Source organism: Parus major, chromosome 4, assembly GCF_001522545.3.
Source record: "Parus major isolate Abel chromosome 4, Parus_major1.1, whole genome shotgun sequence".
Classification (NCBI taxonomy): Eukaryota; Metazoa; Chordata; class Aves; order Passeriformes; family Paridae; genus Parus; species Parus major.
The window spans coordinates 34016256-34160434 of record NC_031771.1 but is presented as its reverse complement, the minus strand read 5'-3'; the positions used below and the strand labels follow the sequence as shown (position 1 = coordinate 34160434).

At 35.1% G+C, this 144179-nt stretch overlaps 1 protein-coding gene across 1 annotated transcript; it reads left to right on the top strand.

Annotated features, from left to right (window-relative positions):
• Positions 1–27131: 27131 nt before the first annotated feature.
• Positions 27132–138736, top strand: GPM6A (glycoprotein M6A). The gene is made up of 7 exons (XM_015625586.2): positions 27132–27712; positions 103329–103521; positions 114917–115073; positions 128661–128814; positions 130954–131030; positions 132339–132404; positions 138226–138736. The coding sequence occupies exons 1-7, from the start codon at positions 27676–27678 to the stop codon at positions 138376–138378; spliced, it is 837 nt and encodes a 278-aa protein (XP_015481072.1). The 5' UTR covers positions 27132–27675; the 3' UTR covers positions 138379–138736.
• Positions 138737–144179: the final 5443 nt, after the last annotated feature.

Sequence of the window (144179 nt, the reverse complement as noted above, 5' to 3'; positions counted from 1 at the left end):
ACCAAGAAATTGAACTGAATTAGTTTTCATTAACTAGGAGCAAGGATTTTTGGTGTACATCACGGTGTATGTGTTACAGACATGACAGCTGGGAAAAGTATTTCTCCATAAATCTATGAAAGTACTGACTGAAGAGGGATGTTGATCCTTATTAGATTGTGGTTTTGATTTTCTGAATGTGTGTGTCTGCTGAAGGCCCTCTGCAATGCCAACAGGAGATTAAAGACATTCAGGTCTGTAAGGCAATAGAAGAACTACTGTGCAAACAGATGCATCTCTGAACAAATGGACAATTTGAGAAAGGTAGTTAAAGTCCCAGAAAAGAAAAGACACAGTATGCATTTTTGAAATGTCAGATCTGCCAGTTTAATTTTTTCTGCGTGGAACAGATTTTATTCTATTTGTCAGAGTAACTTGGTTAGTGCACATAAAGGAAACAGTGTGTCTAAAATATTAACACCTTGATAGTGTCTCATATCAGCAAAGTGGAGAGGAAAAAGTAAGTACTTTCATCTAACCATAAGATCTATGCAAAGAATTTTGAAATATTTTATTGAAAATAGGTAGAATTTGTATAAAAAGTAATCTGATAAATTGAAGAAGATACCTGAAAGCAACAAGCTAAAATCAGCAAACTTGAATTGGGATGTTCAGCCTGGAGAGAGAAGCTTTTGGGGAGACCTTAGAGCCACGCTCCAGTACTTAAAGAGAGCCTGCAAGAAAGCTGGAGAGGGACATTTTACCAGGGCAGGTAATGATAGGACAAGGGATAATGGCTTTTCACTGACAAGAGGGCAGGTTTAGATTAGATCTTAGGAAAGAATTCTTTACTGTGAGGATGATGAGGCACAGGAAGAGGTTTCCCAGAGAAGCTGTGGATGCCCCATCCCTGGAAGTGTTCAAGGCTGGGTTGGATGGGCTCTGAATAACCTGGTAAAGTGGAACAGGAGCTGAAACTAGATGATCTAGAAGGTTCCTTCCAACCCAGACCATTCTAATGAAATTCAATGAAATACATACATATGAAGCGCTGCACTTAAATCAAAAGCAAATGAGAACAGCAGAATAGATGGAGCTGTCACAGAAAATGCCAATCTAATGCTGGGAGATGCTGAAGAAATCCTTTCATGAATATCCTGAATGCGCTTGTTTCTCTTTAATATTCCAGTATCGTATTAGAGGGCATCTGTCAAGTTTTGTCCTTTACTGCAATGGAGTGTTTTATACAAAATGTCAAGGCATAAAAGGAAGGCAAAAGTAGTAATAGAAGGGTTGGATAGAAAGACTCCTCCAGCTCTCTCATAAGAGAGGAAATGGAGAGTAATGGAAAAATAAACTATAGTTTATGAGAATAAGGATTGTAATAAAATTTTCTCCAAATTCAGTCCTCCCTCCCCCGCAATGGGATAAGATACTAAGTTCCAGGAGGAAAAACCAATATACAGAATATTTTACAAATTATGGAATTCAAAAAGCATCTGCATTAAAGAGCAAAGTTTGTTCAAAGTAAAGTTGTATGGTTTTTACTTCAATTGTACTCTCAGTTTATATCAGAATGGCTTAATACCTTTTTGTTCATATTTATATAAATTCTTGTGCTCTGAAAATTTATCATTTAATGTGATTATTTAAAACATTGTTTCCATTATAAAATGTATTTGACTTAAAACTATATTCTTATATTATATGAAGATTGTCTGTGCATACTTAGGTGAAATTAGATGGAAAGATGCATGATTCCAAAATATAGGATAAATATCTTTATTAAGAAATATATATGTGTATTTATATGTATATATGTGTATTTACATAGATATATGTATATATATATATACAAACACAGATATATACATATATACATATATACATATATATATGTATATATATTCACTCACTTCTTATTGAAATGTATGTTCTGCACAAATTATAGTTCAGGTTAATGTAAGAATGTCTTTGTTGTGAAGAATATTTTTTTTCCAGAAAAGTACACATCATCACATTACATTTCTAAGAACAAAAGAGAAACTAGTGAAATATAAAAATTTGTTCTATATATTCTATAATATTTTATTTATTAATAAAATAGTATTTCATCACATATAGTACACCCACATTAGAGCAAAGACCCATATTCTTATTCATAATTTGAAAATATTTTTGGACACAATTGTAAACAGAAAGAATGCAACTTCTTTTAAACAATCCTGTTTAAAGTTTAAATTATTTTCTTTCATCCTTTGTGGAAAGAAAACTTGTCTTAACAAGTGCACATATAAGAACTAAGAGTTTCATTACCTGACTCTTTTGCAATATGAATTATTAACAGTCAGAATTATTTCTGTGTGGCAGTGTCTCTTCAGGTATGATTGAATATCTACTACTGATAGAGCACTCATAAATTTTCGAAAGTCAATGAGTTTCTTGTTTAAGAATTTATTTCAGATCTTTCCTATAATACTTGCTTAATATTATATTGATGTGGTGCTATGATAACTTATCTACTTAGATACTTATTTAGTATACATTGAATATACTAATATAATAGAAAATATTATTCTGTAGTGGGTCCCAGAGAAGTAAAGTTGTGCTGTTTTTTGTTTATTTGTTTGTTTGGTTTTTTTTTTATGATCCACAACAAGATTTATAAGAATAAAGTTAGAATTATTACCTTCTTAAATATATAAAACTCAAAATGATTATATCAGAGAGAGCAGAAATAGAAGAGAACAGTTGTAAAATTCTGTCCACAGCACTCTAGCATGTGGGGTCTTACTCAAGTTAGTTCAGTGGCTTTCTGCTCTACAGTCTGTGGACTCCTGCCTGGTCTGTGAGGTGTTTGTTCTCTGAGACTTGGTTGCCTGCTTCACACTCTGCTCAGCACTAATCTTATTCTCTTTGCTTGAAATGCAGCTTGAAGCTCTTTGGTGCCACTTGTACCTCCTCCTTTGTGTGCTGCCTACTTCAAAGTATCTCCACCATATGCATGTTCAGTTTCTCCTTGGGAAAAGAGCAGCCTTTCCCTGCCTTCCATTCTTTTATTTTTTTTTTTACTTTTTTCCCAAAGGGTTGTACCTTAGATAGTCTACTAAAGTCATATAGCATAAATGAAGAACAAACCAATGAAACACTACCTGCTACCTATGCATAATATTTTAATTTCAGTATTTTTTAACACCATTATATCAATCATATCAGTAAACAGAATTGCAGCCTTTTGCTTCAGTTCCTTAGGGACTTTACTGTAGCATAATAAAACAAGTAACATGAAAAACCTTTTAACTATAATGAAACTCAAGAAATTGTTTAAACTTTTATGAAGTAAGTCGATCTCAAACTGAAATAATCTGAATGGGTATTCTAGCTGCATCTGGTTATGTAATAAAAGCATCAGACCAGTGATATTTCCCCCTGGTATTAGAATAGTGATATGAGTGGGAATTTTAGTTTATAAGAGTTGTCTTTCCTCTATTTCATTTCAAGTCTGTTCTGCTATTTTTCCTCTCATTTGCTTCTCTGATTCATTATTCTTTTTACCTTTTTCTTTGAACCCTTCTTTTACTGAAGAGGGCTTTACAGAAGGGATTGCTTGAAGCTGTTATGGAGTAGATTTGACTTTTTTTGAGATGTTTCTCACTCCTCATTTTCTTCACTTTTTCAACAAGTTTGGATTATGCAGACACTCTTTCTTCCTTTCTTTCCTACTGACTTATCACATAGCTGCTGACTTGGTCTGCAGTTGATTCAGCCCACTTTGCCTACAGAGGCAGTTCAAACAGCTGTTACTTAGCCAAACTATGAAGTAAGCATTAAACCTTAGTTGTTGCAGGTTGGTCAGGGCTAAAGTCAGTCCAGTCTTTTTCTGATTGGAGATGAGATTTGCATTCTAAAGATTTAGTTAAAGTTTGAGTTTCAAAGACAGTCTGCACTGACCTGGTTAATATTTAATGCCTTTTTTTTCTTTCTTCTTCCATGGACTTCATTAAATTTTCTTAGTGTAAGTGTGGGTAATAACTTTTTAGTCAGAGGGGGTGATCCCCACAGGGCAATGCTTTACATGTCCTTTTTCTCATAGTAATAGTAATATGGAACCTTTTTTACTACTAATAAGTAACCAGCCCTTTTCTGTGTTCCAGTGCCTTTCCATGGATCTTTTCTAAATCCAACTTCTGCAAATGTGGCATTCCCCTGAAAAAGATGCTTTCTTTTGTAACATATTCAGTTTGGATAGAAGACTTGTGGGGATGGAGATAGGGCCAGTTTGGATTGCCATGGGAAAGCACTGCAACTAGAACAAAAATGAACAGCTGCTCCCTGGTAGATCTGTGTTACTGAGGACAAAAGGTGCTGTGACAAACTCCCAGGTCTGTGCACCCCACAGTGCAAGGGCAAACAAAGTGATGCATAAAGTCCTGAAAATAGCTTTACCTTTTTTACAAGTTTGAACCTGGCAAACTGACAATGTGTACCTGCTCTCTGACCTAAAACTCAGACATGGTTTGTGGGGGTGTCACAGGAGTTAAATCCACAGATTCCAAATAGAATATTCTGAGTTGAAAGGGACCCACAAGGATCACCAAGTCCAACTCTTAAGTGAATAGCCTTTACAAAAGAGATGAATTGCACAGTATATGACAGATATAAGGGCAAATATTGTACATCTAAAGAAATAAAATATCCCATCTTTCTAACACTGTCTCTAGCCACAATGATCCTTAATGTCCAAAACCTGTCACTGAATGTGTGGTCTGGTAGTTTTATGTTACCATAGCATAATTCACACTAAAACAAAAATATCACACATTTCTCGTGCAAATAAAATACCTTTTTGCTATTCTGTGGGGCATCCTGAACTGCACTATAATTAATTTTGTTTTCAGAAAATCTATAGATAATAGATGCATTTTCAATACTTAAGGCCCACACTATTGTGTAAGATAGGCTACTTAGCCATAGAGTCATGTATCTGAATAATTATTCTATGAAGTTTTGGCTTATACTGTTTCTTTTTACAATTAGTCTGGTGACAGCTTGAATGAAAATTAGTTGAGTGACATTAGCTAGATGAATAGCATTCATCTAGTTATTAATAGACCTTGAAAATATTTCTGTCTTCTGGAATCATTCAGCTATTTTCTTTGGCAGCGAATGTCTTAATGAAAATTAAGATCATAAAGGGTATGCTTCTGTTCTTACTCAGATCTTTTAGTGCTTTTTGAAAGCTGTGTTTGTGGTTTCAAAAAGTGCTGTACTCTTTGCTTTTTATTTTATCACTTGGCTTAATAAATACAACAATAAACATTTAATAATAATAATAAATAATTCTGTTTAATAATGAACATTACTTGTGTGTGCATCTGTTTGGATGATAAATGTACATGTGTGTTTGTATGTATAACAGTTATATGCATTTGAATAAAATAATAATAAATAAAATATTGATCTATTTTTCAAGATTTAATCTTAAATAATATAATTTTATTCACATCTCTCAACTTCTAGATTGGCAAATGGCATTTGTTAATTATGTTAATCTTAAAACACAGTGAGACTGTTACTGTGGATTAAAGCCAGCTCCTTAGTTTGGCTTCCAACACGTGGGGATAGAAGGGATATAATGGATGTAACTGAAACGGGAATGTGAGCTGATTGTTCTTCCCAGTTCTGATAAAAAGTGATGGAAGTGGATCAGCAGATAGACACTTAAATTAAAACATCTAACTTACACTGGAATTTAATTGTAAAATGCTATTTTTATATATCCACCAAAGCAAGGTTTCCTGCATAACAGTCTAATAAACTGTTCAATAATAGATGAATTTAAATAACAATTAACATAAACACAACTAACATTGCAAAACAGTTCATAATATCTTTTGCCACACCAGCTAACATATACTCATTCAGTGATTATGTAATCATCTCTGGTGGAGGTAACACAATAGAGCACACTGAATTAGAAGGGATAATTGCAGTGATAATAACAAAACAGATTGGTTGTTGGAACCATAATAACTTTTTTATTTTTTTGTATTCCATCTTTATTTCAATTTTGCAAAAGGTTTTTCTGTTTCTCTTATACTTAAGCTTGCCAAAGGCATGAAGTGAAAAAGGAAATAAAAGCTGCAAAAAGCTACAGTTCATATTGCAGTCATAATTTATCTTTATTCACTGCTTTATAGTCTCTTTAGGTCAGAATATGCAGCACCCTGTAGAAAGAGTGCCAGAAATCCTTATTAGAAAGATGATGTGGACTAATCTGCTTCCTACACTGTGGCTCACTGACATCTACCTTGAACATGAGTATTTATTTTCAGTCTGAAGTTTGGTGTCACTAATTAAATCTCTGTATCTAGATTTGTCTGGCAATTTGTCTTTTTTTTTAATGTTGTAAGCAAGTAAATCATCTTTTGAACTTTGAGAAATATGGGAAAATGTACTTTTGCTGAATGAGAATATTCAAAATATGAGATGAAATTCTGATTTCATAATGGTTCTGATTTTTAGAAATGGTGGTGTTGAAACCTGATCATACGCATTTAATAGAAAATTAAGTATTTTTGTAACCTTTGCTTATGGTACACCTTATAGGAGGGGTACCATAGGGGTAGAACTGTGAGAGAAATGTCCAAATGTTTGATTCTCTAGATTTTCTGTAAAAGACTAAGGGCTTATGTGTCACAACATTCACACAAAGAAGTTATAACTGATATTTCTTATTACTGCAGATATGGTCCAACCATCTCCACAAGAAGGATGTGATTTGGATTCCAATTGAATTGTTTTGGCTGCTACTTGTTAGTGCAAATTATTGTACATCAATGTGTACAATATTATGGACATATCCTTATGAAAGGCAATAGAATGATAAATATCTATTTAGATGACATGTAATTCTTGCCATAATTTATGAGGAGAAAATTACTCATGTAGTTTTACTTAGAATAGAGAAATAAGGAGATTTGGAGATTTGGAGCCTGTAATTTCAGTGTTATTTCTGTTAGACAAACTCACCAATCACAAATGAGTGTAGGCTGAGATAAAGCAACTCCAATTAACACCATAACAAGTGTTTAAGTCCAGATAATTTATTTCATGCTTACAGAAGGTGTAGGAGAGAAGTGAGGATTTGGACAGGTAGTAATTATTAAGTGATTATGTACAGTAATATATCTTGAAAACAGAGATTCAAATAAAGTAACAAAAATGACTGAGGTTTGATCTTGCACTGAGTTTCCTGTTGTAGTGCCAACTTGTTCTGAGTCTGAGACCACCAAGTGGCTGAGTATCATGTTAAAGTTATGAATATCAAACCTCTGTTACTAATCTTCAGAAGTTTCTAATCTTTCTTTCTTTCTTTCTTACCATTCTGTTGCACTGATGCCCCACACCCCTCCTTTGATTTTTTATTTTTGTGCCTGTTTCAGAGGATATGCTATTGCATTGCTGTTTTGCTCCTTTTTGTGATAGGGGATTCGTTTTAATGTTTGAAATAAAAAAAAATACTTTGGGGCAGGTCCATGTCTCTGATATTTTTTCTTTCGACAGTGCATGACACTGCAGGTCTGTGCTACTTCACTGAATTTCTAGGCAGTACCACATTATAACTAGAAAAATGTTGTGGTTTGCTTCACTTTCCATGTAATTAACATTCCTGGCTGACTAGGAACTTAACAATATTGTATACTTCTTCAAATGCTGTATAAGAACTTCCAGGGAAAAAAAGATCAAATAAATAGTATGGTATTTTTATCAATATTTATTATAAAAAGTTGTACATATGCTGAAGTGCATATGTTACATATGTTACATATACTGAAAGTTGGGATCATCAGGTTCTGCTAATTAGTAGACAAGATGCTGCTCACATTACAGTTTCATGAAAATGAAAATTTTGTGTCTCCTTTTTTCACAGGTTATGCCATCTGGCTTCACTTTTATTCAGTGCATGAATGGCATGAGCTTTTAATTTTTATCATGTACAAAGTGCTAAATTAATTCCTTGATTTCCTGTTTCTTCTAAATTGCTAGCCTAATTAAGAGCTCACTTAGCAGAATATTGCATATTAATCACAAGGCCTCTTTCACTAACATGCTAATTTATTAGGATAAAATAACACTGTAACACTTCAAGACATGGAACTTCCATAGTGTTTCTATTCATAATATCTAAATTCCCAGAATTATCAGCAGATCTCATCACCCGGTATTACCACTGAGTTAAATATATGGCATCAGTGTTCAGCAATGGAATTTTAACTTTCTTCATGTAAATATTGCTTCCAGTCTCTCTTCTTTGAGGCAGTATCAGCTGTATAATATGAAGTTGGACCTCCTTCAGGATTTTCTGTTACTCTAGTTTAGTATGTAATTTTATTTGGGGAAATCTGACATAGTGTATATTTGCTTCTGAAATTTAAATCCAAACCCTCAAATCCTCTCAAGTATATGAGATAAAATCTCAAAATTAATAGATTTTTAATGACTATATTGTTTAATTAGTTTTTACTATTGCAGCTAATACTGGGTGTGTATGTGATTTAAATTTTTTTTATCATTACCAAGAACAACTTTTATTGCATTATTAATTGAATAGAATGGTCACAGAAAAAGCTGTTTTTCTCTCCGTGCTGTCTAAAACTCAGTAAAATAATGTGAATTGTATGAATTGAATGGTTCCACCAGAAACAATTGTCCTGGCCATACACTTGAGAATACAGATGTGCTTTATATACCTTGATGCTTCAAGGCTTATTTCTACATGTTGAACTTAAATTGTCAGGATGAATAATTTCAGTCCTGGTGAGGCTGAATCTGGAGTGCTGTGTCCAGTTCTGGGCTCCTAAGGATAAGAGAGACATGGAGCTTGTGGAGCACATCCAGTGAAGGGTGACAAAGATGATTGATGAACCGGGGTGTCTCTCTTATGAGGACAGGCTGCGGGAGCTGGGCCTGTTCAGCCTTGAGAAGGGACACCTGAGAGGGGAACTCATCAATGTCTGTCAGTATCAGAAAGGGAGAGTTCTAAGGGGATGGAGCCAGGCTCTGCTCAGTGATGCCAGTCAATAGGACAAGAGACAATGGGCAGAAGATGATGCACAGGAAGTTCAAAATGAACACAAGGAGGAACTTCTTTACTGTGCAGTTGACTGAGCACTGGAACAGACTTTCCAGGGAGGTTGTGGAGTGTTCCTCACTGGAGATATTCCAGATCTGTCCGGACACAATCCTGTGCCATGTGCTCCAGTATGATCCTGCTGGAGAGGGGAGGCTGGACCAGATGACTAACTGTGGCCCCTTCCACCATTACCTATTCCATGATTCTGTGAATTTCACTAAGTGAACTGGTCATGAAATAGATGCAGGTTCCAAATGCTGGAGTAGATCCTAAAAGTTTGTAAATATTGGTTTGTGACAGGGTTAGTGTCACAGATTATTGTATATTTTATGTAGTTAGATATCTCTGAAAGTCCAACACTTCGCCTTCAGTCTATTTCATATGCTATCAGAACTGGATCTTGTAGCTGATGTTTGAGTAGGCTCAGCAAATGATGCACTTTATTCAAACTGTATTAATAATTTTCAGCTTTTATGGATTTGTTCTATGATTCTAGTCTCATTCTCCATGTTTGGAAGAAGCAATACTTAGATACCCTCCTAACTGTCAAAACATGCGTTCTATTTATGTGCCTTTTGTCACTTCTGTCTTATCCTGAAGAGATATAAGAACAGTCTGCAAAAGCCTTTTAGTTTTAAGAACTAACTTAAACCAACTTTTTTTAAAAAACTCTTGTAAAACAGTAGTAGTTCCTGAAAATTGGCATAAGAATTCCAATATTATAAAAGAATGGGGTGAAAGAAATAAATATTTCTATTCTAATCACTATGATTATGAATTCAGTCAAGAGATTAAATATTTCTTATGAGACTTCATTAATCAGAAACTGAAAGAACCCAAAATAATTAATGCAGTCAAGTGGGGTTAAAGGAAAGTAGATCTTGCTTGACAAAATTAATGCAATGATGTGTTTAAAAGCAGACAAGGGATGCTAGAAATCAGTGTCCTTTAAAATGTGATACAATTTTAAAATGATGCAGCATAGAGTAGATGTTGGTTGATGGCTCCCAAATTAATTTTAAAGGGTGTGTATTTTAAGAGGTACTCTGAGGGCATTGATTATAAAATATTTAAGCCTTTTTTTCAGAGATCTGTAACAAAATATGAGATCACTGGTTATAATGAAACACCCAGAGAATGCAGTGAATCTTTTAGCCTAAAAGAAAGGTTCTGAGATGGTCACGTTCTGAAGTATCATACAATAAACAAAAGCTTGACACTAGAAAGCTGTTTAGTCTCATCAAAATGACATGTGGCTGAAAGCTGAAAATGTTTTTCAGGCCAGGGTTTGCCAGGCAGAGCTTTAATGGTGCAGGTAGTCTTGTGTTGGGAAAACTTCTTAGTGACTGTTGTGGTGGTTCTCTAACCATGGACAGGTATGCATAAGTGGGATTAATTACACATCAGGAAAACTTGATGTTTTTCAAATCTTAGAAAGTTAAGGTTTGTCAACATTTTATTTGCCTGCTGTGCATATATGCTGTAGAACTGGTATGAGTTGAAAATAGTTGACACGACTAGTATATCCTATCTCAGGATTTTGTCAGAGCCACGACTTCACCTTTAGGTACTAACTCATTTTGGACTGTTCTGCATGTGTAGTTGAAAATTGAAATTGGAAGAGTTAAAATCTGTGGGACTTTAAGGCATAAGCTGTGCTTGAGCCTCTGCAGTGCTGGGGTGTCTGTGCCATCCAAGCCCAGCCAGTGATGTTTTGATTTTTAATAGCTTGGTCTGCAGTGGCAGAAGGGTGTTTGCAGGGACAGGACTGTGTTATGGTGCATTGTTCTGAAAATATTCAGTAGCTGTTGAAAAGAGACTTCATGGGAATTCTAAATTTTCCAATCACATTCCTCTAGTGTAAATTGTCCCTTGTTTCATCTGTTACCCATTATTTCTCTCCCCTTTGCACAAGACTTATACCACCATAGGACACCACCAAAAGAGAGTTTAGAAGTCCCTAGAAGTGTTATTCTTGCAATGTTACCTTCCTTCTTTCTCCAGGAGGACCATTTTTGCTATATCTTTCTCCAGCTCCAGTGGGAAAGGGCCTGGAGACCTATCTTGTTCTGTGACCCAAAAGGACACACTGCTTTTCTATCCATTCTAAGTGCTCTGCAGCATTACCTAGATGCTGTTTTAGAAAATCTGGGTTAGTGGCAGTGTTCTTCTCCAAAAGCAAATAGAAAATCAGCTTTAGAAATAGATAAATATACATGCAATTAATATTGTAAAAGTAAATGTGTGATATTATAAATTACAGTTAAATTAAATATCCAATCCAATGAAACATCTATAGAAAACAATTTCTCCATTTGGTGGAAGGTTGCCTTCCTTTTCTTTGTGATCTATATAGTACAATATCTCAACAGTATAAATGTATTTATTATATTAATATTAATAATTTCTCTAAAGTCATCCATGTAATAGATGTGCTAGTTCTCTTAGAATTGCATAAATAATTCAATTTACTTTGGGGAATTTTTGCTGTATTTTTTTGGCTTGTTGTCTTGAACTACTACTTGCCCAAGTAGATTGTTGATTCTTGAGTACTTTGGTTCAGGAGGCTGGAATGAGGCCTACTACTTTTGTCTTTAAAACATTTAAACAGAGGGTTATTCTGACTTTTAACTAGGAGTTATGTGTCCATTATACATAACACTAGAAAAGAATCGGATAGCTGTCAGTCCAGATTAGAATCCAAAGATGGTTCTACAGAACTCTTCACATTTGTGTGTGACCTCTGTCGACTTCCCTTTCTCATTTCTGCTTGATGTCAGGGAGAAGGAGTGAAAGGATGTTTATTCACTTCTCAGAGCAACGCTCCCCAACACACATCTTCAGGGTTGTATTTCTTAAAGTAACCATAGACCAAGCTTCAGCAGTTCTCTCTCAGTGTATTTGCAAGCTGTTACACCACTTTTAGCGACATCTTTTCCTTCATGGTGGAAATATAACAGAAATTATGACAATTATAGTGGAATATATCACTGGAAAGAAATAGATAGCAGGGCAATGACAGGACTGTGGGAGATAGTCATCCATCCTGGTACTCCCTTCAGAAAATTACCAAATAGGGGAATAATGTCTTGATGGAGCCAAAACTTTATTTGTAATATTTTTTTATTTTTTATTTTGTCTTAGGTTAAAACTACATGTTTTCTAGTATAGTCTTCTATTTCTTTTCATGTAATCTTTAAGAAAAAATTGTGGGAGGACATCAAGTTACTGCCCTTAGTTAAACAAATGTCATGGTCTTAACTCTTTTGGAATTCATAAAACTGCAGGATTTGCTATTGCTTTTTTTTTGTAACAGGTAGAAAAAAGCTGTAGTATTATGCTGTTAGTAGAAAATTAATCCAAAATATGATAAATCATTATAATTTAAGAATTAAAATAAGTTTTATAGAAAATGTTAATTTTTTTTTTGTTCATTTAATACTTAATAAGAAAATCAAACAGAAATATTTGTCTTGAAACTGTTTATTCTAAGGTTTTTGTTGAGTTTTTTGTTTGGTTGGTTTTGGTTTTTTGGTTGTTTGTTTGTTTTGTTTGGGATTTTTGTTTTTGCTTTGTTTTTGTTATTTTTTTCCCAATTGCCCCATTCCCTCCTCCACTTCTTGCAGAGGAAAACGTGTGAATTCAGGCTTTACTTGAATGTGAGAGATCGGGATCTCTCCATCTTTGCATTGCATATTCCTGTTTTGTTCATTTCACAGGATTTTACCAGTGTACCACTTCTGAAATAAGTATAATTTACTGGGACAAAATTGAAATATGGTTGCTTTTGAAATAGAAATTCAGATCTCTTGTCTGTTAAAGTGATCAATCCTTTTTTCCTCTTCCCTTTTTAGTCCAGCATCTTTCACCAACATTCTTGATTGTAGTAATCAATGCAGCCTTTGGTAGGTTCCCTGGGAAAAGTTTGTGGGGTTTATGGTGTGTGGTGTGTTCCTCCCCAGGTTTGCTTTTTCTGTTTGTTTTCCTTGCTGCCTTCTGTAAGCTTTTTCCAAATGAAGGTTGTTCAAAACAACCTTTTTGCTCCCCAGAAACTTGCATTTGTCCTCATTAGCAGCAGCACAAGCAAGGCAATTAGCCCTTCCTCACAGCTCAGCCATACTCACAAAAATACAGGTACTAAGTGGTGAACACAAAAGTGAAGTGCATGCATCCATCACAGTTCATGGTGGTGTCCTAAACAGGACAGAAGCTTCCAGAATGTGATGTCATTGGACCCAACAGGAGGTTACTGAAAATGAATGGTTGCTTAGAAACAACACAGCTCTTGGCATGGAGCATGTAGGAAGAGGCCCAAGAACCAGGGCAAGCTGGACAGCTCGCAAAGAAGTTTGCTACTAAAATTGTATTGCTATGAGCATTTCACAAAATACTGCATTACAAAGAGGTTTTTCAGAGTCACCAGATAGCTTGTTTTGATGATTTTTCAGTGAAGATAGCTGCAGGCACTGTGCTCGTCAGTCAACAAAATTGGGACTGTGTTTTAGAGAGAAAAAAAAGGAAGCAGATATTGGACTGTCCATACAAATGTGAAGCAGATAAAATGCCCTGAAGAAACTCCCATAGCTCACTCACACAAACACTTTAAATAAGAGATAATAAAGAAGGAGGTCTGTAGTTTCTTTAGTCTTGGTTTACAACTAGGTCGGTTGCATATGTGTAAAAAAATAAAACACATACGTGTAAAATAAAAAAAAAAAATTGAAAAGTAAAAATAGTGAAATAATCATATTTTAAAATATCTAAACAGCGATTAGCAACGTTTACCCAGATGTTGAAATTGTTATAATAGACTTACGTATATCTCTGTGTTGGATCAGCTACAGAAATTATTTTCATACAGCAAATTCTAGCTGGTGTTCTATTAGATACTCAAGTTTTCAGGTTGAGGATCCTGTTCCTCAGCAACCCTGTATCTTCTGGTTGTCTTCATGCACTGTTATGTGAATTTGAACACGTTGTCTTTCTATTATGTTCCAAAATCATTTTGTCTTAATAATCAGTTTCAAATGTTATTTTCTTTAACTCTGTCTGAATCTCTTAATTATAATTTAGTTAGGAAGCTATTTCAGTCTTTTTTCTGCTGTAGCATTGCTCATCCTGTTCAGAGGCCATTTGGAAAGATGAGGTATGACTTTTTTCCTAGTTAGATAGAAAAAGTAGTCAGCTAAAAAATATTCAGTTAATGACTCTGATGCTTTGTTAGGGTTTGAGCAGAGATTTTTTAATATAACATAGCAATATATTATAATGATGTAGCAATAAGATGGTTTGCTTCTTAAAATTGTCATATATCAAGTCATTGCTGATCATGCTCAAATGGAGCATGATAACTCTGATCTAGCGTACATACTTTTTCAAGTTTAGCAGTGTACCTTGTCCACATTCCTTTAAAGTTTCTGCATTTTATTAACACTAAGTAGTATTTTAGGATGGCTGAAGAAGTGAATTTTATTTTTGAAATTAGGACAAAAATCAAGAAAGAAGGAAATGATTTAAAGTGGTCGCCTCACAAGGAAGAGATAGGCATGAGTTCTGGAAATATTGGCTGCTATGACAGAAAATAAAAGAGCTAGAAATTAGAAAGTTGTGAAATAAGTATTTTGTGAATGACATTGGTAAGGTGCAAAGAGGTGCTGTAAATGATGAAGTTGGATTGGTTCCTGAAATTGTGGTATTGGAAATATATAGCAGAAAACTTGGGTCCAGGTAATGTTGTCCAGCTAATGAACCTGACATATAGCTGAAATTCTGAAATTTTGTTAAACTGAGAAAACCTGGGGAGAATAACAAGATGTAAATATCATTAGGAAGAAGCTGATTTCATTTTTTTATTTTTCTAAACAGTGTTAAGTAAGAGATCATGTGTTTCAACAGGTAAAGCTGGAATGATAATTTTGCTCAGAATGGGGATCTCTGCAAAGGGACAGTTTAGATACAGTTATAGGGACATATGAAGACTGGTATATTTTGCTTGTTAGGAGAAAGTGATTCTGTTTCCATTTTTATACCATAAGTGTGTATTTAAATAGATGTGTAAAATATTGGGGGGCTGCCATGAAATGGTTGTGACTGCTTACATATAATCAAAAAAGAGGAAGGAATTTTATATATATGTATATGCACACACACACTCACATATATTAAAATAACAATGTAAAACAGTCCCTTAGGAGCCAAACTATATGGACTTGTTTTGTAAGTGAACTTCATAAAGCCAAATAAAATGTGTGTGAGAGACTTCTGTAGCTTTTTGATAGTTTAATAACTAATCTTCGGACTTCTGAGAGAAAATATATTCAGCATTGCACACAATAGCTCTGTTTGCTTCCTATGGGTACCACTTAGTGAAGTTTTCTTTCTTACATATGAAAAGTAACCATTTGTGTTCCCTCATCAGTTTGTTTATCTTCCTTTCAGAGGAAGAACTTCTCTGCTTAAAAAAAATAGAGTTAATGTGATGTCTGTTAGAGAAAAATGTTCTTCTGAAGTTTAGTGGCCCTTAATGATGTGTTTCTGTTGTCATGGAAATGAGGATTTTTTTTTTTTTTGTAGGTTTATTTGTTCTGCTTTTGCTTTTTATAGCCTTTCTTTCATAAGTTTAGCTTTGTACTGGCAATATTATGCTTCATCAAAGAAAAATTATACTTCCTTTATCATCCTTTTACTTCCCTTTTATGTCCACTAGAGTTTGATGGCTAATAAGGCTGAGGAAGAAACAAATACTGGGAGATAAGAAGATATTGGGCATGTACTTCACCTTATTTGAACAGAGTCTCATTCTGGCAGGAAAAAAAAAGGCATCATTGCAATGAGGCATGCAATGGTAAAGTTAAAAATTGGATTGTACTAAATACTAAATATTGTTAACACTTCCCATCTCATACAGATGTGAGCTGCAAAGTTACCAGTGGAGGTCATGAAAGCAATCCAGTTTTCACTGTGTCTGTTTTCTGTCATTGACTGAACAAGAGGTCTTTGTGCTTAAATACAGTATCGTGTTGTTTACAGTTCTTTCATACTTCTTTTTTCTGGGGCTTGATAAGAAAAATTATTCAAACATAAACATGGTTAATGCTATTTACAGAATAATTAGGAAGTGGCATTAATGAGTTAATCCTATGTCAATTCAGATGACAGGAACCCCTGAGGCGTGTCAACATCAGACAGACCTCTTCAAGATGTCCATGACACACTACACAGAATGTCCATCCATGGTGAGGTTCAGCATACCTCACCACCTGCCATGCTTTTATAGTTTTCTTCCTCACCATTAAATTTATCAGTTAAAAATGGTCTGTTTCATCACAATAAAGCAAATAATTTCTGATCTAATGGGTGTGAAATGTCCATGAAGGACATATCATACGTGTTAGAACATCAGACAGGACCATCTGTACATCCTCCTGTAACATCTGCACATCCTCCTGTAACACCTGCAAGCTACCATGATGGGCCAGAGCACGAGGTCATTCAGCGGCCACTGGGGATGACATATGGGTACTAGCTGGGGAGGCTTATCTGGGTCAGCATATACCTCAGGGTCACTAATTCCCCATGATGTCTTCAGAATGTTCCCCCATAGCAGTTTTAATGTAAGTATATATTCAAATGAGCTGAAGAGCTGTAAGATAGTGATACCTGTAAAAATAAGCACAGAAACATTTTTGTGCTGATTCAGAGAAAAAACATTATTAGGGTTGTGAATTATTTGAAGAAATAGGTTCTCTTTGAAGAGGTAGGTTCCTTGCTTTCAAGAAAATGTGGGAAAGGTTGGAAGAGTTGATACTTGAGAAGCAATTATGATCTCTTTTACATAGGGTCTTCCTTCATGGAAGAACCTTCCTTATACATCTACCTTTGTAGTTAACATTATAATGAAATATAAAGTTCACATTACAGTGAAATAGGAATGCAGTGAGTAACAGCTGCAGCTGGGTTCCTAAGAGGCAGGTCTCGTAAACTATTATAAGTTACGGTAGTCTGCTAAGAGCATGAAAAATGTGGGGAAAAATCTGCAAAACCCATGTGTATCTAAGCTAGCTTCCACTCTTTCTCAAATCTTTAGCTGCATGCTGTGCCTCCAGTATCATCACTTTCAGGGTTTTTATCCCTTCTTTGAGTACTTAATTTTTTAGCCATCCTGTTATTTTCTTTTTTAACAAGTTTCCTAATTTTTAACATTCCCCATATGAACTTTAGCAAAACAATGATTGATATGGACTGTACTTTTTCTCTGTTTTGTCATAGCTTTCTTGTGTGTTGCTGTATATTTTGAAATCAAATACCTCAGTGTTACACTGATTGTTTTCCTTCTGTATTGATGTACTCAGTTCATCAGTGTCTTCACTTGGGGAAAAATTATATTTCCATTTTTAGATGTGTAAATTACTCTTTCTCTTTAAAAATAAATAAAACAAAGGTACGATATTTTGATGCTAATTATTATTACAAGTATCAACAAAATGTTTAAAAAAATTAAAAAAAATCGTGTTAATGCAGGATCATTAAAAAGGCACATAGCAAGTTAGTACTTTATTAAACATATCCTTCAAAAAATTATGCAGGTGGTTAATTCACACCTGAACATCTGAGATGGCTTCATTTGGGTTTTATGTGCTAAGTATACAAAATATTTTTGAAGTGATAAGAACATAGTTTCTGGAGTAGATATGCATTCTTATGATCTACATTGTTAGCAGATAGATTTAGAAAGACAAACAATCTTCGTGATTATAAGGCATTACACAGTTCAGAAAGGTATTAATTTTACTGTGATGCACACTTGAATTCTTAGTGGTAAAATAATAATAGAATAACTGTCATGAGTGTAATAACATTAAAAAAGTCCTGATTTTATTCAGCCCATATTTTTCCATTATTTGGACCATAGTCTGAGAGACAGACTGGAAAACGTCCTGAGAATCCATTACCAGAGTAAGTGCTGGCTTTACAATTATTATATTTGTACAAGGATTAGTGGAAGAAAATAATTGGTAATACTTTTATTTGCTAAAATTTCTACAACGTAGGGTATACATTTTAATACATGCAAGGAAAGCTTAGAGAACTCTGATATTTAAAACATATCTAAATCAGTAATCAGTTTACCTATACGAGAGTGAAGGTGATGACTCCGGAAATGTGGTTTGGTTTGCTGTGTTTTAGCCATCTGACAGCTTTTACTCTCTTTGTGGGAAACTTTTTTTTCCCTTTTGGTCATCTGAAAACTGATCTGTAATCCATTTATGTGATTTAGTTTTCCAGATTAGGAAGATCCTCTAATTATGTTGTATTAAGAGATAGCAATTAGAATTTGTAATGGAATCTTAGCTTGAATACCACCCAAAATGTGCTGCTTCAAAAAAAAAAAAAAAAGTAAGTTTTAGCAATCTTTTTTTCCCACAACTTGTCCTGTTGTAATGTTGCTCTGTTATAAGGATATCGAATGCTACTTTGAATCTTTCAAAGGCAGTAAGTAAGTAACAGAGATTAAAAAAGGGATTACAGGATCCAGGGAGTTCACTGAACCAGCATCATTAAACCAGTGCTCATGGAAGATATTTATAAACTGTTCTTTTGTAGCCTGTAATTGAACACTCAGTTTTAGTTATGGTTTTAAATCTCTTTCTCTGATTTCCTAGGAATGATAAAAGGGTGAGGCGAGGGACGCAGTGGAACACTCAGTGTATGTTCTTTCATGATTTACATGCCTTTTGTTGAGGGGCATGCATATTGCATAAAGGTCTCATTTGCTGGACACTTTGCATCTGAATAGAACTACATAGGAGTATATATGTGTATGGGTGTGTTTCTATTCATTAATCTATGTGTATATATATATATATACTTACACATTTACACATATGTGCATCTTTATATATCTATGTGCACTTCATCTCTAGAGCATGGAACAGTGTTAGAAGTCTGCCAATTTTCTTTTAAAAAAATTCATTTTTGGGTTTTTCTTTGGCATGACAGTTTCACTAAGAGAATGGCAATGATGCCTGTTTTAGATTCCTTACATTTGTTGCATTTAAGCTATAAAAGACAGTCATGCATTGCTCATTAGGGGGTATGCTAAGGAGTAAAAAGCTTGCTGGTAAACTGTTATAAGCAGAGTCTAACTTCTATTATTTTACAAATTGTATATTTGTGATCTCTCAAGTTTTTAAAAATAAGGCAACTAAAATTGTCATTATAATAATCATTAAACATCTATGATTTTTTCAGCTTGACAATTCTCCATAAATCATAAGTTTTCTATGCCAGTGGGAGGACCCACACAGCAGCCTTTTGTTTATTTATCTTTTTTTTTCTCCCTCAACCGCTAATCTCCATTTTTTGGCTTGTTTTTCCTTTCTTACTCCTTTTGGAGCTTGGATGAAATGGATGCAGTTGGAGAAAAGTCAAGTGTTAGCAAAAATGTAGTTGGCATCTACACAAAGAATCTACTGTAACTAATCCCTATGTCTCACTTCAGTGCCTGGTGAAATCCTGGAGGAGATCATTCTGGGTGTTACTGAAAAACACTGCAGTCATCAGTCACAGCCAGTACAGATTCATGAGGGGAAAGTCCTGCTCATCAAACCTGATGATATCCTTTTAGGACAAGGTAGTCCCCCAGACGAAGAAGGGAAGCCAGCGGATATAACCTTTTTGTATTTCAGTAAGGCTTTTGGTACTGTTGCTGGCAGGATCCTTCTGGACAAAATGTCAAGCACACAGCTGGATAAGGACATCAATGCAACAGGTAAGCAACTGGCTCATGGCTCAAGTAGAAAGGGTTACTGCAAATGGGGTGACATCAGACTGGCAACTTCTTCATTAATGCCCTGGATTCAGGACTCAAAAGAGTACTAAGTGTGCAGATGCTAGTAAATTGGGATTTTAAAGAAGGCAAAGCCACATCCTGCACCTTGGAAGTGTCAACTGTAGATGTATGCACAAACTGGGAAATGAGAGGCTGGAGAGCAGCACCTTGGAGAGAGATCTGAGGGTCATCGTCAATGACAAGTTGAATCTGAGTCATTGTGCCCTGGCAGCCAGGAGGGCCAGCCGTGTCCTGGGGGGCATCAGGCACAGCATGGCAGCCGGGCAAGAGAGGGGATTGTCCTGCTCTGCTCTGAGCTGGGGCAGCCTCACCTCAAGTGCTGGGAGCTGTTTTGGGTGCCTCAGTGTAAGAGGGTATAAAGCTATTAGAGAGCATTCAGAGGAGGGTTACAAAGACAGTGAAGGGCCTTGAGGGGAAGCCTTATGAGGAGCAGCTGAGGTCACTTGGTCTGTTCAGCTTAGATAAGAGAAGAATGAGGGGAGACCTCATTGCAGTTTGCAACTTCCTTGTGACCAGTGATGGAACCTTGGGAAATGGTCTGAAGTTGTGTCACAGGAGTTTTAGGTTGGAATTAGGAAAACATGCTTCACCCAGAGGGTTTTTGCGCACTGGAACAGGCTCCCCAGTGAAGTGGTCACAGCAAAAACATGACAAGACTTCAGGAAGCATTTGGGAAATGCTCTCAGGTACATGGTTTGTGTCTCGGGGCTGTCGTGTGCGGGGACAGGAGATGGACTTGATGATCCACTTTAGCCCCTCTCCTACTTTATTTTCATACTGCTAGATTAGTTTTTTTTTACAGTTAGTGTATGTTATATGTGTGTTGTGTGTTCTTCTGTGCCCAGCTGCCTGCTTAGCTGCTAACTTAGGAGTCCTTGTCAAAACAAAGGACTTTACCATGTACCACCTTTTGAAATCATCAGAAGGTGCTTTTAGACATTCCTCAGACTTTCAAGATAAGACAGAAACTCTATGGAGCCAAAGAGAAACTTGAATGTTTTAATAGACCAATAACCTCCAATGGAACAGAGGCACACAGGGAAATACAAATTGTTGTTGCATGTAGGATGGATAATATTTTTAATCACAGTTTTTCAGCTCAATAAGGCTGGTGGGAAGGGAAGAGAAAACACAGTTTGACTGTAAATAATTCTTCCATTCATCAGACCCCAACATTCTGAAGATATTTGAATGAGCACTTTGATGTACAAAGACCACAAAAGTCAAGGGAATCTCAGAGCACATTAAGATATGAAATCTCCCAAAAACATGATTACAGCTTTAAATAATTAAGAGATTAAAAGCCAGAAGGGTCTAATGTGGTCATTTAGTCCAAACTGCTGCATAATGCAAGTATTAATCAGAGAATTCCTATGACCTAATTAACTTAAAGTTTAACTAGGAAAATACAGATTATGATTTAGTTTTGTGTGTGTGTAGATCCAAGAATCCAATCTTGGCTAATTTCTCTAGTGTTTTGAAGAAATAATTTGAATATAATTTCTATTCTCCAATGTCTAGTTTCGAATTCCATTAGTATTGACTTAACTTTAACAATTTCCCATTAGATCTGTTTTCTTGCAGATACACTGGTGTAATGTAGTTACCCCTCACCTTTATTCTTAAATTTACCATACTAACACTTTAAATTTTTTAATTGAAGGTGTGCCTGTGGCCAGTTTTGAAGTACTTCCATTTTTCATCAGCAACTTTGCATTCATGGCACTAAAAACTATATGGAATATTTCAGTAATAGTTATACCAGTAGAAAATCATAGAATACAATCACAGTGATTTGGTTTGGAGAAGACCTCTGGAAAGAGTGCAGTCCAAGTCCCCTGATAAAAGCAGAGTCTGCTAGAACTGTATGTGTTGAGTATGCTACCAAGTGATTCTTTTTAGAATCACTTGATCTAATACATACCTGTATGGGTATTTATCAGGATATCCACTTCCTATAGCACTATCTGGCGTGAAAAAGGCTCGGCTGAATGATCACAATGCTGTGCTAATCTCATGGCATCCAGTTTTCAAAGGGAATGTGAGCAGCTATCTGAAGTTGGGCTTTAAATATAGGCTTACTGCTGAGGTCTAGAGCACCCAAGTGGAGAATCTAGCCATAATATTTAGAAACCCATATGTAGAAATATATTATTGGGCATCTCCCTCAGTTACACTGGCATTCATGTTCAGTTGATAGTTCTTTATTAATCCGTCAACCAGGAGCATCTTTTCAGATTTAAACCTTAGAGAATGAATAGCAGTATCCTTTGGGAATATGGACAATTAATTTTGATCCCAAGATACAAAAGGTATAATTTTCTTAGTCTTAGGTTTCAAAATGATTGAAGTTCTTCAGAATTTTAGAGGAATTATATCGACAATGTTAACTAATTTTACTCTGGAAAATTTTACTTATTTTCAAAAGTAAAACCAGTAAGAATCATGAAACATATCCAGTCAGACTAAAGGTTTTAAATTACAGATGATGCTTACAATAACTCCAGATAATAGTCTGGAAGAATATTAAGACTGGTATTCTGAATCAGAGATACCGTTAATCGTTTTCTATTATCTTTCTCCTCTTGATCAATACTGCGTATATGAAATATATATGTGAATACTGATATGAGCAGGCTACTTCTTATCTCTTGTGTTTTAAGTATATCATATGTGGTGGTGAAAGATCTTCTCAGTGAAAGAATTTTTTTAAGCAGACAAGACTTTCACAAAGTTTCTGAATACGATAATGATGTTAGTGTTTATTAGTATGAAACATAATGAGGCTATATGCAAGGAGGTTGTCTTCTTGCTCTCCTCTTCCATAGAACACAGAAGTATGAAGAAAGAAATAAAAATAAATTAAGGTCATCAAGGCAACGATATCCATTAATCTTCTGTCAAATGTAACTTCCATTATTAAAAATAGTGAGACTTATTTCTATCAGGTGAAGCCCTGTACTGAAATTTCTTTAGGCTATGTGACTATTCTGCTGTCTCTTGATAGCTGCCTGTTTTAAACTGGTAGTTTGTTCCTCTAGAAGAATATAATTTCCTCAGAAAAAATTACTATTGGGGATTAGTAGAACTATACAAATCCCGTCAATGGGGTAAGCAACAATATTCTGATAATGTTACATTTTGCCTTCTACTTTCTTCCTTCCTCTCTTAACATTCCACTTCCCCACTAATTCTGATAATTTTCATGTCATTAAGCATTCCTCTTTTCCCTGGATACTTGTGTGAGTGTCTGCTATGAGTTAAACTCAGGGGCATGTGCACTTGGTTTATTATTCTGTAAGTATCTCATGAAGTTGTAGATATGAAATACACATCCCAGAGCAGACATTTAGAGACATTTTGGAAGTCTTAAAGCTTCACAATGCTTCCTTTAACACCCAGCTGTTGGGATTTTCCAAAAATGAAATAGTATGTGCCATTATTTTATAGTAACATTTCAATTTCGAATATAAAATATAAATTGTGGAGGACTCTAAACAGAGAATTTTAATTTTAAGTTTTAATGTTTCTATGCATGTTTTCCAGATTTCTATAATCTGATGCCTAATTTACATAAAATAATTGCTACCTGTGCATCTACTTTAGTGTTTAGGTGAGTTTAGGGTTGAACTTTTAAAATGTATATCCCACTTTTCCTCACCTGCTGTATTTTGGTTCTCACCATAGAATATTCTCCAAGGACATAAATTGTTTTTATCATTTATGTTCTCATAAATGTTTTTATATATGCATTATATTTTTTCATATAATGAAATGAGAACATGCTTTCCAGGAGTGAACTGTACACCACTCCATCTCCTGAAGGGCAGTCTGTCTGTGAGACCTGACTGGCATTAGTCCAAAGTGAATTCCCTCGAAGCACAAAGAACACTTATTGCTTCACTCCCAATATCCATCACAACTTCCTCCTGTAGTCGGAGGCAAAATAGCTGAAGTAATCTGAGCTGGCTTTTGATTTTTCTTACTTGGTTATTGAGGTAGTAGTATTAGCAACATAAATAATTTTGTGCTTTTAAATTATGTATTCATAATCAAGTTCATTATGTTGTCATGATCAAGACATCACTGCACCACAACATTATCATTATTATGTAATTGAAAATCAATGGGACTGAAGGATGGAATGGTAAACTGATTTGAAGGCCATACAAAACTGGGAGTAAAAGTCAGGTGTTTGTCATGCTGTTTAAAGCTGTAAGTGCTCAGCTACATTTCATAATATCATAATGGACACCAGGGGATCCCTTAATGTCATCAGCTTCCAATTATTCTCTTGATTAACTGTTTATTTAGTCTCATTATACAGTTGGATGTTCTGTCTTGCCTTGCCATTTACAATTGGCATGGTTGTCCAATGATCACTTGCACCAATAATCTCATTTCACATTAAAAGGGAATTTTAGGCAGTTTAATGTAGTTCCCACTAATATAGCTCTTTTCTGTGGTAGAAGCGTTTCCAGAAACAAAAGCTTGTGTAGCTTCTCTGTAGAGTTTTAAAGTAGCTATATATCACTGGTGGTAAATATGTTTTCCCGGTGTACTGTGGTTGCTTCTTAGAAAGTCACATACAGTTGGTATTTTCTGCATTGGTTTGTTACTCTGCGTAAGAATTGCAGAGCTTTTCTGTTCGTTGGCTTTAGGATTAACATCTATTCATAATTTAATCTTGAAAGGTCCTTGCAGCAGTTCTAAAGAAACATCGAGGAGGCAGATTTATGTTTCAACCTTGTTAATAAAGTGCAGTTAAATATGAAGGAAGCTTACATGAAATCTCTTTCACATTCTCTCTGTTGCTCACTGTCACACAAGCTATGTGAATGTCCAGTTAATAGCACCTGAAACTGAGCAGAGTTCTCTGAAGAATGAGCTTTGACACTTACATAGTTTGGAGGAGTTGCTGTTTAACAAGAGGAGCTGTCAGTATCTTCATAACAATAATATTTACAAAGAAAAATAGATTATTGTAGGGGTGTGGGGAAAACTTAAAGTCATTTATTGTCAATGCTATGGTTTGCTTCATCAGCTACAGTGATTTCATCTTAACCTTTGGCATGTGAGTGTGGTAGGCTTTTTAGGAAGTAAAAAATCCTGTCATTAAAATTAGGGTGTGTGTGAATGTGGTGTGAAAATGACCATTGTGGGAAGTAGATCAAGGATTCATTCAGCTCAACATCTCATATATTTGTGCCAAAAGCAGTCTGCTTTGGAAGTAGTATAAGAAAGGGCTAAAACTTTTTCACAAAATATTCCTCTTCTCCCTGGTAAATTTCAGCTCAGGGATCTCATATCCATGAATCCTTGTGATTCAGATTCTTCTTGTTATTTTGTTGGGTTCTTTCCCCCCTCTACAACAGCCTGCTAAAACTAGTTTCCACAACTTAAATACACGTTGTGTTATATGCTGTTGTTTACTTCTGGGCTTACTTGCTTTGCAGTCCTGTCCTTTTATTGAGCAAGTCGTTTCTTCTTGACCTTTTTATGTCACTCCAGATTGTGCCATCTTTACTGTAGCTTCTCCCAGTTATCTCTTTCCAACCTTTTTTCTGTTTGTTTCCTGTTATATTTGAAAAAAAGTTTTAATGTTTGTTTCAAAGACAAGGTAATTTGGTTTAATCAGTGACCTCTACATTCCATTGTTGCAAACATCATTATTGAGGATGTTGGTCACCCCAGATATTTGGTGCTGTTGAGAAATAGAAACATCTTAGAAACAATTTGCCAGCCTAGGTAAAATGTTCTCCATTTTTTGAATGGCAAATTTTGAAATATGAAGATTTGTTATTGCTTATGTAAGAAAATATTTTGAAGAGAAATAATAGCAGAGGAGACTTACACAGGAGATCTGTTTTAAAGGAGATAGGCCTCTCTTAAAAAAATGTCTAAAGGAATAATTCCTAGAAAGATGGAAGATGCTTAGATCCTATGGTGTTTGCAGCATTTCTATAAATACAGACCTTCTCAATGTGTTGATTTTAAATGATCAATTAGATATGAGAACTAGAAAACTGATAATTTTTTTTTTTTGGTTATTTCAGAAAATGGAGCCCTAGAAACATAAATTAAAAGAGGAAAAAAAGGTAGAAAATGTGTTGAGTCATAAATAACGTTTCAGTTATTTAATTATGTATATACATTTAACTCCATACATGATACTTATTCTGATGTGAACAGATTTATATGCAAACAGAGTAAAAATACAACAAAAACCCAACAATCACCTCCCCCCCCAAAAGCCCCTCCGTAAGCAAAACCCCAAACAAAACCCAACCAGCCAAAGTAAACAAGTTGGTTTTTTTTGTGTCTCGGAAGGCAGAACTAAGGCAATGTATTTAGATAGCATAAAGTAAATGGATGAGCTATTTATCATATATTAATAGGAATTTTCAGCCATAGTAGTTTTTATTTTTGTTTTAGTCCCTTCCCCCAGAAGGATGAGAAGTTAAACCTGCAAAGAAATATTGGAATTGTGTTCAGTTTGCACTTTTGGTGAAATAATGAAAAGTCTTAAAATGATGATGTATTTCTCCGTAGACTAAGGTACAAAAATGCTAATTTATTGCTAGACTGCAGCGTCCAATTTGCATTCCAAATCAGACTGCAGAGCTCCCCAAATTAGTAGGTGCCCTCACAGTGTATTTAACCTATGTTTTTCCAGAGCAAAATCTTAGCAGTGTGTGTGTTTGTATGTGCTTCCTCGTGTACATTCCCACATGTGGTGCTTCACCATTTTAAGATCTGGTTGTTTTAAAAGAGCTTTGAAGAAAGCTAATTTAAGATATGAGGAATCAGAAGAAGAATTGATGCAATAACTGGTTTAAACCTCTTAACTACCTCTAAATTCCTCTTTACAGTGACAATGGGACTGTGTAAAGTGCACGAAATTTACAGTGATTAATGTGTTAAATTGTGCTTGTGTGTACATATATACATGCACAAAAAATTGTATTGCTATAAAGATATTTTTTAGAATACTGTGAGGGCAATAGTGTATATTTGTTGTTAGTTCCTGATGATACAGATATATGAGAAGAAGGGAAATGAAGAGTCATATTATTCTTAAATGTGCTGATACAGGAGGAGGGGGAGAGGCGGGGGGGAGAGAGAGAGAGAGAGAGAGAGAGAGAGAGAGAGAGAGAGAGAGAGAAAGACAAGTAATACAGCATAAAGAACCCACAGGCATTTGGGCTTTCCCACTTCAGTAGCAAATAGGGGGAATTATGGGTTGGTGGTCTGCTTCCCCTTAGGAGGACACCCCTCCATCTGTTTTCAGTACAGCCTGTTTTCAATTTAAACACAGATTTCAATACAAACCTCGATTTCTTTACTCCATTTTATATGCAAAGTGAGGTTTATGAATCGGTGTCATTGCCATAAGGGCTCAGACCAAATTTCCCCCCAAAATTCACAGGCTGTTCATTTGAATACCTGCTTACAGTGGTACACAATGGGCAGCTTTGAGAAGAAAAATTGATAATCTTCACGGAAGAGTAATTTGAATGAAATTACACTTGACAGCCTGTCTCCAAGCAAACAAGGAGAGTGAGGGAGCCTTAGCTAAGCTCTGAGGACTTGCCTAAGCCTCTGCTGTTGGAGCTTCCCAGGGAAAAAAAAATCCACACTTTTTCCTACATCTGACTGAAGCTTTTGATTAATTCTCTGTAGCTGTTTCTAGTGAAGAAAGGTAGCCATGGAAGAGAATATGGAAGAGGGACAAACACAGAAAGGTATTGTGTTAAAATTGCTTTTTCTTTGCATGGAGATAATTATTTTGCTGTTCCTTATTTGCCTTAGCAGCATGCTGTAAGGCTGGGGAATATCCATATGTGGCAGATGGGGAAAGATATATTATTTTCATATCATTTTCTTCATTTTTCTCTCTGCAGTAGCACATAGCATTAATATAGTGACTGCCAGCTGATATCTAGTATGGAAAGAATCTAGGTAGTGAATTTTGCATCTATACGAATAAGGTTGCGAGCATTTAATGCAGCCTGCTTTCCAGACTAGTCTTTGTTAATGTTCATTTATTTCACGTTTTCACGCCTGTCTAGCTGGGTCAAGGGAGTCTAGTGTGAACTATGAGAGAGCTACTCACACAATATTTGGAGCTGGTTGCAGTTGGATATCTAACAATGTAACCAGTATTTACACCTTGAATGAGAATCCAGACTGAACAAAGACATGGGGTATATTTTGTGTGTATTAGGCAGTATTGAAATTTCCCTCTGCCTTTTTGCCACTTTGGTTTTCTAACGTGTTGCAGAAGACTTGCTATCGTTCTAATATTTGCGTGGCACAGGTTTGCATTTTGCAGAAATTAATTTTGCAGGCTGCAGCTGAAATTGCTTTAGCAAGATGTACACAGCATGTTCAGAGCATTTGTGTTCCACGGCTTCTGGTTGAAAACAACTGAATGTTGTGGCATACATTAGCACTTAAAAGTCCAATTTAAAGTGATTGTGGACATTTAATTAATGTGTGGGACAGACAGTGTTTTCAGTCTTTTCACTTAAGTGTTGTTCTGTACAAGCGACATAACAGTAGTGAAAGGAACCAAGGCTTTTTTCATTTTTCTTTACTGCAAGCACATAGGGCAATCCTAGTGAATATTTGCTATGTTAACTGTTTATTCTTTTATTTTTACATTTTTTGAATTCACTTCCATTTTTGAGGAGGATATAGGAAGTTGCCAAATAATTGAGCATAAATTGCCTGTAAAGGCATATTTTTTCTGCACTGATGCCATATTCTGTTTTTCTGCTCCCTGATCAATCTACTTCCTACATGTAAATGTTGTGCTTTCTCATTATAAGTGACCCATTTAGACAGAATGCAGCTTTGAATTGTTTATAGTCTCAGCTTGATCTAGATGCACAGTATATAGTCATGAGAACATTAAAAGAGGATATATGAGCTCCATGTGCATACACACTTATGTTTATAGATAAATAGATTATTATTTGATTACAGCACTTTCTTCAGTTGAATTTTATTATTTGTGAATGAAAGATAGAATAGGGAACAGGACAGGTCAGTTTTTTGTTTTGGTTTGGTTTAGTGTGGGTTCTTTTCCCTGAAGGTAAAATCAATACTTTTACTGTATGATTCAAATTGTTTAGGGTGTTTTACACTTAGAAATTGAAGACATGCATTTAAAAAAATTCTGAAAAGCATTCTTTTGCTTCTTAAATCAAGTAAATGGAACTGTTTGACCAGAGAATCAAAATACGTCATTGTTACCAAACGATGTTACCTGATGAAACAGTATGAAATTCAAAATGCCTAAATTCTCATTAGAGAGAGGTAAAAAGAAAAAAAAATACAGTGAAAAAAGTGAATAGTTTTTGTATATTGAAAGAATTTGTTATTGATAAACTGTGTCCTCATTGTTCATATGATAAGCAGTTGAATGACCAATAGCCACTCAAAATGGTGTGATTAATAGTGTGATTACAACAGCTAACACTACTTACCCCCACCCCCATGTAAAATGCCATGTGTTCAGCCTTTTTTCCCTTTAGTGGTACCCAGCTGTCATCACAGACAGTGGCACAAGAGTGTTAAGAGCTCACAAATCATATGGATTTTTCCTTATTGGTGTGAAAGGGGATGCTGCTTAGTTTCTGTGACCATACCTGTGAACTTGTCATTCCAAAATGTCATTTTCCCTCTTAGGTTATGACAACTTTTGAAATTTATTTAAAGTTTCAAGAAAATTTGAAATTCAGGAGGCAAATCAAAAAACATTTTCAGTTTTGGATTTTCAGAGGTGCTTGATTACATGATAGGGAAGCATCGGGATGATTATGAAATCATGGATCTCCTTAAGTTTTTCACTTTTCACTTGAAAAATATTGACTGGTACAAGTATAACATGGGAGGTCTCTTTCATAGCTTCAGGGTTTTTTTTACTTTCATTTAGTGTGATCTACCTACTGTGTGTTTAATTAATATCCAGAGGATAGTTCCAGGTCACCCAGACCTATTTTGCTAATTGTAGTGTTTCAGAAACAGTAATCGTAATTCATATATTCTATTTTTCATCCTCCTGCTATCTCAAATGAAAATGTTTCTTTCTTTTTCTTTTCTGATTTACACAAAATCAATGGGAGTATAAATTGTCACTGCTTATCAGCTCCTGTGCTTTTCACAGCAGATGCTTTGAACCTCCCACTGAACAGCATTACGTCTTGCTAGCAGCCATGATGGAAGTGAATAACTTCATATTGATGCATTTCATAAATATGATCAATGTAGATCTAGCAGACTTGAAAGTCTTTTTATTTTTGAGATTTTTATGAAATAAGATACAATTAAGTGCAAACATAATTCTTAGCACAGTGATTCCAAATAATTACTTTCTGCCACAGTCTCTCAACATTCTAAGATTTAACACTTATGATTTCATTATGTCTGTAGCTTGGAAAATTATAAGCAGGGAAAAACATTCATTTTTTTTTTTCTCTGAAAGCAATGAATTACTAGAAACTCACTTCAAAGTAAGGGACATCTTCTCCCCTCCCCATTTTCTTTCTATTGGCTGCAGAAAGTCTGCTTTCGTACTGCCATCACTACCCTTAATATGGTAAGATAAGGCTGTTGTCCAGCAGTTTTCTTGTGTAAAGCTGTAAACATTGAAACCAGGAATAATTTCTATTAATACATTTCCTGTTTTAAAGTACTGGAAGACTTATTGTGCTCCCTCCACCTGCTTTTTCCCCTTGATATCACATTTTCTTTGCTAGGAAGTCAGTACAGGTTGGGGAGGAGGTTTTAAAGGTATTTGCTATGCAGCTTTCTCTAGCTGTCCAAGAACTCAAAGTGTGCAGGAAGTCTGTCTCAAATGCAAAGTAAATTAACACTAAAATATATTCTAAAAAGGTAAAAAGTCATAACATTATAGAAATATATTTAGAAATATCAACTTGTTAACAATTTCTATAACACTGACATTATGCTGCATCCTAGACCTCTAGCATACTAAGACATTGGAATGCAAATTTTCTGTCTGGAAAACACAAGATAACTAAACTGGGTTTATTTTTCAAAAAATATCAGGTCCACTAAGAAGAAGAAATTTCACTGATGTCTTTAGGGATGTATGCTAATTTTGAAAACCTCATGCATAAATTGAATGTGGCAGTGGTAGGTCTCAGCTGCCAGGGTTTGAAAGAGAGTGATGTCAAACTGATAGCTTTGTGATGTGGAAAAAGGTATATGTCCAGTTCCTGCATTTCAGGTCCTCCCTGTGTGACAAAACTAAGATTGCGATGGTATCCCCAGTCCCAGTTATTCATCCCAAAAAAGAACTTTTCAGAGGGTAGGCTCTGTAATTTTTTGCACTGTTAAGGAACTGGGTACAGGGGAGTGCTAGATTATTCTCACAACAATCTGTTTCAGAAAAATAGAGAAAATATTCTGGAGCACAGAAAATCATACTTATATCATTTGCACTAAATGAAAGATGAATTTGCCTTTTTTAATGATTCATCAATAACTTCATTTTACAGTTTGAATTCCTATACAGAATAAACTCTTGGGAATGAATGGAGCATCAGGTCTTTGTACAGCAGCAAATGTGAGGAATGTACTAATTTTACTTAAGATCTAACCTAGGCTCCAACTGTGTATACCTAACACAGTTAAGCTTTCACCAGTAGGATAACAAAAAAAAAAAGGTAGTGTTATTGTGACTAGAAATGATTGAATGCCAGAAAATAATGTTTGGCCTGTATTAGCAATATAAGTGGGCCTGCAGCCTATTATCAGAGCTTTTTCATTTGTTGTCACAGCATACCAGTAAAGGAGGACTTTAAGCAGAGTTTTGGAAGAAAATTATAAAGAAACTAGGATGCTATCAGTAAAACATGCACACAGCCTCTGCTTCTTCAGCCATGAGAAAGGAAATAGTTTCCTCTTATTTCAGTACTTTTTGGAAAATGGCAGACTGACTTAGTAGGATAGTATAGAGTAAATGAAAATTATGTGGGTTTTTTAATGTTCAGAAATACCAACAGCCAAACAGCTCAAATAATGCTGGCATACTTCCAAGTTAGTCTTCTAAATATTCTTATTTACCTCTAAAACAGGAGAATTTTCCTTCTCTTTTGACTGTTGTTGCAAAGTTGGTTAAAATAAAAATGAGGAAGTCCCAGTATTTTTCACTTTGATTTTATTTGGTGACAATGCTTGTAGATAAAGCAGAGCAGTTATTTTTTGTTCTTTAGTGTAAATGCCACACTGAGTAAGAGCCATGCTTGTATCTTCAGTTAGATCCTTTTTATGTTGTGAGTATTCAAAAATAACTTGGAAATAGTTTTTAAATTTGGCCTTATGAGTAGGAATTAGCAGACATTTGCTGGCTGATATCCTTCATACCAAATCTGGATTTGTAGTGCTTGATTCTTAAAGAAAACATGGTGGGCAGAGGTCAATCTCTTTTTACTTTTGGAATATCTTTTCAACTTAGTTCCCAAGCTTGTGTTCAGATTGGATTCTTGCAAGTTGCTTCAGAGTAGAATGGCCTTAATTTTCACCATGTTTATTGTTTCCTGTTCTTAAAGGCATGTGTATAATAAGAGCAGCACATAAAATACTCAACTGTTACAAAGTCACTAACAGAGCAAATAAATTTCCTTTGTAATCAATGCTAAATATGAAAATAAATTCTAGCATTTGGCAAACTATCTCACTGTATTTCCTGCTTAATACTCCCTAGTAGCATTAATCAATATGTTTTATTAAAGAAAAATGCAATAACAGTCAGTATGAATTTGAAGTTCATTGTTCTGATACTGTAAGAGTTATTCTCCTTTATGTAGTAACTACAGGCTACCTTACTTAATATTCTTACATAAGGAGCATTGACTTGTAGAGCTATAATTTGAATATGTTATTATTCAATACATTATGCTTTTATTCATAGATAATGATGTAAATAAATTTAGTCTTGCTTGCTTATTTAATCTTTAACATTAAAATGTCTCTGTTAATAGTAGAAAACTTTGTATTTCTAACAGGCTTAACATTATGCTAGTTCTAGGCATGAAAATCCAGCATTAATAGGACTTAATTATAATTTTATATACACTCTTTCAGGGCAAAAAACATTCCAACTGCCCCAAGGCAGATGGAATCCTCAATTCAATGTGTGAAAATTTAAGTCTTCATGGTTATTTTGACACTTGGATGTCAATTTCATAAATAAGCTATACTAAAAAGATTTTTCATAGGAGATGTAAATGCTTCGGAAAAAAGTGTTGAATGTATTTTAAATTATTGATTCTCACCAATTAGTGAAAAAATACTCTATTGATGAAGCAATATCAATTTATAAAAAGCTTTTTTGACACTTTGTGAAAGTAAAGGCTCAACTTTGGGGAAAAAGGTCTACTCTGGGTGTCCAATTACTCTAAAAAAATAATGAATTAGGAAGGATAATACAATACTGTAGATACAGAAAAATTAAATTTGATTCAGATGATTGCTTAGGTTCCTTATGGAGAAGGATTGAGAGATTGTTATTGCTAATATCCAAATTATTTTCATTTTAGATTGTGAATTAATTTAGATTATGCATTCATTTCTGATAAGTACCTTAAGCAATTTGTCAACATGACTTTGTAACCTGTTTTAAGTAGTCTGCCAATGCACTAAAATTCAACATGAAAGAATGGAGGAAATGCTACTGGCCTCACATATTTATGTTTGCTTCCTTCATAAAATAGTTTTTACCAATTAATCCTCCCTATATAAATAGGTGAGAGTATACTATTTTCTCCTAGTAATTTTATATGGAGGACTGAGTAGAAAATTATGAAAAAAACCTAAAACCAAACCCAAAAAAACAAAAAAAAACCCCAAAAAAACCAAAAACAAAAAAACCACCACTTTTTTGGCTGTTGTGCCTCAGATTGTAGACACTGCAAATGATTTTATAAAACTCATGAAGAATATAGGCAGCTGATAGCCATTAAAAAAAAGAATGTCAAAAAGGCAAAGGTGAATATTGATCTTACATGAAATACTTTGTCAGTTAATATTCTGTTTGGCAATTCTATTTCAGAAGGGTTTTCAGCTGATTCAAGTGACTAAAATGCAAGAATCCAGCCAATATCTTATCACATGGTCGATTTCTGAGACAGGCAGCAAGTCCCACACTGATGGGTTGTCACAAATCTTTTTCACGTGGGAGTGGGGACTTAGAGAAGCTTCAGTTCCACTGTGCAAGGAATGAGGAGTAAGTCTTGTCATTTTCTCAGCTGCAGAGTAATCAAACTCAGAGCATCGGAATTGAGAGGGTCAAAGATGTACACCAAGTAGGAATTAACAAAACTGGGAACTATTGTGTATGTGCTCTCTGGGGCCTTATGAAGGAACAGCACTGACAGAAAAAAAATGGCTTACTTATTCTCTTAGCTTGTCCATGGTAACTCTTATGCACCAATGCATTAGCCTCAAGAAGGCTAATTTTTATCTTATAATTTTCCCCCCTCTAAAATTTTCATCTCCTTCTTACTAGTTATCATGTAGGAGTTCAGTACTCCTTCCAAAATTCATGCTTCAGCCATTTGGAACAACATTTTCCCAAATAACAGTTGCTGAAATACAACTACTAAATGCAAACACTACTCTTCTTTTTACACTTTTTACGCTTAAAATGTACCTGACTTTTGCACTTGGACAGTTTCTGGGGACTTTTATTTGGTTCACAGAGTGAAAGTTTTCTTTCCCCAGTAGTGAAAATAACACAATTATACAGCAAAGGAGTATCACAATGAATTGTCAATTTTTAAAAAGTCCAGTCTTTCTAACAGCGACATGAAGGGAATAGTGCATTTGCTGAGGTTTTGGTATTGAAACCAGACCAACAAAAATGCATTTGCTACACTTTTGGTATATGAGATTTGCAGAAAGGTACTGCTGCCAGAATTTAAAAAAACTTATGGGAAAAAATATTTTTTCCCTACATTTGTCAGTAAGTTCCTATTTTTACCCCAAGACTGCAATTATTTTTCAGACTTCTTAAAAAAAAATAGCTCTTTTTGATTGTTGTCTTGCATTTCATTTTACTGTGAAATCACTTTCTTCACTTTCTTTTCAACATGGAAATGAAAGACATGAAAATTAAATTCTATAACAGTCTGAAATTTCTCCTAGGAACATGTAATGGAAGATGACAAGTGCTGCATGTTTATTAATTAAGTCATAGATGGTCACATCCTACTTCTCAGGTTGCAGAAGAGTGATTTTATACAGGAAAAATTGGACATTAAGGAGGAATTTGAAGGAAGAGAGTGTAGTAGCATAGCTAAGTGATTAGGCAGGGATTGTTCTGCACTAAGGCACAATGAGAAAAAAGCAGAGATGATTGATGATTGTGCTGATAGAGGTTCAAGAGAGGCAGGATGAAGAAGAGAAGAAAAGAATAAGCAGTAGAATTTGAAATACCTTTGGCGGGCTTCAGAAGTCTGAAACTGGTATGGAAATAGGGGAATCATGAGGCCATTTATGTCCTAACAGACCTCTGAGGTCATCAGGAGCAACCATAAACCTAGCACTGCCAAGTCCACCACTAAACTAAATGGTGGAAGACAGCACTAGAATTGAAAGAACATTTGAGTTTACATAAGGAATTAAGAGAAGCATAAATTTGAATTATCTTTTTAAAATAGTGAACATTTAATTTAAGCACATTTTTCCCCCAAGTAAAACAGCAGCTATGTTCATGGCTACTAATAATACCATAAAATTACTATGGTAATACTGTAACTGTGGGCAGTTGCTAGCTATATGAGGCTTGTTCATGGCTACTAATAATACCATAAAATTACTATGGTAATACTGTAACTGTGGGCAAGTAAAACAGCAGCTATGTTCATGGCTACTAATAATACCATAAAATTACTATGGTAATACTGTAACTGTGGGCAGTTGCTAGCTATATGAGGCTATAGATGAGGGAAGAGAGAAAGTCTGGTTTTATCTTAAGGTGCTAAGAGGAAAGATTCTGTTAGTTGGAAAAGGTAAGTGTATCAGTTCACATTCATGGAAAAGAGTTATCAGAATTGACTTGTTGGCCTAGTTTCTCTGGTGAAGTAAGCTGGTATTGCACCCCTTGCTTAGCAAGGTGATGTAGCCAGTGTGGGAGGCTCCATAGTGTAGTGGCACACTCTGGTGAATCAGCTTAGCTTTCTTTATGTAGTTCATCAAAGCCTCCCACCCCCTGCTTTCCCACCAAATCATCTCTTACTCTGTTAAGATACATGCAATAGTAAGCACCTGGCATAACTTCGAATAGATTTAAAAGCATTTAGGAAACAACCAAGGGAACCATGGGAAGAGCTTGGGGTATACATTTTCAGTTCTCAGGTGAGGATGTTTGACCGTAGCTAAAAATTTAAGTTTGCATATTTTTATGCAGGAGTCGATCCTGAGGTTCTGATGCCATGGTTTTGGTTGGAACTGCAGGGTGGGATGAGGAAAGCTATCCAAACTAAGTACTTATCCCTACACTTGAATGGCATAAAGCTCGGACTCTCGTCTCTCCAGAAGAAAGCTAATACATACACCCTGTTGTGTTCTACTTCCATCTGCCACATTGTTTGCTCCTAGTCTCTCTTGTCATTTTATGACTCATCTCACACCAAACAACCTTCAAAAGATTTTCTGCTCTGAGACAGGGGAAGTTACTGTCGGTATCGGGAGTGCTTTGAGAGCGTTTGTGAGTTACCTAAGTAACAGTGAAATCATTCAATTGAGGACTGCTTTCCTTGCTAGTGAATGGTGATAGACAAAGTAAAGTTACCTTAACCTGTCCAGTAAATTAATCCTTGCCTTTTGGCACTTAAATACCATAATGTGTCTTAGTTCATATGTACTAAGCGATATGTATTCAGCAACTCCTTGCTCTTTACTGGTCTGCTTGTTCTGTGACCTCTGTGATGAAAATTTATTTCCAGCTACATTTTTCTGCACGATTTATTTACCATGTTCATGACACAGCTTGGAGTTGGGATCTGCTCTCTGTGATTCTTATGTTTGATTTTCTCCCTTTCCAATGGAGGAGGTGGGGAATGACTGAGACAAATGTGCTGCTGGAACTTGGACCAAACCAATGCTTCTGTCCCCTACCTGAGTACAGTGTTAAACAGGCCAGGCAGATGGCCAGTAGGAGAAGATGCAGTAGCTGCAGCTGGATGCAGTGAGCCCAAATTCAGCCTCACTGACTGATGGATTAGTCCATTGTGGAAAACCTTAACTGTGTGACGTCTGTGAAATGGTTTTTATTTTTACTGATAATGATGATGATAGTAAAATAAAATAATATTTTGAAATCTGCATATGGTGTGAAAGAACTTATAAACTCTAAAAATATAGTGTTTTTCAAAAACATTATAACCAATAAAATACATGTACTTGAACTTGTGGGGATAGTGGGCTGATAAGTCACTGTAAATAGTAATTCAATATGCATAACTGAGAATGAAAGTAAATGTCTGAAATTGCCTTGAGAAAGGGACCATTGACTACTAGCTACTGTGTTGGTTATGAAGGTATTCAATTATATTATTGAACATTGTATTATTGATTTTTAAACTGAGTAGCTTTAGTGCGAAATGCTTCCTGCTTAAAAGGGTTTGCCTTTGTTCATGACTTGTTGATAAACCAGTCCTGTAGAGAAAAGGAATTTACATTTCTAGCTGATTGACACAAAAACAGTGATTTACTTTATTGTGAATTATTCTGAGTATATTAGATACATAAAACGGTTTTGCTATTTGTTGTGGTGTTTCAATATAGCAGAACAATTATCTTCAGATAGTTTCTCAGCCTTCTAATTTTTTACTGACATGCTGACCACTGCTTCTGACCAACATACACTTTTGACATTATAAATAAACATAACCATGATCATTCCCCCCACGCCTTCTTCTAGTGGCAGACTGCAGTTCCTTGGAAACACCTGCAGGTTCTCTTTGCAGGTCTCTCAGGTAGTCAGACACTTTATTGTCATGTTACTTGACTAGATGGCTGAACTAGATTAAAATGAGTGTCTTGCTTTCCAGGTGTTCATAATCAGCTTAATATCTACTCCTCTGAGTCACAAAACATGTTTACTGTTTAGTCTTGACTTATGTTTGCTACCTAATGCTTTCCTTTTGCTGGAAAACTCAAAGTTCTGATAGAGCATTAAGGACTCCTTTTGTCCACAGTGCCTACCAGTGTTGTAGAAAAGACTAAGATTTGCTTGTGAGTGCATATATGGCCCTTAATTACTTCCAAAAAGTATAGACATCAGTAATTTGAAAATCTGAAAAATCAATGACAAAAGCTCTGATCTTGCAGACTTAAATATACATCTTTGATGTTATGCACTGTGAGAAATCCCATTGGTTTTATTCCAATATAAACAAAAAGGAAGCACATGAATGTCTAAGATTAAGACCTAACAATGCCATGGAGTAATTTGCATGTTGCTGTCAGGTTTTTGGCAGGATATCTGTGAGAAGACATGATGATGCAATTTAAAAGCATTTGAGAGGAGACTGGAAGGAAGGTTGAAGGGAGTTTGTTTATCATCTGAGGGGATTTTTTGTTTGTATCACATGGCATTACAGTGATTAATATGCTTTGGGTCTCCTGTGGCTGTCTGCAGTTTCTAAAAAAATATTAGTCTTAGATGCTTTTTTTTTTTTTTTTTTTAAGGTTTTTGTTTGTAGTTTTCTTTTGAATTAGTGTAATTTGGATTTACTCCCGGGCAGGGTATACTGGCCCTTTTAGTGGTATTGAACAATTTTGCTACTGTGTCCTGTTCACACACTTAAGCCAAGATGATCATCAAATTTGCTGTGCAGATGGAATTTTTCCCAAGGCAGGCTACTAGTGACCTTCTTTTTACCTCTTTTTTCTGCAACATGGTCTGCTTTCTAAGATTATCTGGGAGTTTATTTTCATTAAATTCTTGCTTCTAGTGCAAGACTAACAGTGTTGTTTTCCTTCTTGCTGTCCTCTTGTAACAAACTATAGATGATCTATGAATGTAGGTCTGCACCAGCATATTGGTTATTTGCCTGTATTTTTGGGCTAGACTGGAGAGGATATAATAAATCTTTCTGAACTGAATATCTATTACAATGTTTTCTTTTATTAGAAGGTTCTGGACTCTGACAATGTCTAGTCTGATCACTTTGCATTTTTTTCTGGGATTTTTACCATGTGAACTGTGCTATTAAAAAATTTAAAGGGAAAAAAGATACAATTTTCAGCTATGTGTAGAATTTGTATATCTTCTATTTTTATGATATCACTTTATTAATACAGATAAAATCAATAAAAAGGTTGCTCATCATTGTGACAATCCCAATAATTCAGTAAAACATGTATGCTTTAATCACACTAGTGACATGTGGTACAAAGGCCAGAAAATGAAAATTAATTTTGTAGATCTTTAACAGCATATGGAGGCTACCATTTCTCAAAGATGTTATCTTTCAATCTCTCCAAATTATTCTAGGTTTATGAACATTGTTCACTACTGACTACACTGGAGTAATTATAACCTAGTGGTGGGTAGGTCTTTTAGGTCAGCTGTGTTTATGCTTGTGGTTCAGACAAGATATTTTTCTCCCCCCTCCCCATCTGGTACATTCATCAAATATTTAAGACACAGGGGAACCTGTTGAGGACATTTGTGCTCTTTTATCTGCTTTATGGCTGTGTTTACCTATTGGGGACTTCTGTTGTTAATATTTTTTTCATTTTGATCTGTTACATGTCTATACCATTTGCATTGTCTATACTTCCAGCAGATATCCCTCCTTTATTACATGTCATGTCCCCTTCTAGACGAATATGTCTACTTTATTACATAATTATTGACAGTATGAACTTTTAAAATCCAGTTTGAAGACCTCTGAACTGGATCTACTGATTGTAATATGTGGATTTAAAGACTTCAAAGAACCTGTAGCTGGCTGTGGGTGTGTTTTGTGATTATACACAACCAGAAGAGCTGAAATACACTTTTCTGATAGGAGAGATGCTACGTCCCTGCCTGGGGAGTTACCTTCTAATACATGCTTATTCCTGCTTGTCTGTCTTGATTTATTCCTCATATTGTTTTATTTTTATTATTATCTTTTAATGTAGACTCTTAATGTACTCTCTTTAATGTAGATTTGATGTAGCTGCTGCAGTTGCTGTCTTGTCATATCCACTGGGATATATTTTTTCGCCTTTGTGTTATTCTTGCCTTAATCACTCCTGATATTATTTTTTTTGACTCCATACTAACTCTGTACCTCAAGCTGGAAAGATGGACTGTCTCCTACTAGAGGTATGAAAGTACTGCCACTCCAGAATCCCTGATCTGTAATCATTCCCCTAATCTAATACCCTGAAAACGTGATAGACTTCAATGTTGTTACAGAATGTGGTTGTTTTGTTTCTAAAGGGATAATTTTACTAGGCTTTTTGTGGTCCTTCAGGGACAATGAATTACACAATGGCCCAGATGTAACAAGCAATATGTAGCAGTCATTAAACTAAATTATTGCATTCATCCTCACTGTCCTTAATCTGTTAACATTGTGGGTTTTTTTTTTTCTTTTCCATAACTATCTCAGTGTGATAAACTATATAATTAAAAAGCTTTCCTACCAAAGTGTGATTAGGAATAATTTGACTAGGGGTAGGAGTGGGTAGCAATGATGCAGAATTTATTCAGGTAAGCATGGTCATAAATTCTATAATAAATTAAAGTAGTAAGTACTAAAATATAGAATACTTGCATAGAATGCATATAATGAAACAAATTTCTCCTTTGTAAGCAGGAAAACATGTTAGAAACTTCCACAACGATTCATTCACCATTGTCAGAATATGAAAAACTTTAAATGTTTTTCATTTCAGTGATGTTATGTAAAAAGAGGGTAATTATTTGCATTTGCTTTGTGCAGTTGCTTTGACTCTATGTTTTCTTTCTTTGTCCATTATATTTCATTTTATGAAATTGTTTGTTTTACCTTTGTTAAGAAGAATTAAGAAAACACCTCTTTTCTAAGTGTCTTTATGGTTATTGAGGTAGAATAGCAGTTGCTCTGTCAGTGTCACAGTGTTTATTTTAATCTCTGAATTAATTTTCTTGGTTGCTAGGCAATTCTACTTCATAGATTTAATGGAAATGACTAATTCAGTGTGCTCTCATTTCATAACAGGCAATCGTTTCCATTAAAACTCAAACTAGGTTTCTCTATGACATAATGTTTGACAAATACTCATATCAGTTTACACATTTATGACTAGGGAACAAAATATTCAAATTTCTATTATCCAGTCGTGTATTTCTTGTGCAATACAACAAAGCTGTTGTAAATATAAAGTATTCAAAAGAGGGAGAATTGGGCTTTTATATATTTGTAGAGGGCAAATATCTGCCCTAAAATCTGACATTTTGGAAATTTTAAGGCATCTTATGGAGATGGTTCTGTAGTATGTATTTAAAGCTGGTGTCAGTTAAGTCTTTTTACATCCTCAACGGCAATGGTGCAATTAATAAGTGCTCTGTATCTCAGTTACTCAGCCTACAGATGTATTCAGGAGATACTGCTTATTAGCAGTGCATGGAACTTCAAAAATAGGTATGAATATTCAAAGTAGTAATAACCATATTATTAAAGAAAACCTCTCAGTAGTCGGTCATTCTGGAGATTTTTAATACTGAAAAGCAAAAGGCCTGAGGACAGTTTCTTTAGAATATTGTTTTCTGCTATTTTGATATTATTCCTATTTGAGGACAAATATGTAGGGAAAAGAGCTTTAAATGAAGCTTCTTAGGCTCCTCAGTATCAGGTAGTGCAGAAGCACCATGCAGAGGTGCAGGCCTCTTTCATTTTGTTGCTACCAGCTATGCTTTCATTTATTCTGAGCCACCATCTGCTGAAATAATGTCTTTTAGCTCGGTATCTCATTTCACTCTTGTGAGTGTTGTAGAGCTGCACAGCTTAAAAATGAATGGAATCCACCCTCCTCTGTAAAAGAATAAAGGATTCTGTAGGTCAGACTGTCAGTGGTGTACCCTGGTGTTCTCTGTGCTCCTGACATTGGTTCAGGGTTTATCAGTTCAGCTTCTTTAGCCAAGAACATCATTCTGAATGCTTATTTGCTCTTTATTTACCTTCTCTTTAGTTTATCATACATTTGAATTCCTGACAGTGGCCACCTTTTTGTACAGTCATTGTGCTGAAGACCACACAGATTTGGTTTATCTATATAGCTTTTGGCCATCAAAACACTAAATTCTAAGTCCAGTTCACAGAGACATAATATTTTATCAAGACAGAGAAGGCTGGGAATGCTGTATATTGTATTTAGTACACAGTCTTTCAGTATCTATTAATGCAAAAAACCTCTAAAAAGTCTTCCAATTGCTATCTTACAACTTTAATTGCCACCCAATGGTGGTAAAATAAACAACAATACCATGCTATACCATGCAATACCATTTTTGAGCTTTCTAATTGGATTTGAGAGAAAACAAATTTCAAAATCACACAATTAAAAGTATTTTGAGATTTTTTCAAAAGAACATAGGAGGAAAAAATTAGACCACCCAACTCCATTCCTCACAGAAAAGTGCTTTTGTTCAGTTTTTTTTTGTTATATTTGAGCTAATAAGATGGCTAATAAGATAGCCAGAATACCTGCAACTGTAATGGCAATGGACACTGAAAGCAAAATGTTGGCTGATTTGTATTCAATGCATACTTGTGAGACTGTCTCACTTTCTGTAAATGAGAGGTGGAGTATGCAGCCAAAATGAATAAGATTATGTCAGTGAACTCTCCTAACTCCTCTTAATCTATTTTAACATTTAAAGAAAACAGTATTGAAATGATAGTTTTTGGTTTGTGGAACTGGGTTATGTAATTCCTGCAACAGAAGCATGAAAATGTTAATGTGAGTGAAAGCAAAGCTCTAGGGAAAATGAAATAAATTTCTTAATGAACATACTCCATGTCCCTGGCTCCATGAGGTAGAACAGTTGGATAAACTGTTGTTAAAACAATCTCTTTAGTGTACTAACTGTACAAAATACCAACAACTGCCTTTCAACAAATGGGATAATGGGCAAAAACACCCAAAAATCAAATCAAAGACCTCCAAGTAGTTTCAGCAGTATGCATCTTCAGTGGATACAAACATGAATTATCTTTTTATGGTGATACTAAGAAAAGTTTCTTCACCCAGAGGGTGGCTGGGCACTGGAACAGGCTCCCCAGGGAAGTGGTCACAGCACAAAGCTTGACACAGTTCAAAAAGCATTTGAACAATGCTCTCTGGTACATGGTGTGACTCTTGAGGACAGAAGCTGGACTTTGATGGTCCTTGTGCGTCCCTTCCAGCTCTGGATATTCTATGATTTTTATGAATCTCAGTAAGAGTACACAATTACAAAAAGAAAATTTGTCACAGCAACAATTTCTATCATGCTTGGAAATTCTGAGGAATTAAATTGTTATGAAATAGTGAATGTATTAAAAGTTGTTATTGAATCAAAAGGTAAGCTCTCCTTTCAGCCAGTAATTCATAAGTTTCTCATTTAGAGATAGTATTTTGTGAAATTTCTGGGACATCATCTAAGATTCTGGATTGAGTTATGAAATACATGAAATGGATTATTTGTGCCATTTACATTTTTCAGTTTGACTACCACAAAATTATTTGTAATCCTGAAAAATCTCACTGTGATACACTGTGTCTTGATTTCCCATTTGTGAAAAGCCATATAGGACACAAATAAACTTTCATTTCTTCCAAGCATTCTATGCCTTGTTTATCACTTTAATAGGTGGTTATTTTTACAAATCTACAATGCAATCTCAGTTGAATCCTGTAGATATAAAAGCAAGATGAAGTGTGCTAGGGAATACTTAATAATTTGTAAATAAATAAATTGCAGGCATTCAATGTTCTTTGCTATTAAGGGTGATTGTGTAATTGAAGATTCTCTCCTGTCCCACCTCAATTCCTAATCAAACCTTTTATTTGAATGAGCAAATCTAAAGGAGTTGCATTCATTATGCATATGGCATATGTGTTGTTAAAATGAAGAGTGACAGACCTTTGATTTTTAGCAGTGACATAATCTAAGGCAGAGTGCTGTGATATACATATGGTGGATGTCTGTACAGCATGCCAAGGGAAGGAACAGTTCAGAAAGTTGTTAATTCCATTCCCTTCAAAAAACCTGAATTTCTTAGTGATTATAATATGAGTTATGGAATATCAGAATGGATATGCCTCTGCTAGTCATTAGTGTCTTTTAAAACTCATTTTACAGAAGCGATATCCAGCAGAGACAAATTCGCCCGTGTTTGCTTGTTTGTTTCAAAAAATATGCATTTTCTTCTGATGAATGGCTATTTTTCTTTAGGAAGGTGATTGCAACATTTTCAGCTACCAAAATGATTTGTTCTGTCTTTGGCAGCAAAAAATACAGACTTTGTTTTATCAGCACATGATGGAGTATAAACCCACATATGAAGAAAATTTCAGGCTGAAAATTAACAGGCTTTGAGAGAAAAATACTCAAAATACAGTTTCTTAAATGTGTCTGCTTTCCTTGAATATATTTGATATACAGCCCATGCAAAGAGATTCTCTGAGTATCTTCCTGTGTGGTGCATGCCATTTGGTCCCATCATGTCACATCCAGTCTCTCCCCAAAACTGTAAACACCACCAGCTAATTTGTCTTAGTAGGAAGAATGCACTGTGGTGAGCTCCACACTGTTATCATGTTTAAATGTTGTTTATAATCCCTTCTTTAGGACTGCTCTCTGTTTACAAGCACAATTAGACTAGTTGTAGAAATAACCAGTCTTCTGCATCCCTCACTTTGTTGCAAATTTGAAGTGCTCTTAAGCAGCGGCTCCAAAAATCATGTGATATGAACAAAATATCAACAGTTTCATTATAAAAGCAAATTTCTGGCCTTCCTGGCTTCAATGAAAAAATTATCCTTAAAATTACATTTATTATATATTTAATCAATAGGATATGGATTATATGGAGGCTCTGACAGTGCTGGTGACACTTTCAGCATGCATGGGCCCTATCTTTATTTTCATTTATGTGCTTCCAAAGAATTTGAAAGGTTGTTTATTTTTATTTTCTTTCTTTTTAATTTTTTCCTGTGATAAATGAGAGTATTCCTCAGCCTTTGATATTTTAGTTTTAATGTCAAAGCACATGATGGACCTAGTGCTTGCCACTAATGCGTTGAATAACATTGAAGAGCAGCTCTGCCCTCAAACAACAAATACTGCATTTAGAATGACTGAAAGCAATGTCAAACTATTGTAGGCTTCCCTAGATATAAAAGTAGGCAGGAAGGACTTATTGCAATTTAAACAGATGAAATGTTTCTGAAGTACAGACTGTCTAATATCTGGGTTGGGAAAAAGTGGAGGGAACTTTTTCTTCAACATACAGTCAAAAATTGTAGTAGTACAATTAGCTTGCTAGAGAGGCTTAATAATACTATTAGGTCAGTCCACAGAAGCATATTACCAATTATTTCCAGTCTTTCTTTTATTTTCAAACAAGAAGTATTCGGAAGAAAGATTTACATTAATTTTTTACAAATTTGATACTAACATACGAAAATACATTTATGAGTTCAAAAATTTTATAAAAAGATTTTTGTCTTCATAATTCTATCTAATCTTACAGCAATTTCTTGAGAAGTTTGAAGTTTTTGTTTTTTTTAAATTTCTATTAATAAGTGTAGTACTTCCTATTGTGACATGCTGTTGTGTTTTTACCCCAGCCAGCAGCCACTCAGTCCTCCACCAGTGGGATCAGGGAAAGTAAAGCCAGAGAACTCGTGGGTTGAGATCTAGACATTTTAATAAGGGAAAACAAAAGCCAAATACACAAGGAAAACAAAACAAGAAATTAATTCACTACTTCCCATGGGCAGGAGAGTGCTCAGCCATCTCCAGGAGAACAGGGACCCATCGTGCATAGCAGTGACTTGGAAAGACAAGCACCATAATTCCAAACATCCTTCCCTTCCTCTTTCTTTTCCCTACTTTATATACTGAGCATGATGTCACATGGTCTAGAATATCCCTGTGCTCAGTTTGGGCCACCTGTCCTGGCTGTGTCTCCTCCCATTCATCCCCCACTTCCCTCCCAGCCTGGCAGTATGAAAAGCAGAAAAGGCCTTGGCTCTGTGCAGCCCCTACTCAGCAAAACCAGAAACATCTCCACGTTATCCACCCTGTCTTCAGCATAAATCCAAAGCACAGCCCATGCCAGCTGAGGAAAATTAGCTTAGGCCAAAACCAAAATAAATATATAGAAAACATTTTGTCCATAAGTAAACACTGTTGCTTGTGGGGGAAAAGGCACTAAATTTATAGTGGTTTGGTTTAGTCATGAAACAGTCCCAGTTAGAGACAGGTGAAGTAGCACAAAAAGATACTTAGAAAATGAATGCAATTTGGGTCTGCAATCTGGTGCTTATAGTCATCGTAGGTTGTACTATCTGTGCAATAACTATTTTATTTTTTTAATATATCTATACTGTAGTTGTTAGAAGAGCAGAGTATGTAACATTTTGAAAAATGGTTTGCTTTTCTCAGTTCTGTGAAACAAATTGCTCTAAATGATGATGAACAGACCTTCAAGAATATATTTTGAGGAAAAAACATGCTTTTTGTTGAACATTTGCCTTTGCTGCGTAGCAAGCATTGGGCCATCATTCAGAGTCATGAAGTAAAACAAACCCATAAAGTTTCCTGTGCTAGCAACAGGGGTAGAGCACAGTTGTATGTCAGTATTCCTCACCAAGAGAAATAGGAAAGAGGAAAATTAAAAGCAAGTGCAGCTTCTCATGCTCCACTGTTCAGCAAAGCCAAGTAGATCTGAGGGTGAACTAGTCTGGAAGAAATGAATGATCACCAATATTCATTACCACTGGAAAATGAAAGAACAACAAAAGAATGAAGAGGACCTTCAGCATGAGGGAATTTTGAGCAGCTATGCAGTATATAAGGTGTCCCCTGAAGTTGTGTGCCACATCTGCTTAGATTTTCAAAATTTAATATTAGGCTTAATGTCATAAAAAAATGAGGCATCTTGAAAATGTGAAGTGGATGCATTCTTAAAGCTCCAGAACAAAATTTAAAAAGTGAATGAATAGAAGACCTGTTAAAAAAAATAAAATTAAAAAGAAAACAAATAAACAAACACCTACACACAATTTTTTTAAAAAATGGCCCAAACTTGTTTTAAGTGTCACATGGAGAACTGATTTTCAAGTCAGGCCTCATTTATAGTTGGTGACAATTAATGTAGTCCTAGACAGTTAACTATTTTATGATAGTGAGGTTAGGTGCCCTTCAGAAGTTCCTTTCATTTGAATAATGCATTTCCTGGCTCCTAAAGCAGAAAATAGCAGGGCTACTCAGGATGTGTAATTAGAGTCTGTATCTAGGGATGTAGTAGAAGGCAATAGGTGGGTAGAGACTTAGAGTGTAGTTAGGTCACTATTCAGTGAAGATCTGCACTTGCAGGAGCTGGATAGTGGAGTACATCTCATGGGCCATGGACAGGTCTATTGTGGACTGAGAGGGTGAATAGCTGCTGGAATTGCCAGTGGCCAGCAAATTAGGTAACTGTACAGGTTGGAAGGGCTTAATGTACAGAGGGAGCTGTTAGGACAGGAGGGTCTCCATCTTTTATTCTGTGTTTAGGGAATGTGATTTCATACTTACATAATATTTTATTCCTGCTACTTGCTATTGAAGCAAGAAGCTGAGAGAAGAAAACCAAAATCACTTTTCAGCTAGCTGCAGAATTCCATGAATTCTTAGCCCTGTATCACAGAATAAGCTGAGTAGGAAGGGACCCTCAAGGATCATCAAGTCCTACTCATCACCCTGCTCAGAACAGTCCCAAGAGTCACACCACATGTGCCTGAGAGCATTGACCAAATGTTTCTTGAACTCTGTCAGTCTTGGTGCTGTGACCACTTCCTTGGGGAACATGTTTCAGTGCCCAACTGGTGGTGCTGTGCCCGATACACCCCAGGACATGGTTGACCCTCCTGGCTGCCAGGGCACAATAAGTCAGATCCAATTTGTCATCAACCAAGACCTCAGTTTCTTCCTACAGCACTGCTTTCCAGTGTCTCATTCCCCAGTCCATACTGTACATACAGGGCTGCCTCATCCCAGGTGCAGAATCTGGCCCTTTCCCTTGTTGAACTTCCTGTGGTTGGTGATTACCTTAATTTAGGGGGTTGTTGAAGAGCATAGGGCTGAGGATGGGGCCCTGTAGAAGCCCACTGGTGATAGGGCCCCAGTCTGATGTCACCCCATGCAGTGTAACCCTTTGTGCCGATCCGTGAGCCAGCAGCTCACCCATTGCATGGATGTGTTTGTCCAGCTGGAGTTTTTGTCCGGAAGGATCCTGGAAGAGACATTTCAGCTTTACTGAAAACCAAAAAAGATCACATCTTCTGAAGGCTTCCCTTCAACACCTGGTGGGTTACCTTGTCATAAGAGGAAATAAGGTTTGATAAGCAGGACTTTCCTCTCATGAAGCTGTCCCGAGGACTGTGTTGTCTTTCAGATGTTTTTCAATACCTTCCAGAAAAATCCTCTCCACAACTTTACCAGGCACTGAAGTGAGACTGACAGGCCTATAGTGGGGCTGTCTTTCGCTCCCTTCTTGACAGCTGGGACAATGTTTGCCAGTTTCCAGTCATCTGGGACCTCCCTGGATTCCCAAGACTGCTCAAAATCATCCAGAGGTTCTGTGACTACATCAGCCAGCTCCACCAGGATTCTGGAATGAATCCCATCAGATTCCTTAGATTGGTAGGGATACAGCTGGAAAAGCAGATACTGCACCATGTCAGGGTCAGCTGGGAGTTGATCATTCTCACAGTCATGGTTCTCTAGCTATCTAGTATCACCATCTAGGCTGCAGTGCTGCATAGAATGTGCACATTAATTTTGATTCAAAAAAATATATATAAAAAACATTGCTTTGAGCAGGAACTTTAGCATAGTCCACTGCTAAGGCTGCTTTTTGGTGATGCTTGTCAAAAGCTCAGTGCAACATGTGCAATGAATTATAGAATGTTCCTCTAGTACAAAAGATTGAATTCTCTCATTTTTGCTGCCCTTGGTCTTTGGCTTTGGGAAATGCATTTTGCAGTGGTTTCTCATGGAGATGGGGGGCACTGGACTGAGATCTGCTGTGAGTTTTCCCTAAGCTCCTAATTAGAAGGAAAGGCTGGATATGTGGGAAAGAGGACTACCTCACATCATGCAGCAGAGTGACTTTTCCCTTCCAGATGTGGTTTGAAAGTGGAGAGAAAGCTGAAGTAGTATTTTCTCCCAGTTTGACATTGACATCATTTGGAACAGAGGCAGGAATGTTGAAATCATTCTCTCACAATGACTCTCATTTAAGGATGTGTTGAGGAGAAAGGTACCTTTTAGTCACTGGCAGATGTAAAGTTACTTGGTGTGGGGAGAAGAGGGGAACTGGAAGATTAATGTGTCCTGTAATCTTGAACAGCAGACTGGGCTGTAAGAATTCTTATAGAGTTTCCAGGAGCTGGAAAATATGGAGAGCATTTGGTAAACCAGCAGATATTCCCTCTTCACAAGGGCACTATAAGGTTTCCATAAGATGCACTCAGTTCAGGATGATTCTTTCCATGTCCTGTTTTGCAGAGATACTGGAGAAGCTGTGCTATGGCTCAGCAGACCTGGACTGTATTCCTGACAGCATTTGTTCTATAGGCACAACAAATCTCTTGTGTATGTGTGTGTATCACAAATTTCATGGAACAAGTCTGAAGGAATTTTTTAGGAATGCTTCAAAGAGCACACCTCTGAAAGTATGCCTGAACCATTGCCATTTTCAAGTCCCTCCTGTAAATCCTGAAAGAAATCTTAAAGTTGTTCAAAGAAAATCTTGCTAGATTTCCCAACCCTGAGGGAAAATTCATATCTTTTCCTTCAACTTCACTCTTTGGAATAGTGGGAGGTATTTTGGCTGTAACTTTAAAGACTGAAGCCTAGAGGGACACCATGCATAGCCAAATCATCCTTAATAATCGATTTTGGAAAATTAGTAAATAAAAACATTGTTTTACATTGGAAAATATTGACATAATAATCCAAGTTCCTACATATGAGAGAAATAGAGTGTAAGGAAGAGAGGAAAGGAGTGGAACAAGAAAATCAACACAGCTGTGTATCTCTATTACTGGTATGTAGTATCTGTGAGGAATGGGAGCTTATGGATTTGATAAAATATATATTGTCTAAAGAATTTAACATATGTAGTTTTATAATATTCTGATATTTTAAACAGCAAATGCAAACATGAATTCAACTGTGTGTGGAATAAGACAAGATTATGAACAAAGATAACCCTCCTGTGAGATAGAAAGGAGAGCCCCTGTGTTCCTTTTACATGGCATAGTAGAATGGGCCTAGGGAGCCTTTTAAAGATATGAGAGATTTGGGACTTAATTTTGTGGAAAGCAAGACAGCTGGAAGTGCCCAGAGGAAGGACTGAGTGGTCAGCAGTGTGGACTATAAAGAATGTGCATGGGAAAGGTGGCTGGAAGTAAAAGGGTGGTGTGGGGTTCATCATATCTCTAAACTAGCTAATCTGTTAGACTGCACTGCAGGGATATTATATATATTCTAGAATCACAATTTTTACCACTCACTGATGCTGAATGTTCTAGAATAAAGTTTTCACCTTTAAGTTTGTCTGGTATCAGTAATCTCATGCAGCCATAAGGAGCATTTGCATTCCCCCACACCTCCTGAAAATAAATTTTAAAAAAATGTCATACAGAAACTTTGGGAGTTTGCAAGCCACAAAGGTTTAGAAATATCAGCTTCAGGATGTGAAGCAATACCTACTCTAACGTGTTAATTAGAAAGGTATTTCTGCTGGAGGTAGGTGGTGGAGAAACAATCCAAACCAAAAATTTTTGTAATATCTAATTGCTGCAATATGGGTCCATATAGCCAGGCAACTAATAGAAATACACAAAATATTAAGAGTGAACATATAAATAAACCTTCATTGGATTAAAAAATAGCCTTTTCTACAGATACTGCAGAAGGCTGCAGCTATTTTTTGCTCACTGCATGGTTCCTCAGATAATTCCATTTGGTAACTGGTGACACATGAGTTTAAAAAAAATTGCTGACTTTTATTTAAAGTGACAGGGTAATATTGCTAAGAAACTGAAGAATGTAGGTAAACATATATTAAACATACATTTTTTGCATTTGGTAATATGCCATTATGTATATTTAGTTCTCTTGGTAGTTGCCAGCCTCTTTAACCAAATTATTTATGTTTGAATAATCTATTTGCAGAGAATGAAAAGATCAGAAGAAAACTGGGAAATGAAGGAAGGGGGAAGATTTTGAGCATGCCTGCAATAATGTATTTGTAAAGGGGCAGAATTGAATGGGAAACCTGTAACTAGCCTGCACATAGTTAATTTTTAAATATAAATCCGTGATCTAACTGTCTTGCAGGAATCACTGTGGGGGTTTTTGTAACGATTTGCTCCTACGATAGCCATCTGTACAAATATATTCTAAATTAACCATTGCATTCTTTTAGCTTGAAAGGAGGTTTTCAGGTCTTAATTCTGCTCAGCTCTAGCCAAGAATGCAAAATACAAAAGCTATTTCATTCCCATTACTCTTATGGCAATATTGACTTAATTTTGTGAACCGAGTTAAAAAAATAAATACACAAATAATGAATACAGATTATCATGGTAGAAATTTCTCCTTTAAAGCAACGAATACATGGGAGGATTAAAACATATTACCGTTAACTCTGTTTATAGTGTTCTGGCTTTTCAAACTGACAAAGATTTTTTTTTCCAGACATCTTTGTAGTTCAGTCCCTGGGATTTAATCTCTGTAATGTGTTACACTCACTATTGTCCCAGTGAATTTGTTGACAGACAGTAAGTGGGTCACTGCATTGAAATGCCCGATGTAAGCCCCGAGTTCTCCCTTTGCGTTGGCAAGGCAACGGCAGTGGTCCAGGAATCATGCGCAGAGCAGGCTCCCAGCCTGCTGCTCTCACGGGGTCTCGCTGCAGGGCAGGGAGGAAAAATCCCTCGGATGCTGAAACAGGCAGAGGATTCTTCCCCCCTTTTTTAATTTAAGTCTGTTGTCTTAGAGTGGTGGTGGGAGGGACAGAAATGCAAACTTACAAATAAAATGAAGAAATGCACAGCAATTGACTCTATGTTACTTCTTTGTTCTAAAGTCTTTGGACTTATTTTAGTTTGGTGGGATTGAAGACATTATACATCAGTCAGACCTAGTTGTTCTAATGCATAACACAAGAAAGATAAATATTTCATAACTGCTTTAGATTGTGCTATGGTTTGCCGTTCTCTCTTTCACAGCTCACTATAGAAAAGCAACTGACAAAGTGCTTTTTTACATGCATCTATAAAGAAGCAGAATTCCATGTGTTGTAATCCTTATGTATGCTAACATTCAAAACACTTCCACTATAGCTAAATTTATAATAGATTTTTGAAAAGTAGTTTGAACACAGAGAAAACTTGAATCTGAACATCCCCAAGTTCATAGTAATTGTTGATCTAATTAACTAATTTCTACAGTGACACTGACCTCTAGTATGTTACCACTAAAACTGGAAGAAAAGGGACATGAAGGGAAAAGGAAGGAATTTTTAGATTGCAGAGACATTCAAATCTTTTCAGCTGACCACATCATAGCATGAACAAAAGTCCTGCATCTGGAGGAAACAGCTTTGTTACTGACAATGCCATGGGCTCAGTGTTCATTTGCTTCAGTCAAGCAGCTGATTAATAGAAGAGGTGTGGACTTTGTCAAAGCCATCTATTTCTGTAAAATAAAAGAGTTGTACAGAGCTGAGGACATGTAATGTTCATTAGTTACAAAGCTTTTTTTAAAAAAACTATATTAAGGTAGGAATTCCTATGAGTAGATTTCTCCTGAAATCAGCTGTAGAAGAGGCAACAGTAGCAGCAGCCAGCTTCGTTTTGCCATTCATGCTAGGCTAACATAGGGAGCCAGGCTTCACTGTATCTTTCATAGAGGTTTCAGTTAATCAAAAAAATCCCTAAGAATTCCAGTGTTATAATTCTGCACATCTGGACCCAAAACAGCACGTAGCTTTTGTCACCTGCACAACTCGTATGCTTCCCATCCTTGGCTGATCAATAGAAATTCTGGAGAGTAAACTCACATTGCATGGTAGATATTTCATACTTCATGTTTTGGCCCTGCAGGTGTTTAATAAGTACCAGAAAAAGTACAGTTTGGAAACCATCTTATACACAAACAAACATTCTAACTACTTGGGAATCTCAGAAAGGGTTTTGAAAGTATTTCTAAGTAAATGCTCCAATAAAAAATGGCACCCTAGACAAATAAGAAGTAGGCAGGCTCCAACCCAAAATAGCTGAAAGTAGAAGGTGGGAAAATTAGTTATAAAAGTTATTCAAGTTTAAAACTGAAGCTAGATGAACACTGAGTCATGATCTGGTGCAATGCCTTCTAATGCTCTCTAAAGATTTTAAGCAAAAGGGAAAAAAATGTGGAGCTAACAAGTCTTAGTTCTCCCAATACTCCTTGTAGCTTATCTTTCTGTTTTCTCCTTTTCTCTCAAACCATCTTTGTCTGATTTAATTATTTCCCTGCATAATTTAACTAAGCCAAACTTTGAACAGAAGAACTAAAAAAATAATTATTATACTGCTACTGATAAGAGAAAATAAAAGGGAGAAGGATGGTAGGTTTTCAATTTTTAAAAAAATGTTATTACAGTTTCTGAAGTTGTTCACTGTTTTAACCTTTCACCTTTATTGCCTAATTATTATGTAGGCAATTGAAGATACGTTTTTAACAAGAAAGTTAAGTAAAACCAATAATACATAAGCATTTTTAAAGGCTAGCATGCACCTAGTAGCAAGTCTATATTTTGTTGGTGGTGAAAAGAGCAGAGAAAATTTTCCTTTTCATTCATTTTCAGTTCAAGTATGGAGAAACTCCATGGCTTTTGAAAACATTGTTTGTTCCTTGATAAATGGGAAATAATGTCGTGCAAAAGATTTTTCAGCCTTTTAGAACTACTTTTATAAAATAATTTTATTTTTTCTTTCCTTTAGGAAGTTTCCATTTCTTGTAGTCTATTTCATTAATAGTTTCATGCTGTTTGTTCCTCTTCTGAGAAAAATAACTAGACATATTGCTGTTCAGTTTGACCCAAGTAGTCCTGTGATTCTAACTCTCTGTGCTGCTTTTACAGAAATTGATAGAACTGCACAGAGCCCACTGATATATAGTCAGATCTTAAATTATTTTCCTCTCCAGGGCTTTAAATCTCTTCAAGTTCACGAATAAATACTTCATACTTCATTGGAACATGTTAAAGAATGTGAGAGACAGAGCTGCAAGAAAAACCAGGAACAGTAAATAAAATGGCCCCAACTTCAGTCACTGGCACTGGGGACTCAGATTTCTAGAGGCTGTGCTTAAGGAGTTTACTTTCAAGTGGGTGCACAAGACAGTGGAGGACATATGGCACAGTCTTAAATCTCACAGCTTTCTTTGCTTTTATTTTCCATTTGTAGCGCTGTTATTTCCAATGTGTTCCATATTTTCCAAAATGAACTTTGGATTGTCAAAAGAAAAGAATGGGAATTAAATTTGGTTCACCTTCAGTGATTCCCTTTTCTCCTTTAGGTTGTATATAAGGAGACAGCTAGTACCTGTAGCAAAGTATATCTTAAACACCCACTGGATCTTTTTTAACAGATGGACTGCAGTGAGAATACAGGAAGCTGGTGCCAACTTCCAGACAGCAAAGTGTGTCAGAGATGAGGATATCTTTAAGACGTTAAGGAAAAATAACTTCCCCCTGCACCAAAAACGCCCAGATTCCCCAAATAAAATAAGCCTCAAAATCCTATCACTTTGATTTTTGAAAAGTGATTTACTGCATAACTAAAATGACCTATAATTTTCCAGAAAGAGCAGAAATGCATTTTAATTTGGAAATTATTTTCATTAAATATTTTACTTGTAATGCAAGATGCAGGTGCACCTCTTTCTTGGCCTGGCTGTCATGTCTTTTGAGTAGCCAATCAGAAGTGAAAGGTAAAACATACGTAAATTAGTGTACAGAGATGTGGAGAAGATGCTTTTACTCGACTCCAGCTAGGTGGAGCTTCTTCTAGTGTCTTTTCCAATTATCTTTGTTTGATTGGTGGCTTTGAAAGTGATAGATATGACTTTTACTTCATTCTTAGGGATGTAGAACATAAGCCTAATGGATTGAAACATCACAGAGAATATTTACAACTTTCTGCATTTTAAGATCTTGCAAAGGTAATAGAATGCCACTAAAGAATCTCTCTCCATGTTTCTAATTTGCATAGAGGACAATGTTATTGTGATTTATCCTGCTGCTCTCTTTTATTTTGAAGTTTTTTGGGGACCCCAAGGTCTCTTCTTTCCCCTTATTTTTTCTTCAGCAGTGGGATGGAAGAAAAGCTGAAGTCAATAAACATGAACAGAAGGAAGCACAATTCTTACTGTGATATGTTCTATGCAGTAGAAGTGCTGGGACCTAACCACGACCTTGTCAGAGCTCATATGCAGAAAAAATATGAATGCCTTTATTTCAACATGTGTGCAACCTGGATCTACAGATACGTTAGCTGTACATTTTGACATTTTCTGCCACAAAATATTCAGTAATCCTTGTCAAGGTTTTGCATCAAGTGTCTACATCATGAACTTCCAAAGAGACTTGTCTTCAGGTGTATCCATGCTTTAAAATGAAGAAAAATACTTGACTTCTTGTAAAAGAAATTGTGGGAATAAAAACTGTTTAATACCAACAGAAAGACCTAAAATCTTCTCATCATGTTGGTGTTTGGTTTTGTGGGGCTTTTTTTGTGGGCTTTTATTTTTCCTCCTTCCTCCTCCTCTGAAGATTCTTAAGATACTTGTCCCCAGAGAACCTCCCACAACTCATCTTTGAATTGGATTGGATTGGACTGGATTGGTAGGGAACCTTCCAGTGGCAGTAGCTTCATGTAGGCTGTGATGGACAGTAGCACTATATTTTCAGGTTCCCAGCCTGAATCTCTTGCAATTGTCTGTGTAAGAGGAGTGGAATACTTAGGACTCATCCAAAAGGGAGTTAGAGTTTAAGTATGTGCATTTTAATCTCATCCTCACTAAACCTCATGACATTTTGCCTAATCCTGGTGGCTTCTAAAATGTGTGTACCAAAATACCTTAACTTGCATTAGAGACATCCTGGGAGTGGAGCTGCCAGTAACTGACTTAGTGAGTTTCACATCTTTGCGTAGTTCTTCTGTGTGGAGTTGCTTTGCCTGTGCTGACTTCCAGGTTTCATCTTGAGAAGTGTGATCTGAAAATGCATCAGAGATGAGGAGTGCTAAGTTAATGGTTACAGCATATGCTTGGGATCAAGTCCCTTCTCACCTACATTTCCTACATCCCTGAGTATATTCTAACAATTGATCTGTAAGTCAGGTTAAAATGGGGCCATTCTATCTCTGCTGAAACTGTTGAATATAACTGAAAATAATTATAGAATGGGAAGAAAAGAGAGAGGAAGGGGAAAAAAAAGAACAGTAAAGAGAACATGATGAGGAAGTCTAGTGTTTGCATGCATATTTTAAATAGGCTGTCACTAAATAGATTATTGAAACAAGAATTTGAAGGTTTGCTTGTTGTGCAGGACTATCACAGTTGTCTTTCTTGTAATTCTTGTCCTTCCACTTGTAATTCTTGCCCTTGCCCCAGCTAGGAAAATTGTGCATCTTTCAAGAGATTTTCATGTTCTGCAAAAGAGATATGAAGCTAAGGTCATTTTGGACTTGTAGCTTAATGTGTAATTCTAGACACCTAAATGATAAAACACCTCCAGCCTTAATAAAGGAACAGTAGCCACTTTGTATCATAATAAGGGTTTCCTTATTTTTATTTTTTAAAAATCATATAATAGTTTGATTTGGAAGTGACCTTTAAAGATGTAGTCATCAACCCTGCCACACCCAGCATGGTCAGGGACACTTCCCTTTAGACCAGATTGCTTAAAACTTCATCCAACCTGGCCTTCAATGCTTCCAGGGATAGGACATCCATGACTTTTCTGGGGAACTTCTTTGGAACAGATTGTGTGTGACTCAGCACTCTCAAAGTAAAGAATTTCTTTCTTACATCTAGTATAAACCTACCCTCTGACAGTTTAAAGCCATTCTCCCTTGTTCATCACTACATGTCCTTGTAAAAAGCCCCTCTCCAGCTGTCTTGTCAGCCCTTTTTAGGTACTGGAAGGCTGCTAAAAGCCTCCCCAGAGCCTTCTTCAGCCTGAAAAACTGTCTCAGCTTGACTCCACAGGAGAGGACTACTTCATCTTCATGGCTCCCTTCTGGACTTGCTCCAACAAGTCCCTATCCTTCTTATGCTGGAAGCCCCACAGCTGGAAATGCAATATAAGAATGTAAAAATAATACTAAAAATTCAGCAGGTACTCCCAGTTGCTGAGATTCTGGGGTTGATGGTCCTTTTAAGTCTTCAAAGAGTGTTTCAGTTTAGCATACATGTTTTCTGCCTTTTCTATAACGTTAAGATACGTGGGACACCAAAGTCAAGATCTTAATGGGCATACATTTTATATATATTGATAAAGCACTTACAATCTATTGGATTCTATGGACAAAAGGAACCTTTTGCCTAAACAACTTAAATATTGAATATTGCTGCAAAAGAATTGTGAAAGATGAAGATAAAGCACATAGCTGACAGATTTCTATGCAAATATTAGATATTTTAGAATTTTATATATTGTTTTTTTCCACTGAGCTATTTGAAAGAAAAAGTGCTAGCTCATAGTAGTTAATGGAAGATAATTTAGGAAGAATGTGCTGGGGGGAAAATGGAGCTTATATAATGAGTGAGACATCACAAAGGAAGCAGTGAAATTCTTTGTTCTGATATCTTCCATGTTTGAAATGGTTTTATTTATATAAAGATTTTATAAGATGTATGTTATATAGATTTTAATTTTTTCCTGTCTGCTGTCTCATTGTCTGGCTAGTTGGATTTTTTTTTTTCTTATGGGTACATTCCAGATCACTTTTTAATACTTTTCCAGTAGTCAGTATTAAATTGGACAGGAAAAAAATTCCTGAAAGAAAGTGGCTTAGGTAACAACTGTAATAACTCATTCTGAGCCTACAAAAGAAGTAAACCAACATGAAAAAAGAGGAATATTTTAAATTACTATTTTGTATTATTATAACTACATTTAATAGTTTTCTCTTGGAAGATATATTAATTTGTTTACATATATTATTCTAGTATAATTCTTGTCACCCAGGTTCATACCACTGTGTATTATTTTTCAAGGAATCATAGAAAACCCTGAGGTAGAAGTGACCCACAAGGATCATTGAATTCCAACTCCTGGCCTGCACAAGATAGTCCCAAGAGTCACACCACACACCAGAGAGCATTGTCCAAACACTCCTTGAGCTCTGTCAGGCTGGTGCTGTGACCACTGCCCTGAGGAGCTGTTCCAGTGCCCAGCCACCCTCTGGGGTGTAACCTTTCCCTGACATCCAACCTCAGCCTCTCCTGACACAGCTTCATGCTGTTCCCTCGGGTGCCAGAGGGAAGAGATCAGTGCCTGCCCCTCCTTTACTCCTCCTTAGGAAGCTGTAGATTGTGTTGAGGCCTGCTCTCAAAATTGCGCTATTCAAGGTGAGGTGCACCAGCACAGAGCAAAACAGGACAATCCCCTCCCTTGACTGGCTGGTGATATTTTGCTTAATTCACCTCAGGACACGGTTTGCCCTCCTGGCTGCCAGGGCACTGCTGATTCACATGCAACTTTCTGTCAACCAGGACACCCAAGACCCTTTTCACAGTGCTGCTCTCCAGTCTCTTGTTCCCCAGTCTGTTGGTACATCTAGGGTTGCTCTGTCCCACGTGGTCAGAATTAATCTTCTGCCTGACTGGAGTACTTCAGATGCAATGATCAAGTAAAATATTATTTGATCTATTAATATTTAAAATATACCTTCATTTTACTCTGTGTCAAAAAAAAAAAAAATATGAAGCACCCTAAGTTAATTAAACTGAAGATGCTTTTTTTCCTACTAAAGAACACCATGAATAAAATGGTGCAGAAGTTTTTCCAAGAGAAGAATGACTTATTTGATGTGTTGAACACAAGTGTTTCATGGGTGAGAATTTCAATATGTCTCAGCAATGTCCACTTGCAGCCCAGAAAGCAAACTACATCCTGGGTTGAATCAAAAGAAGTTTGGCCAGCAAGTCAAGGGAGGTGAGTCTGGCCCTCCACCCTGCTGTCATGAGAGCCCATCTCATGAAAACCTGTCCAGATCTGAGACCCCAAACACAAGAAAAATGTGGACCTGGTAGAACAAGTCCAGAGGAGGACCACAAAGTTGATCAGAGGTCTGGAGCTATTTTCCTATGAGGCAAGTTTGGGGTGGTTCAACCTGAAAAAGAGAAGGCTTTGGGGACATCATATAGCAGTCTTCCAGGACCTGAAGGGTGCCTACAATAAAGCTGGAGAGGGACTTTTTACAAGGGCATGTAGTGTCAGGACTAGGAGGAATGGCTTTAAGCTGGAGAAGAGTAGGTTTAGATTAAATATTAGGGAAAAATTCTTTTCTATGAGGGTGGTGAGGCACAGGACCAAGTTGCCCAACAAGGCTGAGGATGCCTCATCTCTGGAAGTGCTAAAAGACAGGCTGGATAGGGCTTTGAGCAACCTGATCTAGTGAAAAATGTCCCCGTCCATGTTAGAGGGCTTGGAACTGGATGAACTTTAGATGTTCCCTTCCAAACTAATCCCTTCTAGAATTCTATGACCTTAGCCTAACCCAGCAGGAACAATATTAAATCAAATAATTTTCAATTCTCAGCCTACCTAACATTTAATTGTCTAAATTGAATCATATCTACATAGTATATGCCTGAATGGGATTGTGTCTCCTTTTTGGCTGCTGGGCTGTATGGCAAAAAATTGTGAATTTCCAAGCCAGACGTGCAAAGTCAGTGTCCCCTGTGAAGCTTAATAAAAATGCATAATAAAAAATGGTTGAGATTTACCTGAATTTTTGGGTATGCTCTTTAACTTTTCTTGGTTTTGGTAATTGCATCGCTATCTTATGCAATTCTTCATTGGGCTATGCTTCTGTCTTTGCTCTTGAATTATCTGAATTTTCTGATGTGAGCATGCTACAAGAACAATTTCCCTGTTGTTGCTGATGTATGAATTTAATGTATGATACATAAAAAATGCAGATTTTATCCAATAGTTGAAAATAAAGACTGGTTATTCTCTCTTATTTCTTATTTATATCTTTGTAATCTTCATACATTTTCAAAACGTTTTGGGTTTTAAATCACCTTTACAGTGTTTATAGTATGGTTTTGATATACAAAAATAAAAGATAGAAATTTTGTGGTAATAAAGAAGATTAAATTGGTTTTACCCATTCAAAAAGAATGGTATGAACATATGTATGTATCTTGTTTTTCTTTTGTGTATATGATGCTGGTATTAGGGGTTCCTCTGCGTACATAGAAAAGGGTTCAATAAAGTCTGTTGAAAAGTCATCCTTTTGAGCAAACAAAAATCTACTAATATATCTCTGCTTTTCAGACACTGATAAGCAATTTTCAATTTTAACTTCTTTACTGGTAGATTTTTTACTGCAGCTTTAGTATTGTAACTTCAGCATTGCAGTGGTGTTTTGCTTACTCTCCTATTTTTTATTGAGCAGAACTGAGAGAAGGAGGTTTCCTGGGAAATTAGTGCTTAGAACAGTGAGAAAAACTTAGGGGTTTTTGGTGGGGGTTTCTTTTGTTAATCTGAAATGAATTTCAGTTTTATTTTCTTGTCCTTGGTTATTGCAGCATAGCACTGATTTTGTGCTCAGCTCAGTGTGCTTACTTGCCTGTGTTAATTGATGGAAGAACTAATGCAGAAAATCATACTTCCTGCCATGTCCATCCTTGCACTTTCCTAATTGATTTAATCTCTGCTCCATCAGAGCATCGAAGCCTCAAACCTGCTCCTTAACCCAGTCTATTAGTCTGATGAGAATCGTGCCATGAGGGGAACATGATTTGTCTGTCTTTATTGACTTAAAAAAGCCAGCAACCAGAAAACCTTAATCTTTGCCACATTACAAATCTGTGAACATAGACTTAAATCTCTCTGAAGCACGCTAATAGATACATTGGTAACTGATATTTTGGAAGAGTTTAGATAAAAATCTGTGGCTTAATGAAGTATTTTGCTTTATAATTTTTTTCTAAATTGTTCATTCAAAAATGAGCAAAAGAGCATTTTGTTTCCACCCATAAAAGCTATGCAAGGTCAAAGACAAGTCCATTAATTTTTATTTGGCTTATACAGCTGGATATAGTAAAAACCATTTTTCTACTTAAAAATACTTTTCTCAAACTGGTTATCCCCTGATTTATTCTTTGCTGTAATGATATATTTTTTCCTTTTAATACTTGGTTTTCTGTTCTTGTTGTACATGATCAAATTTAAATGTAAATGTACGTGCAGCACAGAATTTTGATAGATATATTGACACCTAAATGGACGTTGTTGCATGGTGATTGGTAGAGAGATGCCATACTAACTCCTGTGTCTGAAATTTTTCCTAAGAAGTTTGGTTTGTTGTTTTTTTTTTAAACTGATAACCTTTCTTGTCTATACCAAAAAAACCTGCTTCATGAGATGGTGACACTGGTGATTTGTACTTACACAGAAGAAGATTCAAGTACAGTTGTCTAAGCTGATTTTTCCTTTCATGCAGTCTTCTCCATTAAAAGTATTCTATCATGGCTGTATAATAATTTAAACTGCTAGTGGTTCCTTCCAGGTTCCAAACCGCTGTAGGTTTGGAGTCATGGCCACTAATTAATTTTCAGTAAAAAACCTGACTATTTACATTTTACTTAAGTTTCTTAAGCCACCTTTATTGTGAGCATGCTCATTTTGCTCTGTGGCAGAAACATATATTTGTGGAAGTCTGTATTGTATTGAAATATCTCTCACCTTGCTATACCCACCTTATTTGGGACACCTAAAAATATTGATAACATGAAAATCCTGAATAATTTTGGCATAGAATATGAAATACATTACATTTTATCACTTGGATTTTTGGTGAATTTTTAAAGTTTTGCTTGTGTATTTAATTCTATTAATATATATGTTGAATGTGTTTGTCTTGGAAACAAAGTTGTGCTGAATCGAACTGGCCAACAAAGCAGGTGCTTTACTTTCTAAGGATGCATGTCTGCTGGAATGGTGTGATGTGGTTAGTGACTCCTCATGATTATGGAGATTAGGGAGAACTTCTGAAGTCTCCAGTCTACTCAGGTAGTGAGTGCAGCTATCTGAGACTCTTGTACAGCTTACTATGCATTCCTCCTACCTGGAGAATCACATTTTGCTGTACTTTTAAATGTGAATGCTAAGGTAAACAGTCTAGGCAAGCAAGATTTGAAAAATCTGTGATTCCTATCTTCATTTAGCAATTTTCATATACTGAAGAAGAATACAGATCTCTGAGTCTTGTGGTGTCAGGAAGCTGTCTAACCAGACAGAGAGTCATATGTCAGACCATGATAGCCTTGGCTGTACCATGCTCATGTAGCCAGGCATCCCTCCTCTGCTCAGCAGCTGTAGCAAGTGTTACAGTCACAGAAAAACATTTGTTTGTCCTACAAATAAGTTGGAGGAAATAATTTTTATAAGAAGAAGAACACACATATACTGGAACGTGAGGCAGAGGAGATTCAAATGTCTAAAATAATGTTTATGAAAATGTTATTGTTACAGGTGCCTAACCCTTTTACTTCCCCATTGACTTCTGTCAATTCACTGTCTTCCCCGTGGGAATGTTCTAGGTAAAACAACCTTGAGAAACATTTGGTGGTGAACCTATCAGCCTGCCTTTTCAATCACAGCTATCAGACAATCAGTGAATGCAGTCATACTGTTGTTAGATATGTATTTCATCTTCTGACTGGGAGACAACTCTTATTCAATCTATTGATCAAGCACTGGTGCTTTGTTTTTATATTAGTTGTGAAGTACATGTAGTAGTTAATACTACCAAATGCTTTATATTGCACTTGTAGGTATGTGACACAGTCCTTTTTAAAACATTCAGAACTAACACAAAGCTCCTCAGTGTGTGCATGATGAATTTGTTGGTATTTGAACACTGGCATGATAAATTATTGAATATATTTATCTGGATTGACTTTTCAGGGCTTACTAGTAAAATGGAATATTTTTTTACCTAAAAGTAGCTTCACGCTAGGAAGGTTTTGAAGGCATTCACATCACAACATACTTGTGACATAATCCACTTAAATTCTGTCTATTTCGTTTGAACTGTAAAGTCAAATACTAGGCAGGTCTTGTGCATTAGGATGTCTGGTATTCTGTCTGCATTAGCATGTGATAAAGATACTATTTTGCATATATTTCAGCTTCATATGGGCAGCAGCAAATTCAAGACAAAACCAATTTGCATTTATGGCTTATACTTTAAGAGCTACCTCTTCACATTCTTTTCATGTCAATAATCCTTACAGTGACTCTTCTGAGACCCAGAAAAATAACTTGTCTTTGCAAGTACTACTGTACAAGTACTACTGATACTATACAACTCCATCTTGCCTGTTTTTCTGTTCTGTGCTTGGACAGCTCTTTTAGACACATTAGAAAATATTTTTAAGCAGCATTTTTGCTGATCTGTGTGCTACTTCTTAAAAATACAGTACTCACCAGCAGTTCTTTGCTAGAATCATCTTTGATACGGTTCAATGATTATATAAGTATTGTATTAACAAGGAAAAGTGGTATCCTGGTTGAATGGTGTGGCAGTGGTAACTGAGTGACTAGAATGAAGTGTATGGTAAAGTCACTGCCCCTGGCACTAATTACCTGTATGTGTAAAACATATATTATACATACATTTCAAGGAGGATAAAAGTCTACATTTGACTTTCTAATTGAGAGCTGTACATTACAGTAAGTAATTCAGCTGTGGTTTCTACACCACACTAGGACACTAGATGTTACAGTGTGTGTAATTCTTATCTAAATGTGAAAACACTAATTTGCAACTGAATGGTAGTACTCCTTGTCTAATTGTACTCTTCTAGAGGTACTACTAAGATGCCCATTTTAAAGCTTTTCAGAGTGAAATGCTTGAGGAAGAAAAGGTAACTTAATTCTTCAGCCTTGAAGGAATGTCCCTCTGTAGTATAACAGAAGATCATTTATTCAAAGACAGCTCTTTATTCTTTTTTAAGCCTTATTCTTATAATATTTCCAGCATCTGTACCTGAGGAAGCAATAAACAAACTAAACCAAGGCATTGCAGAGACATTTTTCACATCTGTCTTTTTTTGGAACCCATTCAAATTGTTTAAGTTTTCTGAACTGTGCTAATTAGTCCAAATCATTCAATTTTTTTCCCCCATCTGGATTTACCTCCCTGATATTCCTAAGCAGCCGAGTCACTGTTTTGCATGCCAAATGTCATGATGAATATCCACTTTGTATGAGCTACATGAAAAAGATGTAACACCATTTTTTTCACTTCTATTATATGTCAACTTGCACAATATGGTGTGGCTAATTAAAAAAAAAAAATAAAAAAATTGTGTAGCATTACTTAAGACAACTAAATATTTGGCTATGGAAAGTAAAATAACCTTTAGCGAATTTAAAAGTAGCATATTTGTACTTTAAGTAAATGCACAGAAATGTATCAAATTACAAACAATGATGCCAAGATTTTCAATTCAGTTCTAAGACTGTCATATAACCTTAATTTTTTTTTAATCTTTTGAAACAATGACTTAATTGCGCTTCTTGCTGCTTTTAAAATTAGCTTTTTAATTTTATTAAAAAATTTTATTTTAAGTTTGAATTTTGCAAGGGAGAATTTTCAGTGCTTCATTGATACTTATATATCCCCTCTTGAATGAGAAACTTTGTTTTTCTAAGTATGCAAATTATTCCTAAAATGCAGAATAATAAGTGGTTCAGAATTTTAGAGCTTGTTTTTTGTATCAGAAGGCATTGTTATTTGTATCTCTCTGAAGACTGTGGAAGATGCCACTGCCAATGGAAGTGGGTTTGGACCTCAATTACATTTAAGGTGATCTTCCAACCCAGGCCATTCCTTGAAGTCTTTATCAGTAAACCTTCATCCTCTAAGTTAAAAAAAAAAGAAAAAAAACCCAAACTGATTATTGCTAGATAAAACACCAGGAGCCTAAGGCTGTGAGAATTGCCTAATGAGGGCTGCATTTTCAACTCATATGGAACAATTTGTTTCTGAACAAAAATGTGATCATTATTGAAAAATAAACTTTTGGCAGATTTTAGCAGATTAGATTATATCTAATAAGCAATAAAAGAGTCTACAGAACAGCAGTGAGAGTTAGATCACCTTGTGAGTGCTGAGATCCCCATTTACAATAAGGTTCCTACTTGTCCCACATTCTCGAAGAGACTTCTTTAGTTTCTAAGGAAAACCACATTTATTAATATTCTCCAAAACAATCCTATGGGCTATGCCACTGCTGCCTGGTATAAATATTTCACTTGTTGGATAAAGAGGGAACTTTAATGTAGTCAACAAGTGGAACAACTAAATTTGTTCTAAACCTATTTTCATTCCAGTGGAAACTCTGTGTTTTTTTACAGTAAAAAATCCCATGGAAAACAATGAATTCATTTTCATTCTGTGGGTTTTTTACCATGTATTTAGGCCACAGATCTGAAAATCTTAAAGCACCTAAATCAGTAAACATTTTAAGTGGAAAGGTTACTGTACTGCCACTGTTTAAACAGAATTATTTTTTTGTCCTAGTTAATGATTTATTTTAATCTGGTTATTTTAGTTTAGAATTATACCTTCACTTAGTCTGAAAATATCAGCTGGATTTTTGTATGTGATACTGACATGTTCAGAGTTGGGTTTTTTTTTTTCCCCTCAATAAAACATGCTGTTGGAAATCTGTTTTTTTAAAAGGGAATTATATAAATATGGGTTAAAAAGGACCACTTTTTTCCCCCAATGGTGTATACACTTAACAGCATGTTTAATTCATCCCCTGAAGAACATGACAGTTCACTTTTATGATTTATTTTAGCTTTTGCACTGAAAAACAGGGGCTTGAAATTTTGATAAGTATCTTTGCACAATACGTGCATATTCTTTTCAGCCTTATGACAGTTGGTGAATGTGCATTAAGAGATCATCTTCCTGTCCCCCACAGGAGATCACCTCCACACAACATATGCAGCATTTATCTGCCAAAATTCAGAAGTCTCTTGAATCAAGCTTTTCAAAAAATTCTTCCATCTGGAGCTCTTAGTGTTTCCCAGAGATTCTAGAAACCTACCAAGAGAAAAATCAGAACCTTTCAGAAGCTATAGTTAAAGATCTTTTACAGGAAAAGCATTGTGAAACAAGCAGCACATAATTTTGAAGACCTGTGTGTACATTTCTGTGTTTTAATATAAAAAATGTTCTTTACATGCATGTAAAATGCATATATTCCATATATAAACAAAGAGAAATAAACGGTTGTTTATTATTACTATTATTATTACTACTAATACTAATACTACTAATATTATTATTCCTTCCGTTTGTAGAGAGGTTAATACACAGGACCAGTGTCACAAAAAGGGCATACATTCCTTGGGAGGTTGTTATGTTCTCACTACATCATTAATTTGATACTAATACTGATTGCACGTTTTTAGTATTGGCAAGTAAAAAATCTATGCTGCTTTTAGATCAGAAAATTTGAGAAAGAGAAACAAAGTGACAAAATAAAATGAAGTGACAAAAATAAATGGAAATTGCAAAGCCTTTATTCTTCTCACACTCTTCTCTTTGGTTTATATACACAGGATCTAACTCCCTTGCTGCCTAGACAGGGCAAAGAAGGATAGAAGTGATATTGTGAATACTAAACAATCTCTTCAGTGCTGCTTTTTTGGCTGGGAAAATGTAAACCTTTTTGTGCTAGCTTTGCAAAAGTGTTCTTTCAGTTATGGTGGTCAGCACAAAGAAAATCATTATTGAAGAACAGGGAAGGGAAAAGGATTAGTGGATCTGCTCCCTAGACTTGGACTATTTATTCGAAGACTGACAATTGCAGAATATAGTGGCCAGCATTCAAGATTGAATGGGTGAAACTTGTTTTAATTGAAATTATAAGGTAATTTTAGAGTTCCATCATATCAGATGATTTCATTTAGCCAAAGGCTCATATTATAGACTACTTGTTTCCTAACAGATTTTGACAATCAGATTTCATGAAATGGTTGTCTTGGTAACCCATTCACTTTGCTTCCATCTACAAAAAAGCAAATGAGAAAACAGTTATCTTGCTTGAATTGTTTCTTAAATCTTTCACCACTCTCTTGTTTTCATTTTTGTGTTAGATGATGCAAACTGGAAGCCAGAGTAATACAAATATGTAATATGTAACCCTGAATAATGTTGTCTGTATAGCCCACAGGCAGATAGATATACTATCCTCAATTACTCAGTATATAATTCACAGGGGGGTTAATTATAAGCTCTTCAAGGCAGTGACCTCATTCTTGGAGACATCTGTAAAGTGCCAAGCATAATAATGGTGTTATCTGAATAATAACACAAAAACTCTGCAAAATAATAAATGTCAAAAATAATTTTTGAAATAGAAAGCAAATTTTCATTTGTTCATTTTATATATATATATATATATATAAAATGTTGTCCTTGGTTTGCATACTTACCTAATGGCTATTTTTTTTCAAAATACACTTGCACAAGTTGATTTGTTTGTATCATGTTTTCAACTTATGTGGTATGGTTGAGTCTCTGTAGTATGACTGAGCATTTGTTTTCATAAGGTACAGTGATTTAGGAGGTTTAAATACCATAGTAAAATTTGATAACAAAAATATGTAAATTACAGAAATGTTATTGAAAATTATCAGAAAATAATCTGTTATGAGGTAACTTAAATTGCTTGAAATCAGGAATTCATGATACAACATCAGGGTCAGCAGCTTTTTTGGATTCAGCCCAGAAGAAATAGCTCAGGCTGCTTATAGCCATGCAGGAATTTTAGAATTTGGGAAAGCAGATTTAAAATGCATTGAGAAATTAAGTTAGTATGTGAAAAATGAGTAAGAAAATTCTGCCAAAATGGAACACAGATGAAGAGTCTTAAAAAACATACTGGTTATGGCATGACTGATCATGTCTCCAAATGAACAGAAAGAAACAGGAAAAATGCCATGTGCCTTCATGATACAGTTAAAGATGTAAGGCTGAGGAAAAAAACGAAGCTCCCAAAAGAAAAGGAAAACAATGAAATAATGTGTCAGCATTAGTTAAACTGGAAAGGAAGAAAATAAGGAAAGCATAAATGGAAAATTAATTCATTTTCATAAAAAGGATAGAGGATTTATGAAAAGCTTGTGGAAAACTATAATGAGATAAAGAGAAAATTAAAACCAGTATTAGGAAAGGTAGGTAAAAAGAATGAGTTTTTTTCATTTCTTAATTTTTTTTTAAGAAGAACTGAACCCAAGTCCCAAGTTTTACATCAGTTAATTTTTAAAATTATATTTTTCTTTTAGAAATTTTAACAAAAATAAACCTTGTTTTTCCACTTTCTTTCTTTTCTCCACTAAGTCCCACAGGAATGATAGTTCCTAAGAATTTAATAAAAAAAAGAAAATAGTTTCACATGTGAGGCAGAAGATTTGCTTTCTTGGTTTTATTGTGACATAGAAAAGATTTGATTTTCTACTGCTTGTTTCCTGAGATGCGTGGGCAAGTGGTTATAAAAGTTTGATGCCATGCAAGAGTTCAGGATCAGCTTTTCTTAGGTCATGTGTGATACCTTACCTTAGCTTTATATGGTGGGTTTTGTTTATTTGTTTGTTTGTCATGAATGTGAGAAATTGTCATGATTTCTCTTTATATGCAAGTATTCACTTCTCAGTTCAAAATCACAGGGAAACAATAGAACCTGAGAAGAGGGAGGTCCTGTAGAAATGCAATTTGCAAGTTAGTCTTCTTGGTTTCATAATTAATTGATAATATTCTGTCTCCCAATCTGAATATGACATGCAGACTAAGTGTAGACTAAGCGTATGTTTTCTCATAGTTGTAGTCACCCTGTGTGGTTTAACTCCCTGCAGTGCTTTGTGGACTCCTTCTTGGAGTCAAGATCTCCAATATTTATGGAGTCACAGAATGTCCCAAACCTTACTCCAGTCACTTTTGCTTCCTCCTGATCTGCTGTATCAGCTTTTATCAGGCCTGTGCAGTTCCAGAGAGGTCCCACTCTGATGCATCCTTGATACAATGTTTGGGATACAGTTAAGGACTCCCAAGGCCTTAAAAACTATAAATTCTCCATGCTCTTTTTGTGATGAATTTCTTGCTATTTTCCATTCTCTGAAATAATATTTTATTTGAAGTAAATTGATGAAAAATGCAGGTACACACAATTATTTATAACATTAAATTCAGGCAGTAGGGTTCCAAATTATTATAATGTGCTTAGGTAAATAATGGTAACAAAAAATGTTCTTAAATATTAATGTAGCTGTATCATGAAAAAGCTCTTTTTTTTTCTTCATCTAACTTTGTTTTCTTCTTGACCAAATGATAGTGATAATTTCAGCATATTTTCATGCCTTTTCATTCATCAGATTTGATTGTATGTCCATTCTTTCAGGTCTTCTCAGATTTAATATTTTTTTTTCCTGAAATTCCTTTGTTTGTTTCATTCAGTGGGAGAAAATTGTCATTTGGCATGACAATGAGTTTGAATGACTTTCCCCAAATTTTTCCTTTAGTGAAAACCACCCACATTTGATGAAAATCTTAGTGCCAGTAACATTGTCATAGCAAGGAATTTTCCAGGTCCCTCATACAGATTTTTCTGTGTTGTTTCCCTTCCCTGTTTTGGTATGTCCCCACAAAGCACCAGCAGTCTCTGGATTGCTGTGGGCACCCAAATCATGTGTGAATGTTGTGTACAGCTGGCTGGGAGCCCAAAATCATTGGTCTGTGGACCTGCTGAATATGAGAAAATCCTGGTTCCTGAGCACATGGCTGTACATTATGTTGTGTAGTCGGTAAGATTTTGGCTTTAGGCACAGATGGATAACACGAACACATACATTTTTTATGCTAATATTAATAAAATAATAATTGTAAAATGTGGGACATGTAATGCAAGATGACATGTGGTGGATTAAACATATTAATATTCATTTGGAAAGGCCGCTAGTACTCAGTGAGACATGAGACATCCTGCTGATGGTCTTTACACCACTACCTCATGTATATGTCATCTCTTTCCTCCCCTTAATGGACTAAATTTTCCAGTGTCAAAGAACCTTATCTTCCTGGTCAGGTAGGGATATAGAATAGAGATGTAGTTTTGGTACTTCCTTTCTGGTACATATTTTAGGTTCTAGAAGAATTTTTGGCGTGAGTCTTTGTAGTGGTGCTCAGTTTTAAAAAAAAACAACAGTAATTGCATCCCTTTCACAAGGTTAATTACTGCCCCCCAGATATGTAGAGAAGTATTCATTTTGCATGCATGATAGATTGCTAATTGTACTGATTAAAAGTGTCAGCAGAAGCAGCTTAGGTAGTAGAAATAAAAATGCCACAAATCTCTATTGTTTTCTGAGTTACACAGTAATCATGGAAATTAAGACTAAGCAAACATTTATAATTGATACTCAGCATTGGGTCTGCCTTTCTTACTTATCTTGTAACTCTACAAAGCTTATGAGATACTTTATGAATATTTGTCCTCTATGTTTTTTCCTTCTGTTGTAAATTTTCTGTAGTTTTTAGAAAACAATTTGTGTTTGAGAGAGGCTGATTACTGAATGTGGGAGTCAAAGATGCCCCTGTATTCCTGACACTCCACTAACATTTCGTTTGTGACATACTGCAGGCCTTAGAGATGAGCTGAATTTCCATCTGATTCCAGTGATTTGTCATGAAGTAACTTGATAGGTACAAACAGAGTTTCAAGTTAGCTGTATGTGGATGCTGTAGGAAACCTGAGGTGGATTTGACCTAGGTAGTATATACTGAACAGCTTAAAATTTTGTTATGCTGAAATGTTACTGCAGACTGCTAATGGATTAAGGTGACTGTCCAGAAAAGCAAAACAAGACAAAGCAAAACAAGACAAAGCAAAACAAAACACCTGAAAGGTAATTAGCATTTATATATGTTTATGGATGGCAGAATGAATTTCCAGTTTGTTCTAACCACATGATGCATCAGTGTTGGCTCTCTAAATTATGTGGTGGTCATCTGTCAAGCTCATGGAGTCGCAGCGCAGTGTGACTTCCTCTGGATGCATCAACACTCTCCCCTAGCTGGCATACACCTCTCATGCAGAGACACCATCAGGGAAGCTTAAGGACAAAATAGTTGCCTTTCTGGAATATCTGACCTTGAAAAGATAATTAATCTTACCTCTAAAAAGCTATGAGGAAATTCCTTTAATTGCAGTGAATGGGTCACTCAAATTATATTATAAATTCCATATAAACTGGATTTCACAAATTGTGATATGCAATGGACATGAAAACCTCTTTTAGGACTTAAATGAGGTTCTCATGGCTGAAAGCTTTTATGGTATTATTCATGTTGCAGCTTTGGAACAATACTTAAATTTTTTGTCATTGTTCTTTAAGTTATGTATTTGAGGAACCGTTTTTTCTCTCTATGGTTTTGGATGTAATATTTGCAATGTTTTTCAAGGAATTCTTTATTTTGAAGGAACACAAGGCCTAGTTTTACGAAAATCTACAGGTGGGCAGATAGCCTTTTGCACGTGGGGCTGATCAACACTCTTAACAACACCTGATGGATTGGTGGTCACACCTCCCTATTAAATTAGCTAATGTTTGAGTGGACTGAGGGCATGGTAAGGGATCAGAATAAAAGGTGAAATGATATCATGTATCTACCAAGGCTCTTAGCTGGATCACCATTTGTCCCCAGGCTCATCCAGTTAAAATATTCCCCGGGGGAAATAAATTAGTCTGAGTTTCTCTGTTACTTCTTCTATATGGACAGTTTCTGGAGTGTCTGCAGCAATGCAGCAGCAAGAGAAAGAGGAGATCTGAGATGCAGGTGTCACTGCCTAAACATTGTGCAGAAACATGAGTCATTTAGGCAGAGATTTTTTTGAATTGCTTTAATTGACAGGCTTGGAAGCAATGACTTGATTGTTGTAACAGAAAGTGGTCAGTCTCTAAGCAGCCAGAAACTCTGGAAATAAAAATATCTTTTTTTAGCCATGATCTCGGGAAGCCTGTGTCAGTTCTTTCCAGAAGGCTCTCAATATATTCTGGCAATACACTGCAGATTCCTATGCACTTCTGAGATCCTACAGCTGTGAAAATCTGTGAATCAGGAACAGGAGGGCATACCAACAATCATCATACTTGAGCAGAATACTGATAAGACTCAGAACTGAATTTTTCCTCAAAGCTCTGTTGTTGCTGCTGTGTTTCATGTTGAAATGTGTACATAGAGGAAAACCTGGTAAGTAATAAATATGGTTACTGCAGTATGTGACTAAAATATTCAATATATGCTTTAGTAGAATCCTCTGGTTTGTAAGGCAGAAGCTTTAGCATTTGGTTTTTTTTTTCCCCCCATCATTTAAAAATTCTGGTTATGTCCATTTGTATTTTACATCAGCATATATGTTTTTTGTGGTTGAAATTACTTGCATTTAAAAAAGACACAAGAATTTTACCTGAAAGTGATATGCAGATATGGTACTAATACCATAATTATAAAATATATAGGATACCTAAGTTTTTAAGTGCTTACGCATGTGAGATTCTATAAATAACTTATTGTTGATTTGTTTAAGAACTAACTAAATCATGTTTTTCCCAACTTATTTATCTCTCTCACATTGCCCCTGTCTCCTCAACAGAGATGCCCAATAGGGATATTTTCACAAGATCATGCTTCCCTTGCACAGAGGTTCCTGCTCTTCCAGGAGGATTGGGCAGGAAGCTGCAGTTTATCTGCTGTTTGTATTTACTCATCTTAGGCATTGCTAGCCAAGGACCCTGGGTGACCATAACAATTGTCACCCTCCACCTACCTGATCTCCTGGATCTTCTCTCACTTCCAGGATCTTTTCTCCAGCTGAAATCTTTACCTCTTTCTCTCCAGGTCCCTTTTCTTCCATCCTCTTTTTCTTCCCACAGCCCCAGGGCCCCAGGCTTCCCAATTTAAACACATTCAGTGCTCAGCATTCTAATTTGTGGTTTTGTCTTATGGGTTTACAATTGGAAGACTTGGGAGACGCCACTTTTATACCAGATGTTAGAAAGATTTACAATCAGAGTGTACATGCAGCTGGCAAATAGCAAACTTCTACTTGAAAGTTCAAACGCTGAGTTTTTCACATTCAGTCCTCCTCCACACATGCACCCAATTATCTGCCACCTGTTAGTTTTCCCAGTTTAAGATGGAAGATTTTTTTTGTTTATCACAGGTGCTGACACTCCTAAAATATCTGCAGTTGAATACCCTGCAGACTGATCCAGTCCCATGCTGTTTTCTGCAGCTCTGTCTTTCCCTAGGACGGGGTTGTGAGCAGGATCAGTAGAAGGGACAAGACTTTCCAAAGTACCTTTGAGCTTCACCCTAAAGTTGTAATAGTGTTTTAAAGGGAGGTGGTGATATCAGACTTTCAAAGCTGCATATGAAAGATTAAGAACATTTTTGCCCTCATTATGTGGTTATGCAGAAATTAACTCCCATAAACACTCCCATTGATAATATGTTGTTTTACCCTCTTACCTTGAAGTTCTTGAAGCATTTCAGGGAGGAAATGCAAACATTCACATACCTCTGGTCTGGAATGTTCAGTGAAGTTAGTTCACGTTATTTATCAAACTATAATTTCAATTTTTTTTCACTTTTGCAGTGTTAAGCCAGAGGTGATGAAACGTGGAAAATTTTTCATATTTTGCAAGGATAACAAAAATGTGTGAAACTTACTTTTTGTCTAGTTTCTTATATATACAAAAAACCACTTGTAATTAAAAGGTTTGGATTTCTCTTTTCATTTAATATTATGTGATAAATAGAAAATTTAATGAAGCACTGTTTCCATTTTAATGGTTTTCATTGACTTAGATTTAGAAATCTTCATTTATCTGAGACACAGTCTTTATATGGTACAGCCATCCTTTGTGATTTTATAACTGCACGTGCTTTTATGCTTTACAATATGCATTTATAAAGAGCATTTACAGATACTTCAGTGGATTTGAAAGATCTCTGATGTCCAAAGAAATATACAGAAGAGCCCACTGACATCAAGTGAGTGTATAATTTCTTTGCCAGTATTTTTGGCAGTCAGTGTTTCATTGGAAATCTATTTATTCATAAGCGCCTTTTTTAAAAAAAAAAAGACCACTGTATTACTACACATCCTGAATTCTAAATTTCAATAAAGGAAATGAAAGGATATCTTATAGGAAATGCTCATACAAGTAGTTTGTGTTAAAGAGAATTTGTATTCTGACCATATCCGCAGTGACAGCTGAAATGAACCCAGTCAAATTATTTCAGGCATAAAGCTGTGCTAGTTGCAGCTTCTCTACAGATTTAGTCATTAAGAAATTTTAGATAAATGGTAGTAACTTCTACTTCTGAATTTTTATAGATATCAAGCACTGGAGGAGGATCTATCTGAATAAATAAGCATTAAAAAATGAGTTAAAGTTTATTTATGTTAAAAATTATCCAGAATTCGTCCTTTATGCCTGTTCTGGTGTTCACTGACTGACAGACTGATGTTTAATTTACATTATGTTCCAACTTTATTGATATGACTAAAAATCTTAAGTATTTTTACATGGAATTTCTATTTAATAAATTAATTTCTAAATCAATAGAGTATGGAAATATGATTCTGATATTTATTTCTCTTCATTAATGCTAGATATAAAACAGATCCTATGTTTTCTTGGTTTACATCATTACTTGCCATTTGATTATTGAAGTTAAATAAATATGACCATGAGTAATTTCTATGAACATTATGAAGGTTTACATCTGTTTATGTGGCACAATAAAGTAATTACCATTACCAGACAAGTTCCTGAATGCAAAATAAAACCCAAAATAATCCCCAGGTTTGATGATTTCAATTTTGTTCCTCTTCATTTCCTCCTTTAAACAGAATCTCAGGGCCACAGAATCATCAAGGTTGAAAAAGGCCTTCATAGTCCATCAACCTAGCACCACTATAATCTCCCCTAAACCATATCCACAAATGCAATTTGTATTGGTCCCAAATGAAGACAAATACTTGTCAACTCTGGGAGGTTAATTTTGGTGTGAGGGGTTTTGTTTTGTTTCCAATTACAGACTTTGTTGCATGGTAATACCACATGTCCAGAAAGGCTCAAGCATGCAAGAAGCATTATCAGGGAAATTTATAGTGTTGGTAGTGTCTGGGATTGTTACCTGATATTGTCTGAAGCTTTTTGTAAAGCTACATTTCCATTATAAAAAGACTTGTTGCAGAAGTACAATGATGACGATTATGTGAAAGAAGCTGAAGCAACTGGCATTAAGTAGCATATTGTTTCCATTGGACTCTGTTCTCTCTTCCTCAGTGTTTGGAGACAATTTTACTCTAATGTTACCCTGAGGTTTCTTTTCAGCTTTAAAATTTCTAGAAGAAAATGACCTTGCATCATAAGTGTTGGGGATTTTTTCCCATAGTTATGTTTTTCAATTAATGGAAGAGATATTTTGGCCTTCATCAGATATTTAATGGGTATAGAAAGATTAGAGCAAAATTGGATGTTGCAAGTCCTGTCTGAACGATGTGAGTTCATGAAGAAATTAATGTGGCAATAAATGAAGGAGTTTGACACCAACTGGATAGGTTTTGGAGCAAAAAATGTTTCAAAATCTTCAGAACAAAATAGTACAAGACATTAGTGTTGCTACAGCTGAGGAATTATGTAGAAGTTTTTCTAACTGTTCAGGAGAGATTTTCTTAAGCCCTGCTATTTATTGTAAAGCAGGTAGTAGCATTGTGGTTTATTAAATTTTACAGAGCAAAGCCTGGAGTCTTCAGCCTCAACTTTCTTCTATCATGTATTCTTCCTGCTAAAGAACTTCTTTTAAATACCCTGAAGTGCAAATCACCCAATACAAATCCATACTGTTTATGTTCCACTGTGGTTGTTGACAGCTCTGATCATACTAGGGATTTCAGTAGATTCCTCACTTGTGTGTGCTACCAGCCCCAGAAACCCAGCCCATGCTTTTCATTGGTCTTGAAGGATTGTTTCTTTGTCTTCTATTTAAACAATTGGTGCTAAGGCTTTCTCTTCATTCAGCATTTTTCAACACAATTTGGCATTACTCTGCCAGTAGATTTCCCAGTAACAATGGGAGTACAGCTGAAAAAGCCTGTCCTTTGTAGTGAAGCCTTTTTCTAGGTTGCAGCTATAGATAGAGTTTAATAAAGCAGCTCTTCCATGAGAACATCACCTTGGACTGTAAAACTGTCTGCACTCCATGACCTTCTGGATATTCCTCTGGAACTGATGGTTCCAGATCTGACCTTGCATTTAATGTGATTTTTAATGAAAAAGCAAGTGCCATTGCTTTAGTTGTCACTTCCTGGAACTTTCAGGACGCAGTAGAGACTATTTCACCTTTGATATCCTCTATTAGAATGAGCCTACCTTGGGACTCTATAAAAATGACAATTTTTACAATTTTTTACACTAGACCTACCCACTTTTAAGGTCATTATGAGGATCTCTCAGGCCAAGATATTATTATTCTTACAGGCAAATATATTAATAATATTTGGAAATTATAATAAATTTACAAATAAGATGAAAAAAACACCCTGTTTTTTTTATCTGTGTTACCTCATTTAATACAATAAAAAATGCCAGTGTTAATGGCTTCAGAAACTAGCTGTACACCATTTGGAAGCAAAGATGGATAATTTCTTGTCTCTTTCAGTGTGCACTTCTCATCTTCTTTTAAGCTGGTGCAGAAAGGGAGATCTGACACATCAAGAAGCAGGTGTCAGGAAGCTGTTTGTTTATGACACTTCGGCTATGGAGAAGAGAAGAGTTTTCCACTCTCTGGTTCTTTTCAAAATAATTTCAAGGTTTTATATGTTTTGCACCAGCCAGGTGAAGGAACATTTTGGCACCTCAAATACCATTCTGCAGTAATTGTAGGGAAAATTTTGAGAAAATGATGTTTTGTTTTGTTTTATTGTAGCAATGACTTTTAAAGAGTAACAGAAGAGCAAAGATCTCTCAAACAATACCTTATTTCTTGCTTAATTGAAAAGAAATTTTGTTTTTTGGAACATCCTTCATTGTTTTTAATTCAAGGAGAATGGATTACTGTTACTCTCAACTGTGCTGTAGAATTAGCTGTTTAACAGATCAGGCTGTGTGACTATAGGCATCCACATATATATAAAATTATTAATATGAAAAATGTTTATTCAAATTTCTAGGAGCATGTTTTTGATTCAGGTAGTTACCCTAAACAGTGTGTTTTGTTGATTTGTAAGATCTTGGATACCCAATTTTTTCACTCTGATGAAGTCCTCAGTTAGTGGGTGTAGAAATACTGGGAACTGAAAATATTTGCCGTCCTAAAAAAATAGCTTAAACCTGAAAACTTCTTCAGTGACTCATTTATGCTTTGTAAATTGTTAGTGAGGAAATGATGCCATATGAAATGTGTGAATAAGTTATGTGTCTTCTCCCTAACTTTGCTTTTATCTTCCTTTGTGTTTTCACACTATATGAATTTCATATTTTAATTTCTTTTTACATCGTATGTTAGATATGTCCTAAATTTCATATAACTCATGAAATTATATAAATAACAATATATGTCAGTAATTTTCATATCTAAAAAGAAATTAATAATTATGATAAGTAACACATTATTTATAGTATGGTGATTTATCTGTAGTACACTTGGGGAAAAAGTAATGCTTGGATCCCCAGTTCTCTTCAATTTTTTTTCCACCTTGAAAATCTCTTTGCCACAACTATTCCTTGTTAGTTCTTAAAACCTTTGAAGATTCTTTTCTCTGTTTTTTTTATCTTGAATTGGAAATAAGAAGAAAGGACATACTTTTGTTAATTCTTACATGAGTAGATGCAAATTATGGCTGTTAGATGTATGGAAAAGCTAGTACAAATAAATCTGTTTAAAGTGAAGGTATAGAATATCTGTTTGCAAGTGATTTTCTGATCACAATACCAGAAAGCTGATGTAAAGACATTGGGCATTACTGGTTTCTCTCTGATAGAAGCAAATGGCCCAGATAGCTTTTGGAGGCCTCTTCTTTCTCATTTTGTATCATATGATGGAAATTAAAATCTGTGCATCTAAAATATTGTATACTGTTTTTTATATAGAAGTTCTAGGCAAATCTACTGTTCCATTCTGGGTTAAAGCAAGCAGACAAAAGAATAAAAAGGGAGAAGGGAAAATTCAGTATATTTTACTCCTACACTTTCCTCATGTCATCTAGGAGAACACTACAACTCAGTGTCATCAGAGAGCTAGGACAGAAATAACCCATATACTGTACCAGCTTGGTGGGTCACTATGTTGTGTTTTTTTAATCTTAACATAAATCTGCGTGTCACAGTTTATGAAGTTTTAGGAGCTACAGCTGTGTAAGCCATGTTATGACCAATAGAACTGCTATGGGCAGTAAGTTGTTAAATCCTTGTGAAATGCAGAAAATTAAAGCAAAAAGGTATTCAAATCTTCAGTTTCATAAAATGGTGCTGTACAGACTAATATGAAATCAGCTTTATGAGGCACTGACAAGGTTGATGCAACTAGAAATCCATACAAGCTGGAATTTGAGCTAATTGCTCAATTGTGAATGCTGAAATATCTTTAGGCCATTCTCTTTAAAATCGACATCTGCCCTACTGATCTCACATGGTTACTGAGAAATTTAGTGTTCTACTCCTGTAGTGAAGGACATGTGTAGTTAATTGCCCAAAAGCAAATAGTAGTTTAACCAGACTAGAGGAAGCCTTTACTTTAGATCAATAAACCCTCCAGCATTTCCTCTCTAAATTTGTCAAGAATATAAATAAATAAATCTCTCAAACCCTTTGTTGTTTTTTAGAAGCATCAAATCTTTTGAGTTCAGAGCAGGATATTCTGTAAAGCATCCTAGTGTCCCTGAGAGCTTTCTTCTTGGCTGGGAAGTCAGTCTTATTTTTAACTTGACTGCAGGGCTCCGATGTTCAAATAAAGTAAATAAAATAACTCAATAATCAATAAGACAAACAAATCTTATCAAGAACTGAATTTCTTGTTAGCCTCTTTATTTATAGGAGAAAAACTCCCACCCTAAACTTATGGAAGTAAACTTCCATATTCCTCTCTTAATTATTTCTACAAGATTTTGTGTTCTTTTTTAAAAGTCTTGTTCCAGATTTACATGCCAAAGTTACATCTTACACTCAATTGAACTCTGCAATGATCTGACTTTGCAGTCATTGAAAGCACACATAGTTTGTTGAAGAAATCAAAGGAAATCTCATAAGAAGCTGTGCCACAGTCAAACCAATACACAGAAATAATATGTGATGGAATTTTGCTAAAACTTTGGTATCTGCCCATTGGTTGAAGACAAAATGTTGGTCAGCTAAGCAAGCTCATGCTTTAGTCTTGAATATGCCAAATGCTGTCATGAGGAAAGAGGACAACCCTTAACAGTCTTCCATGTTCAATTAAGGGAGAGCAAAGAACTTCCTCTTTAGAAGGAAGCTACTGCTATATTTAATACTTTTCTTTATAAACAGTAAAGGACAATGCCTATTTTTTGATGTGTTCAAAACAAAATTTAAGACTATCACATTTATGGATGTCAAGCAGGTCCCAAAAGTTTGTGTTCTTTGCAAAATTCCAAGCCAGGTGCATTTCTGAAATGCGACTTTGTGCTGACAGAGAAGATTTGGTATTTAAACAAGTATCAAGCTTTTTCTGTATTTAAACATTTTTGAGACAGCAAATACATTTTGAGACAGGAAACATAATTGTAGCCTACTGTCTCTGAGCTTCATCTGTATTTCCTTTTGATATTGAAGTTCACTTTTCTTCTTTCAATTTTTTCTTTTCCAGTGTGTTTTATTATCAGAACACATGCACACAAAAGAAAAAATTAAATAGTCAAAATTTGTTTGCATATATAATTCAATATTTTTAACTTGATGAAAAAAAAGTGGGCTTAAGGGATGTTTTGTACCAGATTTATGCCATCAAATTCAGTTTGTTATAAAGAACTTTGAGCAATTTTTTGTCCCTGAGGAGAATAATGAACTTATGACTCAATTCTGACTGAATCATTGCTCAGTGTATCAACAATATATTTCTGGCTTTTTAGAAGTAGTGGAAAAGAAGAAACTCAAATATTTTACTTGAAAAAATTATTCAAATGTATTTTTTTATGTACATTGTTGTTTTTTTTTCCCACTTTGACTGGGTATTTTGTGTTTTTAAGACAAGTTATTGACAGCAGTTTTAACCTGTGCTCCCCTGGAAACAAATGCCTTGGCAGCTGGCCATTGTAACAGATTTTCTGAGCGACACGCATATTCTATACTGATCTTGCCAAAGCCTGGTGTTTCAGATGCTGCTTCCTTTTCAAGAGCAGGTGTTCATTTATTCCACATCATTCTGCAACCTTGGCCGATGAGATAAAATTCAGAACTAGTGCAAAAGAGCTCATTGATCCAGCTCTATAGAAATAAATCTTAACACTAGGAGCTTGAAGCAGAAAATCCAGAAAGAGGCAGAGTGTGAAGTGGTGAAGTAGCTGGTTGAGTTTAGAAAAAAATGGTGACTTTTAGCTGGACTTAGTGCCATATTAATTGTCTGGATTCTTCACTGTTCTATGGAATATGACAATGGTTTCTCAGGACAGGAATCTTACAGTAATAACAAAAATCTCCTTGCATCAATAACTGGATCTGATTGCAATAGTTTTATTCTTAGTTAAAATAAGTCTTATTACCTCTCTTATTTTCTTTTAATATCTTGATGTTATCAATGTTACATATAATGTAAACGGTCAAAATCCATCCTTAGTGCCAAACATGTGCATGGGATCTGATAGCAAAACTGTGCTTGAGAACTGAATGTGTGCTAAAACCCCCCAAAATAATACAAAAAAATATTTTCAGCCTGTTTAGTTTTATGGATAATTTTACACTTGAGGGAGGTAAATATTTGATATGTTTCATACTGTAACTAATAGAGTAAACTCTATTTTCATTTACTTTATTGCCACCACCTCTGTTCCCTTTGCATAAAAAATGGTAAATGCATTTTATCTTTAAATTATTCCTTCACCCTTGCATAGCTACAGAAAACATTTGTCTTATGCATTTCTTTACTCATCCCATGGTCAGTGTAAATGTTTGAAAGCCCTTTATCAGACTTAGATCAGAAAAATAAACAATTGCAGATTATTAAGCTTGCTGAGAGAAAATAGGCTCACTATAAAAGCCCATAGAGTGTGCATATAAAATGAAATCCAATTAGAGCCACCTAGATGACGCAGGCTGTGGACTGAAGACCTTCTGTGGTGATTCAGAATCTTGCCACAATGATCCAAGAATGAGCTATGTGTTCTCAAAGGACCTGTTGTAAAATGATAGTGCTTTTAAAGGGGAGAAGAAACAAGAAGCTGCAGCTCCTGAGGACATTTCTGATCTTGCTTCATGCATAAAAAAACAGCTTAGGTATTCTTATCAGTGTATGCTGGAGAGGATGTAGGCCAACAGCTGAGTGGCTTTCTCAGATGGATTATGGAGCTTGTGTTGCTCTCTGATAGCACAACTGCTCTGATGCAGATACCTGAGCTTACTGCTGTGCATGTCTGTATGATTTAGAAATACAGAAATTTACTGTCTCAAAATAAAACTTAAGTTCATCAAATTATGAAAAATTAGCAATAGTTCTGTGAGAAATAAATATTCACTTTCTAAAATAGATTTCTCATCTGAATGTAACCACTAGTCAAATCTTTGTGTTCTGCTGTGTTTTTAAACAGATATTCCAGTCTAGAAATGATAAAACTTCATCCAAACAATATGTTTCTGTGAAATATTTTATTCTCATTGAACTTGCCTTTTTACAATGATTTTTAAGAAAAAAATTACTGATCATCCCAACTCTTTTTAAGAAAATAAATTAATTATTTTTAGATTATCACCAAGATTGTAAGCTTTTCTTCAGTGGTTCGAGACAGAAAGATGTCTGGGTATCAGCACCATGCTAACATTGACTTAATCGTGACATACTTTTTCTTCTACAGTCTGGAATCTTTTCTCTTGATCTGCAAAACAGTGGAAAAAGACACTGTGTTATTATGTGTTTTGGGCAGACTTGATTTGACTTAGAATGATGTAGGTTAATTTTGCATCATTAAAAAAATGAATTGCCAAAGCATTTTGACATCACAGTGTGAAGGTGCATATGGGATGATGAAGGGGAAGGACTATTGAGAAAAAAGCCATTCATACTATATAATATATATAATATATAATATATAAAAAAAGCCATACATACAATATAAAAATTATATTTTGAAATAATAAAGGACAAAAGAATCCCTGCTTGTTCTCTCAACCTAACTGAATTTTGGTAGTAGCCTTGGCACAAAAATTTTTCAAACAACATGAAATTGTTTTTGAAATGTTCTAAAATTTTTTGTACAGTGGAAATTAAATGTATATGCATTCATTAGTATTGAGGATATTAGTCCTGTCTTTCCTTCTATGTTTTTTTACTGTATTGTCTCTTCTTGTTAAGAAGATGTTTCTTTCCATCCTAAAAGGAAGTCAAAAGCAACACAAACAATATCATGAGGTCTTAAGCACAGGTTTGAATGAAAAAACTGGCCAAAAAAGTTACATAAAATTGAATTAACAGTGTCTTGGTTCTGTCCACAGAACAATCCTCTCTTCTAAGTTGTTTTTTGCTCCATCCCTAGCTGCCCTTGCAGCCCTTTTATTTTCATTCTGTGATACATTTGTTCAGGACATACAAAATCCATGGAAAATGCTTCTGTAGCTAGGGAAGATAACCATGGCTATTGGAGAAACTGTAAATCTACGACTCTAGAGAGGAAAGAAGGGATCCCAGGTGAAAAACAAATGGGATTAGGGCAAGGTAAAGTGCAGAGGACCTATACTTTGACAGCTGCCTATGATCAGCCCAAAAAAGCAGTATTGGTCCCTTTCTTGTTCTGCAGGCAGGGATTGACATATAATCATGGGTTTGGTGATAAATATTTTTTCATAGCATAAATCATTGCAATACGTATATTTGCATTTTAATAGAGAAAATTGTGATGACCTATTGAGACTGTGTTTTTCATTTAGGATCTTTTTTAAGGTAATCTTATCTGAAACTCTGTTCCTATGGGTGTATAAGGTAGTAGAATAAAATTGTTCCAGGAGATTTAAAAACCAATCCTCTAGATTATGAAGTTCTTGGAGACTTTTGATACTGTACATCTCCATCTTACCTACAGCTGGTACACAAATGCCTACAGCTAAAATACAGTATAGTGAAAGACAAGACTATAGATCTGGAAATGCAAACTTCACAGTAGAAGTAGGTTTTAACTGATTTTGACAAGCAGTAAGTTCATTTTTTGTTGCCAATGTCACTGTTAGTTTGTTTCTCATTTAATGAGACAACCACATATGGATTTTGCTAGGAGATTCTTAAAATTCTTATAAGTTTCTTGTGTAAATAACTCACATTTACCTTCCCTGGTTGCTCTGAATATTTGGAACCTTTGAAAGATGCTACTCTTTTGAAAGAATTTATTTTGAAATTTTATTTTAATTAACAGTATTAATAATGGTTCTGCAATTTCAACAATATTCTAGTCTAACTTGTTCCTTAATACAGATTAGCTTTCTTTTTGTTCAGTTGTTGTCATTTTTTACTGATCCTATTTTTACAAATTTCTGCATTTGTATTTGTCTTGTGTTTGTAATACTAGTGCACTGATGACTGCAGAAATATTCATCTCAGGAGAACCTGTAATGTGCTACTGCTGACCTTTAAAATGTCCAGGCTTTTTTGGATAGAAGTCAAGTGGATATTTTCTTTGTCCCTCAGAAAAGACATTCCTAGAGGTCTTGAGAACAGAAACCAGAAATATCTATTAGTCAATTTTGTGTGTGTATGTGACCAGGAAAATAAAGCTTTTGTATATGTTTCTAATGAAGAATTATAATCCCTTTTTTCTTTATTAAAAGGTTTTTTTCTAATGAGTAATTATAATCCTCTTCAAGAAAGTGTGTGAGTAGGTTTTTTGTTAGAAAAAATTAACTGGAACGTATTCAGTGATTCTTGAGGCCCATCTGGCATTGGACACCAGTATGATGGCCAGGAATAGCTTTTCAGGCTGGGAAACTATGTGTGACAGTGTACCTTAATGCTGCACGAGAAATAAATGTTGCACCAGACTCCCAGGCATTGCACTGGGTGTTTACTCTGATATAAAACTGCACATGGAGCAGAACGTGAACAAACACTTGGGTGATACTTATCCATCCTAACTTTAGGTGTGTGGGAGTGGGCATCATCTAGAAAATGAACTGTCTTCTTTTTTTAGTGCAATTTTGGAGCCCATTCAGCCGGCATAGCTCTTCAAAAGCTTGTTGGTAGGAGTCTTTCAAGCTGTAGTAAGGTTTAAAATAAAAAAGGCCAAAGCAAAAAAAAAAAAAACCTACAAAAAACCTTTCATCAGCAGAGCTGCAAATTGTTCCATGCTGAAATACCATCTGCTCTCCAAAAGAAAGGATTTTTACTAGAATGCAGTATGTTTGGATGAAGATGCACCCTGCTGCATGTTTTGCAGTTTTCCTTTGTTGTATTTCCCCCACCATGTAAGATACTTTCTGAAGTCTTTGACTTCTTTATTGAATATTAGTTGAGTGGATCTGAAATGTACACTTTCTGTCTGAAGGCATGACCAAGCTTTAGAAGGATTCTTAGGTTCTTTATCGTCATCATCTAAAGCATTATATTGACCTTTTCATGTCTCTTTAGAGTGATTTTCCTCAGAAGATACTATTTGAGAAAACAGAGGAAAGTCTTTTAAGGTCGTTTAGATGAGCTCACATAAACATATTGCCATTTGCTTTGTGGAAATGAGCAGTTTTCTGTCATTTGAGGACATATACTTGAAAATTCATTAGGGTTTTTTTACTGAGCTCCCTGGAATTTATTGGCAAAATGCAGTGCCAGCCTTCACGTTTTTGTGCTATCCTAACCTGCAGAAATGTTGAGCTTGTGTGAGGGTCTGATGAAAAAGTATCAGGCTTGTTCGGCCCTGTTCTGCTGGCCTCTTATCAGAATTTTAAATGTATGAAAGTTAGATTTATTTGCAAATGCAAGATTAATCTGTTTGTGACTTTGTAAGCAAATGTTTAGAAAAAAAAAAAAAGCACGTGTCTTCTTTATGGGCAGCAAATACAAGTTGTTGTATTTGGCAATTTGGAAATCGCAGCTTTTTTCTTTGCTTTTCTCTTCAAGAAGAATTGCCCTTTAATGGGAATTTATTTGCATAAAACTGTACAGTTACTCATATCATGCAAATTGCTTTGTATTGTATATGTGTCATTCTTTCATGGCTGAGAGCCCAAGCAAACTTAAAAAAAAAAAATCCAGTTGTGTGTTTACTGATTCTAAAGAAGGATTTTGGAGGCCACTGTATGTGATTGCAGGAAATGTTTACTATAGTTTACCCAGAAGACCATTGGTTTATAAAGTGAGTTTACTGTGTTGTAGGAGAAGCATTTGTACTCTCAAATATTACTAGCAAATGATAAAAAAGAGAAAAAAAATAGTGCCCATTTCATCTGCATTATCTTGTATCTTGTATTTCCTGGTCTCTTGGCTTACACTTTCAGTTTCTGAAGTTTCTGGTTATTGAAATTATATTCAAAGGTCTTTGTAAATAGCATGAGAATTTTACTTCACTCAGAATTTTCAATAGTCTGTAAAGCAGAGTCCTTTGGAAGTGGCCTGAATTTTCAGTTTACCAAGTTTGATAAATAGTTCTGTAGTGTTTCCCATATAGAAAAGCAATAAATTTATTTTTCCCAATATTCATATTTGGTTATGTAAACCCTCATTGGTGTGTAATGTTGAATAAGGATAGGGAAAGGCAGATGAGAAATTATGTAACTGGAAATTAAGATGTTGCCTGTGCTGTATATAGTGCCTGCATGTTCTATTTCATGGAACCTTGTCAGTAGTGTCTACCTGGAGTCTTCGAGGTGTTATATGTAAGGTAACTCTGTACCGTTGCTGGAACTCTAAATGTTTACCCTTTAATATACTCAGTAAGTACACATCTGCTTCCCTGACTATGCATCCTGCACCCATGCTGAGATTTGCCCACCAGGAATTCTCTAGCTATTCAAAAAGCTACTGTACTCACAGCGCTCAGAGAGTTTTGTTAGCTACGCAAGGGAATAATTTACTGTAAGTTGATTTTTTTTCCATCATCTCTTTGGAGGATTTCTACTAGGCCAGGAAACAGATGAAATCCCTGGAGGCAGCTGAATTCTTTTTCCCTCTGCTGGTGTCTGTAACCTAGCCTGGTTACTATTATCCTGTGGTTGAAAGCTGATTGGCAAAACCCATGTAACACACCGATATGCTCTTTGCATTAAAATGGAAAAGAATGTCAGGTTCTATTTTTTATAAGAACGCAGTGGATTGACTAACAGTGATCTGAGCATAATTTTGGAAATTTCCCATGATATTTATCTGCAGCATGTGGAATTAGAGTCAATTATAGTTGTTACAATAGCAGTTAGAATGATTTTCGTAGTGCTCCCTAATGATGTTTGCCTGCAGCATACAAAGCTCTGAAATCTTCATGTGGGGAGAAGATCATTGATTAGGGAGAGAACTTTCATGCCTTCATCTGCTCTCAGCTACTGTTAGATTTGGCTCTGTGAAATGAAAAAGACTAAATCATTTTTTTCAATTAACTAAGAAAAGCGGTGTAAATCCATACCAACAGTGTTGCAATGTTAACATCATTGTATAATTACAATATTTTTATAACATTGTATACATGAATTGTTTACAGTTTGCTCATGTTTTTTGTGTCTTAGCAGACAGAGAATATTGCAAGTTGCCATGTTAGATCCTGTTCATAAAATGGAAATTCTCAATCCAATGTTGTTTCAATAAATGAAATAGTAAACCAGTGTCCTGGTTTCTGCTGTCATGTATGACATCTGGTTGTAAACTCTCATCAAAATGTAAATGCAAATAACTTGCATATTTCCCTTATGCATAGTTGATTGGTCAATCTTCAGCTTGTTGGTAGGCCCGTCGTGTTGACATCTAATCAGAATATGCGTAGTTCACTTAAAATTCAGTATTTTAGTTTACCTCATTTCACATACATTGAGGATTTGGCCTGCAAAACAGCTCTCTTCCAAATCCTTGGGTATGTCCCTATATGATGTTTACTGCTCTCTGTTTCACTTCATGTGTTGCATGCTCAGAGAAGGCTTAGTCCAGGTACTTGGCAAGTGAATCAGAATAAGCTTGTCCAGAATTCAGATAACATATATAATTACAAATGAAAAGTTCAGAACTCTTCAAATACCTCTGGGTAGAAAAGGTAATGCAAGAGGCAAAGTAGGAAGGCTGTTCTAATCTTTAGAATTCATTGGAAAAAAACAGAAATGTAAAATTATACAATGAATCAAAGCCTGACCCTCTCTTGTTTCTTCAAAATCTAAAAATACTCTTCTCTGCTCTGTATACTACTTTTCTCTCCTGAAACAGCTGAAGTTGGGAAATCTCAGTGTATATTATTAGTTGTTAATTCAGAGAAATGGCTTTATAAAAGGCCATGTGTATTTTCATTTTGGCTTTATTATAATCTTTTATATAAAAATAGATAAAGAAACCTTAAATTTACACATCCATTTGAAAATGCTAAAGCATTTTAAAAACAACATTTAAAAGTTTTTAAAAAACTGTACAAAAACTGTGAAAATCATAATGTCCCTTCCAACAGATGGTTTAAAGGAACATTTTTCTGGAATGAGGCAAGTGGGTAAAGTTGCTCAAAATACCTGTTAAAGTAGTCAAAATTCTTTTGCCTGCTTGTATAGCTCTGTGCAGAGGTGTAGTGGCAGTCAAAATAAATTAATTATCTGCTTGCTGTTTGTATGGATGATATCAGATCACAAAGAATCTGGTTCTTCCTTTTTAAAGATTTTGTCTGTACTCCCATAGTGGGTACTGTGACTGTGGGCTGTTATCACAGTGCAGCAGATGTTGAGTAGAACACAGCTTTGTTCTCACACGTGAGTGATGAGTTTCCCATGTAAATGTAGGTGAAGGTGTGTGCCTGGAATAATGGCTTTGTAAAGCTTACCAGAGATCCCAGACAGAATGGCCTAGGCCTTCTACTTATCAATCATAGGTATTGATACAGTAGAAAAGACATATTCTCCAATTGTTTTTCAAAGAAACCTAGAGTTTAACCTAAATTAAGTTGTATAAACACTTATACCTAAGTGTGGTATGGATACACATAAATCCATATCTTTTACATTAGCAAATTATTTTTCCTCAAATGCGTTTGTCTTTATTTTATTCCTTTTTTCTTTTTTTTATTTCTTTTTCTTTTTTTGTATCAGACCTCTCTGTCTGTTGACCTTTTCACTTCTGTACATTTTTATTTCCCAGGAGTAAAATATATTGTTCTTAGCATAGTGTTACATTGAAGAGACTATATAGGAGCTCAGTGAGACTTCCTGAGTCTGTGACCTTTTTTAATGCTAAATGGCTTACCTCTGGAGATAGATGTGCTAACCTAATTTAATTAGTGCAGAAAAGCTGCAATGGATTAATTTTGACAGTTTCAAGTCTAAAAAATAATGGTTTACGACTATCATGTCTTTAATTTTGGTGTAAAAAATTTACATCATTCCCTCTAAAAAACTTGTTTTTCAAAAAAGTTAGATGTAATGTTAAACTGCTTTTTTTCAAACAGGCCTTAATTTTATTTTGTTCATGTTTATTGAATGAGTAGGAAGACTTTTAAATTGAAGATAATAAACTGAAAACAAATTTATTCACCAGATGTCACTGCAGTTGACACAGGACATAGCAGTCTCTAGTAAATCTTTGGTAAAAAACCACTTTTGTAAAAGATACAAATGTGTTTTATTTATATAGTAATAACTATGTGTTCCTAAAATATTTGTTCCCTTTCTATAGTGATCTTGCTTTAAATCACCAGCAAATTTCATAAGACACTTTATATTTTACATTATATTATATTATCTTACATATATTACTTTAGAAAACTTTAAAGTTCAAACCTTTTGAGAGTATGAGAAATATAATTTGCATCTCAAAGACAAACATACTAATTGAAAATTTTCTGTCTCACTGTAATAAAAAAAAACTACTACACACCTTTTAAATAAGGAAAATCCAATATAAACCTTACACTACAAATATAATTTGAAAGACTTTTTTTTCACTGCCAAAGTACTAATACTTCTGTGAAATATTCCTTTGAACTTATTTTTTTTTATCCATTGTTTCTATGCAAGTGTGATATATCATCTTGGTTTTTTGCTTTGTTTGATTTTTCTCTCTGGAGCTCCTTCAGAGAAATAATGTTCTGGAAGGTAGATATTTCTGGCTGTGAAATGTGAGATTAGCAAGCACCCCATCACAGTGGTGTAGCTGTGAAGAACTACAGAGATCTCCAGCTGTAGAGCAAGCTAGCAGAAAAGGAGATGCATAAGAAATGAGAGCCAGTCATCATGGATCCTGGACAGTGCTTCTTGATTTCAGGATTGGCCTGTTTTTTCTGTTTCATGTAATACCTTTCCTCTCCTTAGCACTTGGAATTTAGGAAAAACAAAATTTATAATAATAAAACAGTCTAAAGCAAACATAAACTGTACTCTGCAGGCATTTCCTATTTTAAGGTTAAGGCATAGGATGGGTAAAATGGTATAAAGATATCAGATGATATCTATATCTAGAGGTATAGGTGAAACTGTGTGTATTTGGGCTGCCAGGGTACTGCTGAATTTCATGCAGTCCTGCAGTTTATATTTTGTGCAAATCACATGAAGATAGGTTTCATTCTGCATTATTTGAAATTGATTTCTTTCTAAAGAAATGTTAAAAATAAAACTCAAATTGTAAGTTACTGTCTTAATGAAATTTTGTGTAGGGATTAGGTTAGTCTGGCTTGGTTTCATAATCAGTGGTTAAAAAAATGATTAGTAGATGTCTATCACTATTAGGATGGAAATGCTATATGGCAACTCTACTTTTATTTTTTAGCATTTTTCCCAGTTTGTATTGCCTTTGGTCTTTCACAGATCTCTCCTTGCTTTCGTGTGCCCATCTTAAAAATAGTTCCCTAACCTTAGATTTCTATGAGGAAGAAAATAACTACATCTAAGTATCTTAAAAATGAACTTTTGTGAAACAAAATGAACTGTTTTGTGAAACACAGTCATTCTTGGCAAAGCAGCAGGTGAGTTAGAGCAATATGAAATACGATTTCAGAGTCTGTTCTTGAAATGGAGTTTTCTTGTCTGCGTCCCATATATTATTTGTAAATGTCTTTTAGTATTTTAATGTATAAGTAGAAATGCTTTTCCACTCTACATAGAGAGTGAAAATGAAATGCACTCTTAATGCAGATTGATCTTGTGCTAGATTCTATTCTGTTTAAGAGCCATTTTCCTCAATACTGTTATTCACTCCTTTACTTTAAAACTTGTTTTTACATTTAATTCTTGAGTTTATTGTTCCTGCTGGAGTCAGGAAGAAGGGCTATTTAACTCCAGTGGGAGACAGCTTAGGTTTTATTTATATAGGCTTTTTGAAGCCATTAGAAGTGGCTTGCAGATATTTCTGTTCAGAAGAAATACATGACTTAATTTGAGGTCTTGGTAGAAGGAAGCTTAATGGCTCTGTTCCCATAAAAAAACTTCAGTTTTGTATCACTAAGATTTTTAGTTGTAGACTTGAGAAATCATGTAACATACTGGTCCACAGAGACTTTCTTTATGACCTGCATCTTTCCAGTTATTATCTATAAAAAAAAGATGTGTAAATTTGCACTGAGTAAATGATACCTATAGATTGTTTATTCCAAGTTAATTAACAAATACTTATCTTTGTGTTTTATTCATGTCTGCAAATTGATTGATTATTGATAGATTCATTGGTTTGTGTTTTTAAGTCATTGTGTTTTTAAGCTGTTATTTAGAAGAGTTCAAGTAGCTCATTTTAAAGTGTTATATGTATTCACATATATATATATTTTTAATAAGTATAATGGCATTAATTAGTTTCATGGAGCAGTCTTCATAAGTAGTCATGTCTTGAAGGATAACAGTTATCTGCCTCATCATGATCTATTTCTTCTTTTTTTTTTTCCTTTCTGAGGTGTAAAAGTGACAGTCATATAATGATTCCATTAAAAAGATTAAAAGATATTTCTTTCCAGACAGAAATATTCAGAATATTTTTTCTACTTCTTTAGTTGAAGATGTTCTACCACTTTTGGATAGTAAACATGACAGCCTATGCATATCTGTTTCATTGAGGAATATCTCAGTGCCTTGCAGAGGGGTGGTGAACAAGGATGGGGAGAGAAGGGGGAAGCAGTGCTGTGTTCCTGCTGCTCATTCCCCAGAGCAGATGAGCTTTCTGTCTCCTGGCTTGAAGAGAACTAGCGAAATTATCAACTCTGAGTGTTTCTCAGGAAAAGAGGTGTTCAAGGGAATAGGAGTAGCCAGCATGAAGACAGCCTGAGGGTAAAGGGAGCAGATGAAGCAAAAAGAGGCTTTTGAGATAAAAGTGGTGTAAAATATGAGGGCATTAGAATCAGAAGTTGCATATAATGTAGAATAAAGGGAAAGGGCTATATAATTCCAATTAAAATTTTAATTGATACCATTTACAAAAGTCTGTTTTTTTTGAGTTCTCTAAATCCACTGTTTTCAGCTAACAGCTGTAAAAAATACACACCCTATCCTCTTCAGCAGTGAAAAGATTTGTGAGGTAAAAAAGATCGTTTAAGGAAGATAAATATTTGTTATTTTATTCATATGCTTTTGACCACTATGCCCTGCACAGCTGCCAGAAAATTTCCTGAGATCAAAGTGTTTACATTTTACCTCTGCTTGCATTTTTGTTATTTCTGGGTTTTAAACAGCAAGGATTGGAAATGACAACAGCAATGTGTGCTTTGATTATATAAATGTAAGCATTCTGAGAAGTCATATTAATCTTATTCTGAGTACAAACTGAAAAACCACTTGGTAAATAACCTGTTTCTTCCTCTATTCCAACACTTGAAAAAAAGGAGTATGCTACCTTCTCTAAAATGAAGGTGTGCAAAACCCACAAATACCTATTAAATATGTAAGGGTTTGTAGAGCATTCCATTTAAACAGATGAGTGCACAGAAAATTCAGGAAGCAATGTTTTCTGGGTTTTCAAGGTTTGAATAATGCACTAAAAAAAATAAAAAATACGTAGTTTAAAGCCTAGTATAACTCGACCTATTTGTGAATGAGGAAAACAGTGCAGGATTATATTTCAGAACATACTTCAGAGTAGTTTTTTCTTTTGGGATGAATAGTTCAAGGCTGAGGGAAAGAGCTGAGGGATTGATTCTATGAACTGTAGATAAGATAGATGAAAAGGATGATTATTTGTTGATTTTACGATCCATGGCATTGTCATTCACTTTGTAATTAGAGTAGTAAGTATTGCACAGAATTAGTGTTACAAATTATTGTTTCCAATTGAATCAAACAATAAAAATTTATAATTGTTTCAATCATCTATATATTATTGATATATACAATATGCTTATAACCCATCTATCAACAATAATAAATTGTTGATTTATTTAATGTATAAATCTTAGATACATGATCTGTGGAGTCATGTAATGGGCAAACTCTTTGAATTAACTGACCCACATACAAACATTTGTATCATGTTTGTGAAACCAGTTTGTTTTATTCCTGTCCCTTTAGCTTTAGAGTGGTTTTGAAGCTGACAAATGTTGTCTGTGTTAAATCAGCCAGAAAGTTTTTTTAAGATTATAAAGATTGACTATGTTATGCCTGAATGATTCATATTTTAGGCAGTGACTGCTCTGTGTCAGTAACTTTAATACTTATTAACTGCTAGATTGAGATCTGTCTCATTAAACAGCAATGAACTTAATGTACTGAATACTCTATAACAGCTAATTACAACACAGTTTTCTGTACATTCTTGTAATCATCAATGTCCAAAATATGAGCATTTGTTTCTGTCCAAGGTGTAAATGTATAAATTTTTTTCATGTGTATAATTAAATTATTTTAATTGATACATTTTTTTTCTGAAAAAATTGCGTTGGTTAACATTGCAAGCAATACCAATACTGGTAAAATCCATCTTCCCAAGCATGAACAGGTGCCTTTTCCAATATTTTCTCTTAACAATGTGTTTTTTTCTCACCAGAAGCATTACCTCCTTGGGCACAGATAAACAAAACCATGGACATTTATAAATATCTTATATGAAATATTTTTTTTTATATGAGTGTGGAACAACAAAGGTGTCATATCAGCTGGTGTAATGTTATCTACTTCTGGATACCTACATGATATTCTGTATATTTTATTGAAGTTACGGTGTTAATTTGATTTTAAGTCAATCAGACAAGCTACAGGTTTTCAGCCAAGCACATTCTCAATACCTTACTAAGTGGAGCCTTGTGGAGGTACCTAAATAGTAGCTGAGCCAATTTCTTTGACAAGCTGTGAGGTGTTGAGCCAGGAGCTTTTGCTTAAATTAGTTCTTTGTTAGAATTACAATTGACAGGGCTGGGAGCGGTAGCACTGGTACCTTAAAGAAAGCATACAAGCATGCAGGATGATCATTTACCTGTCCATCAAAGAAAAGAAAAGAAATCAACCCAGAGTGATGAAAAGGTTAACTTCCTGTCTCACTGGCAAAGCAAATGAGGCGTTTTGCTTTAAAAAAAGTATTTCCAGTCAATCCAAGGTAGTTTCCTTTTGTTGTTGAGAGTTATGGAGTAGGAAAGAAATACAGAGTAGCTCTTCAGGATGTTGTGCAGCCTCTGCTACAGCTTGGAATGTACCTTCACTGCATGAAATCTAAACCTTTGATCATGACTCATGATGAGAATTTTCTGCCAAGCCACTGTTTCTCTGGTGTCACTAAACCTTAGATCTGCATTTTGCCGGAAGGTACTGATCAGGCGTATTGCTTCACAGCGCTCTTCTATAAATGTGTGATATCTAGTGCTTCTCATCACTCATTAGAGAGTTATCCAATTTAACAAATACTTTGGCAGAATACTTTGGTGCAACAGAGGAAGCCAACAAACTCTTTGATTATTAATAAAAGAGTACAGTCCACTATGATGGAAATGGATTTTTGTATGTGTGTATATATGTATATATACATATATATATATATATATATATATGTGTATGTATATATATATATATATATCCATATTCAGCTATCCTAAGCTGTAAGGAAAAGTGGCTATTGGTAGCCTGTTTGGCTTTTTTTTCCCTCCAGATTTCAGAGCAGTTAAGAGGGATGGAACACAAGAAGCTTGTTTTTTGTCTTGGGATTTGTGCACACATGACTTCTAAACTAGGAGAAAGAGAGGATTTCTTCTTCTTTGCTGTTTGTTTTCATGCTTTGGGCTTCAATGAGAATTAAAATCATGTTTTATTATGTTAGCCGTGTCTTTCTAATCAGATGGAAAATTACTTTGAATAAAATTCAGCTCAAATATAAAATACACCTTTAATTTGGCCTTGAAAGTTTGTTATAACAGTTGATGGTAACACAGATACAGGTCACTCAGCAAGGTGGATTTGCAAAACATATTTGTTTTAATAGCTAAGTGTTATAGATGAAGTCTTCTTGAAAAAATATTTCTTCTCATTGGCAAGTACCTTGTTTCATTTTACTCCAACTCTACATTAAGACAGGGAATTATTAGGTATCTATATAAGCAATCCATTTGAGATTTAATTGCTTTGCGTATAAGCGAAGAAATGTGTTCAGTGCATATGATAAAAATGCAAATCTAAGTTATATTTCTGATACAGGAGCTACCATGACTATTTGTGAGCTTGCTGAATAAGTTTATTTTCTGTAGTGAGTGCAGTTTGTTAAACTCTACAAACTGAGCTGGGGTATTGGGTGCTTGATAACAACAAGGGACAGTTCTGGATGAAATCATACCAAATATTAAGCAGTGTACAAAAAAATGTACTAATTCTATTACCCTTGTTCAGGTCTAATTGTTATCTGTTACTCAGATCAAGACACCATCCATATGAGAAAGGGAGGAAGGGATTTTGAGTAATGTACTGAATTTCATTAAAATACCATGTAATCCCCAGATCCCCATATTTCAAATGAAAATAACTGTGAAAGAACTTTAAGATTTGCATATGGACTAAGGATAAAAAAAGTTATTCATAAATGAATTTGTAAATTAGGTCTTTGAAGGCCATAGTAATTTTCTTTTTGACAAAATATTTTGCTGCACAATTTTTTCTTCTAAAAATATTGATGTTGCTACCAGGAGGTTTTACAAACTTAAAAATAAAAAAAACCCACTTGCATTCCAAGAAACCCTTGAATTTACATTGGACTACTGACTTAAGCTGCTATTAGAGTCCTAAAATCTCTAACTAAAACTTCTCAAACAATTAAGTTCAGTTTAGAAAAGTTTTTAAAACAATATATTTTCCTAGTACAAGTGCTGAGTAATCTTGTATTGTTATAGGATAAAGTAAATAAGTAGTTGATTATTTCAAATTTGTTTTTCAAAAATGGTAGATAAAACTGAGCCAAACTCAGTTATGTTCCCTAAACTGTGACCACTCTATTCCTTTTGCTTTAATAACTACACAGAAGATTCCAAATATATTTTCTGCATTTCAAAACATGTTGAAGGATCAAATATTTTACCTTTATTGCTTCCATTTAAACTATTCCAGCATTTAGACACATAAGAAAACATCCTCTCTTAAAGCTGTCAATAAAGTGAATTTTTTTGTCACTAAAGAATTCCTGACATACACATTCAGCTCTTAATGCTGCATTTTCAGACCACTTTATTACAAGCATGAAATTTTTTTCATTTTTGTTTGGAAATCTCTTTGAAGGATTTTAATAGGGTTTTTTTTATGTTAGTGAAAGTCCTTTTTATCAACCTATAGACAAAATATAGTAATAAATAAGATGGAAAATTTTGATGGGTTTTTAGGCTGCAAAATGATCATTTTGTTGTTGGCCTAGGGCCACTGAGGGATATCTCTGTGCAGACCTGATATGTCCATGGTGAGATAATCCCAGTATCATTCAAATATCTGAAGTCATATTGCTTTTATGACTGAACATTTCTCTAAGTTAGAGAATCAGAGCATGGGTGGGATGGATGATGCACAGGTAAATATTTTGTTGCTTTTTTGTTAGAGGAGCAATTGCATGAGGTGCTACAGAGCAGTTTCTGGCTGCAAGTTGCAGGTATTTGTCCTTCATATAACTCCCTGAGCAGCAGTGTTATCCTAATCAGTCCACAAAGGTGGTTTCTGGGATTTTTTTATTTTTTTTTTTTAATGCAAGTTAATATTAGCACAGTGATCTGGTGAAGGGCTGGGTTTGTAGGAGCTGCTTCCAAGATCCAGCATATCTCCACTGCTTAAAGTTGTCATCTTGGCCAGTGGGATTCTCATGAACAAACACACAATATAGTGATTTTGACAATGCACAGTGTTAGGTATGTCGATTTAGCTTGAGGCATTTTGCATGTAAATAAGAAAACGTCTTTAGGATTCCTCTTAGCCTTGGTCCCACGCTGAGTGCAGTAACTGAAGCAACTATTAGCTACAGAATGAATGTAAAAGCCCAAGGACTAACATTTTAATTTTCATTATTAGCTGATATCTGATTAGCTAATATCCAGTCATGCTGTGGAGATAAGCCCAAGTAGATCCATTAATGATACACAATTTAATGTGTAAAAGAATAACTTCATTTTTGTTTTTTATTTTCATACAATTAGTTGCCTATTTCTTAGAATCCCTTTGTGCTTGTTGTGGCATTATTGTTGCTTTTCTACATGTGTTTCTTAAAAGTATTCAATGTCTATTTACTTTTCCACTGTAGTCATAGCAGTCAGGATATCAGAATTAATTTTGTGGTAAAATTACTTTTTGTTGCTTTCTAGGTAATTCTGTAATTGTAATCATTCTTATTGAGGGCTAATCTAAATGAGAAATCATCTCCTGAGCAAGACCAAGAAAACTTCAGTTGTTAGCATTACTGGTCTGGTTTCTTGTGTAACGGGAGAGGGTGGATCAGAGTGGGGGTGTATTCCATTCGTGAGCCTGGGACCAATCACATGGGATTGCGTATGCGGCGCTTCTTGAGCAGGTTTTCCAAGTCAGAGTACAGAGGTGATCTTTGGTGATCCATTCCCAAATGTTGCTTCTCCTCATCTGCAGCTCTGTAAAACCACATCCTGAATGTCTTGTCTTTCTGCTGTCCTTGGGATAGCACTGAGGGAGCTGGATTGATTCTGCCTGCTGCTATACCATGATGTTCTGGAGACCAGTTTCAGATCAGGAAGTTGTGACATCTGTTGATTAATTTCAGGGTACGAGATATAACCAAAAAATGTTGCTTTTTGCTCAATACATTTTGTTTTGATGGCAGTATTTATCAATTAAAATATTACATAACAGTAGCTTGACTTGAGGTTAAGTCTAGCTTAATAGAATTCAGAAGTAAATCTGCATGTTTCATGATGGGGCTGTGAAACTGCATTTGAGTTGATTGGCCATGAAAGCTGTGTGACAAGTGGTACAAATTTAGATATGAAGAAAATGCATGCCTAGCCAGGCATGGAAGACACAGAAGATTTTGTTATTTTGTTTTCTATTTCAAGTTTATGTAGTTCTCTGGCATTTTACTTGTACTCTGCTGTCTTGTCTTCTAATATTAGATAGAAAACTCTCTAAGAAAAATAATTTAAGAAAAAACGTTAATAAAATGTTGTATATTCTTCAGAGGTACTTGTTCCCATTGGAGATGTAATTATCTGTGATTAATCAGTAATTCTTTGGACATGTAGTTGTCTCTGATTAATCATTTAGGTGTTCCAGCTGCAAATGAGTTGGAAAGGATGAAAAAAAACAAAACCAGAATATCCATCTGTATTTTGTATGTTTACTTTTCATAGATATTTTTTAAACTGATTTTATTCATGGTAATATCTGGGGTGAATGAGTTTTCTTAATCTTTTATATAAAAGGAAGCAGCATAACAGCCTTCTGTAACTGGTTCTGATATCATTGATTTAACTTCACTCTTACAGACAAAAGTGGCAAGAAATGTAAGTCCTGAATAAATATACGGACCAGAAATGTATTGAGTATTTTATTTTTTAGTTATAGGTCCTGATCTGCACTGAGGAGAAAGAGTTCATGTATCACTAACACACGAACAAAGAAATTATTGTAGTGATGCAATTTGCGTGCATAATTAGATGTATATCGCATCTAAAAAAAAATCACATCTAAAAATTTCTTCTGTCTGATACCTACATTTTTTGCCTTCTTAATGTAGAGATTGTATAAACAGAAAGACAACTTATTTTTGGCTGATGCACTTGAAGATATAATAGAATATGTACACCCAAACCCCAGAAACTAGAAGATATTTGCAGATTTGCCTGTATAAGGCAAGTTTAGATATCTATATCAAAAGAATTTCTGATATAGAAATATAATATAATAAATTACATATATATAATATATACAATATATAATATATACAATATAATAATTGTACTAACAGAGATGTAGTTGTGTAGGAGATGTTTGTTGACTGGAAATGGATGGATGTAATGCAACATTAATGTGTTGTATTTTGATAGCTGAATAGAGCCAGTATTTGGAGTTTTATTTTACCTTGTAAAATAAAATTTCTGGTCTTGTCTTCTGTGTATTTCATGGCTAAATTTTCTCTATGGAATGATTATATTAAAATAATGAAAAAAAGAACAGTACAGACCTTCATGTTGAAAACCACTGGAAAGGACAGTGTTTTTGATAACTTCTACAGTTTTAGTAAAGACATGTGGTCTCAGAAGATTTGGATTTTTACCTGAAGGAAAAATTTTGGTGCACATAAGCAAAATAAGAACGATAGATGCTGAATTATATAGCACATGCTTATTGAGCAGAGTTAACAGTTTGAAAAGTGCTGAAAACTGTATTTGGAGAACAAACATCAAAGAAGCATACAGCCTTTTTCATCTTTGCCAGTAATTATTTCTGTGACTGTATGTGTTAACTGCCTTGTGAAGAGGCTGTTCTGAGAGGTGAATGAGTGCCTGTCTCGCACAGACATACACACATATCTCACAGCTGAGTCACACTGTGCTGGTGACTCAATTTCACTGTGCAGGTTAAAATAGCATTTCTATTGTTCTGGTATTAAAAAGCCATTTGCACATGTTGAACAGCTGAAAGGAAAGAATTGGAGCAGATATTACCTATAGCACATTACCTTGTGTGGGGTATGAATGATGTGTAATATCCATTTTAAAATCATAGTGCTGATTCACTGGTTTTCTTTAGTTTTAGTTGATCTGACAGCACTCAAAACTCTATTTACTCATGAAGTAAACAGTGAGAAAGGTAGTAGTAGGGCTATGGAAGAGCTAAGTAAATGAGAAAGGCTTTGACATTATATGAAAATTTCACGTTTGAATTAATTTTTTCCCAGTATTTTTTATGAATTAAAAGATCTCAAGTTGGTGGAATATACCACTAAAAGCTTCCCTCAAAGGCTTATGAGCATGAACAGTTCTAATGAGAGAGATTAAGAGAAGCACTTCTTCACAAGCTGTAAATTTGCTTTGGTTATTTTACAAATGTTGAAGCAATGGGGGAAAAACTAATTTATTTTTTTATTAAATTTTTCCTGGGATTGTACTTGGATTGGTGTTATTACACCTATAATTGATACTGTTTTTACTTTATTAGGCTATTTCACTATACTTTTACACTATAATAAAGGTCAAGTACTATCACTGGCTGTGGGTTTGGATGACATCTGTATTTGTGACACCTTAGTGTGTGCTCAACCCTCACTGGACCTAGAGAGTGAGGTGCAGCAGCTTCAGGAGGTAATGCAGATATCTGTTCCCAGACAACAGTGCACACAACTTTCTCTCTTCCACTTCATCTTTCTCAGAAGGAGAAAAAGAAATCTTTACAAAATATCTTCCTCTTCTCTGCCCCAAGCTATTGCAGTATTAAGAAATACTCCCTAAAGTTCACTTGTCCCTGAAAATATTTAGGTCTATCTTATTTTTTCATCTTTGATTTTATAAGCCCACATACATCATTTCTGTTTTTACACTTTGTCATCTCTCTCCTTTCTTTTCTACTTTCTCATATAAGGTCAATAAATGTACAGTGGTACTAGTTTTCTGAGGCTTTTTCTGCTGTTATTTGTGATAAACTCTGATGTCAGGTAACTGTGTGTTGTCCAGTAGTTCTCATTCAATTAATTTGTTTTAAATATATATTTCTTAGGTATTTTGCCTTTCAGACAGTAGGTTTTCCAGTGAAGGTATTTTTCCCTAGTATTTCTGTAGGCTTTTAAACACCGAAGGATTAATTAGAGTTGTTATTATTGAGGGTAATCTTAGAAAAAAGGACCAAAGGAGTTTTAAGTGTTTCCTGCAGTTACTTGCATGCAGAATTAGTTACTCCAAAATAATTTATACATTTTTTCTAGTCTGTTCCTAAGATCTTGCACTGATGAAAAGCACACAGAGTCCCTTGGTATAAAACTCTCATAGTCTGTCACTGAAGAAAGACCCAAAGTGATTGCTGGGCATCCAAAGCCTTGTGCTGCTGAAGAGGAGAGCTGCCTCTTCCAGAGGCATTCATTCCAGAACGGTGGAATGGCAGGGATTGCAATTTGCTCCTCACCCAGTAATGCAGGGGCTCAGAGATGAGGTGGGGGGTGGGAGATGGCACCCTGCAGGGTGTTACACCCATGGACCTGTGTGGTGAATGCTCGAGGTGGGTGCCTTGTACAACAGGTTACCTAAACAAGAGTTAGGCAGCAGTTTGAATGGATGGATTTGCATATTTTACCTCTGATGCTTCACAGTTGGCTCTGATAAAGTAAATTGTCCTTAAAAAAAAAGTAATCTCAAGATATAACTTTCTTTTTATACAACTATCATACATACTTAGGTATTGTTTTGTTTTTTTTATATTTAGTATATTCAATATTTAGTATACTGTATTTTTTTTTACTAAATCTATTCAACCATTTGAGTACTGTCTTCCATAATATTACCTATATTTGGAGAATAGCAAGGGGTTTCTATTTGGGTAAAATGTGTACATATTTGAAAGTGGCTTAAACTGTTCTCGTCAGGGAATCTCGTATATAAATAGATGTATATATATATATATAAATGCTGAAAATACATGTGATGATTTAATATTTGTTCATTAAAAGCAGTAAATAAAGGTTTTAACAGACAGAGCAAATTATTACCTGGATTATCTAGGCTAAAGGAAATAGAAATATACCAAATTAAAGGACAAAATATGAAATTACATAGAGAATCTACATTTGAGAATTAGACATAATGAAAGTAGACATATTGTCTTTAAAGAATGGCTATTTTATTTTATTTTATTTTATTTTATTTTATTTTTTTTTATTTTATTTTATTTTATTTCTCCGGTATTATGATTTAGTATAGCGTAAAGTCTTCTGAACAAGTTAAAATATATTGAATTATACCTGTTGAACATCTTATACATAATTTTTAATTGGTCTTTGTCTGTATAAATATTTTATAAATATTTTAAATCTCTATGCCTCACTTTGTTTTCTATCCAGGTCCTTTTTGCTATAAACTGGTAGTGTTTAGGAGAAAATACAACTCCTGATTACTGAGTCATGCCTGTTTGTCTTCTCTCAGCCAGTGATTCCCACCTTCTCTGTCCCTTCAGAAGGCAATAGGAAGGGTTCCATGGGGTGTAAGAGGTCTTATGGGATTGATGAGATTTGGAAGAGTCAGAGCTGCAACATTCATGAAACCAGGCAGGGTAGTGCCAGAAACTTGAGAACATTTACTGAAGAAATGTTTTTTTCTGGAACTGGGCATTGTTTTAGACACTCTGATGGCAGGACATGACGTTGGCCTTTTATAACTCAAGAGCAATTACCTTCACTTAAGAAACATCACAACGAATAAAATATATTGAGAGAAAACTCAGCTATATTCTTTTTCTAATTTTGTGCTCTTTTGTGGATGCCTTTATTAATTCTTGTGAGGTATTTGAGTGGTGCACAAGGAATTGGTCTTGCAGGAAGGATCAATTCTGTTGTCAGAAGAGTATGTCCAAGAAATTGGAATAAACCTGTCATGATGGAATGAATTGGACTGAATTTGTTTTTTTCATGATGGTTTTCCTGTTATTGAGAGTCATCCTCAGTAATCTGGTAGGTGATCAGCAGGAATCATGCATATAGGTATAACCTAGGACTGACATAGTAACCTGCTGTGAATGAAAACATGAAGCTCTGTAAGGACCTAACTGTTTAACCTTTCATGTTAATCAGGTGACATGTCTACATTTAATAGGTCAAGTAGCAACTGAGAAAACTCAGAAGTTGCATTAACCTTTCACAGTTTTCTGACAGTCTGAGTTGTTATATTTGACCTAAACCCTCTTTGGCCTACGGTCTTTAATTTTCAGAAGAGTTCCTCATGAATAAAACATTCTTGCTTTTTTTTGGATACAATTTAGTAACATATAACCTTTTTTTTTAACTTTCTTGTAGGATGCTTCGAGTGTTGCATCAAATGCCTGGGAGGCATTCCCTACGCATCTTTGATTGCTACCATCCTGCTCTATGCTGGAGTTGCACTGTTCTGTGGCTGTGGACATGAAGCACTTTCAGGAACCGTCAACATTCTGCAAACCTACTTTGAGATGACAAGATCTGCAGGAGATGTTATTGATGCCTTTACCCTGTGAGTTCTCTGTTCTTTTTACTTGTTTCCTTTTAAAACTGATGAAAAATTCCACAAGGGATATAAATTTGACTCAAGAAAGTATTTTTTTTGTGAAAATCTTAGAAAAAATTGTTTGGATAAGCTTAGCAGATGAAATTTGACCATGGTGATATTTTTTTAGTATTTAGAAGCAATTTATAATAATATTACATATTACAGTTTTAATTAATTACTAAAATCTATTTCATATAACATTGATAAAACTGAAAAAGCAAACAAACAAGCCCCAATGTCCACAAAACTCTAAATACATAAAGCACAAAGGCTAGACTGGTGTTGGAAGTTATCCTGTTGACTTTCCTGCTCTTGATCTTTCCTTATATTTATTGTGTGACACAGAAAAATGAACAAGATATCTATATTTGATCTGACTAGGTGCCACTGCTTGCATGAGAGCTAGAAATGAAATCTGAAATTTCTTAACTTCTCTTGGGTTATGTTATCGACATTCTTTCCAAAGCTTCTCTGCAAATTTTAGGTGTATTCACTGTGGGATTAGTAGCCAGAAAAGAGTATGGAACAAATAAGTATGTCACTGCCACGCCAAATTAAAATTTCTTCTTTGGATCAAGGAATTCTTATGACCTTGCATATGCTGGGTTGAGGGGAAGATGTATCTTCTGCTCTGCCTTTTTGGATTGTCATTTAGAATAATGAGTCTGGCTTGACTTGGTGGCTAAGGTTCATTGTTATCCTGAATGGAAGATCAGTCATTTTATTAGGCTCTAACTTATTTTATTAGTCCCTAGGAAGCTGTTAGTGTAGAACAGCCACAAATCAATGCTTTCTCTCCATAGCACATTTTCCAGTGTATCTCTGTCACATACTAAAGTGAAAGTATCAGTCAGGGAATATAGTCCAAACGCATATAACTGACTGTAAAAGATTATGGAATTGTAAAGGTAATTTTTTTCCCCTGGCATTTGTTTTTCGTAGCTAGTAGCTTTTGGATTGGTTTGTGTCCTTTGTTTACTTAAAGAGATATTAAACCCAGTTCTTCCTTTGGCAGACTTATTGTAATGAAATTTGATTTTATTCAGTTGTGAAAGGTATATCTAAACTCATGTGGTAAAGGCAGGAAGAGAAAATATTTTGGCTAAAAGCAGATAAGCTGTTGTTTTGAAATGGGTAAACTGTGTGACTCGCAAGGAAATTTGCACATATTAATTTTCTACCTGTTTAAGTAGATATTACACTGCTTCTAAAATAATTTTGTAGAGAGAATAAATCCTTGTTATTTTCTTACAAGTATTGATTAACCATTGGCTGTCCAAAAGCTCTATGGTAATTATACTTTTGGAAGGCCAAAAACCAGAAAGAAGAATATGTATGTAGAAATAAAAGCTGTAGAGCCTATATTCTTAAAACAATACATAATGAAATGGAAATAAAACCTAGTTTGGGGTTGTTTTTTTTTTGATTAAAAATGATAAGAACTTTAAAAAAATCTAGCAGTGTGCCCTACTCAACTTTGCTTTTTTAAGGCTTATTTAACACATTTGGGCTCTTAATGCTTCTAGTGCTGTGAAGTGTCTCAGGCTGGCCTGGAGTCTGTCCTGTAATAAATGTGCCAGGCAGATGCTGCAGTAGAGTGAAGTGTGTTAGATTCTGTTTAATCATACTTATGGTTTCTGTCTATATTTTTTATTAGCATGCTGGATTTCAAATGTCATTCAGCATAAAAATCAACCCCTATCTGAGAGCTATTTACGTGGGTGGCAAGAGATGAAGGCTGTTTTAACTGTGTCCACAAGTGTTTGTTCTGAATGCAAATTACACAACTCAAGCCACCCTGTATCTTTTATCTCTGTCCATGCAGTTACTGGCTGTAATTTAGAAGAAGCAGCAGACCCCTGTAGAGAAAGTAGGGCATAATGAGGGCATAAACAAAATCTGAAACACTCTCTAAATGCCTAAAATAAAAGCCAAAACACCTAGATCCAACAATGCCGTTCAGAAATGCCCATTTCAATGTCCCTGAGGGCATCAAAAGCCCTGACTGGCCCTGCCTGGCCTCTCCTGGGGTCTCCCCTCAGCCTTCCCATGTTCCAAGACAACATTTCAGTGAAGCTGGAAGGGTTCAGACCCTCACCACAAACTCTCCTGGTTATGGGATTTGGCCTGCTCTGTGCTGCCCATGCTCCACATGATGCCTTGACACTTGGGGAGAGATTAATTAATTAACAACCTGCAATGGGCAGCAAAGCTCCCTTGGAGTATTTGGCCCTTGGGGATTCAGCCGAGAGCAGCAGCCCTGTGGAATAAAAGAGGTGATCTGAGCATGGGTCCTGCAGACTGTTCCCTCATCCCATCTCTCTGGTCTGATTTCAGAGAGCATATACCAGCTGCAGAGCATATTTGCTGTGGAAATATTGAGAAGTAGTAAATATTTGCAGTTTAAAAACTATAAGCAAGTTTTGCAGCTGTTATTTAAATTCTATAAATTCCAGTCACATAAATTTCCTCGAATATATGATTTTCTTTCCAAGTTGCAATACAGAATGATCATGGTCAATAATTCTTAAGTTATGGGAGCAACATAGAGAGATGCTGGATAGGGGTTTTTTGTTTGCTTGTTTTTAGGGGGAAAATACAACCCAAAATTCAGCCTGTAATAGGATGCAAAACCCAACAATTAAACAAAACAAAATGAAACAAAGATTTTTTTTGAAAGAGTTTTGTCTCAAAGCACTAGATTATAGCCTGTCTTTAGTTTCCTCAGGGGAGAAAGGTAAAATAGTTACTCTAAATACTTGAAAGCTAACATAAATCAACTGTGTTCAAGTCCATGAGAACACACGCTGTAGAGGCAGGTATTCCTTATGGAGAGAACATATCTTCAAAAATCACATAGCTGAAGGGTAGACTCTTCTCTCTTTAGGCAGTCATTTTTAAATCCATGAACTTTTAATAAGTTGGATGCCTATAAAAACATTTGGAATTGTCAATGTGTGACTTTTTCATTGGGACTAAACCAGTGAAAGTGAAGGAATGCCTGTTTGGGAATTTGCAGATGTCATAAACATTTTTTGGGATGTGGATTCTTTCAGTGGCTGTGGAGTAGTTATTTTACTTCTTTGTGATCCAAAGAAAGACAGAGAAAATACATATGATGCTTTAAATTATCCTGAAAACTGCTTTTATAATATTGAACTGCAAGAGGTGAATGGTTTATGTTGCAGAGTTTGTCAGCTTAGCAGCTCTGCAGGTTTCACTAAAACTGAGTAATCTGCTTGAGGTAGATGTGGTATTCAGTCATTCTCCTAATAAATTAATAAAATGCAGTGAACACTATCTGCAAAGTACCAGGTATAGCTAGATTTTCTTACTTAATCACTGTTTTTGTGCAGATTACAAAGTCAGCAGAAACAGACATATGCTTATCAAGCATGTATTGCATGAGCTGGATTTTTATATTTTTCTGGTGTTTGGAACAGATTCCAAAAGAAGATTTCAGAAAATCAGAAGCACGAGGCATGTTTTGTGTGTTTCCCAACAGCATCCTTTTCCAGCTCTTTCTCTTTAGTGCACAGGGCCAGTTAATGCCATCTGTCACATGTTTGTGATATATAGGCCATGGAACAAGGGAATCATGCTCTTAGAATGGAAAATGAAGAAATCTTCCCTGATAGTAATGTTAAACCCATTTTCCTACTACAGTCAGAGCTAATTCAGGTCGTTGTAAATTCACTTCCTTTAAAGGTGTGAAACCAAATAGTAATCTAGATGAAGTTGGAATAGGTAAATCTGTTGTCACTATGCTCTCTACAGAAAGTTTCATAGACACTGTATTGGTACCACCTTCCTAGGTCTAAAAATTTCCTTCCTCTCAGGCTGAAACCTGTGTTTCAGGTACTGCTGTGGCCAAGTTTGATGCTTGCTGGTGACTTTTCTGTTAGTGTATAGCCAGGGTTTATTAAGATGATATTGTTTTGCAATTTACATATGTATGTACGACTGTTTTCTTTTGAGTAAAACAAAAATATTGGTGCAGAATCTTTTATATCTTCCCTCTTAGTGATAAAAAACAATGTTTTGAGAGGTAAGTAAATGGATGTTATGATTTGTTGTCTTTTTTTTTTTTTTGCTGTTGACTTTGCTGCTATCACAAGTTAAATGCTGGTAGCGCTAAAATATTACTGTTATCATCAATATTTCTACACGTATATTAGTGGAATACTGTGAAAGTTATTACAATGTGACCTGAAGTAAAGGACAGCTAATATGAAATGGGATATTTAGAAACATTTTTATTAGACTGTGTGATGATTCTGTTTGAGGCATCTGCTTAATACACAATGGTAGCAATATGAGTTTTCCTATACATTTTTGGTATCTTACAAAAGCTTGGTATTCTTTAAATTTGAACATACATTATGTTTTAAATACCATTTGTATCAGGGAAAACAAAACATATAAGGCTCTCTATCAAACAGTTGCTGACTTATGCAGGCCTGTGCCATAGCAGGTTTGGAAACAGCAACTGACATTGTGTAGAAGAGTGAAGTTATCTCTGCATGGAATATCCAAGCTTGACCCACGTGTCTTCTTTGGGTATTACAATTTTGTAGGAAACACCAGGGAGAGCACAATGTCATTGAAGATGCACTTTACTTAAGGAGAACAGTTTTTATTTCACTGCAACAACTGAGTCACCTACAAATAGCAACACTGGACAAATACAACATATTAAATATTAGATGCAGAACATAGGATTTTAGATTTGGTATCATGGGCAGATGCAGCAAATCTGAGAACATGACCTTTACAAGATTATACAGTGCTGAAAAATCACATTTACCACCTACTCAGCTATATTATGTAGCCCAGTCTTCTGTATCCTGATAAAGGCAATACCAATGAGAATTTATGTAAGTAAAATTTAGGATTTGTGAACTACCTGACAAGACACAGTCCTCATTTTATGAAATTGAATAAGAAAATTTAGAGCACTGCATGAAAATACCAGTGGAATAATCTGGAAAATTCATAGCAGTGCATGTGAATACCAGCAGAGTGATATTACATAAAGAATTTATTGGTCTTCTTCTGTGCAAATACAGTCTCTTACTTTTCAGCAGACATCTGTATTATTTAGTACTGCGTTAAGTAGCTTTCCTTCCTGGTTGACTGGAATCTTAGATTAGCTATAATCACTTCATGTCTTGTGATTTTCCCTTTCTCAATAGGTGGTTAATCTCCATAGAAATATCTTTTTCTTTTTTAGCTGCCTTTAACTCCCTTTAGTCTCAGTTCACTTTATAAATAGATAAAATGGAAATCATATATTTATGTGTAATATCCAGGTTGCTAAAGATGTTTTATGTGCCATGTTAGTTTTACATCCTCTGCTCCACAGGATATCTGAAAAGGGTAAATTCATTATAATGATCCCAATCTGGACATATAGTAACAACCTGTCAGTCTTACACTGTCAGTATTTACTTTGTATGTTTCCAGGTTCATAGTTGTACTAATGAAACACTCAGAAATCCTGTGATATGTTTTTGCCACATATTTTTGCACTTTATTCCTATAGAAGGTTGCCTGGGAATTCAGTCTCCAATAATGTATAGCAGCCATCATGTAGTTCCACCAGAAGTCAGCACAGTACTCTGCATTAGTTCCAGTGGGGCTTTTGCCTTCTTCAGATAAAGAAGGTTTCTGATTTCTTCTGTAATTAGCATCTCTAAAAATGTTTCTAAGAAAGTAGTCCTAGAAAGAGCAAAATTAGGTTATAAAAAACCCCCAAAAAATGTTGATGAGAAGCCTTGTCCTTCGGTCGTAGTAAAAACTCAGTGTTTGGTCCTAAGTTTTCATGATTACTAAAATTCTTATGCTGGATCTTTTCCTATTTCAAAAAAGTTACAAGATTCATGGAGCAGAGGTGTGGTTTGTGCTGCTTTTGCTCTTCTTCCATTACTTTGAGGATTCTGTATGGCTTTTTAGATATTGTGTAAGAAATCTCCACTCAACTGTTTCATTCCAAGGAAGGAAGCAAAAAACTTTTAGAGGATGATGATCTAGGGTTCTATCCTGCATGCCTGTAGAGAGTTGTACATCACAAATTAAAACCAATGGGTTTTTATGTCACATCAGCTTTGTTTCAGAGTAGAACAAGAAAATCTGGCCCTTGCAGAATGTGAAAGCAACTTGCATATTGCAGTATGATGATCTCTTCTTTATATAATACTAACAATCTGGCTTTAGTTTTGATCAAATGTTTTGTATGATTGTGCACAATTTTTTTTCCAGAAATAGATAATCAAAGTCTCCATTTTCTTTCTACTGTATTTTGTTTGTACTTTATTAAAAAACTACTTTTTGGTCTTATCCTTTCTCTACAGTTAATTCCATTATCATTTCATGATAAATTTTAGCTGAACATTCTATGCACCAGTTTTATTTTCTTCCCACCTGAAGTTTAGACTGATTATTAACCTAATCTAGAAAAAATTCCTCATGGTCTTAAGCTGACATTTTCTTAGAGCTCTCATATTATCCCTTCACTGTGAAAGTATTTCAGTTTCTTTTACCTCATTTGGGCTGTTACTTGGGGGTTTTTGTCTTACTCTGCAGTTAGTACATGGCTACCAATAAATTCTTCTTTCTCTCTGTTCGTTTTCCTTCTGTAGTCTGTCTTTGCTCGTCTCCCCCTTCTCCTAACAATTTCTCTCTTTTCATGGTACCAGCTATCTTCATTGCTCAACCTGTTTTTTGGGAATAGTAGAATAGTATCATGAACTAACACCAAGAAATTGTTCCCAGCTGGTTTGCAGGAGACCCTGAACACACCTTTAGAAAAGTTCCACAGGGCTTGGTTTCTGCATAGCCTAAACAGACCTTTTTGCTCACAAATATCCCCTTATATCTTGTCTGTCTTCTAAAAACACATTTGCAAAACTATTTCTACAAGCTTGAGACAGCTTGAGGTTGGAGGCTGTTATCTCAGTGTCTTAACACCCTCTTAGGATCAGTCCCCCAGGGGGCAAGAGGATCAGCATGGAGGCCAGCATTTCTGGTTTACAGAGTTAACAAGGATTATTTTGTTCTAGATGTAAACATCAAGTATTCAAAATTTCCTGTAATTGACAGAGAAAAAAATTTCAAAAAGCCAAGCAACTCCCCAAAACAGGAGAAGCCTGTCTACCCCAATGGTAACAGTTGCAGGCATTTCTTGTCCATCTAAATTTTCTGTGCAGGCTGAAAAACATAAAGGACAGTTTTTCATTAGATATTTTACTAAGGTAATCTTATTAACATTCCAGTACTTTGATTGCTTTGGTATTTTATTTTTCTTATTATGTTTGGGTTTTTTTTTTACACTGGAAATAGATATAGTTGCCTGAAACTACTCGTATTCAGACAGTATAGGTCCAGTTTACTGTCAATCATATTCTATTTAACATCTGTAATATATCATTGTATATACAGGAGAAGTAATGTTATAAATTCAGGAATAGAAATTTGAGACAGAATTATAAATTCAGGAAAACTAGTCCCACAGTTATATCTAGTATTCTGGTGGGTAGGCCAATGAAAGCCTTTGAAATATTAGGCTTTTGTCACTTGCTCAGGCTGAAATGCACACACAGTTTATTTGAATATAATGGGTTTCTGGGAAGCATGAAAATCGTGACACAGGGCAAACTAGTGTGAACTTTAACAGTTAATTACAACTAAATGTCTTTACTGCATTCCAATATTAAGAAAATTAATATATATATATATATATATATATACACACACCTAACAAGTATGTAGATTGTTCCAAAGCAATATTAACACACTTTTCACACAAACCTGCTGAACATAGACATGATCATTCAGCATATTATTTTATTTCTTGCTGATTGAGTCTACTTTTTAATAATTCAATTTGCCAAAATGCCATGAAAATACACAGTAGGAAATCTGCAATATTGGTCTGACACACTAGGAATGTTTTCACTCACCTCTGACTTGTCTTCGCTGGAATAGTCTACTTGGTACTCAGTTTCAACCTGTTCATTGAGAAATTAGCGTTGATGGCTTCCCTGAATGCCTTCTGCCAGAGGAAGAAAGCGTTTTCTCTAGAGATTTTTTTAAGAGGCTTCTTGTTGGATATAATCCAGATTCAGACAAATGAATTGAGAAGTCCAGTTAATATGGAATAATTCATTATCTAGCAGCAGAGAAAGACCTAAAAATTGAAAGATCAGCCTGATTTAAATTGCAATTTAAAAACAGTGATGTTTTTGTTTTTAACCTTTCTGCACATCTTGTTGTGAGGGAAGGCAGATCCAGAATCCATGGAGAATCTACCAGATTAAGACAGTATGCAAAATATGGTTTAGATTATTCTATATTTTTTTAAAAAGGCTTTTATTAACTTCAAGATGCTTTTCACAATTATTTTATATTTAGATAGATAATATTTCAGTTTATTTTACTCAGCAGCCTAGGTCAGAGTAGCTTTAGTCTTCACATAATGTATATTTTTCCAATCCTGTCAGAAGAACAAAATTTCATCTTTATTGTTTTTTCTCCTTTCTTTACTAATTACCCAATTCTTTCCTTCCATTCCAGCTTGCACAAGTGTAAGCCCTTCTTGCTCATTTTCTTTGTCCTTACCCATCTTGTCCATTGGCTCACATTCATCACCCCTTCTGCCGCTCTCTTCTACCTCCCTGGTCGCTCTCATGCTCTGTCTGCAGCACTTGAGAATTTGCTGAAGCACAGATGGCAATTAATCTCTGTGAGTTCATCCACAAAGAATCACATTTTATTTTAAAGAAAGGCAATCTCCATTTTACAAGGCCTATCTTTTACCTATAATAACTTAATGAGGAAATAAAAGTTTATATATACTGTATTAAATGCTGCAGAATAACTTAATGGCAATGCTATCTTCATAACTATATATATAAAAAGTTATCGTTGTAATACACTTTCTTTAAATACAGCAGACACTAAATATAGCTATACTGCAATACAATTCTATCTGTCTTTTAAAGAGGTAGTTGAGTGATTGTCTCACAATTTTCCTTTATCTTTTTACTCTTTCCTTTATAGGAGATCCTTTTTCCTAGGAATAAGTCCATCTATTTCATGCTGTGTAGTCTGATGAACAGAGATTTTATGACTTCTCTGTAACAAGTGGATGAGGAAGAAATAGATTTCTATATTTGGCTAGTGTTGGGCTATATATATTTTTTCCTTTTGTGAAAGGAAGGCTTAAGTGAAAGTTATTCCTGTAGATGCACATAAGGCTAAGGAAAAAGCAGAGATCTCTTAGTACACTTTTTGACACAAGCAGCTCAGTGGGAGACTCAGCACAGATGGTTTAAAGGGCTGTTGTAAGGACTGAAATAGTCTCTGGACTTCTCAAAAGTCCTAATCTCTTTAGGGCAATGAGAGCTTGTAACTGAGCACATAGAGGTCTGAGAGGAGCTGCTGCTGGCAGAGCTCCCAGACTTCAACCACTGGTGAAGGTCACAATTGTTTAAAGTATATAAGACAGGAATTAAAAGAGTTTTTGTGGAACAGTCACAAAGTTGGTGTCTATTTGTATTTGTAATTTTTTTTTAATCACTAATGACAAGATAGGCTTAAAACACAGTTTTGATGTTAAAAAAAAAGTGTTATATTGGTTGAATTACTGTCAAATCAGGGACATGGGATTTTTGCGAGGTAATCAGAATTATATATATTAAAATAAATTTCATCAGCATCATTTCATACCATCTTCAGTGTTAAATTTGTTTCACCCTTTTGAGCTGTTCCAATATCTATTCCATACATAAATCTACTTACACTAGTTTTCAGTTCAGTATGAAACAATAAGAAATGTAAAAAAAAAAAAAAAAAAGACTGGAAGTTCTTTGAAATTAGAATGTTAGGGAAAACCATAACCTGTCTTATTTCCAGAAGCATTCATTTATAGTACTTCTCCCATCCCAAATTATGTCAGAAGTCTAACTGCATTTTTATTGCATTTTTTAATGTAGACCTGAGTCTGGCTTTGAATCTTTTGAAAACCATTCAAACTCAAAGATATTTTAACAGGTTTTTGAGAATTTTTATTGTATTATACATATAAAATGTGTATTGTGAGTTGTCTTTTGAGTGATGATGGATAGTGTGCTTGTAAGGAATTGTTATCATTAAATATTTCCTTTCATAACTATAAAAATATTAATCATTGTCTTGAGAAAACATCCAGTGTGGGTAATGGCAAGTCAAAATTCTTCTGGCAGATCCTAATGGTTCTCAGCCTTATTTTTGTCTTTTGCTGCTAAGAGGTGTCACTATTTTGACCTGGAGAATAAGACTGGAATTTAGAACCATCTTAAATCTGCATGCTATCATTTTATAAAGAGTTTCTCAGCTCCTGCCTTGTCACATCAACAAACTGAAAATTTACTGTGACTTATTTTTAGAGAAGTTCAAGGAGAAAACTTTGAAATCTGCTGATCTAAGACTATGGTCAGTAGGAATGTTTCCAAGTCTAGGTGACAGAGCAGATAGGTTCCAAAGAAAATCTTTTCAGAAATGCTGATCATGAGAGAACATTTAGGAGGCACAGTCTCCTTGAGCCAATATTGAACTTCTAGGCAGTGCTGAGCAGAAGAAACACACAACCCAGGTAATCTCTGTAGTGAATTGAGCCTTCTAGGACTCTGCACGTTGCACTCAAGCCATCCCTCCTTTGCCTCAGCTGTGTGTCTGTGAAATGATGTTTTAAAGCCTCATTATAGAAGAATGTCAGATGATCTGACCTCATTACTTCTAGAATAATATGTTTCTGGTTTCAAGTAAGCAATTTCTCTTGATGACTTTATTATTCTGTGTCAAACACTTTGTCCACCGGAGAATAACAATGAGAAGATGGCACAGACTGACATTGCAGTTTGAGAACTACTTGTATGTGCAGAAAGTTTTATTAAAGACTGTAATTAAATATCTTCTATAAACCAAGTGTTGGGTATGAAGGAGATGCTTAAGAGACGTGTCAGATTTTTTCTTCCTTTTCCATTTATTTTTTTTTTCCTTTTCTTTTCCACTTCATTTAGAGGAAAAAACTGAAAAGCAACTGACTTTTAAATTGATGTGCCAATTTTTGGTGTCACACCTGAACAGATACATTTTTACTTTTAATTAGATTACATGACCCAGTGTTTCTTCTATCAATGTTATTTTATTTCAGAGTTCATTCCTCAGATTTACCTGTCATTATGGCACATTAGCACTTACACTGACTCCAGTCATCCATAAAGTCTGAGACTCAGGGGGTCTGATTATCTCACCCTGAAATTTCAGAGTCAGCTTTAAATATTTATGCAGATAATTAATTTTTGCTGTTCCTATACAGGATTGACATCTTCAAGTACGTGATATATGGTGTAGCAGCTGCATTCTTTGTATATGGCATTCTGCTGATGGTGGAGGGATTCTTTACAACTGGTGCCATCAAGGATCTCTATGGAGATTTCAAAATCACCACTTGTGGCAGATGTGTGAGTGCCTGGGTAAGTGGCTAAGAAAGCTTTTGTAATTATGACAAATTCTATATGCTTTGTATGTTTTTTTAGTGCCTTGTGATGTTTATTTTTTGGTTTTGATTTTCTTCAATATTTTGTGATACCTCAGTTCAGTATTTAAAAATTATAGCAAAGGAGAACACAGTTTTACAAATATTCTCTGTATTGGTTAAACGTTAAGTAATTCTTGCTACTCAGGAGCAATGAATTCCACCAGCTGAAAGAGAAAGCTCGTTACCTCAGCAACATAAGCTGTACTGAACAGGACTAAAACTATAAGGCCTCCAGCTTTACTGGGAATATTTCCCTCACTAATATTTTCAATTATTTTAGGAATCCTTCCTGTTCCTCTTTGGAACAAGCTGAGACCTGTCATCAGGTTCTATTTTGTTTCTAAATGGTAAACAGCCCATTATTTACTCCTGTGTCAATCTCTGGTTTGGAAAGACCGTTCACTTATGGCCCTGGAAAATTTGGGTTCAAAAAATTCTGATTTGTACTAGGACTTAAATGGAAGTTTATCAAACTAAAATTGCTGACTGTTTCAACTGGGATTATTTTAACAGTTCTGCTCAGTGTCAGGTAAGTAACTAATTTTTTTGGTATTTGACTGTTCTGTGTCTAAACTAAGGCCTGTGCACTTGGTAGCTGTTGGATTTTTCTGAAAACACAGTCTGCATCAAAACCTCCTATTTTGTCATGAATACTAAATGAATAAATACAGCCAAGTAGATCTGTACAGTGTAGTATTGTCTTGTAAAAAACAAATGTACTTATGCTATATTAATGATAAATAATATATAAATTAGTAGGCAGGGCTGGGCTTCCCACTGTACTGTACTACAACTGTCAACACTTAATTAAGTAGAATACAGTCTAAACAAATTAAGCAATAGATACTTCCAGTCACACAAAGACTATCAAAACTAGTAATTTGGATATATTTGTATTTAACAATCTAAATATTTAGACATTTAAGGTTTAACTGGACACAGATGATCTGCATCTTGTAAATTGGGGAGTGCAGCGAGTACGTCATCCCTGCATAGATGTAACCTGCTCCACAGTAATCCTGTGGTCTTTTTCATTCTTGTCATCATTGTATGATTTTGACACTTTGACTAAGATTGCTTTAAAACCTTTAAACAAATACATGTAAAAAAAACCCTGAGAATGTTTTATTTAAAGAGCAGTCATTGCTTATGCCAACATCTTCTGGAAAGAAGTCTCTAATTTGTATTCACTGAGGACCTACTAAGTTAGTTCCAAATCTATATAGAGTAGTAAGATTTTCAGAACATATTTTTCTCCACAGCTCCCATGAATGCCTGTCCTCAGTAATGCAGCAGAGCAGTGCTACATCCTCTCACAGTTTTGATACCTGTAATTCTCTAGCACGTGTCTAGAAGAACGGTTAAGCAGCTATTCTATGGTTAATATCATTGTTGTTACTATCATCAATTCATTACATTATTTCCTTCAACACTTTACTTTTCCCATCAGTAATTTACAATGTTTATGTTTTACTTTGAGAAGCCCTGGGTTGATACACATTGGGCAGCTAAGGTTAAGGCTGTGTAGTATTTATGATCACAATTACAATAATCCATCAATTATTTTGAGTACCTTGTTGTCATTATTCTTGAAGTCAGTGGAAGTTTTTTTCTTTTTCCTGATGGGAAAACCTCAGGAACCTGCTGTTTGATTGCTTGTCTCATTTTGATGATGTGTCAGTAAGGTTGCTATACAAATGTCTAGAGTTATTTTGGATTATTATTCTGGCTTTAGTGTCGGTGCTCTAGAGAGTATTTAAGTCAATTAAAACTTGATATCCTTTTGGCTAGGTTGATTTTCATTGTCTCATACTTAAAATTCTTTAGGGGAAAATAGCATCTTAGATTTAATATATTTATATATTTGAAATTAGAAAATATTTCAAGAGAGACATGTTTAGCATTTATTCAGCTCCTTAATACATGCAATGATATAAAGAAATAAGACCTAAGAAGAACAAAATTAATAGTGAAGAGGCAAATGAAACCAAATCAGTGTTGTGTGTCAAGGCCAGATTGTTCAATTGCTAAAAATGTGCTGTAATAAATTTTGTTGTGTACAGTTGCCAAAATGAGATAATGCTATTGAAATGGGTTGGCAGATACTACAAGTTGCGAGAAAGCTTTCTTGTATGCAGTTTTGAGCTAGTAATTTTTTAAATATTAAAATCTAAACTGTCAAGTATTAAATGGTTTCTTTAAGCAGCACCTTAATACTACTAACAGAAATGTACACAGAGGATCTTTGTTGCTTTGAAAAATGAAAATTACAAAAATGGCTCCAAATCAAAAACACCTTTATAAAAACTCCAGTTGTGACTATGACTTCACATCAAATTCGTTGATGTCTTTCTAAATAGACATTTAGCACGTTAAAGTCTGAAAATGAAGTCCTTCAGCTTTACCGTTGCCACCAGTTGTTTGTCATTAATATTTTGCATGAGCAAATTTGTTATGTCTGTGACTAAACCTATTATGAAAATGGAGGAAAAAAAAACAACAAAAAATTTCAAGAAGGAAAAGTTTATTTTAACTTTGTATGGATAAGCTGTATTTCTATATATGGAAATATGAAAAGCAACATATTTTTCTCTTTCTGAAAAAATATTTTTGAAAAGCTGGCTTTTAAGAACACCGATAGCCAACATCTGAAGGAACTTTTAATGAGCCCTTCCTGACCTCCTCCCTTAGTTGCAAATCGTTCACTTTCTGGCTCCAAATAGGCAAAAGGATTTTTTTTTTTTATTTTTGCCTGAAGTAATGGAAAAAGAAATAGCTCAGCCTAACCTTTCCAGTGGCTGTATAGTTGACTTGTCAGCTGATATGAGAATTCAGAGGCTTAGCATCCAAATCATGTCAGTGCTGCCATGGAGTAGAGCCTCTCACATCTCAGAGAGGCCTTGTGAAAGTGACAGTGACGACTCACTGGCAACGCTGGCAGACTTAAGTCACAGTGAAAAGTAAAACAAAAGCATTAAAACAATGCCAGTCACACTCGAGGAGACACTTTGTTTCTAGTCTTCATTTTTCCATGCCTGAATATTTTAGAGTATTAAATAAACAGTCATATATAACTGTGCTGCAGCATGATTAGTAAAGAATGGGAGACAGACCTGAAGCCAACTGTAACGCTGTTTTCATGTTTGCAGTTTGATACTTTTCCCATTAATATTCTTCTGCCTTTGCCATAGAAAAGGCTTTCCTCATTTACACCTTGTTTTAGACTATCTGCTTTCAGAGTAGATAAAAAAACCCTCCTCCTATGTTATGCTATAAAATGGGAAAGGAGGTTTGGTTTTTTGTTTTATTTCATCAGAAAACATTATATAAAGAATTCATCGTGGCAGTTGTATTTCTATGTCCTTCGCTTTTCAAAAGAAACATGTTAAGAAGAATCTCTAGAGAAAAATGTTTTATATTCTAAGCTGCACTTACATATACCTTCTGTATCTTTATTTTTAAGAATATTTAATTTTAACTACTGACAAGGATTTTTTTTCCTTTGAAAATTATTCTGGGTACTTGATTACCTATGTGCTATTTCACACATGCTTCCTGAGTGCCTAAACCAAAAACATGAACTTCCCAAAATCTTTCCAGATTTTATTTTGCAAAAAATCCATGGGAGCTGCACAAATGTTTTGAGAAACCATCTGTGAACTTGTCACTTCATCTTTTCCTTAACAGACCAGTTATTCTAGAGGCAGTGAAACTGCATCACGTTGACATTTGATTCTTTGTGTAGCAGGAGGAGGAGAGTTCAGTGCAGGCTCAGCTGGCTTTCCCACCCAGAACAGATGTATTATTTCTGAATGTTACAAATGAAGCTCTCATTTCTGAAAATTAGATACCGTATCTGGATATTCTGGGGAAAAAACGCTGAGCTGACAGACAGGGAGGCCTTGCTTCTGATTAAATCCTGCTCCATCTGAGGATTGAAATGCCATATTTGTGAGAAATAAAGGACCTTCTCTCCAAGACAGCAGATATACTTATGGGTACAGAATCCTTTAAATCAATCTTAACAAGGGAAAGTATCTAAAAATCTCCTGTGCTCATATATGTTTAGTTGTGTATGCTGTCAGTAGCTTCAGACAGTGATATGGGAAACGGGGAAGGTGAGATTCAGAGTGATCTGACCTTCTAGCTTGCTCAACTGAAAACCAGAAACATCATTTTTTTTTCCCACAAATTACCCAGAAGCTAATGAAGTAGTTAATTTCAGAGGGAATATATTATGACACAGATATATCCCACCTAATTAAGGATGTCACTAAGGTTGTCAAGAGAAAGGCCTATGCTCCTTCAGTAGTTAGAGGAGAGGGAGGCTTAAGCAAACTTTGTCAGATGAATTGAATTTTTTTGTGGCTGTCCTATTTTCTGCAAAGAGAATAACGCTCAAGTCTTTTAAGTTGTCTTTTATATTAAGCTCTTCAATCAACTATATATATTTAGTTGGATGTGTCCTTCCTGGCCCCTTTAGCTGGAATTTAGGTGAATAACATTTCCTATCTAAACACTGCTGGAGTTAGTAGATGAAATAAAACATATTACCAATTTTATAGGTTGTTGGAATTCAACTTATTTAGAGAACTGTGTTCCTTGCAGTTTTCTGCTCTTGATCTTGAAATAGGAAGATAAAGCCCTAGCAATTGTTCAAAACTCAGTTGAATGGTTAAGAGAGTAATCTTTATATCATTCTCTCCCAACTCCATTGTTAGTATACATATAGCATCTTGGCAAGAAAGAAGAAAGCAAGGTATTTTTTTCACTATTTGCTATATTTGTATAAATATTTTGCAATGAGCTCAGGAATTATTTTGTTATGCATATATATCTAGGTGCTGACTCTACCTTTTTTCCTGTCTTGTTTCTGTAATCTGTCCATGCCTTTATGTTTTTCTTTATTGTATGGTTCCAGATTTTCTCACTCAGGAATACTGCACATATAACCTCACACGTGCAAGGAATTTGATGTTCCTTTTCTCCCATAATCTCCAGCATGTTGTATATGCAGCCCTTTTGTTTACTGTGGTATTCATTACTCCCTTTAATAGAGGAGTGTGCCAGACGTAGTGTGCCTTGCCAATGCCTTCTCTTCTCTTGGTCTTGCTGCTCGCTGACAGCAATGTTGGTGGTGGTGGAGATAAAATGGATGAACTGGATGGTTTTGCTTCAGATTGTGCTTTGTGTCTTGCACATTGATGACAGATTTTTTTCTTGGCATGTGAGCTCAGTCAGTATTTTTTGTTAATTAAACTGCTGTCATGCATTTCCAAAGTAGGCTTAACTTTGGGAGCAGTTGCACTTTCTCCATGGGCTTTAACTATCTGTTATGGATCATCATAAATTGCTCAAGATAATAGCTTTATTTCCCCCATGTTTAGATAATCCACCTCAGCTTTAACTTGAATATTTCATCAGATGATGACAGTCTTCCATGATCCTTGTTCTCACCTGGCTAACTTACTAATTGCATCTAGAGATCTTACTCTTTACGTAGTTATTTAAGCCTTTGAATATCAGTGGAATTATCACAGATTAATTATTTTTATGGTGAAAGGAAACCTACAGAAGCCATATACCTTTGCCCTTTATATGAACTGCATCCTCCTGTTGATGTCTTATGAACTCACAATTAGTTTTGTAAATATTTTTTTGGCTTTACTTGCACAGGAAAGAGAGAAACTTTTAAATTTATTTAAGGTCACAATAAAATCTTAAAAAGGCTGTGTTATTGATTTTGAATACTTGGAAAGACAGGAAACAAGAAAGGAATGTCCCTACACCTTCATTTTCACATAGGATTCTCAAAGCCCATTAAGAATATGTCAGGAAAGAAAACATTTTTTTTTTTTGACAGGCAAATATTAACCTTTAGTGACACATTTGTTTATACTTATAACTATTATTTCTACTTTCTAGTTTAAGCTTCACTGCATTATGTCCAATTTCAAACCATAGAAACTTCCTGAAAAAATATTGCAATGCAAATTTAGGAAATGTGAAAAATGTAAACAATCCGTATTGTTCAGTCCTTTCCCAGTTGAGCATTATATCTTCCTCTGTGCATAAAAAAAATGTAATCACTGAAAACAAATAGAATATGGTTCAGGATTTTATTAGAAAAAAAATTATCAGCTATTTGGTAGCATAACCTAGAAAATTTACTATTAGGACCAGCCTACATTGTCAGGGAAAAGGTAATGATGGAACGGATTGCTTTTAGTACTTTCTGTCTTCAAATTGAACAGTTAAGTGGTATGAACATAGAAAGGAGAGCACATGGAAAAGGAGCATTTAATGAACATATCTGTATTTTAAAGAGCCAGTTAAAAGACCAAATTATCTTTAATTACATTTAGATACAAAGCAAATAGTTTAGCTATAGTCCCAAACAGTACCTCCTAGCATTAGAAAAACACCACCATAAAGAAAAACAAAAGGAGGAGGATAACTTCATGAATGTGAAAATATAAGCATATGCATTTTCAGAAAAAATAATTCCTGTCTGAAAGGTTGTAAAAAAATTACATAGGAAATCCTTCTTTAGACAAGCAGCAGTAAAGATCCAATGCATTCTATAGGGCTTCAGAAGCCTGTCAGACTACAAAAATTATAGTCTTGCCTGAAGAATATATAAAACAACTAATGATAACTTTAGGCAACACAGTGCTACAAACCCATCAACATTCTAAAGAAAATTCAGTAATAAAAAATAAATTAGAGAATTTGGTTTCTAAGGAAGTACCAAAGAGACAAATTATATCATCTTAAGGTAAAACTTAGTCTTACATCAATGCAAAACCATCTTCTTCCAACTGATATTTTATTGATTTTTTTTACTAAGCCATATTTCAAAAAGTAAATCAGTTTGTTGGAGAATCATTTCTGATGTGGCTGTGGAAATCTCCTCCTACACTGCTACCAGCAAATCAACAGCATAAGTCAGAAAGTAAGTCAGTTTTTTACATGCATCTAAATGGTTTCCAAAGCAATGGAACATGAATATTTTAACCTTGAAATACACATTTAGAAAATTATATGTGCAGATGAAAAGCAGAAAGCAACTGTGAGAATTGATCCTAATTTTGATAAGTTCAGTTTTTCTTCCATCTAAACTGTCTGCAGAAGAAAAATGTTTAAAAAAGAGAAACAAAACTGTTCCAAAATATAATTTCAATTTTCTGGGGTTTTATATTTTCTGTTAACGTATTTTAATAATCAGAGGAAATTCTCATTAGGTAGTATTCAGTATATAAATGGATTTCAATTAGGTAAACCTGAGAAGTCTGTCCTTCTATGGAGAGAAATTTGGACCAATATTGGCTATTTTTTTTCCTCTCAAAGCAGTTGACTTGAACGCAAGCCAAGGAATATCAACCACATGACAGTAATAACACACCATGAAATCTATCCATGTTTCAACAAGATTTTTGGAACTGTGCCTGGGAGTATAATATGTTAGAGAGAGAGGATGAACATGTTGTGTAGAGGCAATAAGAAATGCCCAACAAGTGATTGTTAGCAATCACTAACAAGTGATGTTATAGAAAAGACTTTACATGTGTGTATTTTCTGTGGTTTACAGTGCATTTAGTGATAATATCAGAATAACAGTCTCTTGCAGAAGCATTGTATATAAAATGAGACAAGTTGAAATGTTTTTGCTTCATCTTTTATTTCTCTCCATGAATGAGGTATGGAGATGCTAGTTCATACAGAAATGAAAATGTTAGAGGCCATTTCCTTGTAAGCTACTCAACAGTCCTTCTTAAACATGTTAATGTCTAAAATATTTTTTTTTAAATTTTCCCATTTATTTACATTTAAATAAATAATAGAATTTTTGGTTCTAGACAGCATTTTAAAATAAGCAGCTGAGGCTGTTTTAGCTTCTGCATTGTTGAAATGTTTTCCAGAGGAACTCAACAAGTTTTCTACTTGCTCTCTTTCATATTTGCATTTGGGGAGCTATATATGTAAGATGCTGTCACAAGAAAAATATCCATCGGGAAGAGGTGGAAGTATTTATATAGGGATTCTTCCTTAAAAAATAAAAAAAAATGCAAACATCTTCTGGATGAAATCTGAACCTCTGAAAGGAACTAAACTCCTGTGGGACAATACAGGTGATGAACAGGAACAAATACATAATCTTTAAACTACCCTGTCATAAAAGTTTATTGATAAAGAGCCCTTATTGAGTCTGGACTCTTGATGTAAGGTGTAGTCATAACCCTGCATTATAGGAAATTGAATGCAAATAAACAGCAGGCCTGAGGTGGGAACACGTGTAGTACTTTAAATGTGACTTCTTGTAGCCTGAAGAGAGAACTGTGCACTCTATCAGTGCTCCCAGTACAGCTGCATCAAGACAAATTTCAGCATTTGAGAAAATATGTGTCAGCTGCAATGAATAATTTAAAAGGAGTATGCAAATGCATTTATGCAGAATATGTGCTTGGTAAAGAGACAGTAGCAATAACTGAGAGGAATTTTTTCTGGGTAAAATGAGCAAGATGAAGCAGAAGGCCTGAAAGCCAAAGGTCAGTTATGAATTTGAGGATGGGCAAAGTGTTAAAACTAAATAAGTCTTTATTAGTGCTGAAATCAAATATATGGACAACTGAAAGTGAAGATGTTTGAGAGTCAGGACAATTCAGAAAGAAATTGAAAATATCTTTCTGTTCCTACTTCTGTGTTGCAAAAAACCCCAACATGGCACCTCATTCTGGCATTTCCTGTTTGGAAAACGCACCCAAGGCCAGGACTAAACTGTGCTGCAGAGGCCAGCTGCTTCCCAGTATTCCCATAAGAGACAGCCAGGCTAACCCTGGGCTTATTCTGGGAGATGTCCAGCACCGCCAGGGTTTCATAATGAATCATGATAGGCCTTGGGCAGGATGGGTGTACATGATCTCTGTAGGTATGGTTTTGATCTCTGGCCAAAACTGTCTAAGAGAATTTCTGAGGCTGTGAAGATGTTTGGAAGGAGTCTCTTAGTTCATGTAGCTGAAATTTTCTATCACACACACACACATTTTGTGTGTGTGTGTGTGATAGAATAATAAATCTAAATGTGATGCAAACACAGCAAGGTGTACATCTTTGCAGCTCTCTGCGTTGAGAGCTCACATCAGGGAGTTCATATAAAATAAATATATGATGAGATTCAGAGAAAGTGTAAAAGTAAGTACTGAGCAGTTTGGAGAAAAGATAAAATTACATGGCAACGTGAGTTTTCTGGAGTTAAGTTTTATTTGGGCACTTAATTTGTTGTTATGTTTCTGTATTATTTTTTCTTGTTGTAAGCAGTAGTGTCCTCATAAAATGAAATGAACGAAGTTTGTTTCCTTTTCATTCCATTCCTGTTTGTAGAAACTGTACCTTCTAGATAAGATTTCACTGTCTCTGTCCCTAGGGTCACTGAAGCCATCATACAGTGTTTCTTCAGGGGTTCTAAATTATTTATAACAAAACTAAAACAAGAACAGTGTTTGAAATTTAATGAATATGCTTTTCATGGGACAAGTACCCATAAATTAGAAAGAAGGATGGAAAAATAAAAAAAAGTCAGTAACTGAAATCTTATTTTTTTTAAAGTAGATAGGATTTGGGTAATTTTTTCAGTGGAAAAAGGATTTCAACCGTGTGTGACCACCAGGGAAGTTGTACTCCACACAAACAATTTCAGAATATGCTCTGGAATACCTGCTTCCCGACTTTGGTCTGTTTTGATTAAAAAAATCACTCCAGAAGGTTGATGATTCACCTGCTTTGATAATTTATAACTCAGAAAAGCCACTACAGGCCCCGAAAAGCTTACAAAATCTGGTAAGAGCATTTTGCCAACCACAGTGATGATATAAAAAAAATAACCACTAAACAGGTTAAAGATTCGTTTGTTCAAGTAATTATTGATTTCATCTATTTACAAATGTGATCTGAGCTTAAATTAGTGATCTTTTATTTTCATGATTTGCTGGATGAATTTCACTATCACTTCTAGTTTGTTTTATGTATTTGGTGTCTCACAGTGAAAATAGAACTGATCAGGAAAAGTAATTCTCACTATAAACACAACAGATAGGATGCTAAAGAACAAACTGTGATAGCTCTTTAAGACGCTATACTGCTATTTCAGAAATCTTCAGCTTGTCACGTAGCAGAATGCTACTTCAAAGGAGAAAGATCCCTTTGAATCTCAGGAGATTGGGTTCTGAATTTAATTCCTGGAGTGAACAGGCTCCTTAAGCATTCCTTGTAAATTCTCTTGAGCAAAGAGGGAAGGTTGTAATAGCAGAGAAAATGACCTAAAAAAGACTTTATTCTTTCCTGTGCCTTTTTTTAAAATCAAATAATTCACAATTTCATTTAATTATAAAAAAAATTTATAAGCTACCACCTGCTATGACAAGAAACTAATAATTTGTTGTGTAAAGTTAACCATTTTTTCCTGCCCTTACAGCAGGAAATATATACAGCTCAGATTACATTTCTGTGGTTTGCTTCACTGATATCAGTGATAGCAGCTTCCAGGCATAACCATAATTACCACATGGTTTAACTTGAAGCTTTGTGTTTTAGTTATTCTTACATAAACAAGGGAAGTTTCCATATTTTTTCCTGTCTTCTTGGTGCTTTTGGTGTTATGACATGAAATTAGGCATGTCATTGGCCACTGGCTCTTCAGCTGTGAGCAACTGACAGAGGAAACATGAAAATCTTCCTTTTCTAACATATGTTTTTGAAAAGAAATCATCATTTGAGCAGCTACTTCTGAGATACTCAACCAATCAGATTCATGTTTTTAAAGAGAATCCGTTCCATAACAGAGCAGGCAGTTCTCTCTGAGAAGGCAGCTCTTGTGACTCACAGCAACTATCATCTGACAGATTTCTATCACTTTATGCCCAAGGCAGAATTTAGAGGCTAATAAGCTCTGTTTTCCCCCTCTTTGCTATATTAGTGCTTTGTATTATCTCAGTGGAGATTTTTGAGTAGGCTGCCTCATCATTATTACAGATCAGAAAACAAATAGATATTAAAAAGAATTTGTAATGCTCATGGTAAGGCCTATATATTTTTTTCTCCATTTGGTGCTAATCACAAAATAGGAAGAGTCTCAAATCTATATGGAGCCCAGCCATAAAAAGAGTTATTACATTTCAGTAATGTAACTAATATAAAAGATTTAGTATTGCATTAAAATATAATGGGTGTGCTACACTGAGACATGTACTAAATTTATTAAGTATTGTTTATTTCACAAATTCTAGAAGGATCACAAGACTTCAGACTTATTTGTTTTTGACAAGCTAAGAATATAGTCCAGGAGGCTGGTGTACTTTTAAAACACTTCTAAATAAATGAGAATTTAAAGTCTCTACCAAGACAGTCTTCTTTCTTATTTATTATTCCTGCCTTAGAAAAAAATAAATGCAACTCTTTAGCTTGACAATAAATTAAGATTGGACATAGTACTTTAGTCGGGAATTCATATCCCTGAATCTACATTTCTAAGTAATTTTCCAAGTAATTATTTGTAAGTGCAAGCCTGGGGCTGAGCCAGATGTTTTTTCATTACCTTTAACACTGTAATATGGAAAGAAAAAAACCCACAAAACAGTAAAAGAAAAATAACAAAAAACAACAATAAAAGGAGCATGTACAGAACAGTATTTACTTGTGTTGACTATTTCCTCTGCAATAGATTGAATAGAATTTCCAATATATAAAGCATGGAAATGTCTACAGCAGTATTCATGGGTTAATATTTATTTTGGACTTGGCTATCACTGTCTTTGTTTTACTAGCTGGGTTTCTAGTAAGTGGGTTATTGGGAAAATTTGGCAAGGAAGACAGCTTTTACCTACATGAATGCAGTTTTAGAATTTTTTTGGTATAAATTAGACACATCAAGCTTTTCTTTTAAACTAGTTGGAAGTTGAGGGAAAAGTTAAAACAGTTTGTAAGTCTCAGACTGGTAAGCATGGATGTAAAGTATGAGTATTGAAGCATGGAGTACTAACTCAAGAAAGGGATAGAAAGCTGACATCAGAAGTATTAATAGTAGCTTTTCAAACTACTATTACAATTCTCATTTACCTAGGGACAATCAGGAAAATTAACTGAAATAAATTTTAAACTGGAATAATTAAACTACATTAAATCCCTATGTAAATGTTCTTCCTCAGAATTAGAATTACTTTTATTTAATAATATTTGGAAATGAGTTAAAGTAAATCAAATTAAGATTTCTTTAATATTGCTTGAGAACATACATCTTATAACTTCAAAGCAATAAAAGTACCTTGTTTAAAATTCAGATCTTTTCTTGTTTTGGATTGCTTTTCCTGATCAGATCTATGTGGATGAGCCATCCCGCTACAATTTTTAGTACTACTTAAAACCTTTAAGATTCTGACCTTATTTGATTTATATAATAAAATCTGTAGGTATATTAGGCTTTTTTCCTATATTACCTGAATTGAGACATCTTACATTAAAAAAACCCCCAAAACCAAACAGGAAAATATCGTCCATTTTCCCCTTGTTTACTTTTTAAGGTTTAATTTTAAGCAGATTTTTTGTCAGTTTATTCAGCTTTCGAAAATTTTTATTTCTTGTTTCTTATTCTCAGAGGCAATATTTTTCTGATGTAAGCAGCTAGAAAAAATGTTAGTGTGATGAATTTTTTTTTTCCAGTCATGTATTTAGATTCCTCAGCATTTCTGCAACCATCAAATGCTGGGCCTATTTGGATTCAATATTTGTAGAATAATTTCCACATTTTACCGTGTGGCCTCCTATATCCTTTCCACAGCATAGAATGAAATGATGGTTTGTTATTTTGTTTCCCTGTTGTGTCAGGCCAGCAAAGGAGCAGCAAGGTAGCATGTTTACATATTTATAGAACATTTATTTACTATTTTTTCTGAATGATGAATTTGCTTATATGTAGACTCCAAATATGTCTGAATGCAATAACAAAATGGCAAAAAATATAGTCTCACTGGTTTAATGCAAAATGGATTTGCCAGGTAGATTTTGTAGCAGCCATAGACAAAGGTTCATTTTTATCATATTTAAAATTTATCATATTTAAATTTTTTTCATCATGATTGAAGTGGAAGATACAACCATAGGGCTTCTTGTCCTAACTATGGCACAGTGGTGATGGGAGAGGGACAGATGGGTTTCACAAAGCATGCAGCTGTCTGTACTTCAGGTGCTCCACTTTGCATCCAGCGCTGGCACAAGAGTGAGAGGAATATGAATCAAGCTTGCACTTCTGGAAGCATAATTCTTGTTCTTCTGAAACATCACTTTAGTGCTCTGGCATCATTTTGACCTGATCACTAATGGATTATCTGACCAAAACCATAAATTAAATAAGCACAGAAACAGACAAAGCCAGTCATAGATGCATTTGTTACTCTGTGGTTCCTTTTTTCCAATGGTGTATCAGTTAAGTTCTGACTTACCACTGGTATTGTTTTCCCTTCTTTTACTGCAGTTTATTATGCTGACATACATCTTTATGTTGGCCTGGCTTGGAGTTACAGCTTTCACTTCTCTGCCTGTTTACATGTACTTCAATCTGTGGACCATTTGCCGAAATGCCACCGTAGTGGATGGAGCTAATCTCTGCTTGGATCTTCGCCAGTATGGTATGTAAATAAAAAGGACTAAATGAAAAGCAAGATTTTAGAAAAGAAAGCATTCCACTGCTTTGCTTCCATGTATCTGAAATAAGCTGTCCAGTGTTTCTGAAGCTATTGTTAAGCGTCTCTCTCTGCCCTTTTACTCACTAGCCTAGGCAACACATAAAAGATGAATGGCATTTCCAGACCTGACCAAAACTGAGTCAACCTTGTCCATCTTCCCAGAGCAATGAAAATCCAGCATGGGCCTTTGGCTTAGTGTCTTCTTTAGAAATTGCTGGAATTCATCTGAGATGTTTAATTAGTCATTTATCTGGAGAATGACTTTTAATCTTGTGAAAGGACACTGACTTGGAGATGTGTGATCCTAGGGTATTGGCTGTCTCTGCAGAGGTGATCTGGGACAAGATTCATTCCTCTGAAAGACCTTGATGAGGTTACAATACTGATAGTAACACTCTAAGAAAGAGGTGGAAAGAGAGAGAGAGTGGGGACAAAGCCTGAATGGTGGAGATTAAAATAATGTGGGGATATGCACCTATGTGTGTTTTGAGAGGATGCAAAACTTGGATAGAAAGGGATTTTTAATCCTAAAGTGTCTGAGAATTCTTGTGTTGGTGATGGTAATTCAATTCCTTCCTTCTGCTAGACTGGTTTGATTTTACATTTGATTCTTGTAATACAGTTCTGATTGTCTTAGTGATTTCTCAACCCACAGAGCTTTGTGTCTCAACAGACAGTTTCTTATCTTTCTTTTGTTTCCTTGGCCTAAAATAAAATCACAGTATATTTTTAATTGTTATATGGAGATCTAAAAGATTCTGCTTTTCTTGCCAAAGAAACCATTTCATTAGTAATAAATATTTCAATTAACCTGAAATAAAAAATTTGACATTTTTCTTTCATGAAAGGAAAGAAAAGTTAGGTTTTTTTATTATTCATTGGGTTTTTTTCCTACACAGCATGGCAGATGAATTTAAAAAGCAATTATCCATATAGATGCCATCAAGGGTATTAATTTTTTTTTTCTATGACCTTTTATTTTGTTAATATTCATTATTATTATTTTATTAATTCTATTTATAATGTTTATAGAACACTAATATATACAGTGTGTATTCTGTGAATGTAGCTGTTCCCTGTAGATACAGTGCAAAAAACACCGATTAATATTAGGAAATAATAATTTTTCATGATAACTGGGTTAATTGCAGTTTTTTCTTCAAGTTAGTCTTTGATTTAGTATCTGGACATTAGCCAAAGGAATCAAGGTAGCAGATTCTACTTATTATTGCTGAAAAGAGAAACAATAAAGTGTAAGTTTGCGTAATGCTTTTTTATTACTTGTGAAAGAAGCTTTATACCAGATCAATATATTTGAAACAAATATACAGCACATTTCTCCACATGAAGGTAGAGAAGGTTTGTGAACATTTTTAAGTGTATAAACTGGTTGCAAATAATAGATGTTTTTTAATCATTGTTCTGATCAAAATAGGGGATAAAGATATGTTGAAAAATGGCAGAAAAATTGTTTCCCACATTTATCTTACTAGGGTTTTCGCTAAATAGATGATGTGTTAGTTTTGTGCTGGATGAAATATAATAGAATCCTGGAATGGTTTTAGTTGGAAGGCATCTTAAAGACAAGTTCCAATCCCCTGCCATGGAGCAGGGAGACCTTCCTCTAGATCATGTTGCTCACCATCCAACCTGTCCTTCAACACTTCCATCCCATCAGGGATGGGATGTCCATCATTTCTCAGGGAAACATGTTTCAGTGCCTTAACACCCTCACAATAAGGAATTTCTTCCTTACATCTAACCTAAACTTACCCTCTTTCAGTTTAAGCCATTACCCCTTATTCTACTGCAGCATGCTCTTGTGTAAAATCCCTCCCCAGTCTCTTGACTGACCCTTTTAGTTACTGGAAGGCTGTTGTAAGGTCTCCCCAAAACCTTCTCTTCAGCAGGCTGTGCAAGCCCAACTGCCTCAGCTTGTCTTCACAGGAGAGTGGCTACAGACTCCCAGTTGTCAACTAAACCCAAATATCATTGTTAAAATAAATTCTTAGCTTTTCTCATATAAAGGAAGTTGATCTGTACCAGGAATTCTAAATAATATGAATATTTATTCTTCTCCAGGTATTGTAACTGTTGGAGAGGAAAAGAAGGTTTGCACCTCATCAGAAAGTTTCATCAAGTTGTGTGACTCTAATGAGGTAAATAAGGATAGTATTCTTGGCAAATCCATAATATATGTTGTAGTAGAAAGTACCTGATCTATGCTTTCTTACTGTTAATGGTAAAATTATAGCTCTGGTGATAAATTAAATCACAGTGAAAAATATAGTCAAGCAAGTAGTTTACCTAGTCTTTTACCAAGTACCAAATTTAGTCTGTGCAATTTCTCCATCCATTTGTTTTCTAAATACACTTGTGGTTTATTTGTTTGGGTTTTTTTAATGATTCCAGTATCTAGTTCTTTGTTACTGAGATGTTTTTGAAAGCTAATGCCCCTGCTGCACAATGAATAGGTGCATATAATGAATCACTAATTGAAGGTCTTGTGATTACTGTTGTGACAGGAGAGTAAAGATTTCAAATGGATTTGGTCAAACCTTGTTGAGCTTTAGAATAGTAGCACTTAGTACATTTTCCTTTGTATTTTTTCCCTTGGGCAATCGCCACCTGTTTCAGTGCAGCTGAGGGTTCTGGTTTTGCTTTTAAATGATAAAGGATGAAGACAGGACAAACAAAATTACATCTGCCTAAAACAAAGAGAGGCTAAAATGTTGATCCCTCTGAAGCCAGAAGGATCAACATTTGTTAATTGTTTTACTGGATCTTATTATGGTTGGATAAATCTTAGAGGGAAGGTACACAATCTGCCCTTATGCCATAACCATCTTAGAAAATGCAGCCCTTATGGCGCAATTGACTCTCTCTGGCTGCTGCATAAACCAGGTCACTGAAATTAAAAGCAAATGTAGTCATTTGGTTTGGGCTGAGGTGAGGAAGGTGGTTAATTTGAATTATGTAAGTAACCTGGTTTATATTATATCACAATGAACAAATATGAGAGGAAAGTGGATCAAAATATGAGGACGAAAAGCTACATTTAATGAGGGGGAAATGGGGTCTCTGCCACTGGAGAAACCACCTCAAACATAATTCTTGTAAGGTAGTGTTGTAGTATTGTAGCATAAAAAAAAACAAGCCAAAAAAAACTCTCAAAATGTACTGCGGTGTTGATTTTTAAATAATTTATTTTCTTAATATTTTATTATGTAAACACTGTATTTTTAAATAGAGTTATGTTTTTCCTCCAATATGAGCCTTGTAACAAAACAAGCACAAGCACAATTACATGTAGTGATATCAATCTCTTGGAAAAATATTCCTATTAATTTCTTCTGTGGAAGGGTGGCACCAGGAAGGTAATTATTTGTTCTATGTTGTTCTGAATTTTTGTTCATTTTCTGTTTGCTGTACAACCATGTAAGTCCTTTCTTTACCTCCCTTTGCAGCTAAATATGACATTCCACTTGTTCATTGTGGCACTTGCTGGAGCTGGAGCAGCAGTCATTGCTATGGTAAGCTACCCAACACTCCCATCTGAATTGCTGATACCTTCTGGTTCTGACTTAGGATCAGCTGTTCAATTTCCATATTATCACTCAAAGTTATTGTTAAAATGTAGTTCTGTAATTCAATACTCTTTCTTTTTTTTTTTTTTTAAATATATTGATGTATCCCCTTTGAAGTAGAATAGAATATGATGATTACTTTTTTTGAATTAAAAAAAAACACCTTTAAGCACATGCTAAGAATTTTTACTATTCTCTTGCTGTATTCAGACAAGTGTCTGAATCATGTGTCTATGTTGTAACCATAGTATTATACTTTTATGATCTCTGCCTTTCTGGGTATTCATAGGCTTGCCACGCTGCTATTTCAGGAGCAGAATCTTTTTGTCAGTTCTGTGAATATATATGAATGTGTTGATTTTTCTGTCAGGACTAATTTTTCTGCTCCTTTATAATGAAGATTACTTTAAATTTAGTGACATTTTTTCAATGAGAAGGTTCCACTGAGAAAAAAGTGTATGAGCTAGTGCCCTGCTCTTCTGTCTTTTGTCTGCTGTATTTGCTTAAGCATAAAGATATTTTTAGACTCGCAATTCTGTACTGGTGTAGGTTTGCATTATGCATGCTGGAATGGGAAATGAAAAGTGACTGTTACTTGGTGCTGATGCATTCATAAGTGTTAGTGGTGGTGATTACTATATACTGCTTACACTTGGAATTTTTTTATGGATCATAGGGCCATGATTATTTTTTATCCTTATAATTGCATCTATAAAAAAGTACAGTCAGAAAATAATAATTTGGTTTTTTCATATCAAAATTTTTCTGCTTATAGTTCCAAAAATGGTGACCATATAACAATTATGATAATATATCATTGGTGTTAGGAAATTTAATCCAAGAGATCATTTTTCCACTGTATGATTATTTTGAAGTATATTCAGTTGACATCATAAAATGCTATTTTATTCAGATGAAAATTCTGCATTTCAAAGAAGTTTTGAATCCAAATAGCCACCAAAAGGTATTCAATAAAAAAAATAACACATCTGCAATGAAAGAAAATTAAGTACATTTTGCCACATAGTTTAAATATATAATACTTTCAATGTAGATTTTAAAAAGAGGTGATAGTACTTCAATTACCATTCAGTTACCTTCAAAGCTCAGCATATCAAAGATACCATAGCTGCATTACAGCAGGCACAAACACCCTTTGAATTCACTTTGATGGTGCACATTTATTCACACATTTTTGAAGGGTTGCCCATATCCGAGTGTGCTTTCTGTTGAATTCTATAACTGCACAGTGCAGACATGATAACGCTGTTCCAACAAAAACAAAAATTAATGGTCTAAGTGCTAATAAATTGCATACCGTGTTCTAAGTGCTAATAAATTATATACTGTCCCAGTGCTGGTAGATGTATGTTTCATTAAAAGTTTGCAATGGTTTTATACACTTTTTTCAAGTTTGTCACTGTACTGTTTGTTTTTAACCTACCATTCTAATCTGTTAGGTACCTTCTAAAGACTAGCACACTCCATTCTCTGATAGTGTAATTTCTAATACCAGCATACCAGACCACATCTGTAGGTTGAGACTTGTGCTGCACACTTGATACTGTAGCCCAAACACAAGGATAGGACATAAGGGAAAATTCAGAATTTTGTGTTTGGACATGTAGATATTAACAGGTTCTCCTTTAAGGGAAATTTATTTTCCCAAGGTAAAAGTGATTTAAGGGAGGAAAATTTAATTTGGGGTCCTAACTATCTCATCTAGGAAGAAGAAGAAAACTTTTTTCTCCAGATCTTACACTCAAATTAGTAGACAGAGCTAATGCAACAGCAGTGAGAAACTGCAGAAGTCATTTCAGTCATTGGAGAACCAGTGCCCTTCACTACATGAGCTCTTTCAAGAATAATCACAAATATGAAATTTGTGTATATCCAGAACATTTTGGTGAAATTCAACAGGAAAAATAGATTGAAAATACCAGTCTTTTACAAAAGAAAAAGCTTATTAATATAGTGCACTGTTAAAACTTTTCTTGCAAACAATTACTTTAAACCAGAATCGTCCATCTGACTAAAGTGGTAAGTATATTGTATTTATGGCCAGCCAGTAACACTGGTGCAACATCAGGGACATTGCTGAATATGCTCTCTGAATTGACATTTAAAGTTATGTCACCAATATACTCCACTGTATCATCACTTCTGAAATTGTAAGCATTTGCAAGTGGCAGACTATTTAATATCTGAAGATTTCCTAAACCATCCAATGTAACTATGTTCTATAAAATTCACAAAAGAATCAGCTTATTCATAAATGTTGTCTGTCCCCAGGATACTTTTCATGAAACTGTATTTCAAAAATATATTTTTTTAAAAAGTAGTCATTTATTAGAAAACCATCACAAAACTTGTTAATACCTGCAAAACCATTTGGTCACAAATCACAAATTCCCCATATCTCTTGGTCTCAGATTTGCATATGAATTTTTTCACAATTCACTAGATTCCTCTTTAGTCTGCAAAGGCGATTGTTGTTTGGGGGTTCAAAAGGAGAATTGTCCTACATATTAAGTCTGATATATAGAAAAACTCTTATTTTTTACAGTATATGTCAGGGAAAGTTTTGTTTTGCATCAAAGAACAATGTTGAAGAGTTTATTTTAAAAATGTGTCATTCGTGTTTCAAGCCAGGATGGGAAAAAAAGAACCAAAACCTGATACAGTTATTTATGTTGTAAATGCTTTTTGGGAGTCTTTGTCACTGAAAATATAGCCAAGCTCTTGAATCATATTTAATTTGTACCATGTACGATTCTGAGGAGTACTGTTCCTTCTGATGTGTAACAGATTACAGATAACAAATGCATATGGAAAAGATCATTAAAATCAAGAGCTGATTGTAAAGCCAGTATGCATTCCACCTGTGATGTTTCCCCAAAAATACTGTAGAAAAACTTAATTATGAGATATAAAATTTCCTATCTCAAAAGTTATGGAAGAGTTACCACATGAGCTGGTAACTCATTTGCCTTAACGTCCACACAAATTATGTCCTGCAAGGTGGAGATGCAATCAATTATCCTGAAATAGGAACAAGGGAAATATAAAGTGGTCTCTCCTTCTCCCCAGTATGATTGCACCCTTCTGTAGGGTATGAGATGCATGGAGAGAGAGGAAGAAAAGTTATTTAGACTTGGGTCTTGGGGAAGTTGTGACATGTCCTGAATGGAAAAATACACCCACCCTCCTCCAAATACCCTGCTAGGCTACCTGCAATTCCACAATTTCTAAACACCGAAGCATACTTTCACATTATGAAGAAATCTAAGCAGAAATAGGTATGGAAAGACCCTCCACTTTCTTGCATGTGTCTGTAATTGAAACCTCCTGAGGCAGACTGTGGAAGCTGCCTGGCTTCAATTTAAATAAGCCTTGATGAGGGCCTCACTGGCTTCAGGCTATTCAGGTCATGGAATTGTGAAATCCAATTACACAGCCACTTAGAAATGACCTCCTTGATGTGGCAATTTTATCTAGGAACTTGGTGTTAAAATAAAAATAACAAAGGTGGCGGGACAGTTCAATGTATATATCATTATAAAACATGGATATATATTTGAGATTATAGAAGTTAAAGTAGGTCTTTCCTGGTATGTCTTCCTACTTACAGTGAATATAAACTGCAAGAGTTTTCAACAGTTATTATAGTAGTTTGATTCAGTAACTTCATAAAGAAAGGATGGGCAAAGAATGGCTGTTTAATGAAGGTCAGACTGTTACCAATATACCTTCAAAATACTCTTTTTTTTTAACAAAGAAAAATACTGAGTGAAGCTGCAAGACACTGAGTTTAAATTTGTCTCTCACTGGGTCATTACCAAATATTCTGTGAGGATAAGAAAACTGCCTACATAATCCCATTTTCATCACAGATTCTTCAGTTGCGAGGATTTCTGGCAAATGTGTTTTAAAATGTCATGAAGATGTGAGTAGACTGCTCAGATGCCCCCCACTTTCAGGATTCTCATGTCTGAGATTTAGGTTGTATTTTTAACAGAAATTTCAGACTCAAAGGACCAGTATTCATGTTTTCATTGTGTGAAAATTGCAATTGAGGTGACAAATTTGTTAGGATTACCAGTTTGTTTTGATTTTTTTATTATTTTTTTATTTTGATTTTTCTCAATAGTTTTACTGTGGAGAATTTAAGATGTTTCATTTAGTACAATGAGTATCCAGGATTAGGATCTCTCATTTGATATAGAAATGCCTGATCCAGAAACTACCCATAGTGAAACATATTGGAAGAGCTGAGTTAGGATAGAAGGTGTTCCCTTCTCCTGTGCACTAAATTATGACTAGAGAGTGTTCCAGAGTGACACATAACATGCTGCCATCTCCAAAATCTATACTCACGGATTGCATTGCTAGTGTTCTCTAGATTATAAGAAAATCCTAAAGATGTAGAAATACTACTCTCTAATTTTGTTTTTTTTCCTAGAGAACAGATTCTCTGAACGACTTCTATTTTATGCCTCCTCAAGTCAGACAGTATTCCTCAAATGAGGATTAATTGGAAACTTGGCATAAAAGATGAGGATAAAAAATGTAGCAAAAATATCTGGTCTTTTTAAGGGCTTCAGTGTGCTTTCCTTGATCTTAATTATCCAGATGAAGAAATATACTTTTGTATATTTCTTTGTATATTTTGTATATTTGCTCTACTAATCAGCAACAATTGCCAACAAACATTTGTGGAAAAAAAAAAAAAGTCCAAATAACATTGAATATTTCAAAAGATAAAAAATCGTATTAGAATGGATCTGTTCATTTAATATGAATCTAAGACACTTGTATCTACAACAGTACAACATGAATGGGAGAATTTCCATAATCTCAAGGTGTTTTACTATTATTTATTGTATAATTATTCCATTTTCTATTAACTGAACCCTGATATAATTCCTTTAGTTCTTAGAGGGGGGGTGAAATATTTTGGATCTCACAAAATCGTCCATTGCTTGTGAGGAAGTAGATTAACATGAATTAAAGAGATGCTCTCATCAGAAAGTGTCTAAAAGCCTGCTAGGGAAGGAATAAATGTCTAGAGAGCCCCAGCATAAACCAGTTGATTATCCCTGTGGAACATTTTTATTTTCTGACTGAATACAGTGTAAATAGAACATCCAAATTCTTATTTTTTTCAGTTATATTTTATCACATTTTGCCTAACTGAACTTATTTTTCAGTTACTGACAATTTTTCCCCAGATTGGTGAATTAAATACAAAGCTAAAATTGTAGTTGAAAGAAGTAATAGCTAAATGGAAATACAATGCTAACTTTAAGAAATTAAAAAGCAAAACTTCCTGTAGTTATTTATATTAGGTATGTAGCCATAAGATATGTCTATGCCATATTTTTATCTTAAGAACTACTTTAACAAACACTTCTTCAGCCGGGAAAAGTGTACAATAAATACATGACCAGGGGACATTTTTACATGCACCTTTGCAGACTAGCTGAAAAATAATGCAGGGATGATTTGTGGATTTTTCAGGTTTTAGATTCTTTTTTCTTATATCTATTGTTACCAGCTACTAATTATAGTAACAGTAACTATAATTAGATTAAGATGAGTAATCTGAAGATTAATGAAGCCTGAATTTGCCATCAATGTCCTGTACTACTTCTTGACACAAGAATGCCTAGTTCATGCTGCTGAGAACCCAGTCTCTGTCCTGCAGCCTTCAGGTTTGCACTTGCTCTATTCTGACTGCCTCTATTGCTTCTTACCTCTCTTACAGGTTCACTATCTCATGGTCTTGTCTGCCAACTGGGCCTATGTGAAAGATGCTTGCAGAATGCAGAAATATGAGGATATTAAATCAAAGGAGGAACAAGAGCTGCATGATATTCATTCTACTCGCTCTAAAGAGCGGCTCAATGCTTATACATAAAAGAAACCTTGTCTTACTTCCTAACATGTGAATGCTTTGTTGTTTAACTAAAGGCCATCCTATCATTTTAAAAACAATTGAAAGTGCTTCTCACAAAAGATAGTTTGGGTGACTTACATATCACCTACATACAATTCTTGGTTGTCTAGCACTTGGTTTCTTAATTAGTTCTTACTTTGTGTGATCATTCTATACCACAAAGCTCCTAAATAGACTTTCCTGAATCCCTTTAAGCTAATTAGTTCTGATAGGTCAAGGATACTAAACTATTGTCAAATACAACTATGTGTTTGATTTTTTTAATCACTTTGTATGTGTTATGCATAACACCTTTTGCATTGTTTCTTATATGTTTTTGGAAAAAAGAGTAGCTTTTTATACTTTTTAGTTTTGAGTTCAGTAACTACTTTAACTACAGGTATACTTCAAAGGGACCATTGTACATGATGTACAATATATAAAGAAAACATTCTGATGACTTTCCTTTATATATGGAAAACCTGCCAGAGGGACCCTGATCAACTTGAATGAAGGTCCTAAGAACGTTTTAAACAATCAAAGGTGCAATTTCTAAATTTGTAATAGTGGGTAAAAAAATGAAAAAAAAAAGCGAAAAAAGGAAAAAAAAAAAAGAAAAAAAAGAAAAAAGTGCTTCTTATCTTTGTTAACATTGTATTATTGATGTTTTTAAAGAATATTCTCTTGTTTCAAGTTCCATGGGTGATAATTCCTGTTTGTATTGTGAGCATGCAGTCCGTGGTGCTAACAATGCATGGCCACTTGCCTTTTGAAGGAATTCAATACCACGGCTACCTGTTAACGAGTTATGGTATATAGACAACTGTTAATTAAGTGATATAGTTATTCATAGTTTTCTACAGAATAATCTCTCTTTAATTCAATGATGGTTATGCTAAATTGGAGCTGTCCATGTGATGATGTAAGAAATTACTGCTTAGCTACATTTATGAAAGTAATATATCAAAAAATGCAGTGACCATAGGAGTCAGATGTCTTTTTACCTGCTTTAAAAATTTAAATGGATTGCACCTGTCTGAACTGTAAAAGATATATTAAAGGAGACTTCCATAAATGTTATAGCTTGGCTTCTAGCTTTCCTACACATAATGGTTTACCTGTATTACGTTGAAGTAAGGTGAAAGACCACTACAGAGCTTATTATTTCAAAGTGTAGTAATATATTTGAACCTTTATTTTGATAGGAAAATGTTATCAGAAAGATAGGTCATCTTAATTTGAAAGAATTACCTGTATCAAAAACAGAACAAAAAACCCTATTTAAGAAAAGTCGGTATTATTGGACCAAATTTGGTGGATTTTTTTTATTTTATTTTGCCTATTTCTAATGCTACAAGAATGCTGTAAAGTGTCTTTTAAAGTGATGTAGCCTGACAAGACATTTTTGTCAGTGTTAAAAATCTTAGGTAGTTTTGTGCACTTATTGGACCATTGTGAATTCTCTCTCAGTGTAAGTGCATTTCTAATAAAACTTCTTGAGTAAAACTCTTCTTTGTACTATTAATAGTCATGCATCATCAGTAATTTTTAACGATTCTTGTAGTAAGTAGAAGGTAATACTATAGTTACTTGTGGCATGATAATGCATTAAGTAGTATTAGTTGGTTGAGTTTTTTTTCTTTTTCTTTTCTTTTGCTTGTTTTGGGGTTTTTTTGATTGTGTTTTTGATTTGGGGTTTTGGTTTTGGTTTGGAATTTTTTTTTACACTTAAGCTGTCCTACGGGGTCAACAGTTTTCTGATAATGTGCAGTACCGGTATTACAGTTCTGCAAAAAGTATTAGGAACCTCTTTTTGGATTCTATATTGTAGTGTTTCAGTTTTGTGTCTTAAAATGTTTGTGCTGATTTTTAAAACTATGTCTTTTAAACTCATGTAATGATGTTAATGCTTTTGGCTCTTCTCTGGTATTAGAGTTTGTATTTTCACAAAGAATGCTTTGTAGCAGGCATTACAATTAATCTGTTTTGTACATAAATGTGCCAACAGCTTGATGGTGGCGTTTTTGAAATGTAGAACAAAGTGCTTGCAAAATGTAATAAACACACTTGTGTACTTTGTGTTCTTGTTAATTCTTTGTGTAGTTTTTCTTTGCCTATACTGGACAGGTCACTGAAACCAAAAATGGAAGAAGTTTGTTTCTCCCATAGACTTTGCTACTGCACAGATTGCTTTGAATATGTCTCCTAATCAGCATTTAATATCAGAAATCATATATCCTAAAACTAAGAGAGCAAAATATTTTCTTAGAACAGAGTTTCATATTCTAGGAAGTACCAGGTAGCAGGTATTTTTAACATATCAGTCAAAAGAACAGTTGGGAATAAATCCCATTACTACATTGTAATTTGGAACAGCTCAGCAGAAACTGATCTGACAGCAGTTTGAATATTCCTGAGGATACTGATTTCTGGATGTCACAGTAGCTAATACTTTGAAACCTCAATAACTATACTACATTACTCATGTGCACGCAAAGTAATTGAAATGGTTAAGAGAGATCAATAGCCATGCCAACTAACCTGATACCACTAAGGAAAATTATTTAAAATACAGTTCCATAATGTGTTTGTTTCTCAGTTAACTAGCTGTTATGTAGCTCTTTGTGTGCTCTCGATGAGAACATGTGCCATAATGGCAAACAATTTTTCAGAAGCAGCACAAGCCAAGGGAGTGGAGGAGCTTCCCACAGCACATCAGTCATAAGTGATTCACTTCAAAGTCTGTGCATATTTGGTTTCTTCCAGAGTCTTCTCTGTTTGTTGACAGCCTGAGCTGATTTTCCCTGAGGTAGGCTGAATGAATTTTGATTTCTATAAACTCTTCTGTGCTTAATCTAAACTTTTGTCTATTGTGCTTTTAAGAAACAAGAAAACCATTGTAGACTAATCTTTTTGGTGCAGGTTTTTGCTGGACAAAAGGCTGCAGTTAAATGAAAATTTTAAATTTAAGAGGATTCTAGCTTCAGATACTCAGTTTTGCATGTTCATCACAGTTTACTATGTCCCGTAAATGCCACTAATAGCATGTTACAAAATAGATTGAAAAATGATTTGAGGTAGACATCCTTCCCAGTCCCTTTCTCCCACTCACATCACCCCCTTTTCTTTTGCACAAGATTATTTTATCACTCAGCAGGACTGTTTCCCTCAGCAACAGCGTTTCTGCTTTGAGCACCAGTAGATAGAACATTGAATCAGCATGATTTAGACAATGCACAGCAGTGCATGGCAGACGTGGGGCTGAGTGTTTACACCTTGGTAGAGAGAATGGCAATTTTTGAACCAATGCAGCATATAGTTAGGTGACAGGAGACACTGAAATTATATGCCTATTTAATATTTCTAAATAATTAATGATATTTTTTTCCACAGGAGCTAAAGTAAGAGAATTTCAACTACAACTGGAAATATATATCCATCCATAAATTAAATTAAAATTATATATGCAACCTTTAATCTTACATTAATGCAATTATTTAAATTGTAATATGTATGCATTGATTGTGAGTATTTATTGAACATTATCATGATTGCAACTCACCTTCAGCTGATGTAGTATATTTTAGGACAGAATATTTATGTACTGTATTTCCTATAATAGCCAATGAAAACAGTTTCTAGAATCTTTTCTATCATCACAAACCAATGCATTTTTAAATTTTTCACTTCTGGGTTACCACAAGCATTTATGTAGTTGGTTTTCTGAAGAGCACAGCTCAGTTTATAAATCATAAAAGATCTGACTATAGTAAATTTCATGTCAGGAGGAAAGGGGATGTTTATACAAGCTCTCTCTTACAAAAGAGAGATATAAAATGTTATAAAACATTTTACTTTCATTGGGTTGCACAGAAACCCCACATATATTGTTAAGCAGCAAGCTGATTTATGTCTCACATTCCAGTGCTGTCTCCATTTTGGGTCGATATCATTTGGGAAGAACAAATCCAGAGCACTCACTGTCCTCAACAGCTTACTGTCCCACATGGGTTCCTATAACTTGTATTTTCTACAAGGGAGGAGCTCCAGCAGTTTCTGAATTTTGAGATTTTCAGCTATAGTTTCTTGTTCTTTCAGGTGTCTGCAGAGGACCCCAACACGTCACAGAGTTACTTCTGTGTTTAACAGTTATTAGCAATGATGGAGACAGGTAAGTGTTTCTGCTGGCACACCAACAGGGGTGGCGACTGCTAGAGAAGTGGATCATCTTTGGCTTGCGGTAGTCTGAGCATCAGCCAGATTTTCAGGGAGAAATTTATCCTGAGAAAAAGCTTCTGTGAGCTCTTTCTTTCCCTGTGTAAAGTGGATTTTGGTCAGATAAATGTGAGCCGCAGAGAAGGTCATTTGAGTCAGTCTTTGATTTGTCACTGCTTGAGCTTCCAATATTTGAAAGGGATGATTTGGGGCTAGGTGTATCTACTTTAGGAGTCATTAAAAAACAAAGCAAAAAACCCCAAGAGAATATCCTTGCATGAATATCCTATGGTTCTACATGATGAGATACTCAAGACAGAAATACTGTGAAGGCCAGAAAAGGGATTATTAGAGCTAGGATTTTAAAAGGGTCTAAATAAGTTTTCTTCTCAGTTGCCCAGGAAAATGACACTTAGCATGAATTGCTTTCCTGTGGTTAATAGGGAATATTTGACTGAATCTGAGACTCTAAATCCTGCATTTTATTAAATATCTTTACTCACATGTATTTCTTCATAAGGATAAATATTAATTTTAGAACAAATCTCATGGGGAAACAAATTTATCCACAACAAATTCATGTCCCTGTTAAAGCATGCAAATCAATTCCTGGAATTTTACAATTCCGCAAGATTAATTGTATGTACAATCACATCCTCACCACTTTATCCTTTTGTAATAATAAAATAAATCACATGGTTAAACACAGAAGAAAAGTGTCAGGTTCATCAGCTGCCTGGTTTGAACTGACTAAGCAGATGGAAACCTTTCCCAAGACAGCAATGTTGAATGCTTCATATTGATGCCATCTTCTGAAGTATGAAACATGTTAAGCACAGTTACCTCTTTAAGGTGTTTAATTAATATCTCTGCTTTCCTTTCATTATTTACTTCTCCATGACATGCTGTTCCTTGTGCCATAATTTGAATTGGAGCTGAAGCAACACAAAATTTTTCTACGGAGGAGGGGATGTACCAATGCCACTGAGCAGCAACGTACCACATGCTTGGAAACAGGGATGAGAGCAGTGAAAAAGGAAGACAGATAAAAAGAAGTATAAGATTTTCCTTTCCTAGTAAGCCCCAGCTGCTAGGTGATAAGCTGGGCTTGAGACCTGTACCTCAGTTAAAGCATCATATACAGGTATGCTTTGCAGGACCAGGGCTTTAGGAGTAGTGAGAGTTTCTGACAAGGTACAAGGGGAAAATGCTACTGGGAACATAGTGATTTTGGACAGTCTAAAGTCATGTTTCTCCTGAAAGGAGCAGATGGCTGGGAGAAACTTGTAGACCTTTAATTGTCACAGCAGGACCTGGGCACTGGTCATCTGGCCAGGCACTCTCAGGATCTGTTTCCAGCATGGGTAACATGGTGGCAGGGCTGATGTGTCACATATACAACTGCATGGAACTACAGGGTAGAGTTTGTATCACTTTAAACAGCTCAGGGGATGATGCAGAAGAGGACCTCTGCTGCATTTATCCTCCTGTCCCCACTGCAGCAAGGTTGTTTTTCACTAACACAAGGAAGAAAAGTAAGGATTTGAAGGTGATCAGTCTGGAAAATC

Bases quoted from the DNA above. Each gene is read 5' to 3' on its own strand.
- GPM6A (XM_015625586.2), top strand. From the start codon at position 27,676: ATGGAAGAGAATATGGAAGAGGGACAAACACAGAAAG. The intron at 103,522-114,916 runs GTGAGTTCTCTG...GTTCCTATACAG, and splicing joins GTTATTGATGCCTTTACCCT to GATTGACATCTTCAAGTACG. The intron at 115,074-128,660 runs GTAAGTGGCTAA...CTTTTACTGCAG, and splicing joins GCAGATGTGTGAGTGCCTGG to TTTATTATGCTGACATACAT.